Source organism: Panicum hallii, chromosome 6 (assembly GCF_002211085.1).
Source record: "Panicum hallii strain FIL2 chromosome 6, PHallii_v3.1, whole genome shotgun sequence".
Classification (NCBI taxonomy): Eukaryota; Viridiplantae; Streptophyta; class Magnoliopsida; order Poales; family Poaceae; genus Panicum; species Panicum hallii.
The window spans coordinates 1,558,910-1,673,063 of record NC_038047.1 but is presented as its reverse complement, the minus strand read 5'-3'; the positions used below and the strand labels follow the sequence as shown (position 1 = coordinate 1,673,063).

Below are 114,154 nucleotides of genomic sequence, written 5' to 3'. Positions count from 1 at the left end.
CTAAATAACACCTAACAAAGTTTATTTTAAACTTCTAGTTTGAAAGTTAGGGTTTTACAAGCAGCTTACTAGTCTCACACGTTTTGCTGCTATACACTCGATCTACCACTGTGCGTTATTTCTAGTTACACATGTATGCAAATAAAATAAACATGCAAGTCCTACTGATAAGATTAAATCTAACATTTTCCTCCTAATCTTGGCGTGGCCAAACTCACAGCAGGGTAGGTTCGTAGTCGGTGTCCGCACTGGCAAGCAGGGCCTCCTCCGTTTTCTTCTTCTTCCCCGGACACTCATACGCAAAGTGCCCCAATTCTTGACACCTGTGGCACATCGTCTTGGCTTTGTCAAATTTCTTCTTGCGGCCACCACCACTTGAGTTGTTGGAGGCGAGAAGCAGCTGCTCTTCATGCTTGTCGTCGTGCTTGCGGATCCTTTCCTCGTACGCTTTGAGGCGCCTAATCGCCTCATCGAACAGCATGGTGTCCAAGTCGGAGAACTGCTCGATCGCTGCGATGACCTGCAAAAACTTCTTAGGCGCACTGAGTCGAGTAGCTTCTTGACGAGCTCGCCGTCCACCATGGCTGCACCGAGGTCACTCAACTTGTTTGCTAGGCTGCTGATTTTGCTGGCAAACTCGTCGATGGACTCGGTTTCCTTCATGCGCAGGTCCTTGAAATCACTTTTCAAGGTTTGCACATGCGCCTTCTTCACTCGATCAACGCCAAGGAATCTTATCTTGAGGCTCGCCCAAACCTCTTTGAATATCTTCTTCTTGGCAATCTGCTGCAGGACATCTTCGGAAACAGCTGCGAAGAGGCATGCACGCGCCAGCTTGTCCTTCTTGACGTCCACGACCTCCTCGTCCGCGGGCTGGACGGCATCTCAGATGCCTTGTGCATCCATGTTTGCCTCCATCTTGATCGCCCAGGTGGAGTAGTTCGTCGCCGTCAGCATGGGGTAGCTTAAGAAAACACCATCCTCCTTCATCGCTTGCGCCGTGGTGATCGACATCTCCTTGAACTGCAGATACTTGGGCATACAACTACTATATGGTGGCTCTGGTACCAATTGTTGGAATTACTTCTCACTTTAGAAAGTATTTATCACAAACACTCACTCACTCTGGTGGACGCAAAACACACGCGAACAGATTAGCACAAGCTAGTAATATTTTTGGTCGACGCCACTCACCAGCTCACGTCGTTTTCTATTCATATATAAACTTAAAGGTACATGCAAACCGATAAGGCCAGCCAACTCACTCGGCGAGCACTAACCCATGATTCTAAACTCACGCTACTGCTAATGATCATGCCCACACTGATCAAGAGGCTAATGGCCGCTCATGTCCAGCGAGTCTCACACCAATGTGCAGATTCCATGCATGAGCTGACCTATTCCTTCGCCACGAAAATCACTTCCGTGCCCACTGCAGCTCATGCACCTCCATACTGCACGTTCACATGCAGTTACATCTCTCTTGATCATGTCTATCTTCTATGCACTTCACGTACGTACGCACCGTGTCACACGGTCTAGTCTCACACCGTGCGTACGTACTGCCGGCTCAAGGCAACAGCAGCTTACTAGTCTCACACATTTTGCTGCTATGCACTCGATCTACCACCGTGCGTTATTTCTAGTTACACATGTGTGCATATAAAATAAACATGCAAATCCTACTGACAATATTAAATCTAACAGCCTTCTCCCGCGGCTGCGCTGACCACTTCGGCTCCTACGACATGAGGGACGGGAAGACCTACCCGCTCCTGCCGCCGCTGGAGCTTCATAATGGCGGCGCCGGCGACCTGGCTCTTCCCTAGGTAAGGATCAAGCAGCTACAATAAACTACTTGATCAATAATTGTTGTGTAACCATGTTGATGGATTTTTTTTTTTAATTCAGGGAGCAAGGCGTGTCGAGCTGCTGGTGTGATCTCACCTCCGACGTGTTCGGCCTCGTCCTGCGCCGCCTCCGTTCCCGGGAAGACCGTGTCCGTCTCAGCGAGGTCTGCCGCGACTGGTGTGCCTCGACGCGGCAGCACTTGCGCCGGCGACCGGGGGCGCGTGCCCCCGTGGTCTCGAAAGCGATAGCACCCGCCGTGGTAGCCACGGCGCCGCCGGGCCCGGCGGCCGTGTACCTCGCGCTCCCGAACGGGAGGGTCTTCAGCTACCCGGAGCTCACTGCTCACGTCGTCCCGCCTCCTCGACAAAGAGGCCGCCGGCTACCTCGGCGCCGCGTGAGACGACTGGCTCCTTTTCCACGAAGGCGGCGGCCTCTTCCGGTTGACGAGCCCATGGAAGACGAGGCTGCTCCCGAGCTTCCACGGCATACGCGCCCACGACGTGCCGGTCGAGATCATCAACGAGCCTGCTCCGATCCACCGCGCGGTGGCGTCGCGCGCGCAGTGGAGGGACGACGACGAGACGATGGGTGTCCGGAAGGTGGTCGTGTGCCCGGACGGCTTCATCGCGGCCATCTTCGGCCGCGAGCACTTCGCCAAGGTCGCACTCTGCTCGCTGGAGACCTTCTCGTGGTCGCACAGCAAGCACGACCGGTGGCGGTGTTACGACGACCTGGCGTTCTTCGGCGGAGGCTCTACGCCATCACCGCCGGCGAGGACCTCCTAGCCTTCGACGTCGGCGTCGACGGCGACACCGGGGAGCCGTTCATCTCCCGCGTCGAGCTAGCGCGTCATTGAGGGCGCCCTGTACGGCCCGAGAGCCCCAACCACCGCCATGGTCCACTACCTCGTCCCGTCCGGCGACAGCGCGCTACTCATGGTGCGGCGGCGGTTCCCGCACGCCGAGGGCAACAGCTGGTCGCGGTTCACGGTGCTCCGCGCGGATCTCGCGTCGTCCCGGTGGGAGGAGGTGAGCAGCCTGGCTGCGACCAGGCGCTGTTCGTCGGGCGGCTGTGCTCGCGGGCCGTGCGGGGACGACGCTACCCGCTCGGCTACCAGATCTTCTTCCTGCCGGACGACTACGCGGGCATGTCGTTCTGGGAGCCGCCGCGCAGTAGGAGAGCTGACCACCACGCCGCCGTGTACTGCATGTTTGACGGGAGGGTCACCTACTTCCTACCGCGTCAGCCGCAGGATGATGAGGATGGCCCCGTGCCGGCGACATGGCTGTTCCCGACCGCCGCGACGGCGAGGGCGATGCGTCGTTGAAGTTCAAGTGAATGAATGCCTAATCTTTCTCGATTAGCTTAAGCTTTTTGGGATGATTTTTTGACTAATTTTTGAGATGAATTGGTACTAGCGGACACAATTAAATAAATCTTTTGATAACTGGCCTCCACACACGTAAGATGACTGTTCATTCGCCTGTTCCCCTGAGGGGACTGCCCCACCGCCGCCGCACGGCTAGCGCCCGATTCTTCGCCGCCTCCGACACCCCAACGGCGCACCTCGTCTCCACTCCCTTGCGATCTCTCCTCTCCTCTTCTCCATGGCTTCTGGTGGCCCGCCTCGCCGGTGGCTACCGACGCTTGCGCAACGAGTTGCTTCAGCCACGGCGGCTCTTCGGCTCAACCCACTTCTCCGTCATGTTTCCAGGTGTGTTTTCTGGTTCTGATGCTAAAGTTTGCGCCTTTAGTCTATTCCTAAAGATCTCGATCTGAATTCTGACGAGTTTAGGATTTTTATTAGAACAATTTGTTCTTATGTTGATTTTTGAAGGGTAACTAGGGATTTTTTTTTAACTAATCACAATGCTTTTTTTCTTCCCAAACTGGAGAACAAAGGGTCGAAACAAATTAGATTTCAGACATAGATATTACATTACAATTACAATCCCGACTGATGGCACTTGAATCGGATGCAAAGATTTACCCTTTTATGTTCTTTGCTCATAGATTTCCTCATGGATCTCGGAACCCGTCCCGCCTGCATCCTCAGTTGTTGGAGATTCAAACGGATATAGTAAGACACGGATTTTATTTAGTGTTTAGCACCTAAATTAAAATAAATATTATCAAGATTATTCAAGATGATGGCCTCCAAATTCTTTATGTTGCGATAATACATTATGCTGATCTGACCGTCCGACGTGATCTCTACATAAACGTAATGTTGGCCTCGATCGAAAACCCACACAAGGATCCACTCAGCAAACAGCTTGAGCAGTAAGAACGCCATGGCTCAAGTGTTGCAGGGCCTCCATGAGCTGCTGGGGCACCATACGAGGTCTCCGCCGTCCTGCTAGTCTGCCCTCTTCTGGTCCTCCTGCTCGTGCGCGCCGCCTCGCCACGCCGTCGACGGCCACGGCACCGGCAGGAGCCAGCAGGGACCAGCTGCTCAGCAGGCTGCCTTCGCCGCCGGGCAGGCTCCCCGTCATCGGCCACCTGCACCTCGTCGGAGCCCTCCCGCACGTCTCCCTCCGCGACCTCGCTGCCAGGCACGGCCGCGACGGCCTCCTGCTCCTCCGCCTCGGCGCCGTCCCGACGCTCGTCGTCTCCTCGGCGAAGGCCGCGCAGGCCGTCCTGCGCACGCACGACCACGTCTTCGCGTCCCGGGTCTACTCCGCCGTCACCGACATCCTCTTCTACGGCGCCACGGACGTCGCCTTCTGCGCCTACGGCGAGCACTGGCGGCAGGTCAAGAAGCGCCACAACGCACCTCCTCACCGCCAGGAAGGTCCTACCGCCATGCACGCGAGCAAGAGGTACACGACAGCTTTTAGTAGATGTAGATGGACGTGGTTCTTACAAAGTTCAGTAACCAAAAGTTTCAAATGCATAGATCAAAAGATTTTGTCCTCTTTCACAGTGGTGGGAGTAATCACCAAGGACTTTGTTCCTGGTTCCTAGGCTGGTTCGGTTACCGCCTGTTGTACTCAATATGTATCTTCACATGTATTATATAAACAAACTACGGCGGCCCTGGTTGAGGCATCGCCTTCCTTCCAACTTACATGGTATCACAGCCAAGGTTTTTTTTTTCCGGCGATCATGTCTGTCACCACCTTCTCTGCTCCTACTATCCCAATTCATCATGCCGTTACTATCCGGCTCACAAAGAAAAACTACCTATTGTGGCGTGCCCAGCTTCTTCCCTTCCTACGAAGCATGAAACTCATGGGCTATATTGATGGCTCGACACCACCGCCGTCAATCTTGGTTCCGGCGTCTACTGCTCCTGATGCCGCGCTTGTTCCCAACCCAGAGTACGCCCGCTGGTATGATTAAGATCAGCAAGTTCTGAGCGGCTTGCTGTCCTCCATGTCCGAGGCCGTGCTGGGCGATGTAACATCAGCGACCTCGGCTAAGGAAGTTTGGGACATCCTGCAACGGCAATTCGCGTCGGCCTCACGCGCACGGATCGTTCAAATCCGTGTGGATCTTGCTACCGCCACCAAGAAGGATCAATCTGCTGCGGACTACTTCAGCAGAATCAAGAGTCTCGCAGCTGAACTTGCTGCGGCCGACGCACCTCTTCGCGATGACGAGATCATTGCGTACCTGCTGGCTAGTCTGGGCGCGGACTATGATCCGTTTGTCACGTCCATGACCACACGAAGCGAGGCGTTGTCATTAGATGACGTCTATGCTCATCTGTTATCATATGAAGCACGCCAGCAGAAGCATCTCTCGGAAGTTCGCCATCAAGTTGGAACGTCGGCTCATGTCGCTGGTCGCAGTGGCGCGCCTGGCAACCGCGGTCGTGGCCGAGGTCGCGGCCGTGGGCGTGGTGCGCCGCCGGCTAGTCGTGGCGCCGGCCCTTCGCGCCCTCGTCCCAAATGCCAAATCTGTGGCAAAGAGGGCCACACGGCTGTTCGGTGCTGGTACCGGATGGATGAATCATACAATGAAGAACAACCATCTGCAGCTGTTGCGGCGACGAACTCCTACAACTTGGATCCAAACTGGTATAATGATACTGGTGCTACGGACCATATCACCAGTGATTTGGATCGTCTTACCCTACGAGAGAAGTACACCGGTGGCGACACGGTCCAAGTGGGCAATGGAGCAGGTTTGCGTATTTTGCATACTGGTTCTTGTTCTCTTCATACTGATACTCGACCTCTGGCTCTCAACAATGTTCTTCATGTTCCAAATATATCTAAGCATCTCTTATCAGTTCATAAATTATCTCGTGACAATAATGTGTTTTTTGAATTTCATCCTTGGTCTTATTTTATCAAGGATCGAGCCACCAGGCAGCTTCTTCTTGAAGGAAAGTGTGAATCCGGCCTCTACCCTATTAAGCCATCTAATGCTGCGTCTCTACGACAAGCTTTTGTGTCTTCTTCCGTGCAGCCAGATCAGTGGCATGCACGCTTTGGTCATCCATCCCCGCAAGTTGTTAGGTCTATTCTTCGTCTTAATAATTTACCTTGTTCCAAGGAGTCTACCTTGTCATCAGTTTGTAATGCCTGTCAGTTAGGCAAGAGTCACCAGTTACCTTATAATATTTCAATTCATCATACTACCATGCCTCTTGAGCTTATACATTCTGATGTCTGGGGTCCAGCTCCACCTTCTGTTGGTGGTTTTCGCTATTATATTAGTTTTATTGATGATTTCACAAAATTCACATGGATCTATCTCATGGTTGATAGGACTGATGTTCAGCGCATTTTTGTTCAGTTTAAAAATCATGTAGAACGCCTCCTTGATACTAAAATTAAATGTGTGCAGTCTGACTGGGGGGGCGAATATCAAAAGCTTCATAACACCTTTTTTAAGTCCTTAGGCATAGCACATCGCATCTCTTGCCCTCACACCCACCAACAGAATGGTTCAGCCGAAAGAAAACATCGTCATATTGTCGAGACCGGTCTTACCTTACTAGCACACTCTAAAATGCCAATAAAATTCTGGGATGAAGCTTTTATGACTGCCACTTATCTTATAAACAGGCTTCCTACTCGTGTTCTTGATAATCTGTCACCTCTTGAGCGCCTCTTTAAAACCCCACCCAATTATTCTATGTTGCGCATCTTTGGGTGCGCATGCTGGCCTCATCTTCGTCCCTACAACAAGAACAAACTCGAATTTCGTTCAAAACCCTGTGTTTTTCTTGGGTATAGCTCCAATCATAAAGGGTACAAATGTCTTGATAAAGAAACCGGTCGTGTCTACATCTCGCGTGATGTCATCTTCGATGAGGCCGTTTTTCCTTTTTCCCACCCTTCATCAAACTTTGATCAACCAGAGGGCGATAACAGTATTAATGAGGATATTAACCGGTTGCAGAATTTGCTTCCTGCTAATTTGTCTTGTGCAGATTATCTTGCCACAGAGATTCCGGAGCGTACCAGTTCTGCGCCGACATCCGCCCCGGGATCGTCGCCCTGCGCAACTACCACCTTCGGCGTCCCGTCCTCAGGTCCAGCGCCAGATGTACCTGCATCGACCCCAACCGCCGGGTCGCCCGCTGTACCACATGCAGGGGACACTGGCACACCCACCCAGCCGGTCGCGCCTGCGACCGCGGAAGAATCGACCTCTGAATCTCTGCCGCAGCTGCAGTCTGATCATTTGGTTTCCTCTGATTCAGATGAAGATTATGTGGGTCTCTCTATAGCAGCTGCTCCTGCTGATTTATCCGAGGCTTCCGTGCATCCGTATGGGACTAGGCTTAAGCACAATATCAGGCAACCAAAAAGGCGCACAGATGGTACAGTTACTTACTCGGTTTCTCGGGTTTCTCCATCTGAACCTACATCTCATGTTCTTGCTATGAAGCATCCACTCTGGAGACAGGCTATGCACGATGAGTTTGATGCACTGATTAAGAATGAAACATGGCATCTAATCCCTCCTCAAGATGGTCTCAACATCATCGATTCCAAATGGGTGTTCAGGTTGAAGCATAAAGCTGATGGAACTATTGATAGGTACAAAGCTCGACTGGTGGCCAAAGGTTTTAAACAGCAGTATGGAGTTGATTATGATGACACGTTCAGTCCGGTGGTCAAACCAACTACTATTCGTTTATTGCTATCTCTTGCTGTCTCCAACAATTGGTGTCTTCGACAGATTGACATTCAAAATGCTTTTTTGCATGGGATTCTTGAAGAGGATGTCTATATGAAGCAGCCTCCGGGGTTTGAGGACTCAGCTCGGCCTCATTTCATCTGTAAGCTTGACAAGGCGTTGTATGGCCTTAAACAAGCTCCCCGGGCATGGTTTGCTCGCTTAAGTGGCGCACTTCTTGAGCTTGGTTTTCAAGCGTCCAAAGCAGATGTTTCCCTTTTTATATTGAATCAGAAGGGCATTCATATTTATATCTTAATCTATGTGGATGATATCATCATAGTAAGCTCTTCATCAGCAGCCACTGATCGGTTACTGCAGCAGCTATCAAGCATTTTTGCAGTCAAGGACTTGGGCAATCTCAACTATTTCCTTGGTATAGAGGTTCATCAATCATCCACGGGTCTGTTGTTGACTCAACGCAAGTATATACAGGACCTTCTAATGCGCACTAATATGGAGACGTCCAAGCCGGTATCAACACCCATGCTCCCTGCTGACAAGTTATCTCTAAGAGATGGTGACCCACTCTCTCCAGAAGACGCAACTAAGTATAGAAGTGTTGTTGGCACATTGCAATATCTATCATTTACCAGGCCGGACATATCATTCTCGGTAAACCGTGTATGCCAATTCATGTCTGCGCCGACTACTGCTCATTGGGCGGCGGTCAAAAGAATACTCAGGTATCTTCGTGGAACAACTGGCATGGGTCTTTCTATCACAAAAACTTCAGCGCCCCTCTTAAGTGCGTTTTCAGATGCTGATTGGGCGGGGAATCCGGATGATCGCCGGAGTACTGGTGGCTTCACTATCTTTTTTGGAGAAAATCTTATATCCTGGGGCTCTCGAAAACATCCTACTGTATCTCGGTCTAGCACAGAGGCTGAGTACAAGGAGATTGCTAATGCTACTGCAGAGTTAATTTGGCTTCAAGTATTGCTTCGAGAACTTGGTATTACTTTACCTAGGCCGCCCACTCTTTGGTGTGACAATCTTGGTGCCACCTATCTCACTGCAAATCCGATTTTTCATCGTCGAATGAAGCATGTTGAAGTTGACTATCATTTTGTTCGTGAACGTGTTGCTTCAGGACAGTTGGATGTCAGGATCATCTCTTCACAAGATCAGCTAGCCGACATTATGACGAAGGCATTGCCAGGACCTGCATTTACTAATATTTGTCGCAATCTGAATTTGCTTCCGCATAGTTCAGATTGAGGGGGGGGTATTAGAGATAAAGAGATAAGAATAGTAAAGAGATAAGAATAGATCTTATTTGTTCCTGGTTCCTTGCGTAATCACCAAGGACTTTGTTCCTGGTTCCTAGGCTGGTTCGGTTACCGCCTGTTGTACTCAATATGTATCTTCACATGTATTATATAAACAAACTACGGCGGCCCTGGTTGAGGCATCGCCTTCCTTCCAACTTACAGGGAGAACAAACGAATCTTCAATTTCAGATCGCATATACAGATCAAAAAATATATTTAGCCGAGCCTACTTCACAGACAGTGGTGGATCCAAAACTTCAAATCAGGGGGGCTTATTTCTTCTTCCTCCTCCTCCCTCCTCTCATTTTCTTCTTCCTCCTCCTTTTCTTCTTTCTCTTCTTCATCCATAGCTGAAAAAATATTAGAGGAGCTTTGGGGATCCATAGGATATATGGGGTAGGGGGGCTCCAGCCCCCCTGCCCCCACGCTGGATCCGCCCCTGTTCATAGATCAAAAGAATAAACATCTCTTCTTTTCCAACGCTCGCTCTCTTGCATTCGTACTACTCCATCTATTACTAACCAGTTATTGTTAAAATTACTTTAAGCATGACCCATATTTTTTCAAATTTGCACTAAACTTTTGCATAAGACTAATATGGCCATAGGTCGTAACGAAAAGTCAATTGTGACAAACATTCTGGAATTAGGGAGTATGTGCTAAATTCACATATTGGAGATAAGCGGACATCTGCCGCCCACGGTACAAACCACCATCTCTTAGGCGGCATCCCCATTAAGCTACAAGCCGAGGTGAGAATGGCCGTACCCAAGGGGAAAGGAATGGTAGCAGAAGACGATCTCAACGGTCTGACCTACCTGAAGGCCATAGTCAAAGAGACCCTCAGACTCCACGCACCGGCCTGCTTCTTGTGCCCCACTTCTCCATGGCTGATTGCGAGATAGAGGGCCACACAATACCGTCCGGGACGCGTGTCCTCATCAACATCTGGGCTCTTGCTAGGGATCATAGCCATTGGGAGAATGCGGAGGAGTTCATGCCTGAGCGGTTCATGGAAGGCGGCAGCGCGGCAGCTATGGACTAGAAAGGAAATGATTTCGCATACTTGCCATTTGACGGTGGGCGAAGGATGTGCCCAGGTATAAACAAAACTTTGCCGTTGCCATGATTGAAGTCATGGTAGCAAACCCTGTGTACCATTTTAACTGGGAGCTACCACCAGAATCGTTGGAGCATGGCATTGATATGACGGAATCGTTTGGGTTGACGGTGCGTCGAAGTGAGGATCTCCTCCTTGTCCCAGTAGTCCCTCATTAGTAATTATTAGGTAGCCCTGCTTTCGGGCTGCACATTGAGACTCCTGAAGAACCACCTGTATATCATTCCAGTATCTTATATGCAAGTGCTGGACTTGTTGTTAAGGAGATCACCAAATAAGAAAAGTGTATGTGTTTACCAAATAATAAGGTTGTGTTGGTACGGTTACAAGGAGCTTTTGTCTCTTTCTATTTTTTTTCTTCTAACAAAACTTATGGCAAAGCTCGCCCGTCTTTTCAAAAAAAAAATTTGTATGAATGTGTGAGTATCCGAGTCTACACTATGTTTCTAAAGTAAAGGAATAAAATCGTTGATATAAGTGTTGCACGGAATTTGATTAATTATGTATGACTAGATATTACCTAAATCGGATTTTTGCTCTCGATCGAAGAAGAGAAAAATGGTGGCGGTGTGGTCCATCCATCTTGTTAGGTTTCACCTAGTAGTTGACTCCAGCTGCCATATTGTATATGCCTACGTCCAAGGCGAGAAATGCAAGAAGGGGTCACCTGCATGAAAACAGTGGCATGCCTAAGTTTGGCAACCAATGTAACCATCAACCAAACATGCCCCCAACTAACTTTTTATTTAATCTGTGGGGCTTGCTGGCGCTCTGACATCCTGAGATCAAATCATTTTACAGGCATCCTTCCCTGCGAATTTTAACACGAGGACCAAGGATGGAACCATCTACTAATAGATAATCCTGAGATCGTAAGATGCAAAATGGCCCAGAGAAGCGCACCAGCATCATTCCCTGCGCATTTACAGGCTGTAAAATGAATAAAGGAAAGGCTGTTCAGAATATCCGGTACAAGAGGTATAATAACAAGATGTTTCAGTACCGAAAAACAGACCTGCATCTCTTGGTAGAGAAACACTAATGCATACTACAGGTTAAGACAGAGAGTGCTCATCTGAAACAACGGGCTCTATGGAAAAGAAAGTTGGCAATAGCATTTCCAGCTGGACTTCCAGACTCCCCCCATGTTGGCAATGCAACCCATGGTAGGTTGTAGTCATGTTATTTCACTGCTTGTAGGCGTTGTGGGAATTGCTTTCCGCAGTCTTAGCCTCTACATCCATGGACATACCATTGTGAGATTGTCGATTGATGGGTGACTAATAAGCCATAAGATCTGATGTGAACAACAACAGGTTCATCCTTCTGCTTGGACTCTGACCAGGATTGAAACACTTAGCATGCAGAACTTCACGATCTTATTCCTCGATTCCTTCAAGATTGAAGGCTAAAAGCTTGGACTTTGACCAGATTCAGTTCAAACCAAAATCAATAGGACAGTTAATTGAACCAACAGGCAACAGTTACCTCTCTTGAGCTTCTGAAACGGGGCGCGCTGTCCAGCTGCCCCAAGTGAAGCAGGGTGGCCGGAGAGATGGGAGAATGGGAGCGGCGGACCCAGGCCCCAGAGGGGAGGGCTTTAGCTGTAGCTGGTGGCACCGGGATTTACAGGGGAGGTCGCATCAGCATTAGCGGAGCAGGCAGCCGGCGGCCGCGACCGCGGAGCGGCAGGGCGATCTATCGGAATCAGAGGCGGCGGCGCGAGCTGGAGAGGAGGTGGGACGATGGGATGCCACCGCGCGAACGTGATCGGAGTCGGAGCCCCCGCGGCGAGGTCGAGACCGGAGTAGACTGCAGTCAACAAACTTTGCATTATACCCCCGATTATTTGCAATTTAGCCTCTACATATTTTCATATAACCCCCTATTTTGGCTTGCGTTAGTAATCGCGATCCGAGTATTTACATAAACCACCCTATTTCGGATCGCGACTATTAATCGCGATCCGATTGTTTACATAAAACACCCTAATACTTACATTAAAGCCCCTGAGTTTGCAAAATTACCTTTCATCTGCATCTGGCGGGCTGGCGCACGGCGCTGGGCGGCGGCGGAGTCCGGCGGATGAAGGACGACGAGGACGCGCCCGCTCCCAGCGGCGGCGAACTCGGAGATGCGGCCAGAAAGTGAAGAGCTTGCCGATCACGGGGGAAGCGGCGCCGCGTTGGTAGCAGCGGCGGCGGCGAGAGAAACTCGACACCGGTGGTACGGGAAGATGGGGAGCCGCTCGGCTCCGCTCCGGTCATGGCGGGTGTGCGGAGCAGCTCGACGGCGACGACGGGTCAGCGTTTCCCATTGCCTTGACCGCCAGTGCCACGAGCTGCGGCTGGCTATCCCAGTGGCGCGGGCGGGCGGACAGACGGCGGCGGTGCCGTGGCGGAGGACGAAGCCGGAGAGGACGCGTCAGGCTGCCAGGTGGGCCCCGGGGGCAGGAGTGAGTGCGCTCCCACCCCAACCCACTTCCACAGAGTCAGAGAGGCCACCCACCCACGCGGCGGGCGCAGAGACCCAGGCAGGCGGGCAGGCACTAGTGCTGGGGAGGCAAAGCCACCCACTGCCTGGCTGCTTCCCTTCCCGCTTCCCTCGTCAACCAAACCAACTCGCCTCGTCTCGTCTCCTCCCGCAAGCGCTCCCCAACGCCACGCCACGCCACGCGCACCGCCCGCCCGCCCGCCTCCCTCCCCCAAATCTCTCTCGCCGGCCGGCCCTCGCTCGCACGCGCGCGCAGGCGCCACTCCGATCCCCAATCGATCGCCCCGGCCCCGGCCCTAGCCCGCCGCCGCGCCTCGCCCGCCTCGATTCGATCGGGGGACCCGCGGGGAAGCGAGGCCTCGATCGCGGCGGGGAACCCGATGCCCCGCCTCCGGGCCCCTCCGGCTTCGGCGGAGGAGGCATGAGCCGGCGGGGACCGCCCGGAGCTGCCAGCCATGGACGCCACCGCGCGCCCGGCCATCGTCATCGACAACGGCACGGGGTAACCGACCGATCCCCCCCTCCCTTTCGCCCGCTCGCTGTCTCCGGCCTCGTAGTCGCCGGGTGCCAGTAATGCTTGCTGTATCGGTGCGCGATTCTCGTACGTGCTCGGGGGTCCTCGTCGCTGGCGCCGCGCGATTGATTGCTGGAATGGGTGCCCGTGGCTGGGGATCGGACCGGTGGCTTTGCGAGATTTTCTTCGTAGTTTGGAGGCCCTGATTAGGTTTGGGGAAACTCTATCGAGGTCATCGGCTGGGGTGGGAGATATACACATCCCATTCAGTTGTTTGTGCTGTTTGTTTTGTTCCGTTATTGTGCAGTCTAAAGCAACGGAACAGGAACAATCAGGGGAATAGTTGAGAATTGCTTTGTACTAACTGGGAAAAGGAGATTCAGAGTGATACACTTAAATTGGGACTTATCCGTTTTTTCTGAAGGAAATTGTGAAATTATGTGTTTGTCTGCTTGTGTTGTACTTGTATGGTACATGTCTTATTTGTAAAGCAGATTCTACAGTCACTTTTCCTCTTATGGTATGTTGAAAGGGAGCAGTTACTATGTTCCAGCAAGTTAGGTTGTACGGAATATACATCTTGAATGCTGAGTTTATGAACTTCTTAGATATCGTTGTCTAATCAAAATTCCACGTCTGTGTTATGAGAAACTAACAATGTGAGTCATGAGAACAATTCCTAAAGTGATGACGGACACAAAATGAATATTCCTAGGATAAAGTAATTTCCATTCAATCTCGATTGCTTTGATTTCTCTGTAACTGCTTATATATGGATCACTTCTGCTCCTAAATTTTTCTGATAGTACCACATGCACCCTTGCTTCACTGTCTAAGACTGTCACCATTTTGTTTCTTACAAGATTTGTATATTCTTATGTCTAGGTATAGCAAGCTTGGATTTTCTGGTAACTCTGAGCCGTCTTTCACTCTCCCTACTGTCGTAGCAGTGAATGAATCTTTTCTAGACCAGAAAGAGCTGTTGAATAGTGCAAATTGGATAGCACAGTATAACGCTGGCGTCATGGCTGATCTTGATTATTTTATTGGAGATGAGGCTCTATCGCGTTTAAGATCTAGTGGGCTATACACTTCAAGAAGTCCAATTCGTCATGGTCAGGTATGTATATAAAATTCCTTTCGGTGATATTGTCCTTTGTTTGTGTTCTAAGCCCTTATCACCTTTTCTTGTTTTGCAGGTTGAGGACTGGGATACAATGGAGAGATTTTGGCAGCAATGCATTTTCAATTATCTGCGTTGCAATCCTGAGGAGCATTATTTCCTCCTCACAGATAGTCCTGTTGGTACACCCGAAAGTCGTGAATGTACTGGAGAAATAATGTTTGAGACCTTCAATGTCCCTGGTCTATATATATCTGTTCAATCTGTCCTCAGCCTTTCTGCTGGATACGCCTATCTGAAAAGTATTTCTGATGAAGATTCAGATCCTTTGGTAGGTTCTGAAAATAGCTCTTTAGTGCTTTTGTTGATCAAGTATAATACTACTTCATTGATTGACAAGCATTACTTTGCTGCTTTCATTTTGAGTGGCAAATGTATACTTGCTGTAGCAATTCCAGGCCAAAAGATAGTCTCTCTTTTTATATTATATTTGTTCCATTGAATTGTGCAATGTCTTAAAAAGAAGACTGGTTTCATAATTTCATAAGCATGTGTACCTGTCAAACTCTGGAAACTTCAATTCCCACTTTGGAACTTCTGATTCAGGGTACATGTTTGTAGTTATTATCACTGTATGGTACCAATCTGTTGACCCTTTTCACTTTAATACCCGAAACGTTGTTGGTAGAGCACATTACTTCTCATTACCATTGACCAATATATTTTGCCAGTCTGATATGACAGGTGTAGTTGTTGATATTGGGGATGGTGCTCCACACATCGTGCCAGTTGTAAATGGCTATGTAATTGGGAGTAGCATAAAGTCTTTTCCTTTTTCCGGGAGTGACGTAACTCAGTTTGTTTCGCAGCTGTTACAGGTATTTCGTGTTCTCCATATTTTGTTGTGATTAAATTAAGATGCAGAAGTTCTACATATTGTTCGTAAATAGGGATATATCTATCGCTGATTTCATGCTATTAAATCAAAAGGTTTATTTTAACATTACAACAGATTGCAGTACTTTCAGTACTATTTAAGGTGTTACATAGAGGATATGCACATATTTTTTATAGGGTTGTGCCATGTCATCGATGTTTAACGCACGAGCTCTAGATACTTTTTGCTGAATTGCTTGTTATTCTTAATACTAGTTTAGCACTTACTTTCTGTCAAGGGATGATGTGCTAGTGAATTAACGTAGGTTGTACTAGGTTATAATGTTGGTTATGTTACGTTAATCCGTTGACACTCTTAATGAGAATAGCTAGAAAATGTTACCATTCCTTGTGTCAGAAAATCGAGTTTCGAGCCTACCCAGTGTTAGCTTGCAGATGAAGACCATACATTATCATTACAAATTCAATTAGTGAACATTTGGTCTAATGCAATTTGGTTACATGTTATTTGGTTCACTACAATAATTGAATTGTGTGCTATTCATTAATGCCTCCATGGTATTTGAATGGTGTCCTATCTTGACTGTTATTATGTGATTGTGGAAAAAATATACTTTACAATGGGTGATTCGCTTGTTGCCATAACTAGTCATCTAGTTAGAAACTACATGTGACCACACAACCACCGAGAACATAAACCATATTCACAGTTAAGAGTTGTACTGTTTGGGTTATCTGTTGTTAGTCCTTTATGCTCTCAATAGTTACTAGTGGTCTATTCTGTAAAAGCTTGATGGATTTCTCAGGCGCATGGGTGTTGTTTTGCTGATGGTGTTGTGTATTACATTGTCAATGCTGTTAATGATTAGTGTCATCTGGCGGTTTTGCAGGAAAGAGGTGAGCTTCTGCCACCTGAGGATTCTTTAGATATATCTCGCAAGGTGAAAGAAATGTATTGCTATACTTGTTCAGACATTGTCAAGGTATTGCATTTAGAGTTAAATCCTTTTGCCCTATTATTATCCATTGGTGTTCACAACTAAATTGTTTAATGGAAGTTGAAATCTCCCTAATGAACTTAAACCTATATGTAAAATGCGTTCCCTGTGTAAAAAGTAAAAACTACTCTCAAGTCTCAACCTGGTTGGAGAATCAGTTTAAATGTTATTCTGTGTTTACTTGTTTTGCTTCTCACTGTGTAGACTAATTTATGCATTTTTTTCCCTTTATGAATATGAATATACATGTGGCAAGTGTGATATGAGGTTGTTCTTTGAATTCAGCAACCAAGAGGTCATACACAGGAATCTATGTAAAACAAACAGAAATATTTTATATTCATATGCATCTCCATACAATTTCAGGAATTCAAGAAGCATGACAAGAAGCCTGATAAGTACGTCAAACATTGGTCAGCTATTAAACCAAAGACTGGGGTCCCATATACAATTGACATCGGATATGAGCGTTTTCTTGGCCCAGAGGTTTATTCCTATTTCTATCGTCAAATTTCATAAAGTTCTTTTTTTCTTACCAAAATACTTCGAACTGGTATGATGTTATGGCCTAATATGGTCCTTGAGTGATAAGTACATTGCAACTGTGTTGCAATGATTAATTTCTCATAGTTTTGGTCTTACATTGCTCTTAAAGATAATGCCTGTAACGTAAGTACAGTAAGAGTTAGGCAGAAAATTTTGACTTATGGTTGCTGTAAAATAAGAACAACATAAGCTTTATACAAAGAGTTCACGGATTCTTGCGAGCCCTTCTTTCAGTTAATTTTGTAGTAAAGGAGCTGGTGGCTGACAATGTGAATGGTCACCAAAGCCTAGATCAAGAAAATATACAGACTTCACTGGATGGTCATTTTGCACTGTACCGACTCTTCAGCTGTGGCTTTTGTCAATTAAGTTCATAGTAACACGGATCAAGGACTGCCATTCATTTGATTGCAGTACTATTTGTTTGTGAAATATGTTGGTTCTATGAATCGTAGTCATTTGCATTGTCATTATGAACTATAGCAATATATTAGAGTGGAACATTTATGACCAATTGAAGAAATAATTAGTTCTTTAGTTGTGAGAAGGGAAATGTGAGGTTCAAACAGAAGAAATTAGTAAGTTTGATGGCTCACAATGATGAAGGTATGTTGAATTGCTAAACTGCTATCACCAGAAGTCATATCAATAGCTGGCCTTGTACGTTAAAATTGAAGATCACAAGTATAGAAGCATCCTTGCTACTATTGGGAACTGAGGTTACAGTTTCCTTGTTCATCCACAAAATTGAAAGACTGCTGGTTGCCATTATTCTCTGGACCTGCCTTAACACTTTCTCAATATCTTGGTTCATTACCTTTAGTAGGATACTATATGGATCTTGGTCGGTACCTCCTATAGAACACTGTATAAACCATTTTTACATTGTTAAGTGATATCCATAAGCTTTTGTATAGTTCAGCAGACAAGTTGGGATCAGTTGTGATTCTCTAATATCTACAACAAATGCAGATCTTCTTCAATCCTGAGATTTACTCCGCTGATTTCTCCACTCCTTTACCTGAATTGATTGATAGCTGTGTTCAATCTGCACCAATTGACACAAGGAGAGCTCTGTACAAGGTGCTTTCTTTGAATTTTGCAGGGACACATAAGCTAGGGAGTGATACATGTATAAGCTGTGATATTTATAAGAATTGTTCTTTTTGCAGAATATAGTATTATCTGGTGGATCTACCATGTTTAAAGACTTCCACAAGAGACTCCAGAGTGATATAAAGAAGATAGTAGATGATCGTGTTGCTGCAACTAATGCCCGCCATCGTGTGGAAGTGAGAGTAAGTGCAGAACTGCAGATGCTTGATTCTCAAGTTTAGCTGTTCCATTGTATTTTACTGTTGTAATCAATGTTGTCTACTTGTTTATAATTTTAAGTGCTTCAGACTCTTTTTGGTTGACCTTTTTCTTTTCTGTTGTCAGCCTATCGAAGTCAACGTGGTTGCCCATCCTATACAGAGCTACGCAGTCTGGTTTGGGGGTTCAGTAGCTGCATCTACCCCAGAATTCTATGAGGTACCTGCCACTTGACTTTCTTGCGACCTCAACAAACATGCATTGTTCAATTACAGTGCATCAATTTCTGCTATCTGTGCTGATATATGACAATTAAATGCGATGAAACCGCAACCAATGAGTTCATGTTATAACTGGGTTCCGGATTCAACCATTCCTCACGAATCAATTAGTACACAAGTGGAACCTAAGTGATTTCCCTTTTCTCATGCAGTATTGCCACACAAAGGAAGAGTATGAGGAACACGGAGCAAGCATATGCAGAACAAGCCCAGTTTTCAAAGGAATGTACTGAATTTTCTAAACATCGCATCTTCCAGTAGGAGCTCATTTAGGTTTCTTCGAATAGAATATAGCCAATTTTGATTCTTTTTGACCGGGGCCATCCTGATAGAATTGTAGCGTTGTTTGTAGTTGTCTGTTCTGTATTGCCTGTTGTGTATAGCCAACAGCTTGGTTCCCGTTCGAGGTGCATGATTGTAGCCAGAACCTTGGACAGTTGGGAGGAAATAGTGTTTTTCCTTTTCTATTAGTTTGTCCAGGCGAATTTATGAATTTTTGTTAATAAGGATTCAGGTCAAATTTTGGACTACTGTTCATGACCACCGCGTGTGGGCTGGAGTGGATTGATGGCTGAAGATCCTTAACCACTGGCAAAGCATCTTATTTTCAATTCAATGACATGGTGAGACATTTTTAAGAAAAAAAAATCCATGACACTGATGAACGGCACACCAGATGAATTTTGATGTTTGGCAGTATTTGAAGTTCGTACGGCAGAGCATCGCTACGTCAAGCAGTTGTCCACAAGCTAAAATAGTGCAGATAAGAGGTGTCGTAAAGAGAGCCAAAATGGCATCATGGCACATCTAGCTTGTTAGAGCTGTATATGTACACTATATAACTTACAAATGCGCTCCATGATTGACAAAGAAAAAAGGCTGAGAAAGTATATTTTATATACCATAGTGGTTTATAGTAGCAAATACATTTCGTATATACACAGCTAAAAAAAAAAGAATAAGCCTCAGACCACTTCACACGCCCAAAATTGTACACTGCACATCCTTAGCATCAGCCAGCCTTCAGCCTGGAGCGCACTGATCCCAATGCCTGAAGTAGCATGATGTGCATATGATCTGCGCCTTGACAGACCAAATTCTTCCAGCACTGCTACCATTTTCTCCCACTCTGGCATGCAAACCCTGGCAACGTGTCATCATCCAACCATGGTCTCCTAGCCGACCCTGAATGTTTGAATCCGTGCAAGGCCACGGTCTTGAATCATAGGAACCTGATGAAACTGTTCATGAGTGGCTTGCCTGAGATCACAACGGTCTTGCTAAGCACAAAGAGCACAAGAGTTAACTCGAGCATCAGGATGGTGTTTAGGAATGTCCGGTCAACGATCCAGCCAAATATCGTGATGCCCCCTGGATTCGCTAGCAGGTACAGCACTGAAATTATGCAGAGAAACAAAGCATAAGTACAATTGTTGTTTGCTGAGAAGAAAACAATTGCATCTGTAAACTGTAATGTTGATATAGGATATATGTGAACAAAGTCGTATGGAGTAGGACGTGCAGTGTGTTCAGCAGACTATAGCATTGAACAATTGAAGAAATATTAAGCAATGCGGACTCAGAGGAAGCTCTGGATTACTTACCAAGTGATTCTCTCTTGTGGTACGAAGACATGTACGAAGCCAACTGCGCTGTGCCAGGAGAATTGCCATGTAGTGAGGCAGTCTCCAGGGACTCCAGATCACTTTCTGAATAATCCCTCAGAAACATATGTGCAGGAAAGGGCACAAGGTTCCCAGAACTGTTTGGGGTGGTCGCATAATTAGAATCAGTAGAGCATGTTGCTAAAGCGTGCCATCGACTAGCTATTGAAGAGATGTTTTGAGCTCTGTGGGAGATTTTAGCAGCAGCGTGTAAACAGAGGACGAGACCAACAACTTGAACAACTGAAGAAACCTGTAGTATAAAAGGAAATCCATTCATGATCTATTTTTTCAAGAAATCACATAAACGGAGGACACACAATTGAATGTAAATGCAAAACCATGTGATACTTACAGCTATGTCACCGCCATTGGTGAAATTGATTGGACCATTATAGGCTGTTGTCTTGAAAAGAATGGCAAACTGGCTTGCTGTGACAGAAAGGAAGAGCAGCAATAGGAACATGCGGAACCTGTGACTGATCTTGGAGAGGTTATGGCGCAGCTGCAGGTGCTCTTTCAAATAGACCAAAGGATCCGCATCTTGCTCTAGAAGTTTGCCGTAGTCGTCAAAGTGGATAACTTGCAGATTGCAAACCACGTTGAAGAGCATGCAGGATGACAGTAATATTGTTGTCAAATACATCCATGACATGATGGAAGCAAAAAATACAACACATGCTCTCCAGACTGACTCCTGGAAGAGGTGAGAAAAACGGAACAATTCTCGAGTGACCTTCACAACAAAGCATGGCAATATCCACCATGCAAGTATGCGAAAGAAGTCCTGTGCAGAAAATACACCAAAGCTCTTAGGAATTAGGATGATGTCGTACTATAAATATGAAATGTTCCAGTTTAAGTCTCCACTAAAAATTGCAAGGTAATCTAGGAAGAGCAAGAGCAGTTTGGTCAGACCACTTAGTAGATAGGAAATGTGAATTTGTACTTACTTCACAAAAAATAATAACATTAATAACATATGAAACATGTCTATGCACTTCAATCAATTTCCTATAATGGAAATAGTAAAAACAAGCCAAAGAAATACAGGTTCTGTCTTCCAGAGCACAAATCTTTGCTTAGCCCCTAATCGTGCATCTCCATGTAAACAAAGACAAATCGACATGTCGGCACAAACGTGGACTGAGACTGAGTATCACAGGGCACATGAGCTCCACTCACATGGCAACATTTTTTTTAACGATGATTCACATGGTAACGTTGAGGAGGCACATGCAAAGCACACATACTAGTATGTAATAACTGAAATAATAAGCCACTTCGGTTATTCTTTCAGTAAGGACAAAGCCAAGAATCCAAGGCGCCACAGACTAAAGGTCGTGGCATCATGAATTGACTCCTGAACCTCAAGGATAGGCAGCCCCTGGCTCCACATGGCAACGAAACATGGAAGCGCAAATTCTGAAGGGGCAATCAACAATCCAGATATGAGGTCTCCGTAGAAACAGCTAGAGACTGCAACACGCAAACTTCCTAAATACTAGAAAACAGAAGCAAATGCCCTCCACCTCGAATTGCACAGTTTGCACTCAAAATGGCACAAAATTGCACTAAATTTGGATAATATGGCATCTGATCATCCACTAGTAGAACAGCAGTAAGTAGAAGTAGCGGAAGTAACAGTTTATAGCAAGTGCTCTCACTATCGAATGCTAGCGTGCATTTATTCGAATTTCAAATAGAAATTCAGTGCAGGATCGCGAGGAACTGAGATAAGAGAGCGATTGCGCGGGCGAGGGGGCATCCGCATCACCTGGATCTTGGCGACGTACTCCTTCTGGAAGCGGATCCTCATCCCGAGCTCCGGGTCGACGAAGAGGAACTTGCGGATGCCGTACATGGCCATCTTCCGCGACACGCACGCGAGCGCGATGCCCCCGGCGGCGGCCTGCGAGAGCAGCACGCAGGCCTCGAACGCCTCGACCTCGAACTCGTCGCACGCGACGCGGCGGCCGCGGCACGGGGAGAGCGCGACGGCCGCGGCGGGCAGCGCGAGGCCCAGCACGGCGAGCGCGGAGGCCGCGGCGGCCACGCCGAGGCGGGTCGACGCCGCCAGCCCCGCCGCCGAGAGGAACGCCTCCAGGCGGCGCAGCCACCGCGAGAGCGGCGGCGCGTCCGCGTCGGGCCGCAGCAGCGGCGACGAGATCGCCGCCGACGGGTGGCTCTGGTTGTGGTTCGGGCTCCCCGCCGGGAACGGGGACGGCGGCGGCGGGGGAGGCGGAGGCGTCCCGGCGAGGCCGTCGCCGGTAGAGGCCATGGGCGCGGGCGGGAAGGAACTGGTCGGGGCTCGCGGCTCGCCGGAGGGTGAGAAGTGGTAAATTACCGGCGGACTGGCCGGCCAGAGGAAGTGGGCCTTTTAATACCCACGAGGACCGTGCGTCCGGGTCCCACGTATCAGTGGGCCTGCCCGGGGGTGGAGTGCCAGGTGGGTCGAGGGATCTGTGCTTGCTAGCTTGGGGAATGGCCGCGGCCTCTGTCCGAGACCTGTGCCGGGGAAGGGAAGCAGGTGGACATGAGGCGGCTCGGCTCCACTGGAGAGCGCGCGTGGGAGGGAGAAGCCGAGAAGCATCCACATGGTTGGCTGAGGTGTGAGCAGCTGCCGCAGGGCAGGTGCCAAGCCAAGCTGCATGAGCGAGAGCAGATCAGAGATCATCCATCCACTCTGAAAGTACTCGTACAACTCTATTCCTGCAAAGTTTCTTCACTCGATGGAGTAATGAACATCCGTGAAGAAGAGGAAACCCATGCTTACAATTTAATTTTATTTTTCTTTGTTGTAAAAAAAAATTGAAGTAGATGAGACGCGGTCATTCTCAGTCCTGCCGGTTACTGCACACGCGAGTGATGGATACGTGCAGCTGTACACCGTATAATATACGGAAAGCTCGCTCGGTCAGGCAAGCACGCGCTTGTCTTTCTCAAGACGGCCTAGCTAAATACTTGACAACTCCAACTATATTGGTTATTAATGATGATAAAAAAAACTATATTGCTTAACACTCGGCTGTCAGATGCTTTATCAGTAGATTTATAAGAAAACACTGCAGGTCCACGGTATTTCTAGGTCGATTTTAATTTAACTGCTAATGTCATGGCGCTATTATTATTTTTTTCTAACTGTGAAAATTGAAAGAGATAATATTGCTAGTCAACGTGCAAATAGGTAAGACCAAATTTGTCAGGTACCCTAGCATATATACAAGAGCCACAGGCAACCTCCGGAAATACATAGAATAAAACTAGAGCGCCAAACATATAGGTTTTGCTGGCTCATTCTTGCCTGTATGCACAGCCTCCGGTCAAAGCCGATGATGTCGATCATACACAGAACCGGGGAGACAATCAGCACGTCAACATCCAGCACGTTTGATTGCTTCTGCCAAGCCGTGCCTTGCCACGAAGCACAAAAAATGGAGCAGCACCGAACCCATCCATGGCCCACCGACCCGGATCCACGGCCGCACACGGCAGCCGACCAAAACTGCCAGCAGCCTGCAGTTCAGGGAAACATTCATTAGGCATGCCGATGCGCATCATACTATATGATTACAGTGTTGCTTAGAGTTTTACAATGCGTCAAGCCTCTCGAGGAAAAGAATTTTTTTTTGTGTGTGAACGAGATCAAAGTATTAAATGGATAATTGATTCAGCATAGAAGACATTTTCTCTCTCAAGTTTGTTTTTCTCTAACAGAGACCTGGCTTGATTTTACTTACATTTGGTTGGTCTGCGATTTCAGTTGTACTTTGGAGTCATGTTGAATTATTATCGCATGGTACCACAGAAAAATTAACAATAGGCAGGAGGCGTTCAACACAATAAAAGAAATGCAAGATGTAAAACTATGCTTATAAAATTCTAAAAGCAAAAAAGAACTTATGGCTGTCACTGTCACACAGAACATTTTCTCGGACTAGAAGTGCTCATTTGAATTTTCTGAAAGAGAAAAGAAAACATACCCGTGCGTTTGCGGTGGGAGTCGGTGACCGTGCATCTTGCCTGGCGGCGACAGCAACGCCTCATCGCCGGCCGGTCGTCCATCCGGCATCCGCCGCCGCCGCCGCCGCCGCCTAGTTGGCAATTACCGGTGGTGCCGGGAGCTTTAAGGTTTACTGGAACTAAAGAAGACGATGAGGCCAGCCGCACGTGATTGGTCACTGTTAAGCGTGACAGCCCCCTGTAAACACCGGCAAAGTTTATTTGTGGCAGGGGAAAACGTCACCTGAGTCGCCATCATCCGGCGTGTCCTCACCCAACAGCTGAAGCTGGGCTGTATCTGCATCATGAGAAGAAAATGTTAGAACAATTATCATCATTATCGAGTCCAATTATTGTTCTACCAGGAAAACTAGTTCTTCATCTTTTTAGTTTATTTATTTATTTTGTGGGGGGGAGGGGGGGATCAGTTTGATGTTCTTGCGTGCAAGACATAATGTTGACAGGATTAGGTGCCGTATCTGTCATCTCAATTTTTGACAACACATATATATGAGAAGAAGAAAATGCAATAATTGTTAGTGTTTCAATGCAAATATATTTCAGATGAACATTTCTATTCATAACGAATTCAGATAATTGGACAGATGTTGTCATGATTACAGAACAATAATACTATACAAACAGATGGCCAACCCAGTTGTAACAAAGGCTATAAATATGATCTGATATTGAATCTTATTTTGCAACGACCCACAAAAAATATAAAACAAAGGTGTTTGCTGAATCATCCGCTGCTGTACAGGAAAACATCAAGAATTTTGCCAGAGGCATGTTCTGGTCAATTTGTGAGAATACATCTGGAGCAAAATAGAAGAAGGCAACGGGAAAAAAAAACAAAGCATCAAATATTTCCATCCTCTCTGCAACAGCTAGGAAAAGAATACATCAGCATACAGTGTTTCTCCTTTATTCCATTACTTTTCATTGAATATTTCCAATAAGAATAATTCTTTTCCACAAAGTTTGATAGTTGCTTACGTCCATTGCAGGGCAAGATTGCTTTAGAAAGTTCTTCTGGTTGTTTGGAGGCATCTCTGAACTTTAAGTTCCAGACGTGAGAACCAAAACAAGTAGACATCATTAACAAGAAATCAGGAGACATGTTAGCACAGAAAAGGTGGGATGAGCAACTGGGGCCCCTGGCTGTCAGAAAATGGAAATGGATGCAGATCTACAGGAAGCCAGAAACCTCTGCTTGTGTGAACTACAGTACTTAAGAGTCAAGAACCTTTGTTAGAAAAGACACTTAAAAAGGTTATGCTATCAGTACTCTGCTGATTTGAAAGCAAATATCCTACAAGTGCTGTAAGTTAAAACATCTAGTCAAAATGGACAACATGAATTAGAAGACTACAAAATTGAGGACAAGAGCAATTGTCTGAGCATTTGAGATCCCTAGTTGTTAGTACAAAAACAGACTTTTTTTATCACTAGTACAAAAACAGACTTAGATCTATAATGTACAGAAAATCCCTGTCATAACTACTAATATCAAAGGTGTAGCCTTGTTCTCCACATACTACCAACAACTTTTTTAGGACCCGGGTTATCAGGCCCCCGATCTCGCTGCCCCGAAGTAAAATAGAGCCAACCCTGCCAATAACCAGCTAAGGCTGTCTTGATCCGGAAAGGCATGCGCCCAATGACTGACCATGTCTGAAAGAATGGCAGAGCAAACTTTAATACATTTAGCCATACGCTTAAGTTCAGACAAGAACACTAATGAACTCATAAAATGACATCCACAAGGAAAATGATCTGGACAACGTACCATTGTTTCCAAATCAAACCGGAAGACTTCACCAACAAGAATCATCTTTTTGGTGATAGGATGCTTCTCTGTTGTTCCACCAACAATTACTATGGAGTTATTAACAACAACCCATGCAAATTCAATGTGGGAATCTGGCTTTGGCATTGGAGACACTTGCTTCCACTTGGATCCATCATCTAGCATATACACATCACCATACACAACCTGCAAGATTGCCATTGTGAATCTGTAAGAGCGAAGCTGCAGCAAAATGGCCACAAAAATAGAAGAATTTGGACACCAGGACTGAAAAATTGAAGTATAGGTTTGCAGGAACTTATTTGTTTAAAGAAAATCATAAAGAAAAAAAATAGTTCTAAAGATACCATCCTTATGTAGGTTTCTCTCAACATAGTCCAGTGCAGGTCTTGATGATGAGAAAATAAACCGCAGGTGCAGGAACAAGCTTCATTAGGAACCATGTACATACCTCATGCCTCCGTACACATTTAAAAATAGGTGATCCTGGTTTAGCCATGAAGTCTCCTTCTTGTCCACCAATTACGAATAGTTTATCGTTAGCTACAACACATGCCCTGCAAAAAGTTTGAAATAAGAAATTAAAAAGTATAGTTCATCTAAACACCTATGCCAAATTATTGCTACTGAGACACCAACAATCATCCCTCAAAAGAGCTGATGCCGGTACCACTACATAGGATAAACAGTATGAACATCTAAGCACTAGACACCAACAATCATCCCTCAAAAGAGGCACCTACCATATGGCATTGCATACAAATGACACAAGTACACACCGACATACCTATGAGGTCCACCGCGTGGTATGGGTACTTCAGCTCGCCACTCATTCTCCAGTGCTTCACCATCCTTGACAGCAAGGCTCCAGTGCTCCAATCCAGGTTCATGACGGTCTTCTTTGCCACCACCCATCACATGGAGCCGCCCACGCCAAAGCTGAGTAGCTGGTGCATACCTGAAAGATTTTGCATTTTTAGTCCTATGTGCCAACAACAGCTAGGGAAATACAGAATGTAAGCAATGAACCATCTCAGTAGAGTTTTAGAATATGGATTGGTAGTAGATAGAGGGCCTTGACAAATACACGAATCCAATGTGCATCCCGTATCACTCATTTTGTAGGTTTAGGCTTATCACATGACATGCTAGCATATTAATTTCCAGGCACAATACTACAGTTTCATTCTTAGGCATCTAAAAGTGCTCAGATATTAGCACAACGTAAAACTAGAGACGAAATTAGAACATATGACTTCAGATTCGTGACATGACTTGCAATGCCGATGGAGTTGAACCAAAATGCTGGACTAAGGTGTCTATGATCATAATTACTGATAGAAGAGAGAACAATGACATAGGAAGCACATAAGCATCAATTCAATAACTCTGAACAGGTTATGGTTAGTAAACTTAACCATACATACCTGGGCAATGGTAAAGGGGGCAATTCACGCCACTCTTTTGTCTCTGTGTCTAAAACAAAATTGCGGTTTATTGAGGCACGGCATTGTGGTCCATATTGTCCAGAAACTGCGTAAACATATCTACCATCTGACACCATTCCTAAATGCGAATGTGCCATCTCCTTGGGCATATGAAACCTTTCAGTCCATGTGTTTGAAGTGAAATTGTACACATCCACATAAGAATGAACCTAAAAACACAAAGAGCAGGGCAACATATCAGAAAGGGAAGGTACTGTCACTATAATAAATCATGTTTGCTGAGTAATAGATGCTTGCCCTTGCTCACATCAACACATCTATACAGATCCTACGTGTTGAAATCCTGAACGCTAAAAGCAGTTCTCGGAAAAGTTGACAGTGATACATGCAGCATTCAATTTGCAATGGCCTATGCTCCAATTCTATGCTACACATGAAAAAAATCGAAACCAAACGGCTGAAATGAAGCTCATGTGACACAAGTGTGTTCAGCTATATAGTGTGATTGATTACTCCTATACTTCGATTATAAGCCTTTACCAGCACAACCAAGCTAACAGTTCAGCCAGCCCTTTCAGTTTATCAAGCATTGGGCTGTGTCGCCTGAAAGAGTTGATGAAGAGATACCAAAAGGAAAGGTTCCATAATTAGGAGCAATGCGATATTAACTAAGCTATAAGGTGAGTTCCTCACATGATCGAGGCTCCCGTACCCAGCGAAGACGTATAGGAGATCCCCAATCTGCACGGCCGCCCCGTCGAGGCGTGGCACGGGCGCCGCGGGCATCTCCTCCCAGTCCCAGCGCGGCGCTGGAAGGTCGGCGTACGTCGCGTTCAGGTGCCCCACCGCACGCTCGACTGCCTTGGCGCGCTTCCCCTTCGCCTGCACTCGCGAGAGAAGCAACAATGGTTAGAACCACGAAATTTGTTCAGAAAATGGCGTTCGTGTCAAGCAGTCAGGGCAATGCGGGCCGCGCGGCGCGGTTACCGTTCTGGCGGAGATGCGGCGGGAGGAGGAGGAGGCCCGGAGGAAGTCGGCGACGAGGGCGAGCGCGAGCAGGAGGGCGAGGGCCAGCGGCACGGCGAGGCGGAGCGGCAGGGGCCTGGAGGCGGCCATGGCAGGTTCGGACGGGGAGCGGGGGAGGCGCGGGGGGCGAGGAAAAGAGGGCGACGCGTCGTCGGCGGCGGCATGGGCGAAGGTTTCCTGGGGCGGCGGAGATGGTGGGCGGCCGCGCGGAACCGCCCGCGGTTTGGGCTCTACGTTTTGGCCGCCTCCGCTCCGGCGTCCGGTTTCGGTGGCGCACGTGGGGACTGGGGCAGTGGGGCCGCAGGCCCTGGATTTACATTTACTTAAACTGTGCATGCAATAGATATTATGAATTTTCATATCTTGGTTAAATTGTTTTGAATAGCAATTATAGAGGCACACGCACTGGTTCTACATGTTAGCAGAGCAAGTCCCCTACAGAGGAGATGCGGTGGCCATTCCATGCAGAGGCCTACAAAGGTTGAATCTCATTGCCGCCCATGTGAGCAGAACATACGATCGACCACGGACTTGTGTGAACTCCAAACCTCAAGTAAAGTCATTCAGGTTCACGTTTACAGGCAGCTGATTCTGCAGGATGCAGCAACGCGTTCCCTGCCCGGGATCCCTGGCGTCGCGGCTCCTCCCACGGGAAACAAACCCCAACCCAGCTCACACCGGTCTCATCATCGTCATCGTCGCAGGACGAAAAGCAGCAGCTGGCCAACAAGCAAAGCGACGCCGAGCGAAAGGAGATGCGAATGCGAGTGGAGCGGCGTCCAACCGCCAACGAGAAAGCGCGGCGCGGTCAACCAGGTAGCGTGAGTCCTACCCGCCCCAACCGCCGAAAGCCACTCTCACTCCTGCCCCACCGCCACCGGACGACAGACTTGTCACGCCAACGGCGACCCACGCCACGCCGCGCTATAAACCTCCTCGTCGCTCGGCTTCCCCCTGGCGAAGACACCTCGTGCAGGGACACGCGCGCGCTCGATCTCGCACGGATCATCATCAGTTTCAGTTTCACGCGGCGATCAGCTCGCGCGCTTGGGCAAACCATGTCCGCTTGCTTCGGCGCTGTGCCGACGGGGGCCAGCTACCGCTCGTCCTCGCGGCGGCCGGGTGGCGGCGGCAGGAGGCCGTGGCGGTGGTGGCGCGCCAAGTGCGCCGGCATCGCCGCGGCCGTCGGGTCGAGGATCCGGAGGTCCATCAGGGGCATCGACGGCCGCCGCCACCGTTGGCGCGCGACGCCGTCGTCGTCCTCCGTGCACGCGCAGAGCGGCCGGTGGTGCCACCACCGCCGGAGCTTCGCGCCGGTCTACGTCGACGAGCTCTACAGCCACCACCACCAGCCAGCCAAGGCCGCCCTCCGCGTCGTGCGGGCGGAGGAGTCGCCGAGCGCCAGCGACGACGCCAAGCTGACAGCGGCCGTAGCGGCGCCACCGCCCGTCGCGCACGCCGCCGTTCGCGCCATGGGCAGCAAGGCCGCCGACGCCAGCAGTGTCCCTGCACGCGCGGGCGCAGCAGCTGGCAACGGCGCGCGTGCCAGCAGCGGCAAGCAGCAGGCCGCTGCCGCGGGTGTTGTTGGCGGCGCGATGAGAAACGTGCTGCTGAGGAGCCCCGGCAGCATGGGCGGTGGCGTGCTCGGGGTGGTGAAGGGGATGGGGGAGGTGGACCTCAGGGCCGAGCTCTTCATCAGGAAGTTCAAGGAGGACATGCGGCTGCAGAGCCAGCGCTCGGCCGAGGAGTTCCAGGCCATGCTCGCCAGGGGCCTATGACATTTCACTATTTGCTTTGCTCGCCATCATTACTATTACTTAGTAGCAAATTAGCATAGCGTAGGGGATTATTGATCAAATGGTGTTCATAGCTAGTAGCAGTTTGGATAAAATTTGTGGTTTTAAAAAAAAGGATTTGGAGGCAAGATGATCATATTGTGAGAGCCAGATTTCATTTGTGAGACAAACAAAACAAAATTAACCAGACATGAAACAATCCAACCCTGCAGCTAATGAGATGACAACTCTGCATTGCATTGCTCTACTATTTATTATATATAACGTTCAGACACTTGATGACTTAGCAGAGTATCCGGTAGTCGCCTTCGGCGGCGAGCTCGTAACGTTCAGACTTGTGCTTGACCACACGGAGCTCTGCACCGCAACGCTGGACCTCCACGCTGGTGACCACGGCTTGGAGCTCTTCCTCCACCTTGTAGGAATGGTGAGTCTCCACACGGATTTCACCAGTAGAGAAGAGCCCGACGATGCAGAACCTGGAGGAGCCCAGGTGCACAGCGTAGGCCTCTGCAACGCTCCACTCCGGGGGAGGCTCCGCGTACTCCTTCCAGAGGCCGTGCACCACGGGCGGCCTCATCTGGTCGGAGTCCGGCGACGCCACGAGGTTGGCGGCGCAGAAGCGGTGGCCGTCCCCGATGGGCGAGATCCCAAACCAGAGCTTGTGCTCGGGGACGTACTCGGCGAGGCGGGTGAACGGCAGCACCCAGTCGCCGGCCTTGCTCCACGTCTTGTCCCCCGTGTCGAAGCGGAAGGTCTGCGCGCTGTCGTTGTTGGACACGGCGATGCCAGCGCCGGCGACCACCGCGTAGGAGTCGATCCTGGGGCAAAGGTAACCGGGACAATCGTACACGTGGGGAGGCGAATCGAGAGGGCTCCAGCGCCAGCCGTGGTCGTCGTCGTTGGAGAGGAGCTCGACATTGTGCGGGCCGCAACCGTTGGGCGGCTTGGGGACCGCGTCCATGACGTAGAGGCTGTCGCCGACAGTGAGGGAGAAGGGCGCGAACTTGGGAGAAGACAAGCTCGGCAGGGCATGGACGCTAGGGGGCAGGACGGGGTTGCAAATGAAACTGCGGCCCGCGTTGTCCACGGCGACCACCATGTCGTGCCCCCCATTGTTCCCCTTGTTCTTGAAGAGTGCGAAGTTAATCGTACCGGCGCTGTGCTGCAAGTGGGGAGGGCGCAGATTTATGATGGGACGAGGAAGGCGACCGCCGTCTCGTATCGCCGACGGAAGAGCAGCTCCAGCCCCGTCGCTGTCGAATGCGTCGGTGTCCCCTCGGTCGATGCACGGAAGAAGAAGCGCGACGTGTCGATGCGGCGGAGGGAGTAGCTGCGGTCGACGCCATCGTTCTCCACCATGTACAGGAACCGCCGGAAGTTCATCAGCCTCTCGCGCAATCAGTCTACACACGATGAATGAGGAGGGAGGAGATATCAGCATCATCATCTCAAGCAAATCACTTGACAACGAACCATCCTTATAGACAGTAAGGAGAGGAGGATCATTACCAGTACCAGCGAAGGAAGGGCAGGACTACACGGCGGCGAGGAAGACTCCGGCGCCGGAGGAGCAAATAAAGGAGTGATTTTTTGGGGGGGAAACCGGCGCACGGGGAGCCAGCCCAGCCGCGCAGGGCACCTAGGGTTGGTTATGGCCCTTCCTTAGTTGGGCCGGGCTCTAAAATGGGACCACCAACCGACGAGGCCCAGTGTTAATAGCTAGCAGTTTGGATTTGTGGTTTGAAAAAAAAGAAAAGAGAAAGGGGTTGTGCTGCATTCATCTTTTGCGTTGCTACTTTCTAGTGAGTGTACACATATTGGTTGGGTGTTCATCACCAGGAAACACAGAAAAAAGGAAAGGAAAGATGTAGATATATGTATGTATATGTATATCCAGATGCAGCGGTTTATTTCAGCTAGTCTTGTGAGCTTCTTCATATGCTTCTTGAGCCTCTGCAACCAAGGAGGCCAGCAGTGTCTGATGCTCTGCTCTAGCTTCATGGTAGATTCTCAGGCATGCGCACTTGTCATGGTATTGCCGCGCATCATCTCGAAACTTTAATAGCTCGTCAACCGTAGACATCTGAAAGGAACACACTCCGGCCTGTTAACATGAGTGACAGGTTTCCATCAGAGAGCGTTGCTTCATCACTAAAACAGAATTGCTAAAGCAAAAAGCAATTCTATAAAAGTATCGCATCCGAAACTTTGGTCAGTGCACGAATTATCAGGAGGTAAAACTAAATGACAGAAAGCATCGTTATCAGAAAAAACAGGAAGGCAACTAGGCAAAGGCAACAGGTAAACTCACCATCTCTGGTTTGACACCAAAAACTTGACGATTCAGGAACATTTTTAGCCCTTGACTCATGGAGAGGGGGTCCTCCCTAGTGAGCTCCCTGATTTTTCTTTATGTACTAAACTATGCATGATCTCCAGGCAAGGTGTACGCTGAAAAGAAGCCACAGTAAAATAGTGCTCAAAGTTATTCTCACAAACATAAAAACAAACAGGGATAACACTTACCGTGCTCAAGTCTAAGACTGTTCTATATTCGGGCTTCCCAACAACCAACATCTGCCCAGGACGGCGGCACCTCGTGATCGTCTTAGACAGCCTTTTGTTAATACCAGTATCAAACCTAATGGCGCTGCACTTGTACTGGAACCTCTGCACCCTGGGCGACCTTTCCAAATTTTGTGACAGGGTCTTGTACTTCTGTTCTTGAGATTTTGTCCAAGGCTTGGTATTTTTTGGAATTTCCGTGCATTCAAAATTACTTCAAATTCATAGCAGATAATTTATGGAAAATCGGTCTGAAAACTCATGAAACCTTTATCTTGAACAGATGTTGCTAGTAACTTAAGAGTGCTTATGGAGGATCTCCGACAGAAGTCAGAACTAACGCTGCCGCCTGGCTAGTTCGCTGGTGCGACATCTTCTCAAAAAAGAAAAAAGGACCATCTTTTTTTTTTGAAGAAATAAGATCATCAAACTCACTAGTTTTTATCTAAGATCCGAGCACACACTTGGTTACAAAAAGTTACTATAAAGCCCGATTGTTTCTTCTACGAAGCATGTATCTGACAATATAAAAGATACTACAAACAAAAATTGTCTGAGAAAGCACACAAACTCAACCAAATTTACAAGGACTCGTAGTTACACAGCTGGAGAGAAGGCAACATGTACTCATCGAGTCATTGTTTCATCGAGTCAATGTCCTACAAAACAAACATCCGCTGGTCCTCGTGGACTCCCAATTTTTGGCAGCTCACAACTATGCAATACATTCGTTCACATCACTATCACAGATACTTGCATTACTGAAACAATGATTCTGATATCGGAAATTATAGTATCGTACATTTTTGACACGAAGCTTATAAAAAGGCACAGCCAGGTTACGTTCTATGTTACAGTGCCACCCTGGTTAGGGAAAGGCATAGCCAGCTTACATTACACGACAACATTGCTGCAAGGCAGGTGCTAGTGATACACGATACAGCAGAGTGTAGGTTTTCACGCTTAGCTGAGAAAATCTCTCATAGGATCGTCATGGTGAATCCTCTTCATCCGGTAGGCCTCCATGTCTTCCGCAGTAACCTCGTCATTCCACTTCACGTTATACTTCCTCTTCCTTTCATCCTTCTCCTCTTTCCTCCTTGCATTCTCCTACAAAATCAAAAACCAAGCTTCAGTATCTACACTAATGGGAAATAACGAAGAAAGAGAAAACACACAAAAGTCAGATGGAAGATGCTAACCTTCTTTAGAGATTCCTCAAGCAGCTTCTTATCAAGAACAAGATCCTGAGGCACATCAGTTCCCCAAGTGGCTAGTCGCTTCTCTTCATGTTGTACAGGTTCATCTGCATTGAACAATTTTTAAGTTAATGCAATGCATCATGGTCGTCACGCATGGTCACATGGGTAATCAAATAGAGTGACATGCCATCTCATTTAAACAAGTTCATTCATAAGCAGAGACAAACCACACCTAGTTATATTTGTATCTCATTGTCTGTTACAACTTATCTTGAAATAAGCCAGCATGAAACTAACAAGACCTGAGACCTCACTAACTTTAACAATACACTCTTCATATGATCAGGAGAATAGTTAAGTGATGCCATATTCATACCTTTACAATTAGCACGTGTGAGCTCATACTTCAGACAACTCAGGCAAGAATTGTTTCGGGGCATCCATAGATGACATTTGGAAACTTTTCCTATCTTACATGCCACTGATGTGACAATGACACATGAGGACAGTGGCATCGAAGGGCTTTTGATTTTATCAATGGTAGGTTGGTAGCTGAGAATTTTCTCCTATTTTCTCAACAAGCAATGGTTTTACCCTATGGCACCAATTATCCTACATCCAGTGTAAGTTGTCCAGAATAATAAATAAGTTAAAGCATTTTCTCGACAAAGTACCTTCTGCAGCCTCCTTGCGGGCCATGTTGGCCTTCATCAGGTCTGCTGATGCCTCCGCAGCCTCAATACCAGCCAAACCTGTGCAGTAACTATTTTTGATAGTCTGCTTGCAGCACTTGTAGCCCCATTGATGGTCTTTCCACCATGAACCCCACACAGTCGTGTGATTATTAATGAAGATATCCTCTTCGTATTTGCTCTTGGGCAGAGATACATCCTGTAGATAAGAATTATGGTTGCTCATTAGCATTCACGAGTCATGACCATACCCCAAAACATGGGAATAATGCAAATAATTAGAGTGGAATGGTAGCATCCAATTTATTGCAGGATAACCACTCACCTAAAGTGAAAGTGGACAGTTCTTAGTGTTAAGAAAAAAAAGTCTACAAGCAAACACAAAGCAAAACCATGTGCCCAAACCATGAAGTAGTATAGAATTTCCTTTAAAAATTTTTATACTTGTGACTCTTGTTGGGTTCAATCCCTAACATATCCCAACTTGCTTGAGACAAGGCAGCAAAATATCAACCAAGCCCTATAGCACAATATTAGTTTCAAGTTTGACTGTAAGAACTCCACAACGTCCATATGCATTTGTGGAGACTAGAGAAGGTACTACTTTCATTGCTTCACATGATTACGATTGGATACAGGATTTTAGATGTTCACATAGTTTCTTTTTATCATAACCAAAAAGCTTCATGCCTCGTGAATATGACTCCTTGGAAAGGGCCTTAAGCTTGTTGTCATTTCTGATGTTGAAACGTGAAGAGGGAATTAGCTATAAAATCCCTCCCAGGCCAAAATTTTTATACCGAACGCCACGACAAGCAAGAAGTGTTGTAAGAACAATAAGTGGCCAGAAAGTAGGAAGGTGTAATTAACAACGATCATTATTTTGTACCAACCTGTCCTTTGATTATTCGACCAGTACGGTCATACTCAATCTCCCTCTCACTTTGTCCAAGAAGCAACTCCCGAGGCATTGTATCTTCTGACGCAGCATTTCCATACTTCTCCATAATTTTATCCTTGTGTTCAGACTTCAACATTTCTTTTTTGACCTTGAAACTCTTGTACAGTAGTTCTGCTTGAGATGGGGCTGCTTGCATATGGATATCCTGCCCCTTATCAAAAGCTTCCCACGCATGGATGTTTAGTTGCTTGAACTCCAGAGCTTGTCCACTAAGTCGATTTTGGTTGTCACCCTGCACCATAAGATTACATCAGAATACTGAATCCAAGAGCCTAGAGAACAGAGGGTTTTCACATTTGTGAAGCTTGTAAGTCATTTGTCATATGTGACTTACCACATAGAACTTATCATTCGGATCTGCATCTGGCAAGGGATCTTCTCTCATGGAGCGTGTTTTTGGATCATAATATGCAGAGTTGACATCAAGATTCAGAAGATATTTTGCTGTGTCTTCTCTGATACGCAAGTTCCTGTGGAGACATAAAAAATTTATGATCAGCATTTAAACTGGTTGCTGATAGACCCCTGACACAGAAACCCCAGTAGTAGAAGGAACATAATTTATTTTCTAATTAAAACATACCTAACAGTACCGGTGCTTCCACCACCAGTTGTGCGCACACGCTTCTCTACCTTAGCAAAATCCATCTGGGCACTCTCATCAACTTTGGCCTCATCTATCCTGAGGCCATCTTCTTCATCATCTTCACTTCCTGCATTCTCACCATCCTTCTCACTATCCTTCTCCTCAAGTTTTTTGAGCTGCTGCTCTTTCAGATACTTTTTTCTAGCCTCTTCTCTAGCTTCATAGTCAGCAATAACACGAGTGTAGGTTGATGGATCATAACCATTCCAGCGATCACGCTTTCCATCATAGTCCAGCTCAAAAGACTCGACTTTCTCGTCAGGAGCTATGTCGACATTTGTCCATTTAGCACCCACACTTCGAGGCCGCTCCATGCATGACTTCTTGTCATGAGTCATGGCTCCACAGCTGAAACATCAAGGGAATCGTTTGTTAGAAATTCTACACTGGCAGGCTAAATATTCTTGCATATTTGCTACTAAATACACCGCGAATTATAAAAACTTGATCCCCAACTACAAACTAGAACCAATGAGGCGAGCACATATCAGTAAGCAATAAATACATGTTGAATAGGGTCTCTAAAGAAATATCGTCAAACAATCACCCCACTTACTTCTCACAAGCACCTTTCCTGTACTTATTGGCCTGGAAAAGCTTGGTACCCCTATCATACCACGCCTTGGTGTAGTTCGGATCTGACTTCCATTTCCGCTGATGCTTCAAACTCTGAATACCATAAAACCAACAAGGAGTCAGCCCTCCAATCAGCCAGATCCTCATGCACAGCGTCAGACAACAGCGAACAAAATAGAGCAACCAATCACTTACCGGCTTCTCAGCATTAAGATACCAAGGTGCCGAGGACATGTACTGGGGGATGTGGGGATTGATCTCGTTCCCATCCTCGTCGACCTCAGCAGGCGCGAGCCCCGCCTTACGTGCCTCCTCGAGCTCGAGCTGCTTCCGGTGATCCTCCCGGGACTTGAAAGTCACTGCCATAATCAAGGACCAAGGGCATATCATAAGACGCGAATTCGCCACAGTAAGATAAAAATCCCCAAATACTCGCAGTTCCCGTACGGATTCAGAACCCCCGATCCCCAAATCAAGCAGCAAAAAGGATACACCGCCCCGAAATAAAACCTAATTCCCGTCAAGCCGTGGCGAAATCGCCCGGAGAACACCACCCAACGGCAACGCGGCGAACTCACGCGGTGTCGTGAACGTCAATTGGGGCGGAGATCGGAGGATCGAACAAGGAGCCGACGCGAGACTAGGGTTAGGGTTACCGGATGCCCAACGCACCTGAAGCGGTCGCCATGGCTTCCGCTCCTCCCCTCCCCGCTTCCCTTCCCTTCGCCTCGCCGGCACGACTCGACGGCGGCGGCGCGGCGGGTCGACGGCGGACGGCGGCGAAATAATGAAACGAGGAGGATAAGAGCGAAACGAATTGCCCTTTCTACCTGGCGGCTAAGCCGCCGCCATTGGGTTTTGATCCGCGGGGGGGCCGAGCCCGTGGCGGGTACCGCCTCTTCCATGGGCTTAAAAGGCCCACTTGGGCACCAGACCCAATTTTTGGCCCATTATGGCCCAAGGCACCTTACCCACCTTCCACGGCGACCCACCCAGATAGACCTCGCCCTTCGCTCCCATGGCTTCCGGCTTCTTCCCCTCGCCGTCGCGTCACCCGTGAGCCTCTTCTAAAAACCCTAGGCGTTGAGACCGATGGCGACGGCGGCGGCCACCGCCGCGGCGGCGGCGCCCGCATTCGCGCTCAAACCTTCCCTGTCGCGCCGCGTCTTCGTCACGCTCCCTCGCCGCGCCGGCCGGCCCGTCCCCCATTCGCTGCGGTAAATCCTGCGCCACCTGCCTTTTTTTCATGTGGAGGAATTCCGTGAGGAGCTCGTGGGAGGATAAATTTCTGAATTCGTCTTTTTGGCGGGAAGTGAAGGTTGGTCGCGTCGGCCTTGAGGCGGCCCCGCTACGCGGTCGTGGTTGCGGCGGCTGCGGCAGGAGGCGCGGAGTTTGGGGACGAAGAGAACCCGTACGAGGTAGAATCTAGCTGAAAATGGGGCCAAAGATTCTATCTTTTCGATTCGTGTGATGATTTTTATGTTGTTTCGGGTGTTAGCTTCTGGGCATCAGGCCGCTCGATAGCTTCGACCACATGAAGATGGCCTACAAGAAGAAGCGCAAGGACGCCGAGGAGACTGGGGAGGAGGAATTTCTGGCCAAGGTTGGGAAGAATGTTCTTTTCTCAGAGTTCTCTGGGCGAGCATATGGTATTAGCTTTGCTACAGCACTAATTGTTGAGTTGTTGGGGTCATAGTTGGACAGGGCCTATGACACAGTCATGATGCAGCAGCTGGAGTATCGGAAGAAGGGAGTCACATACGGGTCGGTTCAGGTCAGTTGCCATGCCATGCTTGGATGCACATGATTCTCCTGACTTTGATACACTGTTCATGTGATTGCAAGAAGTGTGCAGCTTTATATGCTCCTTGTCTAGTGATTATGCACCCTATTTGTAAAAAGATAAAAAGGTGCTAATGTGCTATGAACTTGGATTAATAATGAGCCTTCGAGAGTTGTTCTACATAAATTCTTGTCATTGAGCCTTACGGAGCTCTAGCATGTGGCTTGGGCCCACTAAGTGCTGTTATGGATGGCACCACCGTAGGTCATAGGTGTGATGCACCTATGAAGATGATCTTTGCATCGAAAATATGTTAGAAATTATAATACATAAACATCAGGAAGGGCAATACTCGCTGTTTACCTTGTATGGTTAGCTTATGTGTGATTTAAGATTTATGGTTGCTTTTTCCAAGATGCAATGGTCAACACAATCTAATTTCCTTCAGTTACCCTCTTATGATGGTTTTCTTCATTTATTGTCTAATCTTGTTCCCACTATCAGGTGTCCAAGGATATCAAGTATGCTGACAATCAACCAATTGTGCCTTGGGGACCAAGGTACTTTTTACTCAAGTTAACCTTGAAGATTCTATTTCACTAGTCAATTCAGAATTTTACCGGGAATGGTTGTGTGAAGCATGTCATTGGTATGATTCTGAGAAGCATGTTGTGGGATGTGGTGACCTTAGTGAATGTGGGCACATAGTTGAATTTTAAGTTAGCCTTTTTTGTTTTATGGAAACATGATGAGATGGGATTAGCATGACTGACAGGCCTGTCCTGCCTACTGTTTTCTATTTGCCTCTACTGTTTTCTCTGTTGATGATTATGATTTATGAATCAGTGTTCTTGTCCTATATGTAAATGATCTAGCAGAAACAGCAGATAAATCTGAATCCTTCTGACTACTAAACAGAAACCCTGTTTGAAGCTGATAATGGATGGTCAATTTATCTTGCAGATTCTCCAGATCAACAGTGAAGGACATGCGCATAAATATGGCAATATCAGCAGCATTTGTATGTACTCTTCTCTTAATTCATAACAATATCTCAGTATTGCTGGCATGCTCATTGCTTTGGTTATTAACTTCTGTGTCAATTATCTTGTTATCCATTAGGGTTTCATGTCACTATTCTTGTAACCAAAGCTATCATTATAAGCTATATGCTCGAAACATATTTGGAAGCTTAATGATAAATTCAGAGCACTTTTAGTTTTCATTTAAATGCTTTGCAGTCATGTTTAATCTGTAAAGTTGTAGAACAAACTATTGAGTAAAAAAAATCCATTTTTGCGTAAAGGTTCTGGGCCATGGGCAGTAATTTTAACCAAATAGCTAAACCACTTGTTTTTAGCACGTCCATGTTTTTTCATAGTTCATTTCAAAATGGGCAACATGTAAAAACACCAAGGCATCAATCTGTTTGTCATTAATATGTATGATGGGCTAGATGGAGTAGTTTGTATTTTCTTTTTCTTTGCGTTAAATCCTAAATAATGCCTTCCATGTATCTTTATTACTTTAAATATGTTCTATTCCTCCAAAAAATATTTATTTACACTGTTTCCAGGTTGTTTGGATAGCTATAATGGGCATTGCAGACTGGAAGCCTTTGCAGTTCCTATGTTTTGCTTTCTTCTACAGAATACTACAGAAGCTAAGAGCTACTGAACCACCAATTACTCCAATATACAATGTAAGACATTTTCTGATGCTTCATGTCTGCCATCTAATGAGTTACAGTGTGTACTTTTTTATGGTAATGTCATCAATGATGTTCCTATCAGTCACAGTTTGGTTATCCATGTTTCCTCTTCTCATTACAGTTGTCGTATTGCATCAGAAATAGTATAAGCATGGGTGCTGTGTGGGATGTATTTCATTTTCTTATGTGTTCTCTTTGATGATGGGCATGCAAATATAGTCTATTTCAACTCAGCTTATTAATTTCCTTCTGGTAACTGATTCTGTGTCGTACAAAAAGCTTATGCAAATTTATAGGATGGTTCTTGTTGATGACAGGACTGGGCTGTTATTTAAGGTTTTTCGAATGATTAATAAGATAATTGCATCTGGTGTTGATGACAGGAATATGGTGAGGTCGAAGGACGGGGGATACGAATGGCGAAAAGAGTAGTCCGCGCTTTGGGCTTGATATTTGGATGTATATTCACTGCATCGCTGGTCCGTGGATTCTTATCTAATGCTCTGCTCAAATCCTCTCAGTCTATGTGCTCCAGTTTATGCTCTGCTCAAATTTTCTCAGCCTATGTGCTCCAATTTTATGTGCCTGTGGTCGTGATATGTTTATTGTATTTTGGTTTAATTGTCCTCTCCTACTATTTTCAGGGTTATACAGCAGCTATTAACTTGATTGAGCTTTCATGGCAGCATACTCCACGTATTGTTTATTACTACCAGGTACGATAACTGTTGGTTTGATTCCTCTGCTAAAATCAGAGTGGCTGCAGATCTATCAGTTATATGGTTAGAAAATGTGATTATTGGCCACTTCAATATAACATAACGTGTAGAATTCCATCAGAAACAATCAAAGACATAGCAGTAAGTCATTGTATGTGTATGTGGTGGCATGTAGGATATAATTTGAACTGAAAGCATAGATGCTGGGTGGATATTGTTCATGGAACAAGCACTCCTTTGGTCCTTTGTTACGTGTTATGACATATTTATTAATCTTACTGCATGCTCTTGATGTATCAAATGCTTCTAGTTAGTCTTGGTGTGTTTTGCAAGGAGGCAAAATTAATTGGCTGATGCTTTGTCCCAGGAGCTGATTGTTACAGCAGCTGCATCCGTTCTTCTGTACATCACAGCTTCATACTACCGATAAATATGAAGAGATATTGTGTCCAAGATTAGACGATTCCGAGATGTTTGGACATGATGAGTTTCAGTTGTAGGCCAACTTGTGGACTGGTGGTGCCTTGTGCATCGAGCGAAACCCAAGAATCCACAAATTTTGTAGCATACTTCACCTGTTCACCAGCACCAGTTATCTATTGAGGCAGAGAGTTTTAGTGCAGGTTTTGTGTGAGCAATTATGGATTCACTGGCACAATGCTGATGGCTGATGAAAACATTTTGCGTGCATGTTTCAACAGCAGTGTAATTTATGAAATTTTTATTAGATCTGCTTAGGCTTGATGATACTTACGATGTGCTTCTATTTGATCAATGAAAGTAGTTTCGTTGTCTTGAGCTGCCTCTGGAGCTCCAGTTTGTCAGGCATCAGTATTCAATAGCTGCAGTAAATTAACAGTCAGTTGTCAGTTGATTCTGCAGATAAGATCACTTGAACAGATGCAGCCTCAAAACTTGTTGCAGTAATGGAGTCCATGTAAGCATCATGGTTGCATGTACTTGCTCCTTAAAGACGAGGGTTGAGCTGTTCACCGGTCACCACAGAAAACCACTAGCAGCTTGCAAAGGAATTGCTCTTTTTCATGACAACCCAATTCGTTCGCATGAACAAAATAGGTATCCAATAAACATCGCACGTGTTCAACACTCGGGATTTCACACTGCTGATGCTGAAAGATGCCTCGTTTTCAGTTTTTGTCCAATGAACAGTGGTGCAAAAGGATTTCATCTGTTAAAATTGCAATCAATAATAAAAAGTTTATGTCCCATAATCTCCTGAAAATGTTCAGGACAATATTTCACTTCAATCACTTCAAATACTGGGCAAAAAAAAATATACAACATATATTTAATCCGTCAATTAGCTACAAAAGAATGACGTGAATTTTTCTCTTAACAGATTGACAATAGTTTGCAGCAATATTAAGTACACCTATACACAACGCATTATCTATCACACGCTGTCTGAAAACATGTATCCAATTTGGATTCCAAAACTCCAATGCAAATGTGAATCTGCCACTCAGGAGAATCAACTACCAAGCCCAGCTATCATCGCCGTAAATGTGGCTACTGCAAATCCAAGCACCGCGCCAGCAAACACCTGATGAGAGAACTTGGAATCAATAATGTGTGACATGTAGAGTAAGAATGCAGATTTTTCAGTCAAATGATCTGGATAGTGTCAACTTAATGTTAGGATGACATAAACATGACTGGATATGGAGCAAGTGGCTGCTACAAAATTTATTTCACTAACGGTTTACTATGAGTCCATATGCAGGACAAGGCATTCCTTGTCCTCAGCTGCTCTACATAGGAACAAAAGGTCGAACCTGTGGCGGTGTGTGCCCTAGGAGCTCTCGCAGTGGTCTTGTTTCAGCCAGTGGATGTTCTGATGGAAGTTCATACACAATTTGATTCAAGACCTGGCAATTTAAAATGGTTAGATCTGAATTGCAGCAGACAAGTAAATAAATTCATCATATACCCAAGCAACACGACTGAGAAATGAACATAAGGCTTCCAATAGCAAGGCCTTCCCAATTTCTCAGATATGGATTTTCTTTTTTCTTTTATTCACAGAACCAATGAGATTTGTTATAACCATGAGCAACGCTATAAGCACAGACAATTGTATCTGCTACTACCAAATTGTTGTCATTGGACAGCTGGGTGTTAACCATTCTGTCTGAATAAGAGAACAAAGTTCTAGTGGTCGGTCACTACTTGCCACTCAGGAGGTAGTTCGCATGTATTTCTTTCAAGGAAAATCCGTTTGCGCCCTTTTATCATTTGATGACTGAAAATTTTCCCTCTAATAAATTATTATGTGTGTCAGTCACACAAAACATGAAGGCTTCAGGTCATACCTCTGCTTGCTTCCCTGCATGTAGCCTAACACCAAAAGCGTCATACATCACCTGCAAGCAATTGCAAAAGGCAAAAAAATCAGCCAAGTCAGTAATATGAAATACAAGGCATAAAGTGCATCTGGAATCCATTTCTGAAAGAGTTGATGAAAATAAGCATAAGAAGTTAAGAACTCATCAGCATTTCAAGGATATCACAATGCAACAGATAGGACAAGTGGGTGGGAATTAAAGCACATGATGGCACATGCCTAGGTGTTGTGATACTATATGCCATCATTTTTCATGATTAGTTTTCAGCACATATATAGATATACAAAAATAAATACTTAATTTTTCAGGTTAGTTGTCGTCTTGTGTTCTTCAGGTTTCTTTGAAATCGCATAACGATGTCAGGTACTAGGTGAGCTCTGAAGGTATATGCACTAGGCACATGCAAGATGCAACCAAATGCAACATCTCAGATTATTGATCATCTCAGACCTATTAATCTGACAATATATCTTCGCAGTCAAATTGCAACAAAAAAGTAACAATGCTGCCATATTGGCTACTATAAACCCCAATCAAAATTATCATTATCAAGAGAACTTCTATCTAAGCGAAACTTGGGCAACAAATTTCCTCCGGCGTCCCACAGTTTGTACTCTGTACCGCTACCACACTTTTGTCCACAATCAAGTGTACCGCTACCACACTTTTGTCCACAATCAAGATGCACCTCCCGTAGTGAACAGAAGCAAAATCATGTGCAATCCAGCAGCTAGAACGAACTCGAAGTGAAGTGAAGCAATCCAGCAAAAGTGCAAAGGGTATCCATTTACTGACCCCCAGTCATCACAACGCAAAATCATGAAACTACCTATCAGAACTATTTACTGCTTTTTTCCACAATCTACAGAGCAAAATGTACTTCCCAGAACCACAAGTCAGTCCAGGCTTCAAGTGAGCTGAACTAGTGAAGCAATCGAGAAAAAAGTGCAAAGGACATTCATTTACACACTCCCAGTCATCACAACTTATAAAAATCATCAACAGCGTATCAGATCCACAGCTCATCGAAGTTCGTCAACGCCTTCCGAGGAGAAAAAACAGAGTGGGGGAAGGGGGAACCAACCACGGAGGCGAAGACGGCGGCGGTGGCGAAGAGCGAGCTCGCGAAACCCTCCTGCATCCCGACGGCGACGGCGAGCGCGGTGACGGTGGCCGAGTGCGACGACGGCATCCCGCCGGACCCGATCAGCTGCTTCGCGTCCCACCGGTTCTCCTTGTACCTGCACTCTCGCGCGCGCGCGCGCGGCAGCAGATCCCGTCAGGGGGAGCTCAGATCCGCGCGCCGGCCGAGCCGCGCGGGGAGGGGAGGGCGGACGCACCAGGTGGTGAAGACCTTGATGGACTGCGCGATGGCGAAGGCGAGCACGGCGGCGACGAGCGGGCAGTTGGAGAACACGGCCAGGTAGGAGAACGCGGGCGCGCCCGGCGGCGGGGCGGCGGCGGCGGTGACAGCTTCCATGGCTCGCGGCCGGCTCTGGAGACTGGAAGGCTCGGGTCGGGCTCGCTCGCCGTGGGCCTGCTGGATCACCGACCGCGTCGGCTCCTCACCCACTTGCCCCCCGTTTTGCTTCTGGTTGCTGTGCAGGAGCGGGGGGGTCGTTTCGTGGCTGCGGACGCACGGAAGCCGGGGGTGACAGTCAGAGACCAGAATCTGCTACGGGTACCCACGATCCGACCGAGCTCGGATCCCGTCAAGATGCACCCAAGGTGGAGGGGTGGGCCCTTCATGACTTGGTCACAAGTTAGTTTGATATATGTTTTGCTCAAACGATTTAAAAGGCGGAAAGAGTATAAACTCATCTAAAAATTTTAACTGGTCTCTGCTCATGAGTAAGTGATGCATTTTAGGTTGTTTTAATAAACCATTACTCGATATTCTAGGCTTCGGTTGTATGTTAAGCGCAGTTTAGGTGCCGACTTTGCATGCATAAAAATAATATCAATGAATTTTGTCTCGAATGTGGTTTTGTTGAAGACTCGAAGTATAGTTTTGACATTCTTGTAGATATACTGTTATGAAAAATAGAAGCACAAGTCTTGTGACTTGAGATAGTATTATGATAATTAGTTTCTTAGCTGGTGTTATTTATTGAGCAAAATCCAAGTTACCCTTTTACTTTACCATGTTTTAACCTATGATTTATCTAACAGACAAGATTATATTTGTGATAGGAGGAAGTAGACAAATCATAGGTAAGCATGTGACTATATGAGTCCTCTTTGTTGATCATCTCATTAATCTTTGATAGATAAGTTAGAACCCCTTTGGCAGAGCTCCAGGAGCAGCTCTAAAACCGGCTCCAGCAGGAGCCCTACTAAACGGGTCCGCGGTGGAGCACTTCTGCCGCGCCAGTTGGGAGAGCCGAAGCCGTTTGCAACGGGAGACAGACGGAGCCAAAAAACCTAGGTCCGCTTGCCCCAGCTCCGACTTCACCCTCCCACGGAGTCCTCCCAAACGCAGCCTTAGATTAGAGCTCATCACTTTTTCTTGTTTAATAAAGTTACCTTTGGGCTTCCCCCTCCTATCTCTTTTTTTTTCAAAAGTACATGCTATTTTTCCTTTGCAAAACATAATATATACATAGGCACTCTCAACATTCGTGCATGTACTCTCACCTTTATGAATACGTATACGCACACCATATCCTTGGCAATTTAGCAGTCTAAGAGACTCAACTAATGGATGTTAAGTTTGTCAAAGTAACCACAAGCCTTTTTTAACATTGGACCATTACATGTCCCACTTGTTGCCTATCATACCATTTTCTGCATGACCTTGGTCTCTTCTTTCTTACGTGATAGATGGTTGCAATGCCTCATAATCCATTTATACTTCTCAATAGCTTGTGCCCTCAATTTGGGTCACTTAAATATTGTCTTTGTATAGATGGTTTAATTATTATCTTATCTTAATCTTGAAGTATAATTATTATATCTTATCTTAATTCTTAAGTACTGAGACTTATTGTTCAATATGACCTGTGATCTTCAATGAATTCATTTGAATACAACAACAACGAACTTTGAACAATTTATACATGTACTTCTACCCCTACTTTGTAATTTATATAAAAATTACAGAAAAGTACTAGTGGATGCCAATGAATATCCCAATCTGCCGCTGATTCTCTTGAACTAGTGCATCTTTCTTTTCCCCAAATGGAACGTAACTGTTGTGTTAGAATTCGCACGTGCTTCGAACAAATGATGAAGCCCTAGCCCTTTAGGACACGCAACCGCGGCCATCGCCGTCCGTTCCAAAAACCCAACGGCCTCGATCTCCCGGCCCGAGTCCCAGCCGGTCACGCCCGCCGCGTCGCGCTCCCTGGGAGGCCGGGCCCGCACCCCGGGCGGCCCCACGTACCAGTCACGGGCACGTGCCCCCTCACCGCCACTTACAGGCGGGCCCCGCCTCCGCGATTCGAGCCTGACAAAGCCCCAAAGGCTCGCGAGCGGCGCAACAGCGAGGCAGCGAAGAGAGAGAAGCCGCGCGAGGAGAGAGAGAGAGGCGGAGGAGAGAGAAACCACTAGTCTCCAGCCGCCTCGCCTCGCCTCGCCTCCCCCCTCGCCGCCTCCGCTCCCGCGCCGCGCGCCGCCGCTCGAGGAGGAGGAAAGCCCCCAGGGGTTGGCGCCGCGGACGGCGGCGCCGGCGCCGGCGCCTGCGGAAGGCCTCGAGATCTCGCGGCGGCGCCGCCGGCTTGTGTTTCGGCGGGGGGCGGCGGCGGCGGCGCCCGGTGAGTTCGCTCGATCCCCCTCGCCGCGGGAGCGCCCAATCGAGCTGCTCGCCCCTCGAATCGAGGGTTCTTGCGGTCGGCCTCCTGCTCCCCAGGCGACCGCGGAATAAGCTAGCCCTCTCGCTTCGGGAGGGTTAGGGTTAGGTCTTCCGGAATTGCGGTGGAATTCCGCGGCCAAGGAGGCGCATTGGTACCGCGGGGAGGTGGCGCTACGTGTCTCCGCGCCAGCAATGATGGGGAAGACGCACCGGTTCTCCAAGGGGCACCCGCTCGGCTTTGTGCCGGACTACCGGCATGGGGTGGAGACAGTGGGGGAGTCAAAGGGGCTCGGGAGCCCGGCGAGGATCGACTCGGGGAGCTCCTGCGCACCGCCCAAGAGGAAATGCACCAGCGTGAATTCGGAGGAGGGAGAAGGGGCCTCGGGGTTCAATGTGCGCCGGGAGGTGTTCTCGCTGCCGCGGATGACAGCTTTGGATAGGAAGGACCTGGAGATGAGGCTCCGTGACGAGCTTGTGCAGGTGAGGGCCCTCCAGAATAGGCTGTTCCCAAGAGGGCCTGCGGTCAGCATGAATGGTGGAGCGGCGTCGGCACCCGGAGGTGGTGCTGATGTGCACCCCAAGAAAAAGGTTGAGAAACTCAAGCGAAGCAATTCGGTGCAGTTGGACAGGGGAGTGCCTCCACCAGTGGCCGTGGCTCCACCTGTTGCCAGCTCGGCTAACTACACAGCATCGTTTAAGCAATGTGCCAACCTTCTGAAGTCACTTATGGCCCATGCCTGGGCGAACCCGTTTCTTGCCCCGGTTGACGTCGTAAAGCTGAACATCCCTGATTATTTTGATATAGTCAAGCAGCCCATGGATTTGGGTACGATCCAGAAAAAGATGAATGCAGGGAGGTACCCTACACCTCTGGAATTCGCTGCAGATGTGAGGCTTACTTTTAGCAATGCTATGAATTACAATCCGGTCAATAATGATGTCCATGTAATGGCCAAAACTCTGAGCAAGATCTTTGAAACTCGATGGAGGCTTATTGAAAAGAAGCTTCCTCGACCTGATGAGAAGCCACCTCAACCAGATGAGAAGCCTCCTGTAAGGGAGCCTGCAAAAAAGAACGCAACTAAGAGAGATGCTATTGATAAAGAAGACCCCATCAAGAAAAAACCCTCAAAGAAAAGCGCACCTAAGCAAGACATCTTTCAGGAAGAAGATTTGGTGGACAATCCAGTTTTGCAACCAAAGAAGAGGAGAACCTCTCCTTTGGTTTCCTCTCCTTTGCTACAAGATGCTCCATTGGTAGAGGCCATTGTTCCAACTGGAAAAAGAATAATGACGAGTGAGCAAAAATATGATTTAAGTGCAAGGCTACAATCATACGGTGCATTGATTCCAGATCATGTAGTTGAGTTCATAAGGAGTCATGCTGATGATTGTGATGCCGATGAAGATGAATTAGAGCTTGATATGGATGCCCTTGGTGATGATACGCTTTTTGAACTCCAGAAGCTACTTGATGACTATGACAGGGTTAATCCGTCAAAAAACCTTACAGAAGAGGACCCTCATGAGGTTGAGGTGGGTGCTGAGGTATTAGAGATTGCTATTTCTTTGGTTAATTTGGTAAATGATTGTTTTATGTTCTGTTCAACAGTCCCGAAGTCAGTATGAGCTGGTCAATCCATCAGTATGTCACGAAGAAGGTCTATTTCTCCTCATCCTTTGCTCATTTATGATACTGATTGTTCATGTAAGTTAAAAAATTTTATATGCATGTCAACAGGCAATGAGCTCATCGATGAGGATATTGACATTGGGGAGAATGACCTTCCAGTTTCGACACTTCCTCCTGTGGTATTTGAAGTTGAAACAGCAGATAGAAACAGCAAGCATAGTACATCTAGCAGCTCAAGTAGTGACTCAGAATCATCCTCTAGTGGTATGCAATTTCACAAGTTATATCCTAAATTTCCCTTTCTGACTACTATGATACTGGAACCAGCAAAGTGTTTTTGTCACAAATTGCTGTTAGCTTTCCGCCCATGTTTTTTTTTGCATGTTGCATGATGCAATTGGTGATCGTATTGATGTTCTCATTGTTAAAGCTCATTAAATAAGCAATCATAGTTGAGAAAGGGAGGGATCGATCTTTGATATATTGAATTCACACTGGATGTAGTTCTGTACAATAGTATTCCGCAAATGCTACATGTTATTGGTGGTAATCCAATGCTAGCTTTTGGACTTTATTAGCATGCCCACAAAAAGAGCCATGATGCTTGTGTGTTTGTTCTGTTAGCAGTTGAGCTCAGTGAAGGATCTATTGTACTTGCTCCATAAGGAATTTACATCATGCTCACCAGTTCAGTGGAATGTAAAACAATAAGCCAACATGATCATGCCTCAATTTCTTCTATAGTATGCACCTTTTATAGTATTGAGCGCTTTTCACCTTATGGTCTATCCTACTTTTCACCTGCATACCAATGCATGACAGCAGTAATTTCATAGAGAGACCTTGTTTTAGCACCTTTTGTACTATGAATGGACCGATTATGCTGACTTCCATGAAGAAACATTTTCACCAAGTATTTCACTGAATGGTAGGATCTAGCTTGAACTATTGATACATGCTCACGAATCATTTGTTTATTAGAAAGGTCAGCTGATCAATCAACATTATCCTTTTGTATAAGTTCAGATTTTATTCGGTTAACCAACTGCAATTTAAAAAGAATGTCTTGGAGACAGGCCTGAAAAATGTGAAACATATAACTTGGATGTATACTTCCTATTACAGTCTTGCCTACTATTTGGTAGTAGAACAAGAATGGAGAGAAACTGTTGACATCTCCTGCAGCATACTGTTTCTCTTTATTGTGTCCTTAGCTCATCTAGTTTTCATGTCCAATGCACTCATCATATTTCTGTTTTTACCTCTCAAGACTCCGATTCAAGTAGCTCATCTGGAAGTGATACAGATGCCAAAGCTCTTCCACAAAACAGCGGGTTAAAGGTTCTTATACACAACTCTTTATCTGAATGTTTTTGGAATAGTATAAGCCACAACCAAACTAATTTCTTTCTGTTGATGCAAAGGATGTTTAATGACACGTATCTCAATGGCTCTCTCCTTTTTTTTGGCATACAGGAAAATGTTCTACCTGTGGATAACTTGGATCAGGAAAAGGGTAAGAAGTTTCACTTTATTGGCCTATCAGTATTTTGAATGCCAACCAAGACCTCATATTTCCTGTCTACTATTGTAACCTCATGGAACCCAACCCAAAATCAACCAGAATAATGATGCAATGACATTCAAGTCCAAACATGCCTTTACAAGCATTTCACACATATTCATCTGGATGAGACTATTGGCACATGTTATGTTTTGCAATTGCTATCTTTGCTTGAGCTGATGGATCAAACCCATATAGCTTTAGACCTAGATAATGATATGACCTACACTTGACCCAAAATAATCCAAACCAAGGTTGAACTGCCCATCCAAATTTTATTTGTTTTATTAATCTGCCAAATAGCAATTTGTTAGCAGTGACAGATACAGAGTTTATTTAATAGGGTCAATTATGGCATGTGATCTTCAGAATTCAATAATTGGACACGTTTTTTGACTGACATCATCCCTTATTCCCTTTGAATCTTTATACTGCAATTTTTCCATAAAATTTCTATATATCGTCAGCTTGTTTTATGGAAAAGAAAGGACAAGTGATAATGCACCTCTAATTGCTGCTTGTAGATAGCATTTGCTGAACTTTGCAACCCCAGAATAGCTGCTTGTATCTTACACTCTCTTTAATTCTGTTTTCAGGTTTACTGAACACATTAAATCTACCAGAGCAAAGTACAGACCCTATATCTGTCACTGCTGATGGTGAGGGTAAGCATGAATTTTCATGATGGCCTGTGAATACCCAAAACATCCATGGTAGAAAAATGGGTTGCCTTACAGGTCTATATATGGAAATTTTAGGGGAAAATGTGTCTGAGAAGCAGGTCTCCCCTGAAAAGCAAATCCGAGCTGCCCTACTGAGAAGCCGCTTTGCTGATACGATTCTCAAGGCTCATGAAAAGGCCCTTGACCAGGTGTGTATTTGAAAATGGTTCGTTGAGGGAATTGTTGCCTGGGCTTGATTGGTGTTATTCTCTGTAAGCTTACCTGACTGTTAATATCAAGGTTACAAAAAAGGATCCTGAGAAGCTTCGGCGTGACAGGGAGGAGCTTGAGAGGTTACAAAGAGAAGGTGAGATGCAATAGAAGGGTTAATCCTTTTAAGCTGATGGCAGCTGTGTGACATTATTTCTATTACAGAGAGAGCCCGGTTGCAAGCTGAGGCTAAAGCTGCAGAGGATGCTCGCAAGAAGGCTGAAGCAGCAGCAGCTGCTGAGGCTGCTGCAGAAGCTAAGCGGCAAAGGGAGCTTGAGAGAGAAGCAGCTCGTAAAGCTTTGCAAGAGGTAATATCTGGTATACGTTTACCACCTGCATTATCCTGCTCTGCTGTTACCATATATATGAAGTGTAAATACTGCTGGTTTGCAGATGGAGAAAACTGTCGACATCAATGAAGGGAGCCTCTTCCTGAAAGATCTTGAAATGCTCGGAAGTGCCACAGGTGAACAGATACCCAACTCGGTTGGTGAAATGAGTCCAACTGATATGCCAGATGCCCTTGGGTTTCAACTGAGAGGCAACGCCCTAGAAAAGCTAGGATTATATATGAAAAATGATGAAGAGGATGAGGAGGGTGATTTCACAGATGAACCTGTGGTTGATGTTGAAGAGGGTGAAATAGATTAACTGCTTCTGGACCATTTTTGATACTTTACAGGAGGCCTGGTGGCATGGCTGATCTGCATAGCTGTTCTTTTGATATCTTTGATATACAAAGTGGCCTGACGAAAGATTGAGTCTCATCAAAACCAGGTCCTGTATTCACTTTTGTAACTGCCCAAGTTTTGGAGCCAATTTTTGGCAAATGTAGCAAGCCACAAATGTGTTGGAAGCCGCATTGTGGTCATGTGAGCAGTTGCAAGGAGCGTGCTTATCGTTTCGATTGAGAATATCTCTGTACTTTCCATAACCACGGGATGGTTTGGTGATTTTATTGGATATATGATGATGCCATAAAAGAGGATGGAAAAGGGGGAAAGGATCGAGGGAAAGCATAAGGAGTGATGGTTCTTGGCTCTTGAACACCTTATGTATGAGCCATTTTTGAGGGTTAGTTTTAGAGCCATTTTCCTGTTGTGAATGTAATATCGGAAACTGTACAAAAGTTAGGCTGATAGATGGAGAACACTGTCTTTAATTTATGCAGTCCTGTTCGTCATTGATAACTCTTTATCTTTTTTAGTACTAGTTCTCATGAGATACTGCTGATACATATTGCTCTGGGATCCTGTTGCTATTTTGACGTAAGTTTCGAGATGTAGCTTTCATGTAGGTACAAGATCCTTAAGAGGTGATGTTAACCAGCTGTCTTGTGGTACTGTCCTAGAGACATGTATAGTTCCTGTCTTCCTGATGCCATTATGTCTGCTGGCATTAGCGTAGAAATATGCAAAGACTGTCGAGTGGATATGGTAACTAGAGAATTGTGTTGTGAGGTGTGTAGTTGGCTTTAATCATGTTCTTTTTACCCTGATTTTTCACCTTCACGGTCTACTTTGCAAATAATTAAATCTAACAAGGTGAAATTCATCGCATGAAGTAACCACGATCCTCCGCTCTTGGTATTTAGAAGCAAGCTATCGTATGTTTGATCATTTGTTTAAGAAAAAAAGCTTACTTTGAAGAACGCAAGAAAGAAGCTTTTACTGTATTAGCAGAGATGAGACGGCCAACATCTGAAAAAAGGAGTCTGAAAGTCAAGCCAGTATTTCAGATCCACAAATACAGAACACCCTATCAGAGTAGCCACTATTCCAAAGCCACAAGTACAGACCACCTTATCAAACTCCAAAGCAAAACCAATCAAGACATACAAACCACTGCCACTCATTCTCCCTTATGCACAAGTAAACAACTTTGCCCTAGAACATAGACAAACAAATCATCTATATGTATATGGTGACTCAACACAAACTCTTGTTTAAGCCATCACCATGAACTACTGGAACAAGCTTTGTATTTTGATCTATGACACTCCCATATCTTTCGGTGCGGCAAAAACTCGAATAAGGTGCAGATGTAGCACCAATTGCATTGCCTAATGTGAGTTTTGTCGTGCCGAAAAATGGGAGTTTCATTTGAAACTTGAGGCATTTCCAGCGTCTGTTGAGTATGTCTTAAACTGGGGATACGGCTTATGTTGAGTTGGTCACATTTACTGGTAGAATTTGTATGTCTTTGCTTTTAGAATAATCTGCCGAAGTCCTCCAATCGGCGACAGTACCATCAGCAGCACCCCTAGAACGATGCAGATCTGAAGAGCATGAAAAACCACAGTGAAAATGAGAGGAAAAGTTAAGGAAGAGGCTGAGAGGCATTGTATTGAAGATAGTCTGGACAGTGTGTTAGTTCTTACCCAGTTGGTAAACCATGAGAGGCTGAACCTTTTGGGCTTGTAGATTGTGAGCCACATGATGCAGGGAAGCTGGCAGAAATAAGAGGGAATTGTTGTCAGCTCACAGGTTACAGTTTCAAGAAACAATTGTAGCAGACTAGCAGTAACAAAATGTCTAGAACTTGAAAGGATCAAAGGCTCTTACGAAATAAGTTGTAGGGGCGAATGCAAATCCACCAAAGAAACTGAGCAATGCACTGAAGAAAGGGAAGGTGATGGCTACAAACATCGTGAACCCTGCCCAGGTCAGCATCTCGTCAGCCTTGTCTGTCCAGTGTGATTGGTGAGCCACAGACCTTCAGAGTTCACACTGAAGAATTGAATTCAGAGTTCAGAAAGAGGCACTACCAACATAGAGAGTCCGGGCAATCAGACGGAGCGTCAGGCCTGGACGGAACCGAAACTTCCTCACCAGCACCGTCTCTATCATGTCGAAAACCGGCATCGCGTAGACCTGCGCCACCACCAACACCCACAGTCCAGAGATAGCTCCAGTCCTCGACGCGGAGTACCACCACTTGGCGTTCCTCGACGCGTTGATCGGAAGCCAGTCGTCGATCGACTTCTCCTGCGCGCTCCTGCCTTCCTGCGATCGATCCGAGTTCTTGCCATTATTAAATTAGTTGCTTTTTTCAAGCTGCAGAGTTGGACTGATCAACGCTGGCAAGCTGCAGAGAGTTGGATTTTTTTTAAAAGCAAATTTTGAGTTTGATCTTTGTTTCTTCCACAAATCTTTGTACTAATAAGAATAGTTGCCTTGTAAAAACCGATTCTTTTAAATAAAAGCAATTTCTAACAATTGCTATTTGACCGACTTGGCTTCCAAGCTAGGTGTGTCTTGTTGAAACTGGCACTAGTCCTATGCTGTTCTTTCGAAAGAAAAAAAAACAAAAACTTGCAAGAGTGGGCGGAAATGGTAAGAGAAAGAAGAAGATCGATGCCGACATGGCTGGGGGAACTCGATCATAAATTGAAGTGAAGGTAGTGATGCATATATATGCTGGTGGACGTGCCTTGGCCGGAGCACAGTTGTTGAGTGGTTGCATCTCCATGGCCGGCGCGGGAGCTCCCCAGCTCGACGATGGATCCCAGTGAAATGAAGCTCGTCTTGCTTGTAAAGCGCAAATAATGAAAGCCTGAAAGGGAAGTGAGTGACAGCCTGACAGGTGACTCGATCTATGCCTGACGTCGGATCCCCACCATTGGGTGGCCCGGGTGAGAGCGGCCATGACTATCGGGTGGTCAGTTTCTCATTTGATTCAGTCTAGGGAATTTAGTTTCTGAGAAGTACAGTTTACTTACTTTCACAATTATTAAATTCCATTGAGCTTTCATGTAATAATAAGCACGAGCAAAATTTGCGAATAGGAGAAAAGAAATTTGCGCGGTTATGCTCCGGTCAAACATCTCGTTTTTTCTTCTGATGAAAGTCAAACATCTGGTTGCGCCCCGAAAATATCAAACATGTCTTCTTCACGAAAATACGCGCTAAAACGTGTGCTCTAGGAAAAAAGAACATAGGCACAATGTGGGCTACTTCAGGTTCAGTTTCCCGACATCTCAAGCTATTTTTCCTCGCTTTACTTCTTCAGGCTTTGTATCAGTTTAGGTGCATGTTTTTTAATTTGGCCACAAGAATTCAGCCGGATGAAACTAGTAGTGACAGCTAGTTAATTAGTTTGGTCAAGTGGTGCAGTGCTTAATGGCACGCGGATTTGCGAGGAGACCTCCGGCAGGCTGCAGGCAAGTCTTGCTCCACGGCGCCTTGACTTGCTGTATGAGTGAGTACAGATGGAATAGTTCACGCGACCGGCCGGCCTACCGCTAGTTTACATCGCGGTTAAGTTCTCTTCCTTGCGACGAGCACACGGACCTGGGTAAATGGTGGGATCAGTCTACTTCCACTGGTATTATTTCACCAAGAATTACGGTTTGATGAATCATTTCATCAAAAAGGATAAATACACACAGCTAAAAGAAATATTTGACGGCTAATCATGCATCTTTATTTACGGGTCAATGATATCTTGCCAACACAGAGAGGTGAGAGAACTTGTGTAATAACACATAATTCAAATAGTTAAAAAAAAGAAAGTTCCTAGACAAACGAGTGCCGTTAAAAAAGGATTTAAAATGTCGGATTCACCTATGTGAAATAGACAGATAAAATGACCATCCGTAAAAGTAACGGCATGACTGACATAGTGACAATATACACAGTCAGTTCCCGCGAAACCATCACTCTGAACTTGGTCATGTTGTGTACAACCTGTTATACAACCTTCTGCAATATTCGATATAAAAAAACACCTTCTTGAAAATATTTGTAATAAATCAACTATGTTGTGGATTAAATTTCAAACAGTCCTGATTTTATCGATTTGAAAAATATTGTACATTTGTGAACATTTCCTTTTTTTATGTCGAACGGTTGCTAGATGAAATTCACCATACTGCCGTTGCAAAATAGACAAAAGTTAATAAACAAATATATTTGCCTTCAAAGAATTGAAAATTCGAGTATAATTACAATAGGACTATAACGGTTAAAAAATGAATCAGAAAATATAAGTCTAAGTATCGTGGCATACAAATTCTTGAATAAATACACAAACAAGTTGAAGTATCAGCACAAAGTCGAGGACTGAATCAATCATCGATGTTAACAAAAAATACAACAAATGTTAAGTACGCATTACGTAAGTATACGTAGAGATCCATCATGTTTAAAAAAGTTACACATGTTTGCACGCCATGACGTCAACACATTAGCTATGGCTGATTGCAATCTATTTTGCTTAAAAGATCTAATTGCAAGATATTTACATATTTTTCCTATTTCCAAAAATAAAACAATATAAATGCATATTTGTCCCATTACCTTCTACTAGGTAATATGTGATAATATCCATCTAGATCTAACTAAATGGGCGATCCTCAATTACTTCACCGTACCATAGCAAAGCTCATGGTTTAAACCAGGGGTTTGTGATGAACTTATCATTGCTGGGGGTAGTCTTGATAAAATTTGTATGTCTTGATTTTCAAAATGATCTGCCGGAGTCCTCCAATTGGTGATAGTACCATCAGCAGCACTCCAATAACAATACACGCCTGAAGAAAATATAGAACACAGAGTAAAAGAGTGTTTGCGTTCAGAAAAAAAAGAAAAAAGGGAAAGCTTAAATGTAAACATTTTATTGAAGAGGCAAAAAAGGTATGGCTAGTTCAATCTTACCCAGTTGGTGAACCATGAGAGGCTGAACCTTTTGGGCTTGTAGATTGTTAGCCACATGATGCAGGGAAGCTGGCAGAAACAAGTAACAATTTGGTCAGCTCTGATTAAAATTCTGAACTTGATTCTATATCTGAATGAACAATAGTCATCTCTAGAAGCTAATGTAGCAGAAACAAAATGGGTGAATGGCTAAATTGATCTGGGAGCTTACGAAGTAAGTCGTCGGTGCGAAGGCGAATCCACCGAAGAAACTGAGCAATTCATTGAAGAAGGGGAAGGTGATGGCCACGAACATAGTGAACGCTGCACAGTTGCATCTCATCAGTCTTTGTTTCTCCAGTGTGATCGGTGAGCACTGAGCAGGCCTTCAGACCAGATTAGACTGAAGAGTTCATCAGTTTAGACATGGGCATTACCAACGTAGGCAGTCCGGGCAATCAGACGCAGCATCAGACCTGGAGGGAACCAAAACTTCCTCACCAGCACAGTCTCTATCATGTCGAACACCGGCATCGCGTAAATCTGCCAATCATCCATCACTCAATGCATCACAATTTTTTTTGATTAAGATTCAATGCATCACATTCCAGCATATCTCATGCATTTATAAAAATCACTGTGATGTCTGAATTGAAGACATGTTTGTGTACCTGGTAACTGCCAAGGAGATGGATGACGACCATCATGTTGGCGAGGGCGATGAGCCACCTTGGTTTCTCGAGCGTGATGAGGATGTTGTCATCGACTTCCTTGCCGAAGGCCCAGTAGCCGACGAGCGAGGCCGGGAAGTAGCACACCGCGACGACGATGTAGGCGACGACGACGCCCTTCCACATGGGCTTCTTGGACGGCTTGTCCGGCGTGGACGGGATGGTGGCCTGGATCTCCAGCACCACGTTGTGCCCCGCGTACGCGAACGCCACGTCCCCGAGCGCCCCGAAGAAGCCGAACACCTTCCCCGGCGTCGTCGTCGCGCGGAGGCTGTAGTCCACGTCCGCAGAATTCCCCTTGGCAGCTGACGCGATCCACGCAATCGTCGAGTAGCTGTCATGGGTATCCGTATCAGTGATCTTTCAAGCTATTGTCATGTAGCTTTCAGAAATTTGCCGGACAAGCTACAGTACAATTGAAAGGAGAAGATGCAGTTTCTGAAACTGTACCAGAGCGACATGACGGCGGCGGCGAGGGAGACGCCGGAGATGGAGTGGAAGTTGGGGAGCTGGGAGAGGACGAAGTGGGCGGAGGCGAAGATCATGATGAAGTAGGTGAGCTTGATGTGCTTGCAGTCGGGGCAGACGACGTCGTGGAACTTCTGCAGGGACTGGCCGCCGGTGACCATGTAGACGATGTTCAGGCCGACCTCCACCACCAGCTGCTGCGGCACGACGATCCAGAGGCCCAGCTTCTCGCCGAACGCGTGCTGCCCCAGCTCGTGGTACCGGTCGAACCGCTTGCCCGGCACCATCTCGTGCATCTCCACCATCTGCCACAGCGTGTATAGCGTGATGATCCACGACAGGATCAGCACCGTGACGCCGGCCTCCCTGGAAATCGTGATCGATCGACCGGGAAATCGAAAGAAACAACCGACAAAATTGTGTTCATGATCAATGTCAGAGATGACCGAACAGATCAGCATGTCATGGCATAATGCGTTGACTTTGCATAGGGAACATAGGTAGATGCTGCTTTTTTTCTCTTCGAACGAGGAAGGTAGTTAATGGCGGCACTGACCAGCCGAGCTCGGACATGGCGTAGGGAAGGCTGAGCACGCCGGCGCCGACCATGGCGGTGACATTGTGGAAGGCGGCGTACCACCACTTGGCGTTCCTCCTGGCGTTGATCGGGAGCCAGTCGTCGATCGACTTTTCCTGCGCCCTCCAGCGGCCTTCCTGCGAGTCCATGCGCCCTTCGGGCGCAAGGGCGAGGCTGGCAAACTGCAGGGAGTTCACCAACCGATCATCACAGACAAGCAAATCTCGAGTTATTTGATCTTCTTTTCTTCCACAAATCTTTGTTGTAGCAACATGGCTTCCAAATCCAAGCTAGACATGTTGGCGAATTATGCCTTTTTTAGCATGCTGGGGGACGCACCTTGTCCGGAGAATAGTCCCCGAGCTGCTGTATCTCCATGGCCGGCAGGAGCTCCGAAGCTCGACGATGGATGGCACTGTGCCTTCAGCAATGGAGAGGGATCGGAGCAGAGGCGTCAGAGAAGTCGTCTTCTTTATGGAGCGCAAGAAAGGGAGGCGACAGCCTGGCAGGTCTGAACTTCTTTGCGGAGGACGACCCGCGCCCTGGAGTCAGCTCGGCGACGTGGCCCCATGCTGGGCGTCCGATCCCCATCTGATGGCCTGGGAGACAGCGGCCATGGCTATCAGGTGGTCAATTTATCTTCTGTTTGAATCTAGTACTTAGCTTCGAGCCACTGTACCTTTTCACTTTCTTTCACAAGTTCAGTGTATGGCTGAGTTTGCTCAGAACGTCAGAGGTAACATCGAGCCATGGAGAAGCATAACATGGACATGCCTGCAGGCGAAAGCGACCTGCCTATTTAGCTGGTTTTTTTACTTCTTCAAGTTGCTTGTAGCTGAACTGGATGAGATGGTGGCATTTCGTTTGATCAGATCCAGTGCACACTGGCGTGAGAATTTGCAAGGAGACTTCCGGTCGCTGACAAATCTGCAGTATCCACCGTTGACTTGACCCTCGCTGATAACATTGTTAACCTAACTCCGAAATTCCTACCTTTTTTTAACCCATTTGTGAAAATGAAGTGTTCTGCCCTTGCTATTTGGGATTGGTCTACAGATACACCCTCCATTTTTAAATATATGATGTTTAGGACAAGCTATTTAGCAAAAAAAAAGGAACTAACTAGCTTGTCCTAAATGTTATATATATTTAAAAAAAGAGGGAGTAATTTATAGACCATGCAATTTTTCTTTCTTGCGTTGAACACGTGGACCAGGACACATGGTGAGAGTTCCACTGATTTTGTTTCCGCGAAATTTACAGTTCGATTGGCGAAATTTTGGAGTTTTTTCATCTTCTGTGATTGTTTATCTTGCTTGGAGTGATGATAAGCTATTCAGCTTCCTGACAACCCTACAGTAGTATTGTTGTAAAATGGACCAAGTTGCTGATCAAAACGTAGGCAGAAATTAAAGCCAAGGCCTGGCCAGTTGTGCTCCCATACAGCCATTGAAAACTCAGCAGTGCTTGCCCAACCGCACGAGGCAAGTGCCTAGCTGAATAGTAACGGCGCACTATTGGAGCTGAGTGTGCTTGCCTTAGAATATAAACATCCCAATGACATATGCATATGATAACTCAAAACCATCTATGTCGTGGTTCAAGACAATAACAGAAACACGCCATGTCACGGATCATCATGAGCTCGGATCTAGATCTGAATCCGATCATCCGTGATATTACCGTATTTTTTTTGGCACGCATAAAACTCGCGTTAGGAGCTATCATCGGTTCCGTGGGCAAATTACACTGCATGATGATGTCAATTTCTCTTGTCATGCCAAAAACAAAAAAAGAGGAATTTTATGGTACAAAATTCAAAACCTTTTTTTAGCTAATGATGGCCCGAGACATGCTGAGCACTGTTAATTATGGCTAATGGCTTAAACCATGGTAGTCTTGGTAGAATTTGTATGTCTTGACCTTCAAAATGATCTGCCGGAGACCTCCAATCGGTGCCAGTATCATCAATGACACTCCAATAAAAATGCACGTCTGAAGAGCATGTACAGCACAGAGAAAAACGAAATGGTTAAACAGAGTCATTGTACTGAAGAAAGAAAACTAGTATGGGCAGTTAGTTCAATCTCTATTCTTACCCAGTTGGTGAACCATGAGAGGCTGAACCTTTTTGGCTTGCAGATTATGAGCCACATGATGCAGGGAAGCTGGCAGAAGCAAGTACAATTTGGTCAGCTACTCAGCTCAGATGCCAAAAATCTGGACCTGATTAGCCATTGCAAGAAACTACTGCACAGTGGGTAGCAGAATAAATTGGATAGATGGATCCGTGGGAGCTTACGAAATAACTTGTCGGCGCGAAGGCAAATCCACCGAAGAAACTGAGCAGTTCACTGAAGAAGGGGAAGGTCATGGCTACGAACATTGTGAACGCTGCACAGGTTGCATCTGAATATCAGTCTTGTTTGCACAGTAGACTGGTGAGCAGACCTTCAGAATTTTCAGTTCAGACAGAGGCATTACCAACATAGACAGTCCGGGAAATCATACGGAGCCTCAGGTCTGGAGTGAACCAAAACTTCCTCACTAGCACCGTCTCTATCATGTCGAATACCGGCATCGCGTAGACCTGCGCCACCAACCACACTTAGGACACAGAGCTAGTTCAGACCAGTGGTCAAGCTACCAGTTTATCCGAGGGGCCCGGTAAGACCGGTAGGCTGATTTTCGACCAACTTTTTTTGAAATATGGCTAAATTTTCACTGAAATTTGAAACTCTAGACGAATTCGGGCTGAAAAAATGCCGGTAATACATGTAAGTATGCATATTTGTACCTGGTAGCTGCCAACGACATGGACGACGACCATCATGTTGGCGACGGCGATGAGCCACCTTGGTTTCTCGAGGGTGATGAGGATGTTCTCATCGACAAGGTTGCCGAAGGCCCAGTAGCCGGCGAGCGCAACAGGGAAGTAGCACGCGGCGATGATGATGTAGGCGACGACGACGCCCTTCCACATGGGCTTCTTGGACGGCTTGTCCGGCGTCGACGGGATGGTGGCCTGGATCTCCAGCACCACGTTGTGCCCGGCGTATGTGAACGCCACGTCGCCCAGACCCCCCAAGAAGTCGAACACCTTCCCGGGCGTCGTAGTTGCACGCAGGCTGTAGTCCACCTCTGCCGAATTCGTCCTGTGATGATCTGCTGACGCGACAAATGCGATCGTCGAGTAACTGGCACGGATCATAGTGTCCAAGAAGTCAGTGATCTTGTTTCGATCTATACTCCTGTAGATGTAGGTCTGAGAAATTTGCCGGATTTGCTACAGTACAATAGGGGCAGAAACTGTACCTGACAGACATGACAGCGGCAATGAGGGAGATGCTGGAGATGGAGTGGAAGTTGGGGAGCTGGGAGAGCACGAACTGGACGGAGGCGAAGATCATGATGAAATAAGGGAGCTTGATGTTCTTGCACCTCTCGTCGCAGACCATCTCGTGGAACTTCTGCAGGGACTGGCCGCCGGTGACCATGTAGACGATGTTCAGGCCGACCTCCACCACCAGCTGCTGCGGCACGACGATCCAGAGGCCCAGCTTCTCGCCGAACGCGTGCTGCCCCAGCTCGTGGTACCGGTCGAACCGCTTGCCCGGCACCATCTCGTGCATCTCCACCATCTGCCACAGCGTGTACACCGTGATGATCCAGGACAGGACCAGCGCCGTGATGCCAACCCCCCTGCGAATCGTGATCGGCCGGAAAGAAAAAAGAAAGATGAAGCAACAAAATTATACTCTGACATGATGAGAAACGTCGTCACAGATGACTGAACTGATCGCCATGGAAGATAGACTGAGACGGACCAGCCGAGCTCGGACATGGCGTAGGGAAGGCTAAGCACGCCGGCGCCGACCATGGCGGTGACATTGTGGAAGGCGGCGTACCACCACTTGGCGTTCCTCCTCGAGTTGATCGCACGCCAGTCCTCGACCGGTCCGCTCCAGCTGCCTTCCTGCGAGTCCGTGCGCCCTTTGCTCTGCAGAGTTTGGTTCATGAGCACGGACACAAACAACAAAAGGATGCCGCGACATGGCCGGCAAACTTGGCAGGAAATTGAAGCGAAGGTGGCCGTGCCTTGGCCGGAGAGTAGTCGTCGAGCTGCTGCATCTCCATGGCCGCCGGCGGGAGCGCCTCGACCTCGACGATGGATGCCACTGAGCCTTCAGCAATGGGGAAGGAGCGGAGGCGGCAGACAGTGCAAGCTCTCGTCTTCTTTATAGAGCTAATGAGAATGGGTCAAGCTCCAGCTCAGCTGATGCGTTCGCGGATGACGAGGAGCCGGGGAGCTGGCTCGGGGGTCCTGCGTGGCTCCATGCTGGGCGTCCGATCGCCATCGAATGGCCAGGGTGAGAGCGGCCATTGCTATCAGGCGGTCGATTTCACCTTTTGTTTGAATCCACTCCTAGGTAGTTAGCACTTTCTTGCAGTATTTTTACTTACTTTCTGGAATTCCAAATATAGAGCTTTCATGTAAATACAACAAGTAAAATTTGGAAATAGGAGCTTTCATTCATGTCTTCTCACAAAATGCGTGTTAATATCTGCGCAAGTTTTTCTTTTAGCGGTAGGTGATGTGTTCCATTGATAATGAGGCGTTCTTGGTGGCTTATCAATCTTAATTAAGATTCCCCGGTCCAGTCTCTCATAGATTTTTCATAGAATACGGTGTGCGTAGGCATGTTGATAGTCTCATAGAGGTGGTACGCGGTGTGTATGTCAGTGTGTATGCAGTGTTAAAAAAGTCTTTGTGTGTGCCACACATCCTTTTCATCAGTTTTCATTGTTTAAAGTTAGAATTCCGATCTTCTTGCTGATGAAAGCGACCTGGTCTTGGTCTAGTTTTCTAGCAGCTTCACTTGTTCAGCCTTGTCATTCAGCTTAATGAAACAGTGACAGTTGGTTTGTACTATGTCCCCAGAGATGATCCAGTTTCTGCATGCGAATTTGCAAGGAGACTTCCCGGTTGCAGCAGATAGGTCTAGATGGCTTGGATTGCTCCATCACGGATCTAGACTCACAGTTCTCCCTCTTGCCATTTTGTTTTGTAAGAATTGCTAACAACGACTGGACGGCCTGCAGCAACTAATTCCTTTCATGCGTCGACACGCAGGTCTTGGTAAACGGTGGAGGGAGTCCGGTTCTATTGATTATTTTAAACGAAAATGACAGGTTTGATTAATGAAATTTTAGACTTTTCATCCCTGATCAGATCCTAACCATGCTTGAAAAAATTTAATCAGTTTCATGATGACTCTAGCATAACTCCGATGTAAAAAAAATCTTTACGTCTCTTTAGGTGCGAATGTAATAAAAAACTAACCCAAGCCATGGACTTAGTATTGTATTTTGGACCGTTCTATCATTAATACAACGACGTGCAGTTCTTCTGCGCGTTCGAGGAAAAAAACTGGTTATCCGTGTAGGAGACGCATACGTGTGTGGTAGTGTGACTTGTGGCGTGTGTTGAGTAGCATCTTTAATGTACCATCTCTAAGAAATGGCCATGTTGCTGAGCGAAATGTGGATAGAAATAACCATGGACCGGCCTGTTGAGCCCTCTATGGACGTTGTGTTGACATACACTTGGAGGTCATGGACGACTGGACGTTCTTCTTTTTCTTAGAAAGATCCAAGACATTGCGTCCAGCATGTATTAATAATAAGAAGAGAACTGACGGACGACTAGATGCTGACAATCATGGGTATCACAAATGTGTTTGTTCTCGTGAAACATATAAAGACACACAAACCCTCACGTACATGTATGCACATTAAGTCTACTATGAACACGTGGACGCACATTATATCCTTAATTAATTATGAGCATCTTTAACGGACTGAAACTGTCATATCTGGAGATTTAATAAAATCACCGTAGATGCCTTAATGTTGATGTACACTTGGCTATGATAAAAAAAATAATTAGTCAAGATCATCGGTGCCCCCTTTTGAACCATATAGCCGTTGAATCCCCTGCCCAAGATTCCCCCAACGCTTCATCCCCTAAGGTGGTGTCAGATCATCCGGTGCTGAAGAGAGTTCTCCAGAAACCTTTTGGAGGTTTCTGAGAGTTCTCCGGACCAATCACATTGATCTGATGCCCAGTGGATTATCCGGTGCTGAAGTGTTTTCAACTCCGAGCTTTGACATCGTTTCTGGTTGATTGTCTAGCACTTAGGGTGTGTTCGTTTTTCATTATAGGCCTCTAAAAATTTTAGAGGCCTCGGTCCCTCTAAAGAATCGCAGTCTTATTAGAGGCTGGATTAGAGAGCTGTTCGGTGCCAAATCTCTAAAGTTTAGATATTTCGGGTTTTAGAGGGGTGAAACGAACACACCCTTAGTCTGGTGCACCAAAATATAGCACCGGATCACCTAGTAGTGATGTTGAGCTTTAACTTATGCCAGTGTTTGATCTATTAATGCGCTGCTCAAAAAATGATACTAGCGAATCATCCGGTGCCTTGAACTTTATCTTCGGTTATTTGAACGTGCTAGAATTATTTTATTTCTGGATTTTTACTATGACTTTCTTTTGCTATAACTTGGATCATTTGATTTGGAATATTCGCTAAATAAATTTCTTAGTCCTAATTACGTTGCAATTAGTGGCCTATTGGTGTGTTGTGTGCGTGTGTGTTTGGTGTTTGTTATAGAGCTACAGAGGCTGTTCGCTTCCCTCTAGTTGAACCTTGAGTGCGAACTCGTGAGATCTCACTTGTATATGTTATGAGTGCTCTCAAGAGAAAGAAAGAAATATTAGTGTGTTTCTTTATAAGAAAAATATTATTAACTTCCAAGGTTTTTACATCAAGATGATACAAGATCTTGGAGGATACACACAACAGAAAAAGAAGCAAAAGAGTACATGTACGCTAATAGCTATCAATTCGAAACTAGACAACCATCCATATTCCTAGGTAAAACACTCCTCGACCACAAGTGCCAAACATTGAGATGCCGCTGCAACCAAATCCACTAGGCTGTCTTCTGTAGGATAGTCCAAGTACGAAGTTATTGGATAACCAAGTGTAAGAAACATTACTGAGTAGTAGTAGGAATGAAATGAAACGAAAAGGCCAACTCTCAAGTCCCAAACAACATATTCTTGTCACTATTTCAAACTCCCAACTCCAAAACATTAGTGAACTTTGGATGAAAGAAAAACAAACCACCAGGATTTGTTCTCCCTAGTTTATGCGCACAAAACTAAAATTGCTCAAGAACATGTATATGTTTTATTCAAAACAAATTCCTAGTTTAACACGTAACTAACAGGACATGTCAAGAGGCGTCATCAACTGGAACATGTTCCAAATTTGAATTGATGCCACGGCATTCCATTTTTTCCCCCAAAGACTCACATTAGACACAGTAGTCGGTTTCCTTGCACCACCTAATACGAGTTTTTTGTTGTGCCAAAAAAAAAAGTAGTGTCACGCAGTACTAAATCCAGAACTGGTTTCAGCTGATGATGATCCGAGACATTTCCCGGGCCTGTTAATTGTAGGTCAAAACATGGGGTTTGTGTTGGTTAATCATGTTACTGGTAAAACTTGTATGTCTTTGCATTCAAAATGATATTCCGGAGTCCTCCAATCGGCGCCAGTACCATCAGCAGCACTCCAAGAACAATGCAGATCTGAAGAATACGGCGGAGAACACAAGAAGTTAGACGAGAGCAGGTTAAGCTGAGACACGAGAGGCTGGATTGTTGGTTGTTCTCACCCAGTTAGTGAACCATGAGAGGCTGAACCTTCTGGGTTTGTAGATTGCAAGCCACATAATGCAGGGAAGCTGTCAGAAATAAACACGCAACAATTGCTCAGCTCTCAGGCTACAGTTCTTAAACCAAAACACACCATCATTGTAGCAGAAACAATGGACAATCGACCAACGGGAACTTACGAAATAGGTAGTCGGTGCGAAGGCAAATCCACCAAAGAAACTGAGCAGCCCATCAAAGAAAGGGAAGGTGATTGCTATGAACATTGTGAACGCTGCACAGCACAGTTGGCATCTCATCAGTCTTACTCCGTATTGTTCAGGGCGAGAGGCCCATATGGTAAGCAGTCTTTCAGAATTCAGACTGAAGAGAGCTCAGTTCAGACAGAGGCATTACCGACATAGACAGTCCGAGCAATCAGGCGGAGCGTCAGGCCTGGAGGGAATTTTAGTCTCTTCACCAGCACCGTCTCTATCATGTCGAACACCGGCATCGCGTAAATCTGTGTCACCAACAACATTCAGTTCAGAGATGATGCAGTACTGAGTTCCTGCTTGTAGCTGCATGACTTGGAAGACACCTGTATGTACCTGGTAGCTGCCAATGACATGGATGACGACCATCATGTTGGCGAGGGCGATGAGCCACTTGGGCCTGGAGAGCGTGATGAGGATGTCGCTGTCGACTCTGTTGCCGAAGGCCCAGTAGCCGACGAGCGAGACGGGGAAGTAGCACACCGCGACGACGATGTAGGCGACGACGACGCCCCTCCACATGGGCTTCTTGGACGGCTTCTCCGGCGTCGACGGGATGGTGGCCTGGATCTCCAGCACCACGTTGTGCCCCGCGTACGCGAACGCCACGGTCCCCAGCGCCCCTAGGAAGCCGAACACCTTCCCCGGCGTCGTCGTCGCGCGGAGGCTGTAGTCCACGTCGTCCAGCTTCCCCTTGTCCACCGACGCGCCCCACGCGATCGTGGAGTAACTGCCATGAGTAGCAGTGTTCATGTCCTTGTCAGTGATCACTTGAGCTCCATGCAGTTTTCAGAGATCTGCCGGATGTGCTACAGTACCTGAGCGACATGACGGCGGCGGCGAGGGAGACGCCGGAGATGGAGTTGAAGTTTGGGAGCTGGGAGAGCACGAAGTGGACGGAGGCGAAGATCATGATGAAGTAGGTGAGCTTGATGCTCTTGCAGTCTTCGCAGACCGTGTCGTGGAACTTCTTGAGCGAGGTGCCCCCGGTGACCATGTACACGATGTTCACGCCCACCTCCACCACCAGCTGCTGCGGCACGACGATCCAAAGGCCCAGCTTCTCGCCGAACGCGTACTGCCCGAGCTCGTGGTACCGGTCGAACCGCCTGCCCGGCACCATCTCGTGCATCTCCACCATCTGCCACAGCGTGTACAGCGTGATGACCCACGACAGGATGAGCACGGTGATGCCGGCGCCCCAGCCGAGCTCGGACATGGCGTAGGGGAGGCCGAGCACGCCGGCGCCGACCATGGCGGTGACATTGTGGAAGGCGGAGTACCACCACTTGGCGTTCCGCGACGCGTTGATCGGGAGCCAGTCCTCCACAGCCTTCTCCTGGGCGCTCCTGCCATCCTGCGATCGATCGAGTTCGTGCCATTAAACCAGTTGCTTTTTTTCAAGCTGCCGAGTTGGACTGACTGATCACAGGCAGTCAAAGGCTCAAAACTCGAGTTTGATTTTTGTCCCAAAATTACTGTCGATCTTCTTTTGTCCCAAAATCTTAGGCGTGTGTTTTTTAAATGTTATAGACATGTATGGAAAAAGAAAAAGAAGAACAAGAGGAAAATGATGGCAGCATGGTCGTGCAAACATGGTCAAGAAACTGAAAGTGAAAACATGCTGATGGGAGTACCTTGGGCGGAGAAGAATTCCCGGGCGCTTGCGTCTCCATGGACGACTGGACTGCCATCGCAACGGATGCCGCAGAGCCTTGAGCAATGGAGGGGGAGGTAGCTAGAGACGAGGGAAGATTGGAGGGGATAGGAGAGGTAGTGGAGGCGCGAGGAAGGCTGGTCTTCTTTATAGATCGCTACAAATGGGAGACAAGGTGCACGACTCCAGCAACTTGCTGGGCGTCGTGGCTCCATTCAGGCCGTCCGATCTCCATCTGATGGCTCGGGTGAGTTCGCCGTTCAGTGACCGTTTGTCCTTGCAGATAAGCTGATTCGCGTTGCATTGCTCAGTCTAACTAATCTAATAAGCGAACACTTCCAATGGTATTTGGCTTTTGCCTTTGCTGACGCCTTAAAGCATCCTACATGTTCTCAGTGTGCACTCACCTGGTCAAAGGTCACGTTGCAGTTTGAGATAACGTGACAATTCATGCACATCTGTCACTTCTTCTCCATACAATACGCGGTAGAATTCGTGACCTCTGTCTAGCTAGTCTAGAGAGAATACAAGTCAAGCGTGCCACGCGCCGTCTTCAGATTTCGTCGTTGAACTCGCAACCCCGGCCCAATGCAGTCTGCCTGATGCCGAAAGCGACGGCCTGTCTGAACTCTGATCTCCCCGTTCTAATCCTTGCAGTTTAATTAGCTTGATGAAACGGCGTAGCAGAAAACAGGGGCTGCTTGTCTGATCGGACGGTCCGTGTTGCGTGGGAATTTGCGAGGAGACTCTTCCCTGTTGCACACAAGTCTCTGCTTGATGCATCAGCGACTTGACTCGAGTGTTCTGCTCTTGCTGCTCTCTGGCAGCTAGGGCGTCACCGTACGCAAAAGAATAGTAAGCACGGCCGGCGATCAACATCTAGCTGATGGCGTGTGATTTCCCCCCACATTTTCACGTAGGCGTAGGGATTTTACTATTACTAATCGGAGATTTCTTTTGAAGCCTCCATGTGAAGCCACCTAAATTCTAGGTGGACACTTTAAAAAAATAGAGAAATTTTAGAAATTCTCACAACTCTAATCATAATAGTCACCAGATCTTTTATCTTTTCTAATAAATTACTCACCTCTGCTATTATGAAAATAGACTAAAATAACCATCTAAATTACCTACATCTATCATTATAAAAAAATCTAAAGTAACCCCCTAATCTTCGTGTAAATTACCCACCTATATCATTATAAAAATAATGCAAATAACCCCCTAATTTTTCATATAAATTATCAAATTATGTTATTATTAAAACTTAAAGTAACCCCTAAATCGGAATCAAAATTATATAATTATAATAAAATATTAAAGTGCACCAATATAAATTCTAAATTACTAGTTCTATCATTATTAATATATTATTTATATAAAAATACTACCCACGGTATGTGTCACCATGTATCCATGTATGATAGAAAAGATAAGAATACCAATTCACAAATAAATGGTTCAATTAAATATATATCAAACACACATGGAGGTGTGATGCAAAATGAAATATATTGCAACTAGATAATGATAAATATGTATTTCAGAGTATGTGTTAGAATATTTAATAGACGAAAGAGGGTGCGAGATAGATAATTATATTTATTAGCTATAAGTCTTATTTTTATGTTAATTCTAATTAGCCCGTGTGGGAGCACGGGTTGATAGGCTAGTGTTGAAAAATCTTGGGGGTTCAAGGCCTGGTTCCATATGATTTTGTTTTATTTTCCACAGATTTTTTTAATTTATGTGGACATTGTAGTTTGATTAGTAAAGCAGGCTCGGACTTTTCTTCACGTGGAATTACACAATAAACTTTTACTGGACCATACCAATTGTATTTTCCAATCTATGCAATTAAACAATAACCATACCGTGAGATAGAAACCTAGCTATGCACTCTCGAATTCGTGTTGAACTCAGTCCAATTTAGTTTTTTTTGTCAGAAAAAATTTCATGCCTTCCGAATCCCCTTCTGATTCTCATATTTGGATTTTTTTCTATTTTCTTTGAATTTTCGTTCTTCATATTTGACTTCGATTTGCGATGGATCTTTGTGATAGGACATGTAAGAATACACCTTGATCATCTTTTGACCCAATCCCCTCAAAAGAACATTCAATTTGGAGTTTCTCCAAAGATATACTCCCATTTGTAATCAGGCGTCACTAGAAGTCACGAAATCTCACCAAATGATTCAGCCTTCACCATATTTTAGGGTGCTTCTGTGCTTCCTGCCGGTTGTGATGCGTGTTCAATTTGGTTCTTACAGTGTGTTAGGGTGTAATCAGGCGTACTCAAACATCAGCAGCACCTCTTGTCACAGCGGCAATAGTAGAGGAGGCTTTGGTCTAGGTCCAGGCGGGATATTCCCTATTGTTGGATTTTGTTCAGGCTTTTAGCTCAGGTCAGGTCGCTAACTTTTCTTTGTACAATCAACCAAGTTTTGTGGCTGCGCTATCCTCTGCATAGAACGGCCTGCTTAGAATGTAAACTTCTTTTCTCTTAACGAAAAACGTGCAGTGGCACAGTTGTGAAACAATGGTTGTAGGCTCCTATTCTCCTCCTCTAGTGACCCTTTGGGCTGTACAAGTTCTAAAAATCCACTTCAATAAACTTAACCAAGAGGGAAAATATTATAGTGCTTAGTAATTTTTTATTTGAACATAACTCACACAATTTTCCACCATAGTGGCTATCAAATTATCTGGATATTGGGTAAGTATATGTATGCGGTAAACCAAGATAGGAATCCCATGGTTTAATGTAGACCATTAACAAATCGCAGCCAGCATAAATCTATGTTGCATCTAGAAAATCATGATCGAGACCATCTGTCAGATCATTGTCATGCCTAGAGAATAGAACTGAGAACAGGCTGTGTAGCTTCACCGTGTAAAAGGACAGTATGCATCAAAACATACAAGCAGATTTAACCTTGTAAGCAACAGAAACCACAAACATCCATTCTCCCATATGCACACACAGCCAAGTTAACCCTAGAATATAGCGAAAAGGTACATATGTATATGATAAACCCACCACGAAACCTTTGATGTAATCCATAAGTGAGGACTGAGAACACGCCTCTGAACAAGTTTTGGTTCTAGGAGCCTATCCTTTTCTATTTGGGACAAGTAGCAACTCGCAGTAGACACTGTGATTGAGTTCTTGAATGTTGACAAGTCAGAAGATAGTTTACGAAAAGAATTGGTACGTCTTAGCAGATACGATGATCTGACCGGTCGGTGCCAGGATCATCAGGATCACTCCAAGAACAATGCAGACCTGAAAACATGGAGAAATAGATAATTAAGTAATGGCCAATCAGCGACATTCTGTTGCAGAAAAAAAAAGGAAGGGATTGGTTTGCATAAGTTTCTTACCCAGTTGGTGAACCATGAGAGGCTGAACCTTTTGGGTTTATAGATTGCAAGCCACATGATTCAGGGAAGCTTGCAGAATCAAGAGAGAATTTATCAGGTCTCAGATCAAATTACTATGACTTGATGGGGAGTTATAGTACACTACACAGTGCAACTTTTGTGTTGGGAATAGACAATTCAGTTGCACGTTCTATGATATTCTCAAAATGATGGAAACATGGATCAATGGGAGCTTACGAAATACGTTGTCGGTGCATAGGCAAATCCACCGAAGAAACCAAGCAATCCACCAAAGAAGGGGATGGTGATGGCTACGAACGTTGTGAATGCTGCACAAGTCGACACACCAAGTTTGATCAGTGGGACATATCTCTTTGATGAGCACAGCTTTAGATTTTAGACTGAAAAGTTCAGTTCAGACTTCAGAGAGAAACATTACCAACATAGGTGGTCCGGGCAATTAAACGGAGCGCAAGACCAGGAGGGAAACGCAGCTTCTTCACCAGGATCGTCTCTATCATGTCAAACACTGGCATTGCAAAAATCTGCAACAAAAACATTTAGTTCAGAGATGGTAAAAAGTTTAGTTCCATACACAAGTGTTACATGGAAGAGACGAGTGACATGAGGAGCTGCATGCATGTCTATTAACAGAGTGCATAGAGGAGATTCTGAAGACAATAACTCAATCACCACAAAAGAAATGCTCTAGACGTCATATGGATGTCCCTACTCCCCAGTATGCATGTACCTGGTAGCTGCCAATGACATGGATCACGATCATCATGTTGGCAAGGGAGATGAGCCACTTTGGATTGTCAAGGGTGATGAGGATGTTGTCATCGACTTGGTTGCCAAAGGCCCAATACCCAATGAACGAGACAGGGAAGTAGCAGATGGCAACCATGATGTAGGCAACCACGACACCCCTCCACATGGGTTTCTTGGATGGATTCTCTGGTGTTGATGGGATTGTGGCCTGGATCTCAAGCACCACGTTGTGCCCCACGTATGCGAACGCCACATCCCCCAACGCCCCAAAGAAGTAGAACACCTTCTCTGGTGTCTTCGTCGCCGGAATGTGGTAGTTCACATTCGGCAACTTCCCCTTATGTATCGACGCTCCCCAAGCGATTGTTGAGTAACTGCCATCCATAAGTAGTCATGTTGGTGATCATTCCAGCAACACGATGTCTTCAGGAAAATGTCAGATCTGTTACACTGAAGTGGGGTAATCGAAACAGCCGCCGCGAGGGAGACGCCGGAGATGGAGTTGAAGTTGGGGAGCTGGGAGAGGACGAAGTGGCAGGAGGCGAAGATCATGATTCAGCAGGTGAGCTTGATGTCCTTGCATTTGTTGTCGCAGATCACGTCGTGGAACTTCTTCAGCGACTTGCCTCCGGTGACCATGAAGACGATGTCCCCGCCCACCTCGACGATGAGCTGCTGCGGCACAACGATCCACAGCCCCAGCTTCTGACCAAACGCGTGCTGCCCAAGCTCGTGGTACCGGTTGAACCACTTCCCCGGCACCATCTCGTGCATCTCCACCATCTGCCACATCGTGTACAAGGTGATGATCCACGATAATATCAGCACCGCAGTGCCGGGTCCCCTGCAAATTGTGATGGGAAAAATCATAAAAAAAAAGATTAGTCTTTTTGATGAATGTGGCAGTACGAGATGACTAAACTGGTCATCAGATGAGTGATGGTGGTTGCCGTTGCAGCAAGACCACACACGTACCAGCCGAGCTCAGACATGGCATAAGGAAGGCTCAGCACGCCGGCGCCAACCATGGCGGTGACATCGTGGAACGCAGAGTACCACCACTTGGCGTTCCTGGATGAGGTGATTGGGAGCCAGTCGTCGATCGCCTTCTCACCAGCACTCCTCTCAGCCTGCAAGTTTTTGCCATTGTTGCTGTTGGTAGCTAGCATGGCCATGCTAGACAAGCTTTTGGTTGATCACACGCAAAAGATGAAGGAGCAAACAACACTGGACAAGAATAAGGTGAAGATACCACTAACAACAACACTGAGATATTTGGATTTTGCTGTTTCACACATATATAGCAGTAAATTTCAGTAAAATTTTACTTGGGCAGACCAAACGACAGATTTCTTTTCATCTCAGAAGTTAAAAAAACATATTTATAATACAATATGTAAATCAAGAGTGAATTGGCAGAGATTTATAGCGTGGAAAGGCTTAAGTCGCTGTAAAAAAATTATGGCAAGTAACGGTAAGGGAATTCATATCACATCTCAAGACCAGGGTGGTAAAAGCTAATTCTTTTTTCACGAAAAAGGGAAAATCCCGCAATTAAGGCAAAGTATCCCACCGATCCTATGAATCAGGTGTATGTTCTCACATTTTTACTTTACAAAAAAAATAGAGAGAAAACGGAAAATGAAGATGAAAAATATCATTTTGCATGTATCCGAAGAACAAGTATGGGCAGAGAGACAATCCTAAAGTTTTGTTCTTTTTCTCAAAATCTTTGTAATAAGGATGTACGCATTGCTAAGAAGGCATCCAGGAAATGTTGATGAATTCAGTCGTGCGCCCTTATCGTGGTAACCATCGTTCGACCGAGATGAACAAGAAGATGCGGCCATGGCCGGCCAAACAAGATCGATCCACAGAGAGAGAGAGAGAGAGAGAGAGAGAGAGAGAGATGCATGGTGCGCGTACCTTTGCCGGAGAATGGTTCTCCGATGCTCGCGTCCCCATGGCCGTCGTCGTCCCGTCGCCCTCCTCGACGTCAGTCTTTGCTGCCTCTTTGGCACTGGAGGAAGAGATCGAGAGCGAGGCTGATGATGGGAGACGAGGGGAGGAATACCAAGCGGCAGATCAGAGGCCGCCGGCTCGTCTCCGATCCTTTATAGAGCTGGAATGGAAGCATGGAGCCTCGATCCCTGCACTGTCAACGCGTCCGGGTGGTTCAATTCACCGTTGACTCCAGCGCAGCAACGGTGAATGCTGTTGGGCTAGGTAGTGACTTCTGTTGGGCTCTCTGCATTTGGACTCGTACGCGTTTTAGGTTTGCATGAACTTGGACGTGTTTTAGGTGTGCATGAACATGAACATGGACTTGTCTCGGTAATGTTTTTAGCGAGAATCGGCCGTGCACGTATACAAATGCCATGCATCAATACATGAACAAAACTCAGTTCTCTGAGCTTAATCGCTCTCGACTCTAACATGGTGTTTGGTGTGGTACATCGTATAAGGCCAGTCTCAGTGAAGGTATTGCCTGCCGCTCAAAGTGACGACTTGTAATTTCAACGCGTTCGCTCAATCGATCGATTCATCTGGACATAGATGGATTAAGGTTTAGAGTTTAGACATACATTGGCGATTTTTTTCAGCCCAATCATGTATAGTGGCACTAAATAATTACGGACAAAATTAGTCGCTAATGAGATAGAAAATGTAAACGTAGCATGATCAATTCGTGTTCGTTCTGAGCTCAACAGATACTGTAAGAATCAATATTTATAATTGATCGTGGCCATATTATCCGACCGAGGACTCGAACCAAAAGAAGAAATCAGTTAATTCACATTATTGTTACCATATAAAATCAGAAATGGATGTGAACACAAGAGATGAACATTCGAACACCACCTCTATCTGATAGCCACTACTATTTTTGCCATCACCATATTTCTACTCACTCCGGCCATTTATAACAAGAACAAGTTGCGTGCAACTCCAAACTGAACTGCATAACTGACCTGTATACTAGGCACCACGCATGTGACCCAGTAAGATGCCTTACTGCAATTATTCTGCTGGAACCTCAAGGGAACTGGTCCTTACATGTGTCTATTTTCACAGCAGCAAACAAAATTGCCTGAAATATACAACTTTTATAAAAAGCAGAAGAGACTTAATGAAATTCCATCTTCCGAACGAGGCCCTATTGTGTGTATTGTGTCCTTTTTTGCATTTCATTGATTGTTAAGGACTTATAAGACTTAGCTTTTCATGTTTCTAAACCAAATATTTTCGAGCCCATTGATAGTCAAATTTCAAGAGTTTGAGTAACCTCGTCCAAAACTTCAATTATTCATGACCAGAGGGAAGTAATTAGCAAGGAGCCCTTATCGGGAGTCGCAACTCCCAAGCTAAAACAATGAGTCATTGAACTATAGTATCGGCCTATTTACATCTTAGTGGCTTCCATCCATACTCTATCTCTTCTCTATATAGCTCTGAAGATAAGAATATGCAAACCAAGAGAGAACCACTACCACCATTTTTGCCATTGTCCTTGCCATGTGTACTCTCCAACAAATGACATGTATAGCTCGAACTGGACTGCATTACCAGCCCATACTAGGCACCACCACGTGATCCTGTTCATTATGCCCTACTCTCTCTATCCCAGAGTAAGTCAAACCTTTTAAACTTTGACTATGGATAGTAAAAAATATTAAATATTGTTAACATAAAAATGATATTAGTTGATTCATCATGAAACCAACTATCATAACATACAACTTTCTATTCAAAATTAATTAATTTTAAAATTATCATTTGTCAAGGATGAAAATATTTAACTTTGGATAAACCCAAACATAGCTATATTCTAGGACGGAGGGAGTAGTACAGAAACTCTACTAGAACCTCTAGGGAACTCATTGCTCCTTAGATGTTAATTTTCCCAGCAGAAAACCAAATTTGAAAAATGTAATTTTATTAAGAAACAACAGAAATTATAAAAAAAATCTAGATATTGAGCAAGGCCCCATTTTCTACAGTATCATTTTTTGCATTTCATTGATTTGAAGAAGTTGTTGTGATAATTTGGTAGAGACAAAGCAATTTCAAAGCTATATGTGAATGGTTGCATGTCGTAATGTCATGCCTCTCTGCAACCTTTTTGAAGAAGCTCTGATGGCATAGCTTTTGGTAATCCTGTTTGGAAGCCTCAATAGAGATTAGAGAATGGGATGCAGAGATCTCCAGATTTGGTGGTGACCTTCTGCCAGCTTTGATTTCACAATCCCTCCACCACCAAAAGTTTCTAGCTTAGGTCCGGATTCGTAGGGTGTGTCCTGCTCCACCTCAGATGTGAAGCTTGTAGGCTAAAATAATGTTTTTTAAGCTTTTTCAAATCTAAAAGAGATAAAAATAGCTTGTCATAACACTTTGGTGTACCCTTACTATGACTTCATGGAGCTAGGTATAAAGTCTTGGAGCTAGAGCTTTGCCATTGCGAACATACTCTTAATCGTTGCTTGTTCTTGTGGGAATACAATTCTATTAATTTTGACCAAATGTTGATAGTATTTTGAAAGATAGGTAGTATACTAATCCCTCCGGTTATAAGTATTTGATATTTTCGGGAGAAAATAGAAGTAACACATGGGTTCAACCACTTCATAGTAAGATACATTTGTAAAATCCAAAAATTTATAGTATTATCTTCCAAGGCTTATCTACCCACTTGATTTCATTTTTGTAAGCCAAATACTTTAAAATCAAATTCATAATCAAATTTTAATTGAAATTTTCATTGTTTTGCATACAATTTTGTATCCCAAAGATTAATTTATTATTAGATGTCCTAGCAAAATTATGGTGTTTATTGTCACCTAGCAAAATTTATCTCAAAGCTCTACTTGTGCATGGACAAACAAAAAATACAAATCTTAATAAGGGGTAAATTGGAAGATTAACATAGATGCACGTAAGAGTAAATAAAACACAAAATGGTTGAGTTATCCAATAGGGACTTTGGCCACAGTTGAGGGGGCAATTTGGGGTTTTCCCTTTATGAATTATATAAGAAGTATGTAGATACAACAATATCATCTCAGAGATTAACCATTCCATCGTTAGTGATTCCGAGGAGTATACCATTTGCTATGAACCTAGCCCAAAATTGTCTAATCCCCTCCAATATACATTTATAATTATACCTGCACTGTGTATTTCTGATATCCATAAATGAAAGAGCACAGTTTTATCTCTGATGCCTACGATTTACACACCCAGGAATGCTTCCATCAGCAGCAATTAACTTCTTGTGTTCGTGCATGGTCGTGTGTATATGTGTGTCATCCTTGTAATCGAGAAAAAAGAGCACAATTATCTTCTTGACAAAGAATGAAAAGTGAACTGATCAAATTCCAAATATCATGCCTTTTAGAGTTCACCAAGCATCATACTCTAGCCACTTTCAAAGTCCAAACTACAAACCACAGTGAATTAAACCGCCAACATCTAGAAACACCAGCATTAATTCTCTTATGCACAGACACACACCACGTTCACCCTTGGAATATTCAGAAACAATACGTATGTATATATAACTAATCCAACATGTGGAACCAACTTCTGGTACTAGGAACTTCTCAGGACCTTTTCTGTTTGATGCAACAAAAACTCGTCGACGCTGTTTACAAGTCAGACGATGATGGCTGGTAGTGGTTTACGAGTAGAATTTGTATGTTTTAGCATCCATTATTATTTGCCGGAGTCCTCCAATTGGTGACAGAATCATCAGAAGCACCCCAAGAATAATGCAGATCTGGTGAAAATGGAGAACAGAGGTTTATTTATCATAAGAGGAAAGGTTAAGCAGAGAGGAATTATATTGAAGAAGGAATGAAGATGCTGGATGGATGGATATTGTTAGTGCTTACCCAGTTGGTGATCCATGAGAGACTGAACCTTTTGGGCTTGTAGATCGCGAGCCACATGACGCAGGGAAGCTGACAGAAACAAGCAAAAGCTGGTCAGCCCTCAAGTTACATTACTAAGAATATACTTCAGTTGTGTAGCAGCATTTGTTTTGGGGACACAGAATGTATTTGCAAGTTATGGTATTGCAAGAACTCAAAGATGGAAATGAAATGTATAGATTGATCGATGAGAGCTTACGAAATATGTTGTTGGTGCGAAGGCGAATCCACCAAAGAAACCGAGCAATCCGCCAAAGAAGGGAAAGGTGATGGCTATGAACATTGTGAAAGCTGCATAGGTTGCATCGTGTTAGTCATTTTTTTGTTCAGCTTGATGCACCAGTTTTGGTGAGAGATGTTGATTTCAGAAAAGTGCATTACCAACATAAATGGTCCGGGCAATCAAACGTAGTGTCAGGCCAGGAGGGAAATGCAGCTTCTTCACCAGCACAGTCTCTATCATGTCAAACACCGGCATCGCATAGATCTGCATCAAACATCCGGTGTCCGGTTTAGATCATGAGAATTTACAAAATTTGTAATGGTGAGTTTAACGAAATAGTTTCAAAATTTCATTATATCCATCTTGATCAATTTTCAACATACTGGTTCAAGGTTAGCAACATTTTGACCCACGTGTGGTTAAAGCATAATAAAAGGAACAGAGGTGGGGGTATGTACCTGGTAGCTCCCGATAACATGGATCACGACCATCATGTTGGCAAGGGCGATGAGCCACTTTGGATTGTTGAGGGTGATGAGGATGTTGTCGTCCACTCTGTTGCCGAAAGCCCAATATCCGATGAGCGCAACGGGGAAGTAGCAGAGTGCCACCACGATATAGGCAACGATAACTCCCTTCCACATAGGTTTCTTAGACGGCATCTCTGGTGTCGACGGGATGGTGGCCTGGATCTCTAGAACCACATTGTGCCCAGCGTATGCAAATGCCACATCGCCCAACGCACCGAAGAAGCCAAACACCTTCCCCGGCGTCGTTGTCGCGCGCAGGTGGTAGTCCACGTCCGAAAGCTTACCCTTGTCCACCGATGCACCCCAAGCGATTGTGGAGTAACTGCCATGAGTATCCATGTCAGTGATCACTAGGCTATATATGGAATTTCAGGAAGTTGCTGGATTTTCTACAGTGCCATGGAGTTACTGAGGCAAGGACAGAGTGAGGTGGTACCTGAGCGACATGACGGCGGCGGCGAGGGAGACACCAGAGATGGAGTTGAAGTTGGGAAGCTGGGATAGCACGAAGTGGACAGAGGCAAAGATCATGATGAAGTAGGTGGTCTTGATGTCTTTGCACTTGCGCTCGCAGATCACATCGTGAAACTTCTTCAGGGATTTGCCTCCAGTGACCATGTACACGATGTTGACGCCCACCTCGACGATGAGCTGCTGCGGCACAACAATCCAGAGCCCCAGCTTCTCGCCGAATGCATGCTGACCAAGCTCATGATACCGATCGAACCGCTTGCCTGGCACCATCTCGTGCATCTCCACCATCTGCCAAAGCGTGTACAGCGTGATGATCCATGATATGATCAGCACTGCGATGCCAGGACCCCTGCAAATTGATAAATCAAGCAGAGAAGTTTTTGTGATAAATCAAGAAGATGACTGAATTGATCAGCATATAACTGAATGTGACTGCCATGGCAGCAAGATGGCACAGACGTACCAGCCAAGCTCAGACATGGCATATGGAAGGCTGAGCACACCGGCACCAACCATGGCGGTGACATTGTGAAATGCAGAGTACCACCACTTGGCATTCCTTGACGAGGTAATTGGGAGCCAGTCGTCGATCGCCTTCTCCCGTGCACTCCTCTCATCCTGCAAATTTTTGCGATTGTTGTTGTTAGCTGGCACGGCCATTGGGGGTTGACAACCTGCAGATCTTGGATGATCGCACGCATAGCACGACGAAAGAAATGATACTTCACAATAATAAGGTGACAGGCAAGTAGATAAATAGATATTTCTAACAGAGATATTTGATTATCCCTGCAAAGATTGTTCAGTTTATTTAATAATTCTTGATATATGAGTAATAAAGAACATGAGCAATTTATTTTATTTACATTTTGCAGAACAGTAACAGGTAGCAATATTTGTAAACAAGTACATTTTACGTGCCAATGATATGTAGACAACCATCCTGTCTGAACAATCGGATGCACAGTAGTCCAGACCGATATTTCATCTCGAAATAAAGTTTCCATTATTAAAAAATAAGTCCACAATGGCATACTGAGCGACAGATCAGTGCAGGAATTATCAACTCGAATAAAGTGCACCTTTGAAATTTGAACGTTGAGTGAGATCAACTACTACCGATTTCTTTTCTTCTCAGCAGTTGACTAGTCACATGGCCTAGTTGCAGAAGTCAAGATCATCAGATGCTTATCACGGCCACCTCATGACAAGATTTTTAATTTTTCTACCAAGCATGTTACCTAACAACTCCAGTTTTTTTGTATATAAAATCAGGCACAAAGTATCTTCTGAAGAAGACACAAATCTGGCTGAGATAACCAGGTTGTGTTTTAAACAAGACACCAAAGCAAGGACCTGCTTAACATCTTGCAAGCAGCAGTTTATATATAAACATCTTACTGACCTACTCCAAACCCGTTACTTAACACAACTATTTCTTGGAGCTTGTGACGATCATTTAATCTATTTGGGGGTTAAGTACGCGTCATGTTCACGACATGGATAATCAATCATCCTTGACCCCTCGATAATAGCGATTATCTCTCACAGATGCAGAGCGAGAGAGTTTAATACTAGTCGAATTTGCACCCTATTGGACCAGTTAGAATTCCAAAGGAGATGAAACACGCATCCTGTCTCCCTACACCATTATCTGAATGTGTGATTTCCTATGAAATTCTCGAGAGAACCATACAGTCAGCAACCGGTAGGCTGCAGCTTGCTTGAATGGGAGGCCAGAGAAAGGGACAATACGAGTGACAAGAGATGGGTCATCTACCGTGCAAACAAACTAGAAGGACAAGAGTTTTGGTTGGAAATTCCAAAGTGAAAGCAATTGCCGGCCTTGGACACGAGAGCGAAGCAAACAGGGAGCACTGGAGGAGAAACAGTCTACTGAAGGTAGTACAAAGATGGGTTCACTGTCAAGGGATCAAGGCTAGCGTGTGGACCATATGACAAGGACAGCCAAAGACTGAGACGTCAACTCTACTGTTTACAGTTCATTTTTTTATTTTAGTCTGAAAACTAAAATGATTTCTGCAGGAACAGATAGTGCAAACTAGAAAATAAATTTCTGGTAGAAGACATTACAGGTAATTGTGACGGAGTAATAAGGGAATCAATATTGCAGCTCAAGAACAGAGAGGAAACAGTACTAATAATCTTTTAAAAGGATAAGGAGGAAATTCTGCCATTAAGGCAAAGCATCAGAATTCACGCCCATCCTCTGAATCCGGTATTTAATAGATACTCCATCCATGTTCTTTCTCTCGTTTCTTTGCTTCTTTTTACGAAAGGAAAGAAGTAAAAAAAGAGGATGGAAAAGGCAGTTTCACATGTATCAGATGAACAACCATGGGCAGGGCAGATGCTATTCAGTAGGGGAGCTATGTGGGGGCCTTCAGTTGATGCCAGCGGAGGAATCCGCCATGCCAAAGGCGTCCAAAAGACAACTTTTTTTTTTCTTCCCGTGCAAAGGTATCTGAATCTGATCTAGAGTGTCCCGGCCATCTGATAACTGATATGACCGGCACTGTCCATCTCATGGCATCTCTGGAACTCCATGCTCCTCGCAACTCGACAGTTCTCGACTCCTTTTCTTTTCTTTTGTTTTTGTTTCTTGCTTTTCCAATCAAATCAAAGACAACTCTAAAGTTTGAGAAAAAAACTCCAAATTGCAAAAGCTTCTAAGAAATGCTGTTGATTTCAGTCGTGTGCTCTTATTTGGATAGATAAAGAAGGGTCGACGGAAATGAAAAGGAAGACGCCATGGCCGGCGAGAAAAGGATCAGGTTCAGGAAACAAGAGATAAGCAGACACAGACAGAGAGAGGGGTGGTAAGGTGTGTGCTGGTGAACGCAGGGTACCTTTGCAGGGGAACTGTTCTCCGGCGCCTGCGTCCCCATGGCCGGCGTTCGGGCTGCCTCCTCGGCGTCACGCAGTCGTCAACGATGGAGGAAGAGAGAGAGGCTGATAGGAGACCAGCAGGGAGTCAGGGGAGACGAAGAGGCCGGCCGGCTCGGTCTCCTTTATAGAGCGAAGAAGAATGGGAAGGGAGCCAATCGCCGCTGCGCCACACTGGGGCCCCGGAGGGGCTGACCGCTGACTCCAGCGCGGCAACGGCCAACTGGTGTGGGAAGCCCGGCATTTGGGGCGCCGCAACCGTGGGATTTTGGGCAACTCTATTCGCCGACGTCCGATCACGATCGGATGGGCCCCGGTCAGCGAGTCAACAACGGGTAGGAGCTTGGCCAGCTCAAAAGAACTGGAAACCAGTTATAATACCGTGGAGGGTTTTTATTTGATTGAGAAATGTATGGCAAAATTTCTTTGCGAGTGCGTGATAAATCCCACTCATACATTCATACGAATCCTACAACGCATACGACAAGCTCACCCGACTTTGTTCGGACCATGGTCACGACAAGACAATGGGTCCTATGAGCTTCCTTCAAGAACAGGCTGATCCTACAAGAGTCGGACAGGCTGGTCGGGGTGAAGCAAACTCATATCAACACAATTTGAAAACTACAGGTTTCGAATAGAGACCGCATATCAAAGCGCATGATACTTGGCGTCTATGGAAAGCATGTGCGATGTTCCCTGTGGGAAAAAAAACCTTTTTTGTGACGCGACGAAGTATATTGTCGCAATACGATTTGCACTAGTCCTCCATAAAAGCATCACGTATGTAGTCACTCATGTGCAGTAGCCCTACAAATCCAGCTCTAGCAAGAACCATGGAGTGGAACTCAAGAGCTCTGAAAGTGACTCCTTGTTCTTTTACTCCTACACCCCTCCATTCCCGCCAAGCTCCCCGCGTCGACAGCTCAGTCCTCGACTGAAACCTATATGGCCGGCCACTTCGATGGAGAGAACTGAGATATGGACACAGATGGTTTTCTTTTATTAGAAAAAAAACATTGGACAGATGGGTTTATTCCCAGGCCTGCAGCCCAGCCAGACAGTGTAGTTGTGTACTACTAGGGACATAATTAGTCGCTGATGAGATGGCAAATATAACATGATTAATTCGTTGCTCAACGACAGCTATGATGCGACGAACATTAGGAAATTGGCGCTGATGTTTATTGATGGCGAATTCGGGGTAGATTCCGGTGGTTGAATCTCCGGTGTTTCCCTCCTTGTCCTGATCAATTCCGGCGAAATTGCACGATTATTACTTGTTGTTTCTGTGCATATTCAACTCTGATTCTGTTGATTAATTTATTCTAAATTCTGATAGTATCTTGAAAGGTAGGTAGGTGGTGGTGGTGGTGGTAGTAGTAGTAGTAGAGCAGTGAAAAACCAGTCTTTATGATCTTTCTTTCAAAACAAATTCAGAGAAAGGGGTCCCAGACAAAAGGAAAAAGAAACTGTGGGCCTGTTTGGTATCCTGCCTAAGGTGCCACAGTTTGCCTAACTTTTCTGCCTAAGGTTAGCTCTTCAATTTGGACGACTAAGGTTAGGCAAGTTGTGGCGCCTTAGGCAGGATACCAAACAGGCCCTGTGTCTGCCTATTTACCTCTTGGTATAGCTTCCATCCATACTCTGCCTCTTCTGTGCATGGATGTGAACACCAGGAAAGAACATTGCAAGCCACATCCCTATCTGATTGCTACCATTACCATTTCAACTATATGTGCAACCTTTTGCTAGCAGGCTTGCCCTGAAATGTAAAAGATGCACCGTCATTAGTAGACACTAGACAGCATGTGCCCATGTTCACTGAATCATTATACTTCAATAATTCTGTTAGACCCTCAAATGGATAAGTAACTCACCATGTGTCACACCCAGTTTAGAAAAGGTTACCGAATGCATCACATATGTGCGCCAGGATCAAGTTCCGCACATACAGTAAACGTCACAAATGTATACCCGAAATAATGCATTAACGAAATAGAGTATAATAATACTTTATTACATGACCGACAGTTTTAATCTTGAACGAATAAATAAATATTTATAACTAGCAGCAGACTTCAACTTCACAGGCAGATGACTGGGATACATACGCCTAGTACTCTTCGAAATCTTTAGGGAACTCTGGATAATTATCTTGTTCTGAGCAGCATTGATTTTAATAAAGCAAGTATGAGTATACTTATGGTTGGTACTCAGCAAGTGGAGTAAATTATATGACATGCAAGGCTATACTCAAGGAAAAGATGACATGGTTTGACTGCGATAAGCATTTTAGTTGGTCAAGTTTTATTAAGCAAGCATTAACTAAATGTAAGTATATACCATTCCCTTAAATAAATAAAAGAGATAAAAAAATAACAACATAACTGAATAAAGAACATCGATTTAGATCATCTTTAAGTTAAATTATCATGTGAGTGTCCAAGCCGCTCTTAACCGTGAGCATGGCTGATATCAGTTTTCACTCTGCAGAGGTTGTACACTTTACCCACAATTCGTGTTTCCCTCGATGCCCGGATTTGCAAGGCCCTTAAAGACTTCCAATTCTAAGGTGAGTAGCAGGGATTCACTACGAGACCTTTACAAAGATTCCCTAACTTATAGCAATCCGCTAATATTTCAAGTCAAAGCGGTCGTAACCCTCCCTAATGAGATAGTACCTTAACCAAGGACCACATATATCAATATGCCTCAAGAGGACCGGGCTATATCCCGACGATGCAACCCCTCTTGCTTTTTCAGTAAGATTATCATAAGCTTAAATTTCTAATTAATTAGCCAAAATCAGAGCCATGTAATATTGTGGTTGCACTGTTTTCCTGGGTGGTTCTCCATGTTCCAATTAATGCAATGATCTTAATTGTCATTAATAAAGTATTCCATAACATGAGTAAACCAATGTAGCATGATTTTCAGGTATCCAACCAAAGTCTAAGTAAAAGCAACTAGCGTAGTTACAACATAAATATAATAACCCAGATTTAATCAAAGAAGTTCAATAGAAACTAGGCATATCTTTAATTTGGGATCCATCATATTTTAGACACATGCATGCATATAAAGTAAATACGTGTATTTATAATGTTCCTGGAACTGAAATATGATCAAGGACCACTTGCCTGCGTCAAAGCACTGATGCTACTCGGGAACGTCTTCAAAACTTTGCTCTTGCGGACCCTCGAACTGCGTACCGTCTATCGTAACATACAAGTACATCCAAGCAAACAAATACAATAAATAAGAAACAATACACCAATCAATATAAACAGAGCAAAACAATGTTATAAAGCTACTGCATATGTCGCAAGGGTCGTGTGAGCGCAAGAATCGATGAAAACGGAGTTAAAACGGAGAAGTTATAGATAAAATATGATTCTAGGGGCTTATTTGTAGAAGATTCAAAACTAAAAGGGCTCTGACCAAAGAAAGCGAGGGCTAGATCATAATTAAACCTTAGATCTAGGGTCTAGATTGTAAAATAGAAGGATTTAGGACTGCGGATTCTATTTTTGAAAAAATAGGGGTCTATGTCAGACCCGGGGCCACCGAGCTGGGCACATAACATAGTTTAAAGAGGTCTAAGAGATTAAGTCCGTCTTATCTCTTATTCATCTTATTTATCTCTTATTTATTCCGTTTAAATAGGAGATAGAGCTAACCGATACAGGGGGAATCTACTCAAGACATGTTCTGGTACGATTCCTTGGTTGATGTTGGTTAGTATCTTTGTAACCCTGGCCTCTCGGATATATAAGGGAGGTCAGGGACCCCTCTCAAGACAGAGAATCATTAGGTCATTCTACACCAAAGGCAATACAAATCACCATACAGGATGTAGGGTGTTACGCTCCGTGCGGCCCGAACCTGTCCAAGTCTTGTGTTCCTTGCACCTTCGAGTTCCTGATCTCGGCGTCTCCTCACCCAAAACTTACCACCTTGGGTATACCCCACTGTGGGCAGCCGGTTAAACACCGACAGTCTAAACAGAAGAAAAATGATCTATTCATGAATACTTTTGAACTACCGTGGACTGCGGGTTGATTTCTACGAAACTCAGGGGCTAGTGTGCAAAACTGCCTCGGGTTGACCGGTATCTGGTTCTATTGACTCGGCTGTGATCCTACGGCTGTGACGCGGCTGGAGGCGCGGAGCGGCAGTGGACGGCGGCGGCTCGTCGGGGTAAACGCGTTCCGGCCATGGATTCAACTCGGGTTTGGACGGGGAGAATGAGAATGAGATGGGGAACGCGTTTGCGGGGTTAAGACGAAGCGCCGGTGACCGGGGAAGGCGCACGACGGCAGCGTGCGGCACGGCGGTGACGGCGAGGTCGCTTGAGCGCGAGAAGGCAGTAAAGAGGGGAAAAGAGAGGCCGGCGAGGATCCTCACCGCATCGGGGAGCTTCTGGGTCGACTCGCGGCAACGGCGGAGCGGCGGGGCGGCGGCTGCGACGGCGACTGAAGCGCAGCGTCAATGGCGGCGGCGGCTAGGGCTTCGGGAGCGGAAGGCGGCGGCTGCGGTTTTGGGGGGGGGGACGAGGGCACGGAGGCGGCGGTTTTATAGGGCGGTCCACGTGGCCTTGGCGTGCGGGCCCGGAGCCCCTCGCGGCGCGGAACGGCGTCGGTGCCAGCCGGACTCGGACTCGAGTCCGAGTCTGGCTCGGGGGAGAAGACGGCCCCGACAGGTGGGGCCCATCTGTCAGCGAGCAGAAGAGGAGAAGGAGAGAAGGGCTGGCGCGCGCGGCGGACTGGGCCGGGGAAAAAGAAAAGGAGACGAGGCCGCTAGCCGCGCGGGGGGGGGGGGGGGGGGGAGGAGAGAAAGAAAAGGGAAGGGCGCCGATGGGCTGCTAGATCGGGGAGAGGGAGAGACAGGCCGGACTGGGCCGAGCCGTGCGGGAGGAAAGGAAGGAAAAGAGAAGGCCGGCTCGGCTGGGCTGCAAAGAAGAAAAGAGAGAGAAAACGAGAAAAAGAAGATGGGCCGGGCCCAAAGAGAATAAGAGGGAGAAAAAGAAATATTTTTGAATACATTTGAATTTGAATTTGAAATTTAAATTAAAATAGAAGACAAACAATAAAACAATGCAATGCGGCATGAAATGCACAAAATCTATATTTTCTTATATTTTTTTATGGTTAAGTAAATTAGTATTAATTTATGGTAAATGCTCTAAAATCAAAATAATTGGATAAAATCTTATGGATCCTAAAAAGATTCTAGAAAATTTATTAGATTTCTAAATTAAAATTTAGGGTGTTACAATGTGACCCGAATCTTCCAGCAGCGAAATCCAGCTATGGTACTGTTTGGAACATAGCGATCCTACAAGAAACAATATTACAAGAGGTACAAGTAGCAGAGGATCTTGTTATACGAGGCTCTGAAACCAAGTCTAAACCTAGGTTAGTTCAACGTGAACCATAGAATTGCATGGTTTGTCCTCCTCTGCTTTTTGGGTGAATCAGAGACTTGGAGTAGTTTGATTTAGATGGTCACTTCAGCAGTAAAGGCCAAAAAAAAAAAACTTCCAAGGCTATGGAATGCATGCCAGTCATCTTATCTTTTTGAGTTGAAGGTGTAGCTTTTTGGCCATTGTGCTTGACTGCATGCATCCATTCCATGCACTAAAAGAGGCCTAGGGAAGTAGAGATTCCTAGCATGGAATACAGAACCGCTCGATAATCGTGATTATCGGTGAAATTTATCGTTACCGATGCTAGCTGAAAACGTAAACCGACTGGAATTTCGCTGGATTTCAATGGAAAATTCAAAAAAATTAAAAAATTCATAAAAAGTAGAGAACTTATTTTTATAAAAAAAACTAGACCTTCTCTTGATTCTAGAATGTTGTCACATGTTGAAAGCAACAATTGTTTGCTTAGGGAAAACAATATTTTTATCTAACTACCCGTTACCATCCACTAACCCGTTAACCCGTTAACTCTTCCACCACACTGTGGCCTCACAGGGACCACAATCACTCTCTCTCCCAGCAACCTCCTGTCCCTTTCCTCAGATTCCAGCTCACTTTCCCCAACCTGCCTGTCACTTTCCTCACACGCGCGCAAGCACAAAGCAAGAGAGTGGGCGATTTCAGCTCCGCTCACCGATTTTCATGCAATTAAGGCTGATAATCAATATATATGCGGCGATTATCGATGATGCTGTAGCTGGGAGCGAGGGAGCTGTGATCGTGGCATCGATAATCGAGGTAAATCATTGATTATCCATTGAAAATCGGCGAAGCAGAGATCCCCTCTGATAGTCTGATGGTGGAGCCCATCTGCTGGCTCTGATTCCATCCAACATCCATGATCCACTCAACTGCCGGAACTGAAAAGGTGAGGGAATCTCCTTGGCCTTCTGCATCCCGTGTGAAAGGAATAATAATTAGAAGCCATGGTCTTTTTTTTCTTTTGTTTTGAGAATCCTTCTGGTTTTCTCATCTTCTTGGCATGTTGCGTTGCACTTTACGTCACCCAAACGCCATGGGTTAATCATATCCAGAACATGGCGACATGCTTGGAAATTTGTCATTATATTATCATTTAGATCATTATTCATTGTGGAAGACGGATCTAGGGTGCGTCATAAATTTTTTGCTTAGGTTATAATCCGCCGATGCGTGCTGTGATCTAACATAATGGGTTGATCATCATGTATAGTAGTCTCATTCAAAAATACTCTTTCTAACAAATATGTCATTCATACCCAGAAATTTTGAAAATATAGCTGCGTGATTTTTCGGAAGGAAATAGCTATTTGATTTTTATACACTAATTGTACTTACAATTTGACAAGGTACTGATCAAGATATTGTCGGAGGAATTCTCCAGCCGGGTGGCGGAAAGCACCCGCCTAATCCTAGTTAAGGATGGGTTTGGAGGAGACTTAGGAGCGCTCGATCGGTGGACAGATGAACACAGGAAGGACACGAAGATTTAGAGTGGTTCGGGCCGCCGGAGCGTAATACCCTACGTCCACTTTGGTGTTGTATTGGCTGCGTGAGCCTGAATGGAAAGCAGCATAAGCTTGTGTGTGTGCCTAGGCCCTGTCTTCTAACGGGTACACTCTCCCTTTTATAGTTCAAGGGGAGTGTTTACACTGTGCGGGACTCCGACAGGTGGGCCCGGCCAACAGGGGCTGTTCTACGAGAGAGAAGGAGGTCTTCTCCTCGAGCTCCTCTCCGTAGTCCTCTCGATCGAGAAGTTGATGTGCGTATCCACAGCCAGGATATGGCCGTGTACAGCCTTGTCTTGTACAGTGTCCGGTGGCAGCGTTGCTCAACAGTGAAGCCGTGCTGTCACTGTTGGGATGGGAACTCCTGTCAGGCGGTGAAGCAGTGCTGACCCGTCGCGCATGCACTGTTACAGCGCGCGCCGTGGCTCGCCTATTACAGGCCATCATCACGCGCACAGCGCCGTGACGGGACAGCACACAGCCCGCGCACTGTGCACGGTGATACGACGCGCCGCCTTCAGATCAGCCGGGCTTACCGTGGTGTCAGCTTACCTGCCCCGTGTGTCAGCGGCAGGCCGCACCTTTTGACTTTGGCGCGCCCGACTCAGCTACCGCATTAAATGCTGGTAGGTGGGGAGGCGACCCGCAAGGGGCCTCGGGCCGCAGGCACGCGGCGGGGCCAGCCCCGCTCCTCCCGCTGGGCAACACATGGCGGCACCGGACCCCTTCCCGGGGGAAGGGGGGCCCGGGGCCCCCGAGGCCGGTCGGAGTGGGCTGGCCTGTGATGGTCCGGCCATCACACGTGGCGGCCCCGGACCTCCCAGGAGAGGCCGGGTCCGCAGGGGCTACCCGAGGACTCCCCCGCCCACCTGGGTGTGCAGAGACCCCGGGCCTCATGGAGCTCGGGGGAGGGTCCGGAGACCGCGGTCCTAGCTGTCAGACCCGGAGGCCGTATGCCACGTGGCCTAGAGGCGAGGGGGAGCATGGATTATGAGAAGCCTAAGACCTGGACACCCTAGCGGGAGGTACCCCTATCTGTATGTACCGACAGAGGCCCCCGAGCCCACCTCGGGAGAGGGATGAACCCGCAGGTGGGGCCAAATCCCAGCACCGCGCTGGGTGGACAGCTCGTTCCCGCCGGGCAAGGGTATGGATGTCCTTTCGCCCGTAGCGGGATACCCGAGGGGCCCATCCTCCGCGCGCACCGTGCGCGTCAGACGGTTCAGATTCTTGTCTTATTCGAGCCCGTCGCGCGGCTCGGGCGGTTCGGATTCTGCCCTTCCCACGACCCTCCAGCACCCACGCCAATGACCTTGCCGCGGGGGAGTTCCTCCCCTGGGAGGTCCGGGTGCTTTCCGCCACCCGGCTGGAGAATTCCTCCGACATGTCTAATTAACCAGCCAAAGGATCCACAGCTCATTCATTCAAAATATTATGCCTAGTCATCCTCTAAAAAAAGATGATTCCTGAAAAATTTATTTTTGGATGACTTTTAATATTGCGCGCTTAGTATAAATTCATTAGGAGCATTGGCAGCTATAGGAAGGGAGAAAAAACTCGCAATAGATTGAGGGGCATTGGAATAATGACATGTAGTGATCATGGAGACTACGCGGAAAGAAAGTTGAATTTCGTTGGGAATTTCGTGTGAAAGCTGTGGCAATTGGCAGGCGTTCAAGTTGCTGTACCTGTTCAAAATGTTTACTAATAGTGTTATTCTTGTCAACTTGGCCATTTGGTCCATTGATATATGATCAATCATGCAGGCGACTAGCTGCTGCAGTACAAGAACACTGTTGTTTCTAAAGACTATTACCAGACAGTTTGTACAATCCTAGAAATCACTCTTGAAATATGGACTCTTGAAACATATACAGTTTATTTTTCTTCTAATAAATTTTGTGGCAAAGCTTTTGCTGTCCTTATGAAAAAATGGACTTGCATATTCATTTGTTGGGTCCAATATCCTATCGGTTGGTTACCGTGGAAATGTTTTCATAGTACAATTTGGGCACTGATCAATGTTCCATGTGTGATTATACCTGTTCGAATTCGATTGATAGAAATATAATCCAGAAAAAATCCTATTCTTTTGCTGAGTAAAAAAGGGAGAAATGTGCTAAAATTTTTAGTACAAATGCTGCTGCACGTACTCTAAGACAACATTTACTAAAGACCAACCGCAGAACACCCAAAGTCAAGCAGGCGATGGAACATAATTGTCTGCAAACGTATGCCTGATCGCAATAGGTGCAGCCACTTTTTTGACCTTCTGATCGAACAGCTGACGTCCCATGCATGTCAGGTAGTATCTATTCAAGATGAAGAAAAACTGTCTCAAGAACCTGTTCACAGCATTCAGTGCCTTGGATTTTTGTGCAGTAACTCGGCAGAACTTCCAAATCCATGAACTTAGACTATTCACAATGGGAGTTTCATGGGATGTTTCATAGCATTAATTAGCCTGCCACATCAGCAATTTGGATGACATGGCACATCATTTAAGAAGTAAGAGTTTCATGGAGTTTCATGAGGATAAAACTATGTTAACCCATTTCCAAGAACTTGGAAACCGTGTGAAACCTCCATTGAGAGTGTTTTGTTTCATCTTCACACAATTGAGTAAATCCTATTGGTTATTTATTTGCAGCATTTAAGTAGTATGTTGGCATATGAAATAGTGAGATGAAACTCTCTATTGAGAGAGGGTGTTTCATCCTTCTGCAAAGTTGATGTGGCATTCTTGGAAACAGTGGTATGAAACCTCCCATTGTGATTAGCCTTAATCTTAGGGCCTATTTAGATCCCCTCCAAATTCCAACTTTTACACTCTCTCTCCATCACATCAATTTTAGGACACATGCATGGAGCAGTAAATATATGTAAAAAAATAACTAATTGCACAGTTTAATTGTACATCACGAGACGAATCTTTTAAGTCTAGTTAGTCCATGATTAGATAAAATTTGTCAAATACAAATGAAAGCGATACAGAAAGCGATACAGTATCTCCAGTTGAAAAGTTTTGCAATCTAAACAAGTCCTTGTAACCACGTCGTTGTTCCATGAATTCCTTTCCCAGCACGCAGCCGAAAAAACAGGGCAATTCGTGTTGCCTGAGCTGGATAGATAACAAACTCCAAATTTGTATCCACATCACTGTTTCACAAATTTCGTCTAATTTTCAGCGCACAGCATAGATAAATACAACTTGTGTCCGCTGAGCTGGAGCGAATAGTTTAAACTCCAATGAGAACAAGGAAATAAATAATTTTGGTCGCTGTCTGCGCCAGCAAGTTGGCTGCGATTGGTCATTCAGAGTTGCAACTTGACTGACTCTGAAATCGCGCGTGGCTCACGGTTGCTGACTTTTCCGGGATGCGTACAATCTCGCTCTGACCAAGTCAGCATGCGGATTCCCTCGTGCGCACTGAAGCTGCAGCTTTCTCCTTGCCCTGCCTCTGAAGTCTGAACCTGACTCCTACTTGCATATACAACTGCTGACAGAAATGAAAAAACGCATTGGCCTCAACAAAAAAAAAGAAATGAGAAAACACATTTCATACTAAGGAAAAATTAAGCATTGAGAATGTTTTTAAGCAGTAAAGGAAAAAAGGAACCCTTTAATTTCCTGGAATATAGGGGAGAAAATTGCCCACCAAGTGGATGCCTGCATGTGTCCATGCATTTCTTTTTCTGTCAGCACATGCATGCTTGAGTTCGACCAGACGGCTGCAGTTCTTCGCATGCAATTTGCAGTCGGCAGCATGATGCTGGACCTAGCTCATGCATGCCTTGATAGCCATGCGGCGCAGCTCCATCCTGCACTGTCATCTGATTTTTTTCCCCTTTTGTGAGCAGCATACCATCTTGTTCCACACTGACAGTTGCTTTCACACAAGATGGTTTCAAGAGATATCATTCGTATCTTCTTCCTTCACTGACAGACAAACCTGCTGAAGTTTTAAGAAATCGACAACACAACACAGCCAGTGCCGTTAACAAGGAACTATGACTATCTAACCACTCCCCGCCCTCTGACCTTTTATTCTCTTCACACTGTCGTTGTTGTTTTGGAGAAGAGTTTATGTAAATCACCCTGGCAATTCAGGTAGTAATCCGTACGTAACTTCGGCCGCAAAAGAAGAGCGCGCGCACCACCACCAGCACGCAGATGGACAGCCGCTGTTCTTCTTCAGCGCACAGCATTTTCTCATGTACGCTGCCATCACTCCGTCCGGTCGACTCCCGCCTGCAGTTTTGTATGCATTCATCAGAGAGTTGCAGAGGTTGCAACTTGCAGAGCAGCACGCAGATGGACAGCCGCTGTTCTTCTTCAGCGCACAGCATTTTCTCATGTACGCTGCCATCACTCCGTCCGGTCGACTCCCGCCTGCAGTTTTGTATGCATTCATCAGAGAGTTGCAGAGGTTGCAACTTGCAAGGCATCGATCAGTTGGATAGCTTCTTAATTAGTAGTAGCTTGTTGGTGATGAGTGCTGACAACTCCGCGTTGACGGTTTGGATCGATCGGGCGGCTGCCGTGCGTGTATCTTGCCCGTGTTGACCTGCCACCGATTGATGCGTTTCGGCTGGAGAAACTGGAGGCAAGTGATGTCGCCGGCGCGGACTCTGAGGAAGATCAGGTACGCTATCCAATCGAATGCAGACAATGCACAAGTCAAGAATCGACAAATTCACAGAGGGTCTGTTCAGATGCACCCCAAATGTTATAATTTTTACACTTTCTCTCCATCACATCAATTTTGGGACACATGCATGGAGCAGTAAATGTATGTAAAAAAAATAATTAATTGCACAGTTTAATTGTACATCACGAGACGAATCTTTTGAGCCTAATTAGTCCATGATTAGATAAAATTTGTCAAATACAAACGAAAGTGCTACAGTGTCACTATTGCAAATTTTTTGCAATCTAAACAAGGCCAGAGAGAGAGGGAGAGAGATGTTTTGCATTTTGAGTTTGTTTTTTTTAAGAGGATTTTTACAGTGCTTGGAAACAATGACAACTGTCCATGAGTACAGATCTAGTGGTTAAAAGTTAAAAGAACCTATTACGAAGACCTAAATTGTGGACCGGTACCAAAAAATTTGTGGGCCAGGAACCGATTGCGAATTTAATTGAGAGGGTAGCATTTTCAATTGCGGCTTTGGGCCCTTGTGTCCAAAGATATTTGAATGCAGGATCACGTCGTTTTCTTTTTTGCTGAAGAAGAAATTCAGGTGAAAATGCAATGTTCAGATTCAGAGTGCCATCCATCCTCTTAGCAATATAATAATACCCATGGATATAATAATTAACTAGAAGCTAGCTGTCCTTATCAGATCACGATCGTTTCTTCTGAACCCGGAAGCATATGGGAAGTTTCTCTGAAAACGAAACGAAGCGAAAGGGAAGTGCTCGATCGATCTGGGAATCGATTTCACGCGGCCGGCACGCTCGTCCGCACCGTCTCGTCTCCAGCCCCGTCGTCACCGGCGCGTCGCCGGCGCTGGCGTGGTAGGGAGTGATGGATGGTGATCGTGGTCTGTCCTCCGGGGATTGACCGTGCGATGGATGGATCTCCGAGTCAAGCGGCAAGGGCTCGACGGATCGAGATGCGTGGATGATCGACCTGACCGTCAGCGACCGAACGTTGCAGCTGTGCAGGTAAGTGTATTTAATTAGTCTTATTAAATTCATCTCGCGAATTAGCATTTATCTGTGCTGCAAAAGTTTTACAAATAGATTGTATTTAATACTTCTAAATAGTAAAATTCTCTAGTAAAATTCTCGTTTAATGTGACGAGGTATCTCTCCGAAACCAAACGAGATCTAAATCAGGGTCACGGAGGAATCTATACCTGCTGCCAATTGTCATTTCCTGGAACGAAGAAGTACACACAAGCCCAGAAATCTACTTACTACAGCCACCAGACAGAGACACGCAGGAGATAGTCTCCTCTCCGGGGCTATCCATAATCCATGATGCCTGTCGAATGAACACAAAAAAAACTGAACAGGGGCATGTTTAGATTGCAAGCAACTTGCAATAGTGCTACTGTAGCACTTTTGTTTGTATTTGATAAATTTTATCTAATCATGGACTAACTAGGCTTAAAAGATTCGTCTCGTGATGTACAATTAAACTGTGTAATTAGTTATTTTTTAACATATATTTACTGCTCCATGCATGTGTTCCAAAATTGATGTGATGGAGAGAGAGTAAAAAGTTGGAATTTTGAGTGCATCTAAACAAGGCCCAGGATTGGTTCGGGACTCGGGGGGTGTTTAGATTGCAAGTTTGTATAACATTTGGAACTTTTTGATACTGTAGCACTTTCGTTTGTATTTGACAAATTTTATCTAATTATGGACTAACTAGGCTTAAAAATTCGTCTCGTGATGTACAATTAAACTGTGTAATTAGTTATTTTTTTTACATACATTTACTGCTCCATATATATGTCACAAAATTGATATGATGGAGAGAGTATAAAAATTTACAATTTGAAAGCCATCTAAACGGGGCCTCGGGAGCCGGCAGGCGACGGACGACGTCAAAGCCTGTGGTGTACACTGTACCTCCTGTAATTGCACTTGCTGCGAGTACGGAAAGGTTGATGGCGACAGGGCTGACGGTCTCCGGGTCGTCGGGGCGGTGACTTGACGCCGGTGGCGGGCGCCAGTCAACCACGGTCTCCTCCATCTATCTGCAGTGACGCCACGCAGCATGGCCACCATCCACTCCGCCGCCGATGCGGCGGCGGCTTCCTGGAAACTCCCGTGCTGGCTCTGAGCCTCTGACCGCCTCAGGATGGGCTGCGGCCTCTTTCGGCTTCCAGGGTCTCATGGGCTGGGCCTGCTTCCGCTCGTTCCACAACCTCACCTACCGAGGTACGTGGGCTGGTACTGGTACGGCTTCGGCTTGTATGGGCCCGAAACAACACTCATTTAAATCCGCACGAACGGTCATGCCCGCATCTTAAACCCTAAACTTCCCGCCAATATTCCCAGTCGCGCGCGCGCGCGTGCTGACTGGTCGCAGAAAGCGCCGCGCTGCGCGGCCCGCTCGTTTTTGTTGTTTTTTTCCCGACCCACTAGTGGTTTTTACTAATTCTTTCTTTCCTTTCTTTTTCTTTCCTCCTAGAAGTTCTCTCGACGCTGCCGGATTCTTTTATTTTTTTCATCAGCCCAAAGTTTTCGGCCCATCTAGCAAACATTTTTTTATTTTTTTTTCATACGATGACTTCATGTGCTTCCTCAGATCTAGTAGACATATTTTGTTCCAATGAAACAATTTGTTCCAGTGGAACAATTTTTCGTTCCAATGGTAAGACTGGATCCAGCTGAACAAATTCTAATATTTGTTTCGATGGAACATTTTTTTTTCCATTTGTTCCAATGGGACAATTTTGCTCCAGTCATGGGAAGCTGGGCCGGCGGCGCGAGAAGAACTGAAGGAATAGCAGCTCACCAAAAATTTAATGTAGCACGCGACGGATCGCATTCTGGTAACGCGTTACCTGCTGCAACACCCCCCCAAACTTCCTCCACTCACGATCTCCCAGGGCTTTGCTCTCCGGCGGAAGCAAGCAGGCAAGAAAGCCCGCAGATCCGACCCCACTCGTCGACTCGAGGTGCGCGCGCGATCGAGCTGTTTCTTGCCCGTCTCGATCTACCTCTTGCGGCCTCGTTCGTACCCGCGGTGAATTTGTGGCTCATCTCGTATGATCTCTCGGATCTTAGGATTCTAGTCCTTCGTCATGCTTTCTGTTCATCTAGAGAACGATGGGGTGTGGTATTAGGTTTGCATAGGAGTTCTTGTTATGTGTCCTTGCCGCGGTAGCTAACCAGATGGTTTGTTTTCAAAATTATATTCCGCGTATATGTAAAGGAAAATCATGTCGACCTATGTGACTGTAGATTTATCTTCCTTTTTAGAGTAAGAGATGGCAAAAACGCCCAGCCCCATTCATTAGAACAAAGCAGAGTTGCTCACGGTTTACAGCATAAACGCTCAACGGCAATTGCAAGCTGATCACCATCAGCCACTAGCAACAACCACCGCAGCACAAGTTTATTAAGTCTTTTTTAGACTCGCACACAGGCGAAACAAGCTGCACAGGTAAACACCGGAGGGAAAGCCAAACAGAAATTAAAACTGTAGATTTATCTTCTTTGCTGACGTTTTCGATCGGATAGAGATTTATAGCCTAAACGAAAGCGACATGAAAGCACATCGGTTGACAATTTTAGATGCCGGCGTATCCTGCTTTTCCACTAGATCGATGCATTGTTGTAGCAACCCCGAAGTGTGCGCTAGCTTCTGTAACGTTAAGGGTCTTCTTGTCTGATTCGGCATTCGCTGTCGTCGATCCTGTATATATGTTCAGTAGAAAGTATTCCGCAAAGTGAAATCTGCATATTGTTCAAATTATCTCTTCAATGTACAGAACTGAGTGATGAACCATGTACTCTCTCCGTTCTAAACTATAATTCGTTTTGAGATTCCTAGGTGCATATATTTTGCTATGTATCTAGACATATTGTATATCTATATGCATAGCAAAAATTATGCATCTAAAAATATCAAAACGAATTATAATTTTAAACGGAGGGACTAGTTTTTATTGATTGCTCAGGACTTAACTCAGTATGCGGCTAGGCTTAGTGCGACACCTTGTTATGTCTAAACAATGTGTATTAATGCAGTAGATTTCTGTCGTTCCTCGCTGCTACTGTTTTATTGATATATAACGGGTTCTTGCTTCTACTACGTACCTGTTGGAATTGTTGGTGTGTTTTGTGTATGTGTATTATTGTACAGCCTTAATTAATAAATCTGGATCAATAAAGCTTTGTCTGGTGTGGTCATTCAGGATGCTGGTCTATGTGAGGAGCCCCAGCGGCAGGACAATATGCCTCAGGGCCCAGCCATCAGATACCCTGAATACTATTAAGGCAAAGATTCTGGAACAACACCGCCTTGTCTTTGATGGAGTACAGCTAGAGGACAACCTTACACTGGCTGATTACGGCATCCAGCATCAATCCACAATTGATCTCCAAGAAAAGATGCAAATCTATGTAATGGAGACGCTAGTAGGCAGGAGCATCACTCTTGAGGTTGACAGCTTAGATACTATTGAGAAAGTGAAGACCAAGATTGAAAGTTCCGAGGGATTACCCAAGGGCCAGCAGTGCCTCATTTTTGCCAACAAACAGCTGAAGGACAACAGCACATTGGCGGACCACAACATTTGCAAGGAGTCCACCCTTCTCCTTGTCCTCCATCCATTTCCAAGAGCCGAAGGTACTATGCGGATCTCGGCGATGAGATTAGATGGAAAGAGGATACCTCTCGAGGTCGAGAGCTCAGATACTATCAGCACTGTCAAGGTGAAGATCTATGAGAAGGATGGCACTCGCCCCATACAACAACGCATTGTCTATGCCGGCAAGCAGCTGGAGGACAGCCGCACCCTGGCGGACTACTACATCCAGAATGAGTCTACCATCCATGTGGTGCTCTGTCTTTGTGGTTGTTGAGATGGATGGCAGGCATGCTTATTCAAGAATGAGTATTCTTTTCAGTAAAATTACATCCAGTAGTGGTGTGTTATCAGTAAAATTACGATTGTGTCGCCTCAGTCGTTTTTCTTTTCAGTAGCTTTGTGTTATCAGTGAAACTTCCATTGTAGTGCGCTAACGCGTGTGATCTTATATCAAGAGTAGTCCCTGGGTCGTCTGTCTTGGCTTCAGTTCATTGAGAAATATAGAGGATCTTATATTATTAGATGAGTCTCTAAGGGCCAATATAAATCAGTGTTCAACGTGGACGACAGAATTCCATGGTTGGCCCTCTTCTGCTTTTTGGCTCAGTTGGAGACTTGGGAGTTTTTTTATTGAGATAATCACTTGATCAGTAGTAAACAAAACTTCCAAGGCGACTGGAATGCATGCCAGTCATCACTTGACTGAAAAAGGAGAGTTAATCTCTTTGGCATTCTGCATCTCGTGTGAAAGAAAATACCTAGAAGCCATGGTCTTTATTTATTTATTATTTTTAGAGTCCATTTGGTTTTCTCACTTTCCTGGCATGTTGCATCACAGGTTACGTTGCCCAAATCTCATGGTAAGTCATCATCTATCATGTAGAGTACCACGGCCACATACGAAGCAGGGTAGGGGGTTTTTTTAGATTAAGCGAAGCAGGGTAGTTGGAACTTGTGCACTGAACAAGTGGAACTGAGATTGAGAGCTGCAACGAACTTGACTGACTCTGAACCACTGGGGCACATGTAAGAAGAAAACTAAGCAAATAGAATTTTCCCCTTTTTTTTCATTTGCTTGAGAGGACTGCCGGTCTCCTGACCTCCGGGCTGACTTGACCCCGGCCCGACCGTGGGCGGAGCCGCGGAGGGTCGACGGTCTCCATGTGCACGACGGTCTCCATCTGCAGTGACGCAGTAGCATGGTCATGCGACTATTAGGCCGATCTCAGTATATAATTTTATGGTATAATTATTAAGATTGAAAGCTAGGTAACTGTGCCCGATAAATTTTATATGATAAAACTCCTCTCACATCCTATGAAACTCTTTCCTTTCTCTTTCCTCGCGATGTCAGCAAAATTAATGATGTGGTATAGAATTTAATATGATAAAACTCTCCATGAAACTCCATTGAGACTGGCCTTAGGAGTCGTACATGTGACTAGCAGTTAAGGTGTCACATAGTCATATTTTCCAAAACCGTACATCCAAATCAAAATCCGACTGCACCACCATATTGAAATAACGAAATCTTCGAAATAAGATCACACTTGGATGATTTTTTTTGGAACATTTTTTAAACGCGGAACATTTTTTCTTAAAGTTAGAATAATTGTTCCAATAATATAAATATTCCGCCTGTGTGTGATGGTTTGACTGTCACTCACACATGTAACTCCTTGACTCCTAATATTTTCTATCAGCTTGATTAAAAGGTGCTGCCATTTGCTCTTCTCCCCGCATCCCATGAGCCAAAAAGGACGCATGTTGAATAGCGCCTGAGGGTCGCAGCTAGAGAGCGCGAGGGGTGCGGGAGACGGATTTGCCGCAGCCCACCTACCCTCGATTTCTGTGCAATGTATAATTCCAATAAAAAATGCTCTATTTCACAAAGTGGTTATCCAAATTAAATTTTGATTGCACCATTGCGTTTCTACGTTGAGATCTTCAAAACTAGACCATTTGCCTATATTTAAGTTTTTCTAAAGTATTTTTATTTGTTCCAAAAAAAATTTCTTTTTCTAAAATATTATATCTTGTTTTTGAATATTTTTATTTTCAAACCAATTTCTATTTTTTAATACATCCGGACTATTTTTTCTATTGAACATTTTTAATTATTTTATCAACAATATTTATTTTTTAAAATAATAGCAGTTTCTGTAGTATATGGGCTATGCATGTATCAATGGTGGGACATGTGTTTTGTGATAGTATAGCAGCTGATCGCGTGCGCTGAGAATAGAAGCCCCCCGGTAAGGGCGGAGCTGCAGCTGCAGTTTTCAAAAAAAGAAAAAGAGAGAGGCTGCAGCTGCTGGCCCGCACGTCAGGAGGTATGTGGTAGGTCCCATCTTATCTCTTCCTGTCCCTTGTCTTCTTCTCCGTTCCTCTCTCACTTGACTGCTCTCTCTCTCTCTCTACTCTTTCCCATCACTAGAAATTTTACCGCTGCTCGGATTCGCCTTAGACAATGGAGGGCGCCACGCTGAGGAAGAGGTCGTCGTGCCACCCGTAGCTGCTCGAGATAGCACCATCCATCGTCCCATTGCTCTACTTCTCGAGGGGATGCGGCCAAGGCCATGGTGGGTGGCGGCGGCAGCGACCAATGACAACATCGGCCAAATGGTCGAGGTCAGAGGACCGTGCTACTCCCAGCAAGCTGGCGTCATAAACATCAAGGAACTCGGTCATCTTGTACTTGTTATCCGGGTATATGCCCACCATATATTCAGTAACGGTGTTCGATGACAGATAGTTTGTTCATCGGATGTTTGATGATTGAGATGCCGAACAAGACTCCTAATAGATAGAATAAGTATTACCGGTGATTTTTTAGTATATACTATATTTTCATGATAGATTTTTCCCGTGATACGCATCTGTCATCTGAAATAGAAGAAGAAGTTGTCTAATATTTATATTTAATTGCTAAAATAATAGGGCGCGAAGCGCGCCAAATATTGTAGTAACGTCAACTCCCCGCCCAATGCGACGACTTGAGCTTCTTCTTTCCGGAAACTCCTTCCTGCTGCGCGCACCGGTTTACTCCGTTGTGGGTACGTGTAGCTCTGACCGGACAAGCAGGCCTCTTTCTTGATTGCTTCCTTGCATTGTCTGAAGAAGAAAAGAAGCCAAGAATGGTGCATGGATTCTTTAGGAAGCCAAAGTCAATGATTCGGCGGTGGAGAATTCAGACTAGCCGTGGCTTTTATGCGCAACAAGTTTATGCCTTGTCTTCATCATCGATCCTCTTGTCAACCGGCCGGCCGGAGGAGAGATGATCTGTCCATGCCTGCAGAGCAGAGGGGACGGGAACGGGATATGATGATTGCGGCCTCGCTCCCTGTCGGAGGGTCGCCGTCGGCTTGACGCCGGCGAGCTAGTGCACTTGTACGTCAACGATCTCCATCTGCAGTGACGCACCTCGGCCGCCCAGCCCAAAGCCACCCATCATCTGGCCGGCCTGCAAGGAAATTCTCCCGTGTCTTCGTATTGACGGGCCTTACAGATGGAAGGCCCAAGGCCGGCCTGCTCCAGCTCGCTCATCCGCACGATCGAGGAGGCCACCAAAGCCGTTCCACTTCCTCCGGCCTTCAACTCCACACGATCGAACGAGAGTATAAATGCAATGCAAACGCAACGCATCTATCCCGAACCCTAACTCCTCCACTTCCCATCTCCATCCCTGCAGGGCTCTCCGCCGGCCGGATCCCAGCAACGAAAGCATCCATCCATCTTCGCCGGCGACTTCAGGTTAGGCTCCGATCCTTCATTTCTGCATGCTTACCTCTACTAGTAGCAAGCAAAGTTCAGTTGCGTGCTTTCTTTTCTGCCTGCCTGCCTCGTTCGTACTGGCTGGAACTTGTGGCTCGTCTCATGTGATTTGTTGGATCTTAATTAGGATTGGTTAGCCTGTAATCACTTCTCTTGCGGGAAGAATGTGTTCATCTAGAGAACGATGTGTTCATCTCATGTGACCTGCTGTATATATATGCATACAGGAATAACATGCATGATAAAGAAAGATCTATTGCTGTAGATTTATTTTCCCTCTTCTACTACCTGCTGTTTTGAGTTGATAAAGAAAGCTTGGTTAAAGCATGCATTTTTCTCTGAAAATGAACTGATGATGTTTGGTGTGCTATTTCAGAATGCAGCTCTTTGTGAGGAGCCCCACCGGCAGGACAATCTGCCTCAGGGTCCAACCGTCGGATACTTTATCTACTGTCAAGGCAAAGATTCTGAAATAACACCGCCTTGTCTTTGATGGAGTACAGCTACAGGATGACCTTACATTGGCTGATTATGACATCCAACATCAAGCCACACTTGACCTCGAGGAAAAGATGCAGATCTATGTGATGGAGACGCTAGCAGGTAGGACCATCACTCTTGAGGTTGCCAGCTTAGATACTATTGAGAAAGTGAAGGATAAGATTGAATATACTGAGGGATTTCCCAAGGGTCAGCAGTGCCTCATCTTTGCCAACAAACAGCTGGACGACGAAAGCACCTTGGCGGACCACAATGTTTGTAAAGAGTCCACCCTTTCTGCTCGTCCTCCACCCATTTCCAAAAGGTGTGATGCGGATCTTTGTGAGAACATTAGATAGGACGATTCCTCTTGCGGTTGAGATGTCAGACACCATCTACGCTATCAAAGTGAAGATCTGTGAGAAGGATGGAGTTCGCCCCATACAGCAAAACCTCTTCTATGACACCGGGCGGCTGAATGAGGAGCGCACCCTGGCGGACTATAACATTCAGAATGAGGATACCGTCGACATGATGATCTGCCAATGTGGTTGTTGAGCCGGATGCCACGCATCATGATCATTCCACAACGAGTATCTTCCGCTGCAGTCCCGTTTAATTTCTTAATTTGTAGTGCCGTGTTATCAGTAAAACTATCACTGTAAGGCGTCAGTATTGCGGCAGTCTTCTTCCTTTCTAGTAGCGGTACGGTGTGTTATCAGTAAAACTTTCGATCTTATATCAAGGTAGAATCCCCGGGTCTGTCTTGCCATCAGTTGACTGAGAAATACAGTCAGCACGTTTATTTTGCAAGCATGCAGCGGCAACTGCAGATGGTAAATTGGCTTCTTCTCTATGTCCCGTAGTCTCTCAGTTGATGGTAAATTGGAATAGGAAAATCCATCAGTTTTGTGAAAAACTTGCGCACCGTGTGTCGCTGACTTGCCAGACGCGCGCGACAGCCTGCGAAGAACGACGAACAGGGGCTGGGATTGTTGACCGAACGACGTTGCTGCTTCCTTGCATAGTATTTTGCCTGATAATAAAGAGAGAAGACGAAGATGAATTCTTGGGCAGAAAAAGTCAAGGGCTTGTATAGTCTTTTCGTTGTGACACGTTAATGTGTGAGATCTAGCAAGAAGAGTCCCTGGGTCCATGTCGATCTTGGCATCAGTTGATTGAGAAATATAGTAAGCAACTTCAACTAAACTTGTAGTGGTTGTTTTTTGGATCTCGTGAAATATCAATCCGTTTTAGATAAACTCGTTTTGCTTATGTAAGGAATATGGTCTCATAAGTCTATGATTGTGATTTTGGTACTAACGAGTTTGTGAGCTCAAGTTTGTTTAGTTTCTAGATCCTATCGATGGAGTCCAATCCATATACAAGATGGTCCAAACGCTGTCAAGATATCCAAGTTATAGTGAAAATGCAGAGATCACATGCGTCGGTTAAACCGACGGCACGATGTTATAAAGGGTCGGTGCTTTGGTGAGTTGATATGGCAACGAATTGGACAAGTGCCATCCGAAATCAGTCGACCGGTTGAACCGACAGTCCCAGAACATAACGGGTCGGTGCATTGGTAGTTGGAACAACGATCAACTACAGAAGAACCCAGTTGCACCGGTTGAACCGACGCTACGAGAATGGAGGCATCGATGCAATGAAGAGATGGCATGGTAATCAAGTGAAGAAATAAAAGAGGCAACGATTAAACTGATGGTGCAAAAGAAGGCGTAGGTGCAAGCGTGCTGAGGTTACTCAGTACCATGTTTTGGCTCTAGAAGAATTTCCAAGCAAAGTTTTCAGCATCGGTTGAACTGACGGTACGTCGGTGCATTGCGTCGGTGCAATAACGCAAGCAAGCTCAGGCGTGGCAGAGGGACGTTCAACGGCTAGTATACAGATTCAGAGTGACAGGTTAAACCGACGGCTATGACCTGTTTAACCGACGCTTTAAGCTTTTTGGTAGAAAAGCAAGTAACGCCTAGGAGCGGATCTCTAGCCTATAAGCATCACCCGGGTCATTTGAGGCGGGCTAGAGTTCGTGAGATGCTATCCACACTCTGAAGAAGTTTTTCGAGCCACCCAAAAGCTCATTGATCATATCCTTAGATTTAGCACAAGCTTTAAGAGTGTTAGTGCTATGGTTAGCTCTAGAGAGAGAGAGCAAGACATCGCTGCCTTGAGTGCTAGGATTAGCTCTAGAGAGAGTGAGAGAGCAAGATATTGCTGCCTTGTGTACTGGTTCTTAATTGAACCACAAGTTGTATCTTGGTATGCCAGTCCCTTGGAGTCTTGTTGGCTTGCCGGCAAGTCATCGACCCTCCGGCTTGGTGTGGAGTGATGACGACAGCTTTGTGCGGGGACGTGGAGACCCCTATCCTTCATGGAGAAGCTCCTTAGTGGAGACGGCATCGAGGTGACCGGGGACTTAGCGAGAGACTTAGTGGCTAAGTCTCGGTGACGAGTCAAGAAGAGTCTCAGAAGAGACTCGGTGACCGCAAAGCAATACTTTTAGTGTGTGTTTCAACAACATGGACTAGGGGTGGCATTGTGCCTACTGATACCACGAAATAAATCTTCGTGTCTAGAGTTTGCTTCCCCTCATCCCATTCCTTTAAGCTTCCGCATTTCTTATTGTAATTTTACATGCCTTTACATTCTTAGTTAGCGTAGTATCTTGGTAGAATTAACTATTGGTTGCAAAATTCTTTAGGATGAGGTTTTTATACTAATTGAACCCTAGTTGCACATCTAGATAAAATATATTTTAGCTTATATTTCGTGTTAACTAGCTTGAGCTATATATTAAAGTTTTAGAATTGCCTAATTCATCCCGTTTTTGTCTTAGCCTACGAGCACCGATTTTTTTCAGCTCAAGTTAGTTGGAGTTCCCAAACAAGTTTTGCTGGTTATTAGGCTAAAACAAGTTTTAATGAAACTAGTTTCACAGAACGGTGGATCCAAACAACCCCGTAATGATGTGTTTGCAAGCACGCAGCGGCAATTACAAAGGTCGCAAGCATGCATCAGTTCAAAACCCGGTTGGCTTCTTGTCTCACGCGGTCTCTATCTCAGTTGATTTTAAGCTTAATTTTTTTTTGCACCTTTTTGTTTCAAGACTCTTGTTCGAATTTTTTTGCCTCCTAAATTTTGTTTCGAATTTTCTTCCCAAATTTTGTTCCGAAATATTACAGTCTTGAAATTGAGCTGTTGGAAATCGACCTTCGAGCGCCCGTAAATTAGCTATGCCTAAATTTTCTTGCCCCCAGAGAGATGCAAACCAAGAGAACAGAAAGACCCAGTGGCGGAGGATCAACGACTTCGCCGTACCTCAATTTTTCTTCATCCTCCGCCACTGGAAAGACCCATGCTCATATATGCAACAAACAAACCAGCATGGTTTATAAAAAAAAATTCAGGTCGCTTAAACGTGGTATTAGCAAGAGCAATAAAAAAAAGGGTCAACGACATGTTTAAATAAAGGAACTCACGTTTGACTGGGACTCGGCACCTGTATGGAGGTCGATTGCTTTTTGGAAACTAAAAATCAGCTCCGGTTTGTAAGGAAAGCAGGATATTGGTTTCCAACAGGAAAGAACACAGAAACGGGTCGAGGAGAGAGGAGACCGATCTCTCTTCCGCTTCCGATTCCGACCTTGAAGTCAGCACGATCTCGAGTATAAATTACAGTGCATCGATCCCCAACCCACGGATGCTCCGAGCAACAAGCATCTCCATCGACTTCAGGAGTTCAGGTACGTGAGTTTTTTTCCGCCTATTCCTACTACTAGCAGTCTCTTTCATACTTGCTGGAAAACTTTGTTCATCTATGCAAAATGAGATCAAACTACATATTCACTCTCTCTCTTCAATCAATGTATTCAGAGCTGACTGAACCATGTAACTTTTAATGATTGCTTAAATTTTGTATGCTAGGTAGGCTTAGTGTGACACCTTGTTTTGTGTAAACAGTGTATTTACCCACAAGATTTCTCTTCTTGCTTCTACTATTTTTTAGATGACGGGTTCTTGGTTTTACTACCTGTTGGCATTTTTTGTGTAGTGTTGTATAGCCTAAATAAAAGCTTGGTTAAAGCATTTTTCTCTGAAAATAAATTGGTGATGTTTGGTGTGCTCATTCAGAATGCAGATCTTTGTAAGGAGACCCTACCGGGAGGACAATCTGCCTCAAGGTCCAACCATCAGATACACGACATACGGTTAGGGCAAAGATTTTAGAACAGCACTGCCTTGTCTTTGATGGAGTGCAGCTAGAGGATAACTTCACATTGGGTGATTATGATATCCAACACCAATCCACTCTTGACCTCCAAGAAAAGATGCAAATCTATGTAATGGAGACGCTAGCAGGTAGGACCATCACTCTTGAGGTTGAGAGGCTTTGATACCATTGAAGGCCAAGTTTGAGTGTACCGAGGGATTCCCCAAGAGCCAACAATGCCTCATCTTTGCCAACAAGCAGCTGGACGACAACCTCACATTAGCGGACCACGGCATCTGGAAGGAGTCCCCCCGTTCTCCTTGTCCTCCGCCCATCTCTCCGAGAGGCACAATGCGGATGCCAAATTCAACCAATGAGTTTTTTTTTTCCCTTTCTTGCTTGTAGCAGATGTTATCCGTAGAACTTTCATTGTAGTGCGTCAATGCATGAGATCCGTAAAACTTTCTTGCTTGTAGCACGTACGGAGACGGTGAGGTGCTCTTGCGTACGTGTTTTCAAATAAATCAACGCAGCAAAACTCTTTGCCGTATTTTCAAAAAAATAAAAAAATGTTCCATCCAATAAAAAAACTAACTGTGAATTTCAAATATCATTTTGAGAAACATAATGGTATGTATAGATCTATCTTAAAATATACTCTTGTAATCTTGTAGACTTATTAAATAGACTATAATTTCAATAGTATTAAAAATGGGTCAACATTGCACCTCAAAGCTTGTAAATAAATAAAAGTGTCAAAATCAAGTATTTGTGCCCGAAGGAGTAGCCTGATTGTTATGTAGCGTACAAGTTCTTGAGCAACAACTTTGCTCAACCAAGTTCAATAACGAACTGGGTTCCTCACAAAAAAAAAAGGTTCAAATTATTTGGTGAAAACAGGGTGGAAGCTGAGGACTGGGTGCCAGTGATGAGGTTGGTGTTCTTATTTCTTTAGATGGACATGTCAAATGGGAAGTAATAACTTCTCATACAATAAAAGGAAGACGCATAACGTGAACAAACGGGCAGCGCCAAAGGCTATACAATCCAAATGCCTATCCTTATCTAAAAAAAATAACACAAACAAACAAGTGCCTACCAAGATGGACTCATGGACTCCAAGTTTAAAGATAAAAAGAAGATGTCATTCAACATGACTTGGACTGATAGATAGGTACACCAATTCGAGTAGTACTAGTAGTTTTAACTTGCAAAAAAAGTGGCGCCACCATTAGTTGCTTTGCTGCTGTGCTGCACGAGCGAGCGAAAAAAAGATAGCACCATTTGACACACTGCAGCTGAAAGCATGAGTACTCTGTATCAGCTCGTTCTCATGCTCCTGCTCCATTCTGTATGCGCTCATGCATCCTTGCAGCAGGAAGTGGCTGATGGTGATCGGAGAGCCCTGCTGGCAGTCAAGCTGGAGCTCTCCGACCCCATGGGCTGGCTGAGCTCGTGGAACAGCACGAGCTCCGATGTCTGCCAGTGGGCCGGCGTGACATGCAGCCGCCGGCACCCCGGGAGGGTGGCGTCGCTGGACATGCCATCGAGACAGCTCTCAGGCATGATCTCTCCGGCGATCGGCAACCTCACGTTCCTGCGGGAGCTCAGCCTTGACTCCAACATGCTGGCCGGCGAGGTGCCACGCACCGTCGGCCAGCTACGCCGCCTGCGCTTCCTTTCTCTGTTCAATAACTCCTTCCATGGTGAGATCCCTCGAGAAATATGCAACTGCTCCAACCTCTTCCACCTCAACCTGGGGGTTAACCAACTGGAAGGTGAAATTCCTGCGGGGTTTGGACTGCTGTCTCAGCTTCAGATCCTCTTCATCCACTACAACAATTTAGTAGGGAGCATCCCACCATCACTTGGTAATCTCACCTTCCTTAAGACACTTGATGTACTTGAGAACAGACTGGTAGGGAGCATACCTGTGAGCCTTTCCCATTTAGATCATCTCACAGGCTTTGAGGTGGGCAGAAATAATCTCTCCGGCACAATTCCACCGCTGCTCTTCAACAAATCATTGCTTCAATATTTCGGAGTTGCATCGAACAAACTGCATGGAAGCTTGCCAGCGGATGCAGGCGCTAACCTGCCGAGTCTCAAAAACCTCTTGTTGACTAACAACCGGCTGTTCGGAACAATTCCTAGTTCACTTGGTAACGCCACCATGGTCCAAGTGCTAGGTCTTTCAAGGAACAGGTTCCAAGGGAGGGTGGCACCAGAGATTGGAAAGCTCTGCCCGTTTCAAGTCGAGATGGGTGCAAATCAGCTGCAAGCAGAAGATGAACAGGGTTGGGAGTTCTTCACTCTGTTTACAAACTGCACCCGTCTTCGACTGATAGATCTACCCCTGAACAGGCTAGGTGGAGTGCTTCCTACTTCAATCACAAATTTTTCGACCCAGATCCAATGGCTCAGTATCGCCGCCAATGGCATCTCTGGGGTGATCCCCTCCGGCCTAGGGAATCTTGTCAACCTTAGCAACCTAGACATGAGTGAAAACAACCTCCATGGTGTAATTCCTGAAGATATCGCAGAACTTACAAATCTGCAAACACTATTGCTTGGTGGTAATCAGTTATCAGGAAATATACCATCCTCCTTCGGCAACCTCACACAACTGCAATTGTTTTCCTTGTCAAACAATAGGCTTGTTGGCCCCATTCCTAGAAGCCTTGGTAACCTGAAAAACTTACCTAGCCTGGATTTGTCCTCCAATCTGCTCACGGGTTTCATCCCTCCTGAGATCTTTGGCCTTCCGTTACTGACAGATTACCTATTGCTATCTGATAATTACTTATCCGGAGCTATTCCTCCACCAATTGGAAGCGTCAAACATATCCAAACTCTCAATCTGTCAAAAAACAACTTCTCCGGAGAAATACCAGCTACAATCGGTGAATGTGAAGCTCTGGTGTTCCTTGGTTTGGCTGACAACTCCTTCACAGGAAGCATTCCCAAGTCGCTTGGTAATCTGAGAGGCCTAACCACACTGAACCTCACAAGGAATGCTTTGTCAGGCAGCATACCGCAAGAGTTGGGAAACATCAATGGTTTACAGGAGTTGGGTCTGGCGCATAATAATTTGTCTGGAATGATTCCAAAAGTTCTTGAGAACATAAGTAACTTAGTTCAGCTAGACCTCTCCTTTAATAATCTTGTTGGTGAGGTTCCATCACATGGGGTGTTTGCTAACATGACTGGATTCTCAATGGTTGGAAATGACGGGCTTTGTGGTGGCGTTCAAGGTCTAGAATTGCCTCCATGTCAGGATATGTCATACAAGAAGCGGCATCATGCACTCCTTAGGGTTTTGCTTCCCATTGTTGGCACTAGTATATGCATAACTCTTCTATTGTTTGTGCTGTTTCTGTTAAAGTGGAAAACAACACCTGAAAACACGAACACTGATAGTCTTGTTGGATTGACCTACAAGTATCCCAGAGTTTCCTACCTTGAATTGTTTGAAGCTACTGATGGATTTGCACTCGCAAATCTGGTAGGTGCAGGAAAATATGGTTCTGTATACAAAGGAAGTCTGTCTCTTCCGGCAGTCAGGAATGCTGCTGTAGCTGTGAAAGTGTTCACTCTTGAGCAAACTGGTTCTTCAAGAAGTTTCTTGGCAGAATGTGAGGCATTGGCACGGGTGAAACATCGAAAGTTGATCGATATCATTACCTGCTGCTCTAGTGTTGACACTAGAGGCAATGACTTCAAGGCACTAGTATTTGAGTTCATGCCCAACTACAGCCTGGATAGATGGCTGCATCAGCGAACAGATGAGCAGCTGCAGAAGTTAAATCTAATCCAACTCTTGAATATTGCAATTGATGTTGCACATGCAATAGACTATCTTCACAACTATTGTCGGCCATCAGTCATCCATTGTGATTTGAAGCCTAACAACATCCTCCTAGACAGTGACTGGACTGCTTATGTCGCCGACTTTGGACTTTCAAAACTGATTGGTGAATCCATGAACAAATCTGGCTCATATACTGGAAGCTCCATAGGGATAAGAGGAACTGTTGGATACGTTGCTCCAGGTAATTGCAATGTCCACCATACTCAATTCTTAACCCACTTAGTTTGTGCACTGATCAGAACTGAGAATTTAATCATCAAGATACTTGTTCTCGCAGAATATGGAGCAGGAGGGCAAATATCCACTGCCGGAGATGCTTACAGCTTTGGGATTACCCTTCTGGAGATGTTCACAGGGAGAGCTCCAACTGACAATATGTTCAGAGAAGGGTTGAGCTTACACTTGTTTGCTGAGATGGCATTGCCTGACAAGTTGACAGAAATAGTGGATACAGTGCTATTGGAGGTGCAACCATGTGAAATCGCTGCAAAGGATGGCAAACTACTGGCTTGCTTAGCTTCGGTTGTCAGAGTCGGCATCTCGTGCTCAAAGCATATCCCGTCAGAAAGAATGAGCATGAAAGATGCAGCCATTGAGCTGCATAGAATCAGATATGCGGTAATGGAGCCCTCTATGTAGAATCGGACTTTTGATTCCCTAGTGTTCTCCTGGCCGTGCTGTACTTTTCAGGCCGCAACTGAGGGCAATGGAAATTTCCTTGAGGAGATGTAGTACAGGCCCCCACATACAACATGATAGCCATACAACAGCATGAAATCTGTCAAGCAAAACGGGAACCATCAGATTGCAAGTATGAAGTATTTATGTGAGACTTAATTAATAAAATAACCATATATGAAACAATCAATATGCCTCAGCCAAGAAATGGTGGACTGAGGTGGCAAGCCAACAAGGTTTACCACACAAGGCTTTTCAATTCGTTCCTTTGTAATTGTATAGCCCCCCACCTCCCCCCCCCCCCCCCTCCGTCCGCGTGTGCAACCCAGGCAGGCGGAACACCGCGGCCCCTTCCTTCCTCCCTCCCTTTCGCCGTACCGCCGCTCGAGCCGGCCGCCGGAAGTCCGTGCGGCTCGCAAGGACGGCGGCTTTGGGGCAGCCCTCTTCTCCCTCGCGTCTAGGAGGGCACGACCACCTCAACCGACGGAGCGGGCAGCTCATGGCGGCGCCGGCATGGAAGGCTGGATCTGGCGCCAGCGTGCGCGGATCCGGTGTCCCCGCGGCCGGATCTGCCGACGGGCGCTGCGGCTGGCTCCTCCTAGGCACGGGGCGTGGTGCTTCGCATGGACGAGGATGGTAACCTGCGGGCTGCAGCCAGCGGGAGACGGGCTTGGGCGTGGTGACGCCGTGAGCGCGCGGGCGTGGGCGATGAGGTTGCGAGGCGTCGAGGCGCACGTACGCGGGTGTGGAGGCGACCACGGTGGTGGTAGCCCGGGGCGATCGTCGGCGGGGGGGTGGGGGGTGGGGGGTGGCGGGGCTGAGGACGTGCGTGGCTGCGGCAGCCGTGCCCAGTGAGGCTCCTCTACTTGGCAGCTCTTCTTGACGGCGGCTGCATGGTGGCGCGGCTGGGGTGGCCTGTGCGAGGTGTGACAGCGACGCCATGGTGGCGCGGCAGGGACGCCTTTCGCAGGGACGCACTGGCAGCAACGAGGTGGTGGTACGGGCGTCGTCGGGCCACCTTTCTTCGACAGAGGAGTTGTGGAGGCTGTGGGAGGTGGCTGGGCGCCTGTGGAGGCCTGCGCGGCAAGGCGGAGGCCGTACGATGGGGAGGAGGTTGCACGCGTGGAAGGGGGCGGTGGTAGGTTGGTGGCGGGGGTGCTGGCAGGGTGGTGAGTTTTGTTGGTGGTAGCCATGGCAGGCAGAGAGGCTTGTGGCTGTAGGTAGGGGGTGCTGGGCGAAAGCTCTGCTCGGTGGATTCGGCGGACAACGGTGATGTCTTTGGCGTTGTATTTCCTGTTGGGGATGTTGTCTTGGCACTCTCCTCGCTTCAGCGCTGGGATCTCTAGGTGAAAATTATGCCAAAGCTCTATGGCGGGAGGCGACAGCGTATGTAGCGTTGTTTTCTTCTTGAAGGCGTCATCTTCGGAGTTCCCGTTCTCGCTGAATCTATTTTGTTTGGTGGCGATCGGTCACATATAGCGGCGGCTGTGTTGGTGCTAAGCTCTTGCCATGGTGGTTTTGGACCTTGCAGTGGAGCAGATGGAGACCTAGTTGAAGACTCAAGGGGGGCGGATGACCATGGTGGGTGTTAGCGGCCAAGAAGTGGATGTTGGTGCAGTGTCCAGAGGGCAAGACTTCTGCTTGGCATTTGAGGGTGACGATTAGAGGGGTTGTGCGCTAGTGGTGACCACGAAGTTGGCATGAGACCGGCATGGTAGATGGTGGCCGGCAGATTTGCTTCGCTAAAGAGCGGTGGTTGCTTCGGTGCGAGGTGATCCTCCGATGGCTGCCAGAGGCCACATGTGGCATTCTGCTTTCCTCGACGAGGCGACTGGGTTGCTTGGTGCCACAGTATACATCCTGAGCTCGGTGCATGCGGTTGGAAGTTGATGTCCAGAGGCAGTTATTCTTGTGTCGGTTCGACAGCTTGCAATGACCTAAGACGGCTAGCCCTGCTTCGTGGGTGTTAGTTCGGTGCAGGTCAACTTCGCGAGGAGGCGCAGGCAGACCTGGTGGCATGACAGCTACACGGCTTGCAGCGGACCACGGCGGCTAACCCTGCATGGCCGTGGCTGGCTCGGCGTGGGACATCGTCGTTAACGACGGTGTTGGCGGTGATGATGGG

The 114,154-nt window shown here is 45.9% G+C and overlaps 16 protein-coding genes, 1 non-coding gene and 2 pseudogenes across 19 annotated transcripts; 8 read left to right on the top strand and 11 right to left on the bottom strand.

Moving 5' to 3' along the window:
• The first annotated feature begins 5,439 nt into the window (after window positions 1-5,439).
• Window positions 5,440-5,579, top strand: LOC112898649. Its single transcript, XR_003229910.1, has one exon. It is a non-coding gene; the product is annotated as a small nucleolar RNA Z247 (small nucleolar RNA).
• A 7,385-nt stretch (window positions 5,580-12,964) lies between these two features.
• LOC112896552 (actin-related protein 3-like) lies at window positions 12,965-19,082 on the top strand. Its single transcript, XM_025964569.1, has 10 exons — window positions 12,965-13,381; window positions 14,279-14,513; window positions 14,593-14,847; window positions 15,248-15,394; window positions 16,304-16,396; window positions 16,778-16,897; window positions 17,930-18,040; window positions 18,130-18,255; window positions 18,398-18,490; window positions 18,705-19,082. The coding sequence occupies exons 1-10, from the start codon at window positions 13,335-13,337 to the stop codon at window positions 18,783-18,785; spliced, it is 1,308 nt and encodes a 435-aa protein (XP_025820354.1). The 5' UTR covers window positions 12,965-13,334; the 3' UTR covers window positions 18,786-19,082.
• Window positions 19,083-19,419: 337 nt separating this feature from the next.
• LOC112896551 lies at window positions 19,420-22,773 on the bottom strand. Its single transcript, XM_025964567.1, has 4 exons — window positions 21,994-22,773; window positions 20,572-21,003; window positions 20,157-20,469; window positions 19,420-19,947 (listed from the first exon to the last, which is right to left on the bottom strand). The coding sequence occupies exons 1-4, from the start codon at window positions 22,495-22,497 to the stop codon at window positions 19,775-19,777; spliced, it is 1,422 nt and encodes a 473-aa protein (XP_025820352.1). The 5' UTR covers window positions 22,498-22,773; the 3' UTR covers window positions 19,420-19,774.
• A 647-nt stretch (window positions 22,774-23,420) lies between these two features.
• Window positions 23,421-24,778, bottom strand: LOC112897446. Its single transcript, XM_025965737.1, has 3 exons — window positions 24,463-24,778; window positions 24,200-24,358; window positions 23,421-23,732 (listed from the first exon to the last, which is right to left on the bottom strand). Exons 1-3 carry the CDS (start codon window positions 24,554-24,556, stop codon window positions 23,428-23,430), a joined length of 558 nt encoding a protein of 185 aa, XP_025821522.1. The 5' UTR covers window positions 24,557-24,778; the 3' UTR covers window positions 23,421-23,427.
• A 29-nt stretch (window positions 24,779-24,807) lies between these two features.
• LOC112897445 (kelch repeat-containing protein At3g27220-like) lies at window positions 24,808-28,728 on the bottom strand. Its single transcript, XM_025965736.1, has 7 exons — window positions 28,467-28,728; window positions 28,173-28,361; window positions 27,459-27,688; window positions 26,819-26,989; window positions 26,483-26,588; window positions 26,011-26,217; window positions 24,808-25,895 (listed from the first exon to the last, which is right to left on the bottom strand). Exons 1-7 carry the CDS (start codon window positions 28,593-28,595, stop codon window positions 25,731-25,733), a joined length of 1,197 nt encoding a protein of 398 aa, XP_025821521.1. The 5' UTR covers window positions 28,596-28,728; the 3' UTR covers window positions 24,808-25,730.
• A 739-nt stretch (window positions 28,729-29,467) lies between these two features.
• On the top strand, window positions 29,468-30,460 carry LOC112897960. The gene has a single exon (XM_025966367.1). The coding sequence runs from the start codon at window positions 29,564-29,566 to the stop codon at window positions 30,281-30,283; it is 720 nt and encodes a 239-aa protein (XP_025822152.1). The 5' UTR covers window positions 29,468-29,563; the 3' UTR covers window positions 30,284-30,460.
• Window positions 30,461-30,584: 124 nt separating this feature from the next.
• On the bottom strand, window positions 30,585-31,687 carry LOC112896825. The gene is made up of 2 exons (XM_025964955.1): window positions 31,594-31,687; window positions 30,585-31,543 (listed from the first exon to the last, which is right to left on the bottom strand). Exons 1-2 carry the CDS (start codon window positions 31,685-31,687, stop codon window positions 30,585-30,587), a joined length of 1,053 nt encoding a protein of 350 aa, XP_025820740.1.
• Window positions 31,688-33,600: 1,913 nt separating this feature from the next.
• Window positions 33,601-37,789, bottom strand: LOC112897096 (pre-mRNA-splicing factor SLU7). Its single transcript, XM_025965295.1, has 9 exons — window positions 37,619-37,789; window positions 37,142-37,305; window positions 36,927-37,039; window positions 36,308-36,718; window positions 36,059-36,194; window positions 35,657-35,956; window positions 34,746-34,962; window positions 34,072-34,175; window positions 33,601-33,979 (listed from the first exon to the last, which is right to left on the bottom strand). The coding sequence occupies exons 1-9, from the start codon at window positions 37,632-37,634 to the stop codon at window positions 33,833-33,835; spliced, it is 1,608 nt and encodes a 535-aa protein (XP_025821080.1). The 5' UTR covers window positions 37,635-37,789; the 3' UTR covers window positions 33,601-33,832.
• A 152-nt stretch (window positions 37,790-37,941) lies between these two features.
• Window positions 37,942-41,963, top strand: LOC112897117. The gene is made up of 10 exons (XM_025965315.1): window positions 37,942-38,163; window positions 38,265-38,364; window positions 38,445-38,549; window positions 38,643-38,720; window positions 39,234-39,289; window positions 39,693-39,750; window positions 40,306-40,431; window positions 40,824-40,919; window positions 41,085-41,156; window positions 41,527-41,963. Exons 1-10 carry the CDS (start codon window positions 38,039-38,041, stop codon window positions 41,587-41,589), a joined length of 879 nt encoding a protein of 292 aa, XP_025821100.1. The 5' UTR covers window positions 37,942-38,038; the 3' UTR covers window positions 41,590-41,963.
• Window positions 41,964-42,367: 404 nt separating this feature from the next.
• LOC112897118 (uncharacterized membrane protein YuiD-like) lies at window positions 42,368-45,133 on the bottom strand. Its single transcript, XM_025965316.1, has 5 exons — window positions 44,866-45,133; window positions 44,610-44,766; window positions 43,493-43,543; window positions 42,956-43,048; window positions 42,368-42,723 (listed from the first exon to the last, which is right to left on the bottom strand). Exons 1-5 carry the CDS (start codon window positions 45,003-45,005, stop codon window positions 42,652-42,654), a joined length of 513 nt encoding a protein of 170 aa, XP_025821101.1. The 5' UTR covers window positions 45,006-45,133; the 3' UTR covers window positions 42,368-42,651.
• Window positions 45,134-47,043: 1,910 nt separating this feature from the next.
• On the top strand, window positions 47,044-52,680 carry LOC112896723 (transcription factor GTE9-like). Its single transcript, XM_025964835.1, has 10 exons — window positions 47,044-48,854; window positions 48,931-48,979; window positions 49,060-49,215; window positions 50,222-50,292; window positions 50,428-50,467; window positions 51,112-51,180; window positions 51,274-51,386; window positions 51,478-51,544; window positions 51,613-51,755; window positions 51,841-52,680. The coding sequence occupies exons 1-10, from the start codon at window positions 47,511-47,513 to the stop codon at window positions 52,096-52,098; spliced, it is 2,310 nt and encodes a 769-aa protein (XP_025820620.1). The 5' UTR covers window positions 47,044-47,510; the 3' UTR covers window positions 52,099-52,680.
• Window positions 52,681-53,178: 498 nt separating this feature from the next.
• Window positions 53,179-59,320, bottom strand: LOC112896200 (lysine histidine transporter 2-like). Of its 2 annotated transcripts, none has more exons than XM_025964121.1 (8): window positions 59,199-59,320; window positions 58,835-59,041; window positions 58,265-58,644; window positions 57,755-58,148; window positions 54,215-54,320; window positions 54,012-54,103; window positions 53,828-53,896; window positions 53,179-53,725 (listed from the first exon to the last, which is right to left on the bottom strand). In XM_025964121.1, exons 1-8 carry the CDS (start codon window positions 59,235-59,237, stop codon window positions 53,627-53,629), a joined length of 1,386 nt encoding a protein of 461 aa, XP_025819906.1. In that variant the 5' UTR covers window positions 59,238-59,320; the 3' UTR covers window positions 53,179-53,626. The 2 variants fall into 2 exon arrangements, with proteins under 2 accessions (XP_025819906.1, XP_025819904.1); XM_025964119.1 differs by lacking the exons at window positions 53,179-53,725; window positions 53,828-53,896; window positions 54,012-54,103; window positions 54,215-54,320 and adding exons at window positions 56,512-56,980; window positions 57,105-57,173; window positions 57,316-57,407; window positions 57,521-57,626 and having other exon boundaries at window positions 58,265-58,648; window positions 58,839-59,041.
• Window positions 59,321-60,511: 1,191 nt separating this feature from the next.
• On the bottom strand, window positions 60,512-63,105 carry LOC112898536 (lysine histidine transporter 2-like). Of its 2 annotated transcripts, none has more exons than XM_025966873.1 (8): window positions 62,958-63,105; window positions 62,687-62,859; window positions 62,175-62,561; window positions 61,657-62,056; window positions 61,344-61,449; window positions 61,162-61,253; window positions 60,959-61,027; window positions 60,512-60,854 (listed from the first exon to the last, which is right to left on the bottom strand). In XM_025966873.1, exons 1-8 carry the CDS (start codon window positions 62,994-62,996, stop codon window positions 60,735-60,737), a joined length of 1,386 nt encoding a protein of 461 aa, XP_025822658.1. In that variant the 5' UTR covers window positions 62,997-63,105; the 3' UTR covers window positions 60,512-60,734. The 2 variants fall into 2 exon arrangements, with proteins under 2 accessions (XP_025822658.1, XP_025822659.1); XM_025966874.1 differs by having other exon boundaries at window positions 62,656-62,859; window positions 62,958-63,084.
• Window positions 63,106-66,095: 2,990 nt separating this feature from the next.
• LOC112898538 (lysine histidine transporter 1-like) lies at window positions 66,096-68,750 on the bottom strand. Its single transcript, XM_025966875.1, has 7 exons — window positions 68,498-68,750; window positions 67,679-68,217; window positions 67,197-67,590; window positions 67,003-67,108; window positions 66,789-66,880; window positions 66,609-66,677; window positions 66,096-66,522 (listed from the first exon to the last, which is right to left on the bottom strand). Exons 1-7 carry the CDS (start codon window positions 68,552-68,554, stop codon window positions 66,424-66,426), a joined length of 1,356 nt encoding a protein of 451 aa, XP_025822660.1. The 5' UTR covers window positions 68,555-68,750; the 3' UTR covers window positions 66,096-66,423.
• Window positions 68,751-71,715: 2,965 nt separating this feature from the next.
• On the bottom strand, window positions 71,716-74,723 carry LOC112898540 (annotated as a pseudogene).
• A 3,304-nt stretch (window positions 74,724-78,027) lies between these two features.
• LOC112898539 (lysine histidine transporter 2-like) lies at window positions 78,028-82,856 on the bottom strand. The gene is made up of 8 exons (XM_025966876.1): window positions 82,702-82,856; window positions 80,295-80,449; window positions 79,794-80,180; window positions 79,286-79,679; window positions 78,986-79,091; window positions 78,804-78,895; window positions 78,566-78,634; window positions 78,028-78,450 (listed from the first exon to the last, which is right to left on the bottom strand). Exons 1-8 carry the CDS (start codon window positions 82,738-82,740, stop codon window positions 78,352-78,354), a joined length of 1,341 nt encoding a protein of 446 aa, XP_025822661.1. The 5' UTR covers window positions 82,741-82,856; the 3' UTR covers window positions 78,028-78,351.
• A 14,465-nt stretch (window positions 82,857-97,321) lies between these two features.
• On the top strand, window positions 97,322-99,269 carry LOC112896313 (polyubiquitin-like). The gene is made up of 2 exons (XM_025964245.1): window positions 97,322-97,357; window positions 98,600-99,269. Exon 2 carries the CDS (start codon window positions 98,601-98,603, stop codon window positions 99,267-99,269), a length of 669 nt encoding a protein of 222 aa, XP_025820030.1. The 5' UTR covers window positions 97,322-97,357; window position 98,600.
• Window positions 99,270-103,146: 3,877 nt separating this feature from the next.
• On the top strand, window positions 103,147-107,901 carry LOC112896824 (annotated as a pseudogene).
• Window positions 107,902-108,786: 885 nt separating this feature from the next.
• LOC112896823 (receptor kinase-like protein Xa21) lies at window positions 108,787-112,257 on the top strand. Its single transcript, XM_025964953.1, has 2 exons — window positions 108,787-111,532; window positions 111,629-112,257. The coding sequence occupies exons 1-2, from the start codon at window positions 108,787-108,789 to the stop codon at window positions 111,988-111,990; spliced, it is 3,108 nt and encodes a 1,035-aa protein (XP_025820738.1). The 3' UTR covers window positions 111,991-112,257.
• The last annotated feature ends 1,897 nt before the right edge of the window (window positions 112,258-114,154 follow it).

Excerpts from the sequence above, each read along its gene's own strand:
- LOC112896552 (XM_025964569.1), top strand. The coding sequence starts at position 13,335 with ATGGACGCCACCGCGCGCCCGGCCATCGTCATCGACAACGGCACGGG. Across the intron at positions 14,514-14,592 it reads GTCCAATTCGTCATGGTCAG|GTTGAGGACTGGGATACAAT; the intron begins GTATGTATATAA and ends CTTGTTTTGCAG. Across the intron at positions 18,256-18,397 it reads GCCATCGTGTGGAAGTGAGA|CCTATCGAAGTCAACGTGGT; the intron begins GTAAGTGCAGAA and ends TTCTGTTGTCAG.
- LOC112896551 (XM_025964567.1), bottom strand. The coding sequence starts at position 22,497 with ATGGCCTCTACCGGCGACGGCCTCGCCGGGACGCCTCCGCCTCCCCCG. Across the intron at positions 21,004-21,993 it reads AGTACGTCGCCAAGATCCAG|GACTTCTTTCGCATACTTGC; the intron begins GTGATGCGGATG and ends TTTTCTGCACAG. Across the intron at positions 20,470-20,571 it reads CCAATGGCGGTGACATAGCT|GTTTCTTCAGTTGTTCAAGT; the intron begins GTAAGTATCACA and ends TTTATACTACAG.
- LOC112897446 (XM_025965737.1), bottom strand. The coding sequence starts at position 24,556 with ATGATGATAATTGTTCTAACATTTTCTTCTCATGATGCAGATACAGCC. Across the intron at positions 24,359-24,462 it reads GCCGGATGATGGCGACTCAG|TTCCAGTAAACCTTAAAGCT; the intron begins GTGACGTTTTCC and ends CGTCTTCTTTAG. Across the intron at positions 23,733-24,199 it reads CTCCCACCGCAAACGCACGG|GCTGCTGGCAGTTTTGGTCG; the intron begins GTATGTTTTCTT and ends CCTGAACTGCAG.
- LOC112897445 (XM_025965736.1), bottom strand. The coding sequence starts at position 28,595 with ATGGCCGCCTCCAGGCCCCTGCCGCTCCGCCTCGCCGTGCCGCTGGCC. Across the intron at positions 26,990-27,458 it reads CCCCCTTTACCATTGCCCAG|GTATGCACCAGCTACTCAGC; the intron begins GTATGTATGGTT and ends AAAATCTTTCAG. Across the intron at positions 25,896-26,010 it reads GGTTTGATTTGGAAACAATG|ACATGGTCAGTCATTGGGCG; the intron begins GTACGTTGTCCA and ends CCATTCTTTCAG.
- LOC112897960 (XM_025966367.1), top strand. The coding sequence starts at position 29,564 with ATGTCCGCTTGCTTCGGCGCTGTGCCGACGGGGGCCAGCTACCGCTCG.
- LOC112896825 (XM_025964955.1), bottom strand. The coding sequence starts at position 31,687 with ATGAACTTCCGGCGGTTCCTGTACATGGTGGAGAACGATGGCGTCGAC. Across the intron at positions 31,544-31,593 it reads CACGTCGCGCTTCTTCTTCC|CTGCTCTTCCGTCGGCGATA; the intron begins GTGCATCGACCG and ends ACGGGGCTGGAG.
- LOC112897096 (XM_025965295.1), bottom strand. Across the intron at positions 36,195-36,307 it reads GGAAGCACCGGTACTGTTAG|GAACTTGCGTATCAGAGAAG; the intron begins GTATGTTTTAAT and ends ATGTCTCCACAG. Across the intron at positions 33,980-34,071 it reads TTGAGGAATCTCTAAAGAAG|GAGAATGCAAGGAGGAAAGA; the intron begins GTTAGCATCTTC and ends TTGATTTTGTAG.
- LOC112897117 (XM_025965315.1), top strand. The coding sequence starts at position 38,039 with ATGGCGACGGCGGCGGCCACCGCCGCGGCGGCGGCGCCCGCATTCGCG. Across the intron at positions 38,164-38,264 it reads CCCGTCCCCCATTCGCTGCG|GTTGGTCGCGTCGGCCTTGA; the intron begins GTAAATCCTGCG and ends CGGGAAGTGAAG. Across the intron at positions 39,751-40,305 it reads TGGCAATATCAGCAGCATTT|GTTGTTTGGATAGCTATAAT; the intron begins GTATGTACTCTT and ends CACTGTTTCCAG.
- LOC112897118 (XM_025965316.1), bottom strand. The coding sequence starts at position 45,005 with ATGGAAGCTGTCACCGCCGCCGCCGCCCCGCCGCCGGGCGCGCCCGCG. Across the intron at positions 44,767-44,865 it reads ATCAAGGTCTTCACCACCTG|GTACAAGGAGAACCGGTGGG; the intron begins GTGCGTCCGCCC and ends GCGAGAGTGCAG. Across the intron at positions 43,544-44,609 it reads CCGCCGTCTTCGCCTCCGTG|GTGATGTATGACGCTTTTGG; the intron begins GTTGGTTCCCCC and ends AATTGCTTGCAG.
- LOC112896723 (XM_025964835.1), top strand. The coding sequence starts at position 47,511 with ATGATGGGGAAGACGCACCGGTTCTCCAAGGGGCACCCGCTCGGCTTT. Across the intron at positions 48,980-49,059 it reads ATCAGTATGTCACGAAGAAG|GCAATGAGCTCATCGATGAG; the intron begins GTCTATTTCTCC and ends GCATGTCAACAG. Across the intron at positions 50,468-51,111 it reads TAACTTGGATCAGGAAAAGG|GTTTACTGAACACATTAAAT; the intron begins GTAAGAAGTTTC and ends TTCTGTTTTCAG.
- LOC112896200 (XM_025964119.1), bottom strand. The coding sequence starts at position 59,237 with ATGGAGATACAGCAGCTCGGGGACTATTCTCCGGACAAG. Across the intron at positions 57,408-57,520 it reads TGCCCGGACTGCCTACGTTG|CGTTCACTATGTTCGTGGCC; the intron begins GTAATGCCCATG and ends GCAACTGTGCAG. Across the intron at positions 56,981-57,104 it reads TCTCATGGTTCACCAACTGG|GCGTGTATTGTTATTGGAGT; the intron begins GTAAGATTGAAC and ends TATTTTCTTCAG.
- LOC112898536 (XM_025966873.1), bottom strand. The coding sequence starts at position 62,996 with ATGGAGATGCAGCAGCTCGACGACTACTCTCCGGCCAAG. Across the intron at positions 62,562-62,686 it reads GCCATGTCCGAGCTCGGCTG|GGGGGTTGGCATCACGGCGC; the intron begins GTCCGTCTCAGT and ends CACGATTCGCAG. Across the intron at positions 62,057-62,174 it reads GCCGCTGTCATGTCTGTCAG|TTACTCGACGATCGCATTTG; the intron begins GTACAGTTTCTG and ends GATCCGTGCCAG.
- LOC112898538 (XM_025966875.1), bottom strand. The coding sequence starts at position 68,554 with ATGGCAGTCCAGTCGTCCATGGAGACGCAAGCGCCCGGGAATTCTTCT. Across the intron at positions 68,218-68,497 it reads GGAATTCTTCTCCGCCCAAG|GATGGCAGGAGCGCCCAGGA; the intron begins GTACTCCCATCA and ends GATCGATCGCAG. Across the intron at positions 66,881-67,002 it reads TGCTCGGACTGTCTATGTCG|CGTTCACAATGTTCATAGCA; the intron begins GTAATGCCTCTG and ends TGTGCTGTGCAG.
- LOC112898539 (XM_025966876.1), bottom strand. The coding sequence starts at position 82,740 with ATGGGGACGCAGGCGCCGGAGAACAGTTCCCCTGCAAAG. Across the intron at positions 79,680-79,793 it reads GCCGCCGTCATGTCGCTCAG|TTACTCCACAATCGCTTGGG; the intron begins GTACCACCTCAC and ends TACTCATGGCAG. Across the intron at positions 78,451-78,565 it reads TCTCATGGATCACCAACTGG|ATCTGCATTATTCTTGGGGT; the intron begins GTAAGCACTAAC and ends CATTTTCACCAG.
- LOC112896313 (XM_025964245.1), top strand. The coding sequence starts at position 98,601 with ATGCTGGTCTATGTGAGGAGCCCCAGCGGCAGGACAATATGCCTCAGG.
- LOC112896823 (XM_025964953.1), top strand. The coding sequence starts at position 108,787 with ATGAGTACTCTGTATCAGCTCGTTCTCATGCTCCTGCTCCATTCTGTA. Across the intron at positions 111,533-111,628 it reads TGTTGGATACGTTGCTCCAG|AATATGGAGCAGGAGGGCAA; the intron begins GTAATTGCAATG and ends TTGTTCTCGCAG.